Below are 144,179 nucleotides of genomic sequence, written 5' to 3' on the forward strand. Positions count from 1 at the left end.
ATTCATGTTCTCTGCAACGTTGTTCAATGGTGCGTCCTGTTTGTCCCATATAAGCCTTTCTGCATTCACAGGGTATACGATACACACCTGGTGTCTTTAAGCCCAAATCATCTTTGATCGGGTGAAGAAAGTTTCTGATTTTTGGTGGCGGCTTGTGTATGGTCTTAATGTTGTGTTTTTTCAGAATCCGGGAGATCTTTCCAGAAAGTTGTCAAGTGTATGGTAAAACTGCTATACTCAATGGTTCTTCAGTTTCTTCTTTGGGTTTCCTCTGTTCAGAAAGGTCCTTTTCAGGGCCAAACTGATATCATGCTTCTTGTAATTATTCTGGAGTAGCGTCTTCTTGAGATCATCCAGTTCCCGGGGGAGGGATTCTTCGTCTGAGATGTCTTGCGCTCTATGTGCTACTGTGCTGATGACGGTGTTTCGCTGTGACTTATGATGAAAACTGTTGCCATTGAGATAGAGGTCAGTGTGAGTAGGTTTCCTGTAGACGCTATGGCCAAGACTACCATCGGGCTTCCGGCGGATGAGAATGTCCAAGAATGACAAGCACCCGTCCTTTCCAATCTCCATTGTGAACTTGATGTTACTATGTTGTTTATTAAGAAATTCTAGGAACAAATGCAGTGTCTTCTCCCCGTGAGGCCAGATGACAAACGTATCATCTAAGAATCTATAAAAAACATGACGGCTTGAAAGGTGTCAGTTCTAATGCTTTTTGTTCAGAATCTTCCATAAAGAAATTCGCAACTGCTGGTGAAAGTGGTGATCCCATGGCGACTCCATCCGTCTGTTCATAGTACTGTCCATCATATAGAAAGTATGTTGAAGTTAGGGTGATTCTGAATAATTCCAAAATTTCCGGTGTTAAGTGTTCACTAAGTAGGAGTAACGTATCTTGAACTGGAACCTTGGAGAGCAATGAAACCACATCGAAGCTGACTAGAAGGTCTCTTGGACCTGTGCGTATTGTTTTTAGTATATATTACTTACATTCGCTGATCTCTACATAATTGCCCTGATGATGAGAACGATGACAGCTCTCGAAACGTTGCCCTATCCACCAGTTTTCACCTGGCTGATTGCCCGAGAAGAACTTTATCATGATACTAACAGTTCTGTTTTCCTCATACATCCCAGGGTTCGATTTCGTAGCCATTGATATCATGACACTCTTCAACAAACCTTTTGGACACTCTCTAGTTTCACATATTTCATTGCAGATTCGCAATAATTACTTTTCTTTTGTCTCCCATATTCTTAATGATTTCCCCTTATATATTATCTATCCAGGTTACCTTTGCATTTCTAATTTGAGCATTCTCAAACACATCTTGAGGAATACTAAACCCTTTATCATCCTCGTGTACTTCATTTTCTATTTCAACATATAGACCACACTCCATACTAGTCCCTAACATATTCTTTGTTTCTTCCTAAAACTTCACTATTCTCTCTATCTTCCCATTCTTATTTTCTACTGCCAATGTACTATCCCCTCATATGTTTTCAGCAATTTCATAGATGTTGCCTCCTTGCAAATTTCCTGATATTTCTCCACTCTTTCTAATTCTTCTGTGTTCTCCCATTGTCTCTTGTAAAACCCTTCCGTTATTCTCTCTGTTTTCCTTCTTAACTAGGGTTTAATTCCTGTATAAGCTTTTAGCCTCCTCTGTATCATCATATTTCCACATCCTTTTTTCCTTCCTTTTCTGCAACATCTGTTTTGTAACCTGTTATTTCTTAGCCATTTTTGGTTCCTGGTAACATTCTACTGCAGCCTGCTATATGCGAAGTTTAATACGCTCTCATTCTCTGTTACTACCTGCACCTATCCTTTCCTCTTTGTATATTCTTCTTCGAATTTTCAGAGAAACGATTTCTTACTTTCTCGTTTCCCGACGTTTTAGTATTCAACTTTCTGTTGCCTACTTTTCTTCTGGCTACATTTTTCAGTGTAATATCCAGTTCGGCCTTCACAACGTTATGATTAAAGAAAATGTTGAACTCAGGGAAGGTCACCGCGTTTTTCGAGTTATTCAGATACCTGTTCTGTATCATAACATAGTCTATTTGATGTCTTCGGTTACCTATTGAAAATTTCCATATATATCTTTCTCTTTACTGAATGAAACAAGTGTTCACAATTACTAGGGAATTCTGCCTACAGAAATCGACTAGTCTCTATGCCATTTCATTTCTTTCGCGTAAATCATATGTGTTTATGATGCTACCTTCCTGCCTTTCTCCTTCAACTGCATTAAAATCTCCCACTCCGATTACGCAAGTAACCCTCTCCTTCCAGTCTAAAATTTCTTCTAGTTTCTCATAATTTTCCTCTACTTCTTGAGTTGTCTCCTAAACGGTCGATGTGTATATCTGTATTACTATAAGATATTTCTTTTTTTCCTTGAAGCCTTAACGTCATAACTATGTCATAAACAAATTCTATTTTCACCAATTTCTCTTTTAAACCCTTATCAAGTATTATTTCCATACCATTATAATCGCCCCTTTCATTACGTGAGTAAAACATCCTATATCAATTCTATATTAGGTTCCCATTAACTTCCCATTTAACTTCACCAAGTGTAATTTATTTTGTTTCATTTCTTCTCTAGGATTTTTAATTTCCCTCCCTGTAACATGGTACGTATTTTCTATGTCCTGATCCTAAGTATTTTGCTTTTGCTTGTCTTCTTTACTCTAGTGGTCTTCCTCAGATTGTTACTATTTCGTCCAGTATCGATTTCTGGAGATCTAAATGAGGGCGAAGGGGGTATTTTACCTCCGGAACTATGTTTTGACCTGCGAAAGACCATTGTACAAATGTTGTCATTCTTCTGTTACCAAAGTAGGGGAAAATAGAACGGTGCTTTCCCGTTTCGTCCCGCCCTGCACTATCGCAGTCCTTAAAGTCACTCTGGTCATACCTGGGACTAATGTCCAAGTTGCTATACCAATCATTATCATTTTCGCCAATTTAGCTACTGGAGAACTGCTGCCTTCTTCCAGAATACTCTTCGTCTGGCTACTTCATTTAGACCAATTATGTAGAGGTGGGCCTTCTGGAACTGAACTACCGCCGGCATGACTATAAATTTCACTGTAGCACATAATTCCCCCCCCCCCCACACACACACACCAGACACATAAATATCTTCCTAAATGTTGTGTTAACGGGAAGGCGATACCAAATATCGCCCTCATTTAAGTTACATAACAAATTGAAATTGAAGGAAATAAGATGACAGTATTTAGTAAAACAGCCATTAGATTTGACTAATGAATGTATAAACAGTCTCCAACAATCAACTTCGCAAACAATTTTCTGAGTTGTCACAAAACTTTTCATATTACTGCAAAATACCAAGTAATTTTCACTTTTGAGAAACAGAAGTAATGGAGTATCGCGGTAACAAAGCGTAGGTATATGTAGTGACCGGTTAAAGGAATTCTACTACTACAATCTAGAAGCCAATAGATCCACTTTATTTCCAGATAATTATAGATCATCCAACACATGCTGTTACTTTATGTTGCTGTGTACTCTTCTTATTGCACTGAATTTCAGGTTCTTCTGATGTACTCTATTTAGATGGTGATGGAATAGTACTAGAATTTCTTCCGCTCTCAACATTTAATATATAAGACTGAGATGGGTTGGGACAGGAATTTCGGCTTTGTGAGACACACTGGATTCATTCCTGATGATATATCAGGATATGTCAAAGCTTACTTTTTCTTTGAAATGCCGTGAGTTATTTGAGTTGTCATGTAAAAGTAACCATGAATTCAGTGGCTTTATAGTTCTCTTCCGATCACGGAATATGAAAGCCTATACAGGATCTGTTATGATTTAACAATGAACGGAGATTCGAGGCACAAGTTATGCAACTTACGTGAGGAGTCCAGGGCTTGTTCCGCTCTCTTATTTGGCAACTCAAATACAGCCCGTGTCTTATAATCAGTGGCATTATAGTTCACTTACGTGATTTCAAAGTTACCTGTCCGCAAATATAACAAATATTCTCAACAGACTTTAATCATTTCTGAGGCATATTGATCACCCTCACTTTATACTCACTTTACATGAATTAAACTACGTAAACAGTTGCATTACGTACGAAGTGGTTCTAAAAATTCGTCTTTAACCACACACCCAACGAACATAGCTGGGCATAACAAAAAACATTCCTCTTCGCTGTTCGATGCACAACAGAATGTACGATCTGCCCCTCGTTCCTTTCCTCGTTAGTGACTAACAATAGGAACCAGGCTAAAAATAGTACAAACATACAATAACAATATACGAAGTATATTTTGTGCAGTGACAACATCATGCTATTTCCCATTCGCGGATTTTCGCAGGAAATTTCGAAAAGTCAAACACGATAAAGCTTTGATGTTTGGCATTTCCTTACCACAAAAAATTGTCTTGTTTCTGAAGTAAAAATGAAGTCGAAATAAATGTGGTACCAAATTAAAAGGCAAGGATGAAGGTGTAACACAATCTACATGTTTTGTGAATATTTTGCAACACTGCAATGTATTATGTGAAAAACTATCTTTTGAAATTTCTATTGGTCATTTTTCTTAGTCTGCATGTCGAGGCACGTTCAGTACTTCCATACAGTACATAATTCATGTAGTGTCGTCAACTTTAATATGTCATTTGAAAATTCATATTTGTTAGAGTTCCAAAGAGGTATAACTAGTCAATTACTTGAAAAGGTTTGGATTCACAGTCCAATATTTTGGTAAGGATGCAACTTACATTAAGGTGAAACCTTTATTCCCATATTTTACAAACTAGACTCTAGACATAATTGGTGATTTCGTTGGTCATTTTCGTGATCAGCATGGCTGATTTAGTAAAGAACAATCACTTTTGCTTAAGATACATTTTTAATTGTTAACTATTGTAATTACTGTCATCATGTAAGTTCTGACCATTTTTAGATATCATTAACTCACGAGTAATATGTTAAATATCACCAAAGAGAAAAAAACATGCCTGGGAATAATATTAAACACACTTAACTGCCAAAACTCGTGGGATAGCGGTAGAGAACTAGTCGACAACGAGAGAACATCACGGAAAACCGGTCGAACAGCACGAGGTAGTTTCAATGCTGTCAATAGGGCTTTTGTAACTTCAGTGAAACCGACATTTGTGACAAAACGACAGGAATTATCGGTCTTTTGGCACGGAATAATAGTCAGTGGTAGACGAATAAGGCATTCGATTTTGGATATTGAATATTTCTTACTTCACAGTGTCAAGGGTGGAAGGCATTACGACCTATCCACAACAAAGTAGTGTTTGTCCACATATACTGAATGACCACTATTGAGGGCATCTAGGTGACAGTGTGTGAACTGACTGCAACAGTCAATGCAGTGGGCAAGCAATGTGTCTCAGATCTCAATGCAGAGTAATTTGATCTCGATGAGGTATCACAGCTGCAGACTGAAACGAGTGCCACTACCAACCGCTGACCATCATCAGTGGCAACTCACATGAACTTCGGAACAAATAGAATAGGCCTTAAATGATCGGCAACATGTAGCATGGACACACGAGTCACGTTTCTAGTTGGTACTCGTGGATGGTTAGGGTATGTATATGAGGCAAGCCCCATGAGACCATGAACACAAGTTGTAACAAGGCACTCTAATAGGTAATGGCAGCTCCGTATTGGTTTGAGATGTGTTTACATGGCACGATTTGAGTTCTCTAGTAAGCTTGAATCGGGAATCGGATGAAAATGAATGATCTTACCGTGCTGCAATGATGCGTAACTGATTTGAGGAGTTTTCTGGTCACTTCAAACGCATGATTTGGTCCCGTAGATCTCCGGATATGAACCCTATGTACCACATGTATAAAATCATTAAACGGACCATCCATACACAGGGTTCTCCACCTGTAGTAAGCACCGAATTTTGGACGACAATCGAGGCTTCACGGTTGCACATCCTATCAGCGAACCACCATTAACTTGACGCTTCCATACCAGGTAGAGTTGCTGCACTTCGCCGTGCTCGAGAAGAATGTAAAAGTTATTTACGTAGGGATTCCATGATTTTTGGCACTTAAGTGTAAGATATTTAGTTTAACGGTTCACATTCATACTTAAGGAGGCGATAATAAATGAACGATAATGGTAGAAGTGATGAAATAAATGAAAGAAACTAGGTGAACTGCAAGAAAGCGCATGAACACAATGTTGTCTGCCATAAGTTATAACGCCATAAGTTAGACATAAGCATAAATATTATCTGCGTATGTATGGAAACATTCTTGTTATGAAAAACTCCCATGGTCTTTTTCCGTGTAGTTAATAGTTCTTCTTTCTATTGGAATAAAGAAATTACCAATAAAAATTCCTATTTAAGTACAAATACAATACACAATGTAGAAGTAGTACATGAACAATAATCCAGATTTTATTTTGACTTTTGAGTAAACAAAATTTGTTGTAAAACATAGTTCCATGTATCTGCAAGATAAAGTTTTTGCAGACATGCTTCATATAATGTATTTTGTTATACTGCATAAACTGTAACAATGAAATAGTAATAATAATCTATTTACTACTTAAAATTTAAGCACAGAAACAAGGAAATCAAAATGGACGATTTCCAGGGAATAGCAATAATAATAAAGGAGAATCAAATAACATACAAAACAATGGGAAACCTCGCCAGATCAGTGGCAACAAAGGGCAACAGCAAGAGAAAACAAGCAACAGTGGGAAGGATGGTCAGTTTCCAGAGGAAATTGTTTCCATTTCCATGCAAAATCCATTTGAAAATGAGAATGAAGAAGAATCAAATTCAGAAGAAAGCCCTGAAAACTCTGATGAAAATAATGGAAAGGAAACAGATAAGAAAAATAATAAGCAAAACCCAAACAATGAAATCAAAGGTAAACCAAAAGGAAAGAACAATGGAAAACCAAACCAGAATAATAATAAGAAAGGTCAAACACCAAAAAATAGGAGAAAAGTTTCCAATGCTGGGAATGGAGATAAAACAAAAGAAGAAGGAAACGAAGGAACTTCCATGCGAAATCCGTTTGAAGATGATAATGAAGAACAACTGAATGCAAAAGAAAATACTGAAGAGCCGAATAAAAACAGTGGAAAACATAAAAAGAAACCAGATAAGAAAAATAATACTAAGCAAACCCCAAAAAATGAAATCAAACATAAACCTAAAGAAAAAGGAAACAGTGGAAAACCAGATCAGAAACATGATAAGAAATATCAAGCACCAGAAAATTGGGAGCAAGTTTCCAACGATGGAAATGGGGATAAATCAAAAGAAACAAGAAACGAAGAAGATTCCACACGAAACCCGATTGAAAATGATACTGAAGAAGAATCAGATTCAGAGGAAAGTACTGAAAAGCAAAATGAAAACAATGGAAAAAATAAAAAGGAAACAGATAAGAAAAATAATACTAAGCAAAACCCAAACAATGGAAACAAAGATAAACCTAATGGAAAGGAAGACAATGGAAAACCAGATCAGAATAATGACAAGAAACATCAAACACCAGAAAATGGAGGAAAAGGTTCCAACGATGAAAATGGAGATAAATCAAAAGGAAAAGAAAGCGAAGAAGATTCCACGCGAAATCCATTTGAAGATGATAATGAAGACAAACCGGATGCAAAGGGAAGTACTGAAAAGCCGAATGAAAAGAGTGGAAGAAATAAAAAGGAACCAGATAAGAAAAAAAGCACTAACCAAAACCCAAACAATGGAAACAAAGATAAACCTAATGGAAAGGCAGACGATGGAAAACCAGATCAGAATAATGACAAGAAACATCAAACACCAGAAAATGGAGGAAAAGGTTCCAACGATGAAAATGGAGATAAATCAAAAGGAAAAGAAAGCGAAGAAGATTCCACGCGAAATCCATTTGAAGATGATAATGAAGACAAACCGGATGCAAAGGGAAGTACTGAAAAGCCGAATGAAAAGAGTGGAAGAAATAAAAAGGAACCAGATAAGAAAAATAGCACTAACCAAAACCCAAACAATGGAAACAAAGATAAACCTAATGGAAAGGCAGACGATGGAAAACCAGATCAGAATAATGACAAGAAACATCAAACACCAGAAAATGGAGGAAAAGGTTCCAACGATGAAAATGGAGATAAATCAAAAGGAAAAGAAAGCGAAGAAGATTCCACGCGAAATCCATTTGAAGATGATAATGAAGACAAACCGGATGCAAAGGGAAGTACTGAAAAGCCGAATGAAAAGAGTGGAAGAAATAAAAAGGAACCAGATAAGAAAAATAGCACTAACCAAAATCCAAATAATGGAAACAAAGATAAACCTAATGGAAAGGCAGACGATGGAAAACCAGATCAGAATAATGACAAGAAACATCAAACACCAGAAAATGGAGGAAAAGGTTCCAACGATGAAAATGGAGATAAATCAAAAGGAAAAGAAAGCGAAGAAGATTCCACGCGAAATCCATTTGAAGATGATAATGAAGACAAACCGGATGCAAAGGGAAGTACTGAAAAGCCGAATGAAAAGAGTGGGAGAAATAAAAAGGAACCAGATAAGAAAAATAGCACTAACCAAAACCCAAACAATGGAAACAAAGATAAACCTAATGGAAAGGCAGACGATGGAAAACCAGATCAGAATAATGACAAGAAACATCAAACACCAGAAAATGGAGGAAAAGGTTCCAACGATGAAAATGGAGATAAATCAAAAGGAAAAGAAAGCGAAGAAGATTCCACGCGAAATCCATTTGAAGATGATAATGAAGAAAAGCCGGATGCAAAGGGAAGTACTGAAAATCCGAATGAAAACAGTGGAAAAAATAAAAAGGAACCAGATAAGAAAAATAGTACTAACCAAAATCCAAACAATGGAAACAAAGATAAACCTAAAGGAAAGGGAGACAATGGAAAACCAGATCAGAATAATGGCAAAATTGGAAAAACACCTGAAAATGGAAAACAAGGCTCCAATGATGAAGACGGAGACAAATCAAAAGGAAAAGAGAACAATGGGAAAACAGTAAAACCACAAAATGCGTCGACTACTGAAAAGCCTCAGAACAATGACAAAACCGAACAACCGCCAGCAAAGAAAAATGATACAAAAAGTGGAAAAAATGACAAAGATCAAGGGAAAGCAAACAACACAAATAAAGAGAAGAAGCCAGATAATGCGTCAACTACTGAGAAACCAAAGGAAGGTAATAACAAAACGGTACAACCACTAAAGAACAAAAATGATACTAAAGACAATGAGGAAAAGCACAAAGAAAATGTTAGTACTACTGCGAAACCTAATAGCAACAATACAAAGCAGGTGCAAAAAAATGATACTAAGCCAGGTGGAGAGAATGAGGATAAAGACAGTGAAGGTAAGAAACAATCCAGTACTGAAAAACCAGATGAAAACAATCTGAAACAAAACGGAACTGATTCTGAGCAAGATGCCAAAGGTAAAAATGTCAATCAAAATAGTAGTAAACAAAATCAGATTCATGCGAGAGATGGATTACAGGCAAAAAATAAAAATAAAAATAAAGCAAACAAGAACAATACGTATAGAAAGAACGGTCGACTACGACAGAAAGCACGAACATCACTGAATAGTAATAGAGTTCCAAAAAACGAAAACTCTGCACGATCAAAGGAAGTTAGCAATATAAATAATGAACAACCAAATAAAAAGGAAGATATAAACAACGACCCACAGAAAATTAAGCCAGTTAATGTGCAAGTGAACATACAGTTACCTAGTGGAAATCAGGATGATGGAGATAGTGGAGATGTCGATACACATGAAGACAATGGAAACCAAGAACGTGATCTTGAAGAACCAAATGAAGTGATACAAGTTAATATTAATGGAATTCGTTCTAACCAAGGTCAAGAAAAATTTACAAGGATTAATAGTGAAGAAATAAAACCTTCAAATATACAAGAAAGTGGGAAAGCTGAAAAGAACGTCGTTGGTTTGAGAATGGGTAAAATCAACCCAAAACGAAGAAATAAATATAATCAAGATAAAAATAAAAATCAGAATTTGACGAAAACCGACACAATACGGACATCAAGCTCTGAGGATCAAGAAAATAATAAAACAAGGCCAAAAAATACTAAAAATAATCAGGTAAGTGAAGTAAAAGAGCCAAAGAGAGTAAAAGTGAAGAAACTGTTAATTAAAAATAAAGTTCCACCAGCAGATGGAAATGATGAAGAACTTAGCTCTCTAAACGATAAGAAACGAAAGAAAATCCGCCAAGGTCTTGGAGAATCCCAATCTAGACCTAAGGAAGAAAACAAAGAAAGCATGCACCTAGAGGTTGAGAGTGTTAACACAGACAATGAAGACAAGATAATTGCCACCACTGAACAACAAACAGAGGGAGACAGTCATTTGGAAACAGAAGGTAATTATAGCAAAAAATATTTCTGATACTTTCTTAATCTTACATTTACTAAAAGAAATCAAAAAATAATTTTTCTTGGTTTACAATCAGTAAACATGTTATTATAAATAAAAGCTAGAAATGGAAATGAAAAAGTTACTTCTAAGTGCCACTGTTATTCCTTCTGACTAAGGAAAAAATTAAAGTTAATTATAGTGAAAGAATTAGTGGAATGAATACAGAGGCTGATTCGTTATCATCTGTACAAATTGAAGTTTGCTTACCGAAAATATTCCATATCATCACCATTGATCATCCGATGTGATGGCCATCAGTATAGACCACTGCACGTCATCACACATTCCACTCAGCTGACTTCGTTACAGCAATACTAGGATTTATTGTTCCACTTCCGCTTACAAACTTTCCAAACGGAATTTACTATGTAAACTTAACGTAATGAATATTGCCGTTCGGTTCGATAAGTACAAACGCACAGTACCATCTAGACTTTTAAGGTGGATATCCTCGAACGGTATAGCATAGATGCCGTTGCAGTTGCCGTGCAGTGGTGGGAGGCCAGAGAGATATTTTGGCTATGTGACTTGAAGCTTTTCCTGGTGCAATTTCGTTGTCACACAACGCTAGTATTTTGTCCATGTAAATTGGGACCTCATTTTCAGAACTTGCATCTTTGTCTTCTTGGGAGTTTTCATCTGTGTTTTATTAAGAAAATACTATAAGACGAGGATTATCTAAATTGAAGAGGAAGTATAAGATTCTGAGAAATAAAAATAAAATAAGACATGTTCTCGATAATATGAAAACAAAAATGATAGTTTAGGCTTTCCTCTAGCAAAATCAAATAACAACCATAAAATCTTTCAAAAAGCTTTCTTTGCGTTGGCACACTAAGTTACATCGACCTTTTACATGAAACCTCTATAACTGATTATCCGAACTTCTGTAGAGTCACTTAGGTAGATCCATGCTTTTTTCATTGTCACAACAAATTTCCAGCAGTCACCAGTTGCGTGGTGCTCATACAGCCTTTTTTACTTGCTTTTTTTGGTTCGTATTACACCACAGGGTTAATTCACAGACCGCCATGTTCCGGATATTCTTTAATATGTGTCTTGTAAGTTTCAGTGACGCCATCTCTGGATGCAATTTCATTGATAATACATAGTATTGGTTGTGAAGGAGCCTGCTGTGCATAACCTTTAATTATTTATATAACACTAATGATGACTCGTTCCATCAAAAGCAATTATTGCAACACATTGTACTATGCAGGTAATGCTGAAGTTTGCGTGTGAAAGAGACATTTTTCGGCGGTATTTTACTCTCTATAACTGCACTACACTGCTATACAAGAGCTTAGAGATTGATGCAGGCGTGCATGCAGTTTTGTTGCTCAAAAAAATTTGCTTTGCTAGGTTTTGCTGTCTGAAGTGTGTTTGGATGGAAACGGATAAGCCTCTGTACTTCCAGAAAGACGTTTCACTTCAACTCTATTGAAATATTTCAGTGTATTGAAGTCTTTGTTTAAGTATGTAGAAATTAATGTAACATGTTAAAGAAGGTACTAAGCACAACCTCATTTTCAGAACTTGCATCTTTGTCTTCTTGGGAGTTTTCATCTGTGTTTTATTAAGAAAATACTATAAGACGAGGATTATCTAAATTGAAGAGGAAGTATAAGATTCTGAGAAATGAAAATTAAATATGATACCTACGTAAACATGGATACATTCCCTCAATGTATATCCTACTGTCTGGTGAACATGTTTGCAGATATCTAGTAAACGCTGAATAATGTTTAGAGCCCCATCTGTTAGAGAGTTTCCAGAGAGCACACTAAGACACTAATAATGCTGGGAATGTCACGGAGACGACGTATCCAAAGTGATTGTTTTATTTTTGGAACAAATTAAAACAGCAGGGTATTATAACTCGATAGTGTGGTGGGTATTCTAATACCTTTCAATCCCATTCTCGAAGAGAGTCTATACTTCAATGACATTATAACATCTAGTGTTGTCGTGAAACAAAAGTGGTAACACTAAAGGAGATGTGGTCACTTGCATCGCTATGCTCGCCTCAAATAGTGACAATAGGCATGGCATGTAGCATTTGTTGACCTTCGTAATCATAGAACATTATCAGCATGGCCTTAGCATTTTCGTACTCTTGTTTGAGATTTCCCGATCATGTGGTTGTCTTGTGGTGCCATTTACTTAACTGGTGTTTCAATTTCAGTTCGTAGGATCTGTCCAATGTTTGTAAATCACAATAATTAGGTGCAGAAAATCACACATTTTACTAACCTAACGTTCAAAGCGTAAGTTTACACATTCCTAACGATACCACTTTCCCACCACTGTAAGGACATCCGGGAGTCATTTAGCTGCAATCTCACACATTGTTACTGTATGGTACACTGACGCAGATGAAATATTTAATTCATCACCTAGTTCATCTCTCGTTCATCTTCGATCATTTTTGAGCAACGTTTGCAGCGCTTCCACATGATGTTGATCTCTAGTCATTTGAGTCCGACTTTCACCAACTTGTGCTGCTTGGCGCCTCGTCTCGAACGCCGCAGCCCATTTTCTAATCATTCAATAAGGCAGATCACTGTCAACATAATCCTTCCGTTATTCTGTGTATATCTGACGTGCATTTCGACCTCGTGCTACCTAAGACTTGTTGAAAATACGCTGTTCTACATGTGTAAACATTTTCTAAGGTGGTATGTCACACGTACCTTAAGTTAACAGCGACCACTGGCTAGATACAAACTGTAATACGGAAACGCGAATACGTTGACATGATTACTATACTGGCCAGGAACACACTACATCCGTAATTTTTCTCCCGTACAAACGAAAATCGAATGACGGCAATTTTGCCTCTTCAATCTATATGACCCTCGTAAATTTGACAGCAAAAATAATTGTTAACTTACAATTTGAAACATATGTGAGTTTAACAACAAATTCAAGAAACTCTTATGTTTAATAGATATTTTCAAATGTTCAGAAAATTTAGACGACATGTTATTATTTGAACTATAGTATAGATTTGTAGTTAGCTAAAGATATATTGAGTAAAAGTTTGAAGTTAAGTAGTAAACAAGTCGCTATAATATCGACGGCCAACTTCATTACATGTTATTGGGAGACATGTAAAACATCAAAAGAGTTTCAGATAGAGAAGGATGCATTAATACAGTTTCAATTTGTATTTCAAAAGCTGACGTAACATATTTACTTTATTTCAAGATATTCATTTGTTTTCTTCGTATTATTTCCCGATGAGAGATGGTGCTTGTTTTATTTGGTTTTGTGTTTCTGCAACCATACGATTAAAATGTTTAAAGATTTATTTTGAGTTTAATATGCAAATTTATAAATATTCGTATTTAATAAGAGACTCATGTAACTCCATCCATGTTTACTCTGGAATTATTACTTAAATAATTAATATTTTTTCTAACTACAGGATCTAATTCATTATTAAGTTAAAATAAGACGTAACAGTTTCAATAACGTAACGTTATCTTAATCAGACTTTAATTGGTATATATTTGCTCATATTAATGTAGGTAACAAATATCATAATATAAAGTTTTTTATATATATATATATACAAAAAGATAAACAGTAAATTCTGAACAGTCAGTTATAAAAGGAAAACTTCTTGTAATAATTTTCCAGGAGGTAATGTAGCTAAAATGGAAGCCACATTTCCTCGCTGAACTGCTATGCTGATACGTTGTATCAGAAAAGTAGTAGCCCGTTTATCACCAGTAAGGTGTGCTATACGTTGGCCTACTTCTTTGATGAAATTGAGCCCTTCGAGGCCCCAAATGCCACTCGATTCAATGGCTAAGGGCACGAACATGTATCTATTGAGCAGATCTTTATATTTTCTTCTTTTCTTGCATTCTCTGCGGGCTGCAATAGCTCCTTCCCGAGATGAAGAAAGAGTGAGATTAGATGACGCGAAAGTGTCAGAGCAGGTGAAATCCCAGAGAAGAATCCTTCCCCTCTTCCATGGTACCAGCGTCATGCCATCTGGTCTTGTGCCATGAGATCTGTTACACCCTACAGGTTCACGAACAGATGGAACTTCCGCCGATGTGAGTGCTCTCCAGATAATGTCATTCACGTTCGAATGCCTCACATGTCTTCCGGAGCTACTTTTACAAGACAAACCGTGTAGACCATTCTGATTGACTGATGCACCACATTTAGAGCAGTTGTGTGATTCACAGATGTCTACTCCTAGGCGAAGTGCAACTGCAATACGAAAACTTTCGTTTGGAAGGTGCAGTCCTAAGGTGTGTGAAGGTAATGCCTGTAGCCAAGCACCTGAAATTGCTGATGAGGAGGCGAGAAGTCTAGCCTTATCCTCTTGACTGTCTGCTTCTTGTAATAACACTGATTGATATAATTTGATGATTGACTTGTCCCAAATTGATTGCGAACTTCTGTCCGTTATTTCAGGAGGGCTTAAACCAACTAGGTTAGACCAGTCAGATATACAGTCTTGGACATCGGATTCTATGTTAGGCTCATTCAGTTGGTTGAGGAGTATCTCAATGGTATGCCAGGGATCATAGAACGACGCTAAAAATGAAGAATAAGCCAAATCTACAACCCGACGAATACCAAGACCTCCAGAATCAACTGGAAGGGAGGCCTGTATCCATGCGTTGCTATTTAGGTTACAGTTGAGTAACGATTCCAGTCCACATTTCAAAACGCTCAAACTTCTCTAGTAAATCGACTTCACGCAAAAAGTAGAACAGCGTAAAAAATAGATTATTTTTGGTGTGGAGAACGACGCACGAAGGAGATAAAAAGTTGAATGTGCGGAGACTAGGGCCAGACGTGACAAGAAAAATCTAACTTTTTAGTTTTCTCGACAAACAAATTACGTGTTGCCTCAAGTGAAAGGACTGCACCAAGTAGAAAGGCTGACGAGGTTGTGATAAGTTGTATTCCCGGTGCTGAATTTTTAAATTGTGAATATAACACTTCCATTTGATCTTGCGAAATTCCTAAAATCCTACTTCACACTTCAAAAAATTTAAGTGTAGTCCGATGTCTGCTGCCATAGCTCGAATATTGTGTAGTTCACTTATAACTGTGTCAGGATCTCCTGCTATAGTGCCATCATCTAAGTACCAGATATTTAATTCAGTTTTAATCCTAGACACTATGGACTGAATTGTCATGGCTAATAAAGCGGGACCTAGAGGATCGCCTTGTTGTACTCCACGTTGCGAGAGTATAATCTTATCACCTAGAAATAGGTTACTTGGTTGCGCATAACATTGATATACATAGTGTTAAATCGATGAAAAATTAGTTTTAATTGTGAGTAGCATAGCGTCTCGGTTCAGTTCATTAAAAGCGTTACGAAAGTCTAATTTCAGAAAAGCCTTTTGTTGTGAATGGGGAGTAGTAAAGTAAATGCGAGCTGCGTGTGCTGCGGCTTCGGCTCCATTAGGAACGCATACTCCCAATTAGTTCGGGTAAAGGAAACTTAAGACGGATTCTTTAATTCTGGAACATATAACTTTTGCTGATATCCTTTTCCAAATGTTCCCCACTGCAATTGTTCGAATTCCACCGCTCTTCTTATTGAGCGCAATAAGTGATGCTCCAAAAGGATTGGTCTTATTTCCTGAGGTACATTACCTGAAAGGATTAAATAAAGTAATTCTAGAATCATCGTAGTTAATCTTTCTTTTGAATCTGACTCATGATGTAAAAGTAGATCCTTAAGAATCGAGCGATGGAGACCATCAATACCTCCAGCTGATCCAGATGGAAAGGAGTTTACAGCGTATCGTAATTCAGAAACTGAAACTCTTGGTATATTAGGGTGATCTTTAGGAGGGTCTGGTAACGAAAAGGTGTCTGAATGTGAAAGGATGCTTCTCTTTAAGTGCTTCTAAAACAGATGCATTAGGTGTGGTGATATCATCTTCAGAAATTAGTAATCTGACTGCACCTCTTATGTCTCCATCGTTGAGTTTGTTTTCGACTCTTTTGGTGTTAAAGGATGTTGAGTCAGAAGAATGTTGAGATTTTCGTTTGTATTTTTTGGAATAATCATGGGGTAACGCATCTCGGTGAGAATCATCCCATTCGCAAACTCGTTGCTTGACCCAAGTCGTTAAGTTTTTAACTTGATCTGATTGTGACGGAACATTGAGTACTGCATACGGGAATAATAACAGATCCATCCATGCGTCTAGGTCGTTTCTGTTTACAATACGACGGATGGCATCATAGAGAGAGGTAGCTACAGATAACCGAGCACCTCTTGGGACTCTTCTTATTACAGGAACGGAGGATTTTAGTTCAGCTATTAGGTTGCAAAAGTCGGAGATCAGATGTTTTTTTGCTGTGATTATCGCATTCAATTCCATTTGATGAAGAAGGATTATAATTTAGAGATGTCTTCCATTTTGATATGGAAGGCTTTTTTTTTTTTTTTTTTTTACGGAGAGTTTGGTGACTTTTGCTAATGTGGATAGCAAGTCCTCTTTGATTGGCCAGATGTTTTTCACAATGAGGGTAGGATACATATTTTTCATCGTATGAAAAATTATCTAATTCATCGTTGTTTGTAACTGACACGCTTCGAATGTCAGAAACTTCCTCTATATTTTGACTCTCCTAGCAGCAAGCATCATTGGAGATTAGATTATTTACGTCATCGTAACTTTGATCAAGCCTCTGCTGGTCACCCGCTATGCTGCGCAAACACAATTCTGGATTGTTATCTTCGTGAACCGACTCCATCCACCATTGTTGATAAAAAAATATTATATTATTGGTATAAAATTTTAATTGTTGCTTTTTATATAATTTTTAATTTTTAATATGTAACAATAAAACTCTCCTGGCAAATTATTACAAGATGTTTTCCTTTTATAACTAATTATTCAGAATTTGTTGTTTTCTCATATCATTTTCTTTCTGTAAAAGAAAATTGACAAATATGTTCTTATTTATAGATAGTTAATGTCCTTAACTAAAAAATGATTTATTTAAATAAGTAAAGAAAAACCATTTTAATGAGTTTAAAATGTTGTACCTTTTTATGCTACCAAGAAATTTTGTGCTATTTAAATAAACGAAAGAATAATTTTTAAAAATATAAATAAAATATTATGTTTCAATTAAAAAATAAAAAAGTTATAATATAAAATTCTAAAATGAAACAGCAAATTTCAACAATACCTTATACAGACGGCGAACCCGAGGTGGTTCTTACACCCTTAATATAAATAAATAAGAAGGCATCTCTTCTTGGTTTCGGTCTTAACTTTTTTAAATGCGAGGTTGGTTGTCTTGAATCAGAGGAAACAACATTCGACAAAATCTTTAGAAGATTTGATGAGGTTACACCAGGCGTACGCCCTCTAACCACGCAAAATGCTTGCCTTCTAGGTGCTGCTCTCACCTCACAAGCACTCACCAACATACTATTGAATAAAATATCTAATTTGGAATTGTTCTTGTCTCGACTTTCCTTAATTTCAACCCATTCACCCTTTTTCCATTTACATGCATCTTTATCAATCCCTCGCTTAACCTATTTTTTGCGATGTTTTCCATCTTGGCACGAGACTTTTCTGCTGGAAGAATATATGATCCTGAACACTGGCCTTGAATCAATTCTGAACTGCTCCTTAAATGACGACTCTTGGATGTAAGCATATTTACCTGTTGGCTTGGGTGGCCTTGGCATTCTACGAGCTGTGGATATGGCGATTCCTACATTCTTAGCGTCTTACCACGGATCTCTTCGTGTAATCGAATCTCTCCTTCACAGGATTATTGTTTGGACCCAGATGGCACAGTTCAGGAAGGCTCTAATAGGTGGGCAAACTAGTAGACAAAAACCTTCCAGAAATTAGCAAAAGGTATTATCAATCATCTTCGTATACACCAATAGCATCTCATTCACATAATTATCTGTTACAATCTGTTGTTGTTCCGAAAGATAAAGCCAGGCTCCTTGCTACCTCATCTCCCAAAGCGGGTACATTGTTGATGACAATGCCTTCCCCGCCTTTAGATCTTCATTTATCAAATGAAACCTTTCGAATTCTTGTTGTCTTACGTTTAGGTTTAGTTGTTTGTAAGTCTCATCGGTGTCCAGCTTGCAGAGATCAAGTTTTCCAACGTGGCACGCATGGCCTTTCATGCATGAAGAGCGCTGGTAGATACGCCCGACACTCCAACGTTAATGATATAATACTACGAGCCTTTAACACTGCTGGAATTCCTTTAACAAGGGAACATTCTGGTTGCTGTCTGTCGGATGGAAAGCGACCGAATGGCATGACAATGGTTTCAAGGATGAGAGGTAAATGTCTATTATGGGACTTTACATGCGCTGATACATACACTCATTCAAGTTTTCCTCTATCTGTAATAAATGCTGTAGCTAATCTCAGAGAAGCTGAGAAAAGAAGAAAGTACAACAACTTTCTCGAAAATTGTGTTTTCTCTCCTATTGCTTTTGAGATTAGTGGTGCTTGACATGCAAGATGCCTTGAATTTATTATAGAGGTAGCAATAAGTATTTCTTGTGTTAACGGTGAAGTTCGTTCCACATATTTTCTAATACAACGCATATCTGTTTCTACCCAACGTGGCAACGTTTCATCGGTCCTCGGCACTTTACCACCTGGAAAGGAACTGGACAAGATATTTTTACTTTAATAAGACTAGTTTATATATATTATTCCGTGGACAACAGTTTTTCTTATAGAATAGATCATTTCCAGGTAATATCAAATCTGTTCTGATGATTTTCTCTTGTGTAGGTAAGAAAATGAATTATAATGTTTAATATATATTAACAATTGTTGAAAAGCTTTGTTAGATGTATAATAATTGTTTTTGTCACAAATTGATCAATAATCACAATTTGTTGTCAATAATTTAATATTATGATGTTTGTATTACCAACATTAATATGAACATATATACATATATATATATATATATATATGTCAATTAACGTCTGATGAAGATAACGTTACATTATTGAAACTGTTACCACTTATTTTAATTTTAAAAAGGAAGTATATATTCTGGAGAGAAAACTATTAATTATTTAAGTGATAACAGACTTCAATAACATAGCGCTTGGCATAGCAACTAGATTTTGAAAGTTCAGCAGTAGAGAGCAAAATTGACTGACGTAATAATAGCGCTACTCTGCAACTTCAGCCACGCTATATGTATTTCAGTTATAAATACAGTTTGCAGGTTTTATTCTAAGAACAAAATTGAATTCCATTAAATATTTCTTTCACTTATTGATATAAATCTCGATAAAAAATTTTTAAAAGTAATGTTTAATTGTTTCCATTCGAATTGTATTTAGAACTAATAATAGTGCAAATTTGTGAAATTTTGTAACTTTTTGGTGTAGTGTTTACTTATTTAATAATAATATTTAAATATAAAAAAAAAACAATAAAAACATTGCCGGAGAAAAACAAAATGCTTTCACCATTCAGTCTGTATGATTTAATTCTAAACCTATTATTGAGTTACATTCTAAAATATAATTGTAATAGGTCAATCCATTTGAAATCATCCAATGAGGATGCTGACTCTTTTTTGTACACAAAGTTGTATGTATTTAAAGTGACTTGAAAGCAACTGTTCATTCATTTTTATATGTTTAATTTTGCCTTGAGCTGATATTTCTTATAGGCGTATTAACCTATTTTGCTCTTTACAAACGTTTGCAGTAAACACTGTAGCTTTATTATTTTTAAAGATATTGTATTTTTAAAAGAACCATTTGAAATAGAAATAAATATTCAACATGTAATGCCCAGTAGACATTTAAGCTTACTACACTACAAATAAATTGTTAAAACTCATAGTTCTGAAAATGAAAAATTTAACTACTAAAATCACAAATTTTATAGAAACTATAAAACTTACGGTTAATTTTCTTGTAGATATTGATTTCTTGGTACACTACTTCCTTTAAAAATTTGATACCTGAGAATATCATCCTTTTCAGTAGCTATTTAAACATTGCGGTTTTTCGAGAATAGGTAATTTTAAATCTCAAATATCTCGAAAGTGACATAATCGAAAATCTCAAATTTTCCCAAAACAACTGCTGTTTATGTTGTTAGAAGTGAGTAAAATTTCGTCACTCAAACTTGACGAGTTTCTGAGTTACGGTGTATTGTATATGGTGAAATAAGAAGATATTGGGCGTTGCGCAAATATGGTAACAAAAAAAAAAAAAAAAAAAAAGTGTCGTAAAGTGAAATAATACTATTCTACAGGGCAGTGGCGTTGCGTGACACATTGACGATTATTTTCGGTTGTTGATACTATAACTCTTGTTTCTCAATATCAGAAAATATAGAAGTAACTCTTTCTTTCGGCGTATTAACCATTTCAAACTATAGGAATTTTCAACGATTTTTGGTGGGTCAAATCCCACTTCATTTTCTCTTGACCATTTTGCACAATGTGAGTTTTCAGGTGATTTCATTGTTAACTAAATATAATCGAAACTGTCTCCCAATGATCTTAGATATTCTTCAAAGTCGTCTATTTTCTTTTTGTAGTAACCTACATCATGAATTTTCTTTTGTAAGATATTGAACAAGCTTTCTTATCTTGATGCTATAACATAAAACAGTTCAAGTAAAAAATTGAAGTCGAAACTTTGAAGGGTTTGATAGTATTTTACTGCACAAACTCTGGTTTGAGAATCTCATTCGTCGGTGTTTTCCATTATGGATTTAGAGTCCTAGCAGTTCATCTTGAACTCTATACAGCACATCGTTTATCCTATCTCTATAGTTCCACCTTGTATTTGAGGCTGTTGGGATACTTTTGTAGACTACATAATCCAGATCATTTCTTATTTTTAAACACTTCCAAAAAAAATCCGACACTGTTTATATAATTAAAAAATTACACCCTTTTGTATACTCAATGGACTTTTCTAAAATTAAGCAAGACTTGTGCATATCTTTGTTTAACGAAAGACTCCAACTTCCTACCTACCAACCATAACTGGAGCTCTGTCGTGTTTGAGTAACTTTTCTGTATTGATAATCAGACAGTCAAACACAGTTTGGAACAGTCGAATTGCGGTATGATTGCACAGTTTTTTTTAACACATCAAACTACATGAAAGTGCAAATTCAGCTAGTACGCTAGGGGCTAGAGCTGGAAATTTGTTGAATCGAAAGTATTCTATATTAAATTAAAATATTTTCAACTTACTTAGCATAAATTGTAAATAATAATAAATACTCGAATTGGAAGAGCCCGGAAAACATCTCTGCTTCTGCATCGCTCTTGAAACAGTTCTCATACAGCGAAATTTTTCATCGGCACGTATTTCTCAATATTTAATGACACACATCACTTTGCTCTTTCAAGCATGAGACAACTACCATCCAAATTTTTCTACTGTTTAAACAGAAATAAAATCTCAATTTTAGAAAAAAATCCCAAGCCCCAAATTAACCCCAAAAACCCCAAATTAACAATCAATGAGAAACTTAATTTTGAATCAAAATAAAACAATATTAAATTTATAATTACATGGGCGCATGGGGGGGATATTCAAAATTAACAAAAAATTGGCTACCTACCAATAACTTCTCCCTTGAAAAATTTAAAGATTTTGACGTTTCGGAACTCTCAGCTGGTTCCTTCCTCAGTAGCAAGGTAAAAAGGATTAAAACGAAAAGGAGATAAAAGGAGTAAAATCAGGAATACATACCACTATATAAAAATAAAGTACAAAAAAGATCCTGAGATGAACAGAGCAGAACGAAAAAAGAATGAACTGACTAAAAAGAAGGCGGTGTCTATGCTAGGCCACTATTGCCAGATCCAAAGTATGCATCAAAGGTAGGTATCCAAGTTCGATCAATGTTGCCAGTACCAAGGTTCAATGCAGGTTTGTATTTATGAATAAAGAACGATTCTTTAATTTCCCGTTGTTTTTTAGATTTTGCTGAACCTCTTACCTTAATTTGTTTTATATTATGCGAATGTAGTTTTTGATGAAGCGCTAAACCCGAAATGACTTAAGAAACTCTGAAGTTGAATTTAAAACTGGTTAAATAATAACAGTAATAGTAAAAAATTTAATGATGATATCAGTACTCTTAATTTCGGAATAATTGTTGTTTGGAACAGTTTTTAATGAAAATATATTTAATTAACAAATAATAGCAAAGTTGCAAACTAAAATAATGTTCTGTAATTACTATGCATTTCCAAAACATAAATGATATTATTGTTAAAGTATAATGGAAGAAATATACTCATCTCGTACATTCTCTACTCGTACATTCTGTATTTTAGTCCAGGAAGAAATGGATTATACAAATACAGTAGACTCTCGAGTATCCGGCCTAATGTGACAGAAGGACAGGCCGGATAACATAGAAAGCTGGATAGGCCAGAGTTCTATGAACTCATTAAGCGTATCCCAAGAACGATTTACGAGTACAGTACTGTACGTACTGTACAGTTACGAGGCACGTCCAGAAAGTAAGTTCCGTTTGGTAATAAAATTAAATTGTGTACAGATACAGAAAAATTATTTATTGCATAAAATTCTACAACTCAAACTACTTTTCCACATAACTGCCGAAATTTTGCAGGCATTTGTCATAGCCTGGCACAAGGTTTTGTATGCCTTCTTCATAGAAGTTTGCCGCCTGTGTCTTCAACCAGTTGGAAACAGTTTCTTTCAGCTCGTCGTCATTGTTGTGAGATTTGGGGAAATTCCATACCGAGAGCACTAATTGTAAACCTGCGGTTTTCCTGGATCTTGTCATCAATCGCGTGAACCAGTTCTTCTGTAACCAAAGATGGACGCCCACTTCGTTCTTCATCGTGCAAGTCACTACGTCCTTGATTGAATTGTCGGACCCATCTTCTCACCATTGAATCACTCATCGCATTTTGTTCGTAAACATCGCAAATTTGATGATAAATTTCACTTGGTTTCACTTTCCTCGCATTCAGAAAACGAATCACCGCTCTGATTTCACAAGCGGAGGGATTTTCAATCAACACCGACATTGTAAACAAGCACAACAAAGCGTACGTGACTGACAGCGATCTCCAAATGGCGCACGTTTCTTCTCCTTGATACAGAGCATCTACCGCGCATGTGCGGAACTGCGATCGCAGCGCTACAGCGGAGATAAATTGAAACGGAACTTACTTTCTGGACGTGCTATGTATAATCAGGAACAACGGCAAGCGTACTATATTGAGGTCCGTTACATACTGGCGAAACAATGAAGAAGAGGGGAATGCTGCTCCTTTCCTGTCAGAACTTATATTTTGCACACGACACGTAGAAGAACCGTAGCAGACGCTCGTTTCTGATGCCTTGGCACTGTTCCCAATGCAACGCCTTGCCTTCCTCATTTAATTACCATAAAAGAAAACTAGGTCGGATAGTTGTGAGCCGGGTACTCCGGAGTCAAAACACATGTAAACAAACGGAAGTATTCCGAGAAAACGCTTATTAACAAAATTGACAACAAATTCATTAGATACTAAATCAAACTCTTTACACTTCAGTAGAAGTGGGTCTGTATATTTTTATGCAAAGCGTTTAATCATAACTGATATGATATGCATGGCCACAATGAGCTTTTAAAACAACTTAACGATGTAGTCCTATTTTTGTTAGACAATCATGTTCATTAGTATAATCTTCTTACTTAACATGATACAATAACTTGTGACATTCACCTTCAATCTCTAGTTCGGTTTATTTTTATATACGCAGAATAAAAATTACACAAACACAAATATATATATATATATATATATATATATATATATATTCTAGTTTTGGAACTTCTTGTATAAATTGTAAGACAAGTTCTGACCAAAGCAAATTCTCTTTAATAATTAATATCATTACAGTTTCGGTAAAGTATCTTTGCCTTCATCAGACACACTATAAAATAAAGTTTCTAAAAATACAGCTTATATATCTCAGAAAGTGAGAGGAGGTAGTATCTGGGAACTGATCAGATGTGTCCTTTCATTGCTAACAACTTTTAATGATACGACTTTCAGTTGAAATCTTAACTTTTAATTAGCACAATTGTTATTGTAATAAACAACTTTCACTTTTGAAAACATTAAACTTTTAGTTGGCTATGTGCTATAAAATACACCCGTGTTACCTGTTCCTACTTCTATGCTTTATCCAGTATATTCTCCATACATCATGTATATTTAGTCCACTATTCCAGTTCATAGGCTCCTCTCTCTCTTCCTTTACTATCCATTCCGCTTCTTTCCAATTTCTTCCAATATTTCGTCTTCCTCTTTCCTGCCCTTCTACACCTTCGCAGTCTATTACATGTCCTTTCTCCTTCACATGTTTGGGGCGCGGTGGCTCAATGGTAGAACGTTCACCTCCGGTGCTTGGAGTCCTTGGTTCGATCCCAGCTCGCGTCGTGTGGAGTGGTGGACAAACACCGTGCTCGTGAGTTTTCTCGGGGTTCTCCCGTTTCCTCCCACTTTCTTCATTCCACCATTTCACTCATTACCCATCATCACCGTCTCCTTTAGCCTAACCGGCATAACAGTTGGACGTAATACTCAAAGATTTCATTTCAGTTTTTCCTTCACATGTTTATATATTACTTTACTATCCCTCTTCAATGTCATGTCGTCCTTGTGTTGTTTAACTCTTTCTTCCAGTCTCTTTCCTGTTTCTCCTATATAACTCATAGCATATTCTTTGCATTTAATTCTATATACAACTCCTTCATCACTTAGTTTAACCTCTGTTTCCTTTCCTTTCATCTTTTCTAATACATCTAACATTCTTCTACTCCCTTTTATGTATGTTCTTACTTCTCCTTTTCACAATAAGTTCTTCAATTCTTCCGTTTTTTGTCCTATGCTCTCTATTGCAAATTATCTTTTCTTTTCTTCTTCTATCCCCTGTTCCCTCCCTGGTCCCTGGTCCCTGTTCCTTCTCTCTCTATCATCTCCATTCTTGCCTGCTTTTTCTTGCTCTCCTTCTTCAATCTACCTTCACTATATCCATTTTGAACTAATAAACCATGGAAATGCTCTATGTCTTCTTTCTTCTTCTCGTCATCATTTTTCTCCTTTTCTCCATGTTTCAAGTAAAGTTCCTTTTTCTTCCTTCATCTGCGTCACTACTTCTGTGGTAATAAACACCTGCTGAACATTCTTTCCTAAACCACGTTGTTTTGAATCTCCCTTCTACTTTTCTTATTGTTTTATATATACGTACCTACAAAAAGATTTTTAACAAAGATACTTTAAATTATAACTTTTGTTCAGTAGTAGTGATATTGTTTTGGTTTTGCTAACATGTTATGCACTTTTAAACTTCTACGAATTTGTTATGTAAGACGCAAGTATAAATAGTACTATTGTCTGTTACGCCAAGGAGCCATATGTAAAAATGGAAAACAACCCTACAGGAACTCTACAGACAAATGGTGTGACAACTTTGAACAATATCGCATACGGAAAGTAACAATCCAATCTTTTGTTCCTGTGTGAAAGTACTATCAATGAAAAGGTAGGATCACCGTAAGGAATAAATTATGACATTTGGAAAGGTTATCACACATAGCAAGTTTTTCCATATTCTACCTTTTTCCATTCTTTACTCAGCTTTATCTTCACTTTCCGCAAATGATATTCTTCGCTAAGAAGTGATTTATAGTAACAAAATGAAATAAATAAAAATTTCAAGTTCTCACTGAAAATATCGTATTATTTGATATGTTTCGGTCTTAGAACAAGGACTTCTTCTCAACAAAAATACAATGCTATTAAACATTTAAGTGCTACAGTATACCGTACTACATATAATGATATCTGAGACGACAACTAATAATATAATTTTAATTGTTACATATTCTTCTGAGTTAATGAGTTAATTATACATATCTCTCTATATATAACTATCTCTCTCTCTCTCTCTCTCTCTCTCTATATATATATATATATATATATATATATATATATATATATATATATATATATTATAAGAACAATAAAGACAATAGATAAAATTAAATTATATCCCTCATTAAGTAATTAAAAATGTAAACTTTTGAATTTTACCAAAGGATTTCATAATTATGGAAACAATTTTGGAGTAGTGTTTCGAGACTTATCTTTGATCACTTAAACAGATCTCTCTGAACGAGTATCTCTCTGGATTTACCTCCAGTTTCATTAGCGTTTTAGCGACAGGTACATTGATATGTCATGCTCTCAACACAAGGTTCCAGGGACAATGAATAATTTCTCCTGTCAGGGACATATGCAGCAATTTATGTCAAAGCGAGGTGGGGTCTAAACGTTTTGGGGAAATCAAATTTAAGATAAGTATAAATTATATTAAAACTTATAAACTCACAATTAAAATGATACTACAATTACAAAATGTTGGGATTTTTGAGAGAATCTTGACCCCCCCCCCCAGGATCCACTCTTTGCGTACGTCCCTGCCTCCTGAGACAGAAGTTAGGAAAGTAAGGTTATATATATATATCGACTTACCTATAAGTGTAGAAGTGTCTTATATTCAGGAGCATTTCCTGCGCTATGCGATAAGAAAATTTTAGTATCATACATTCACTGTACAGAGATTAATTTCTACTGTAATTTCTGTTTTGTATATAAATCTTTGAAATTTATAAAATTTGAAAAATCATCTCTCATTTCCTATTTAGTAACTGTCTATTTCCTACTTCAATTTAGCACTTGTTATTTCGTTCTACTTTGATTAATATTTTTAAAGCTTATCGTAAGTTCCTTTGTTCCAATTTAACTTCGATTCCGCCAGTCTTACGTTTTTACGAACAAACAAAGGAAGCAATAGGCATAATGAATATGGCAATTGAAGAAGTGATAAAGTGCAGGAAGTAGAAGTGATCATATAATTTCTGTAAATTACACTGAAAATGTAATAAAAATTACTGGCAATTAAGTTTACTTCCGAATGCGAACTATCACAAGGTTGCATATAAAGAAGAGCAAAAGCTTGTCGGGTTTAAAGAACAAAGTTTTGAGAAAAATACTTTGCGAATAGTAATATGAACAAACAAAAATCGGATAAAGTTACACAATACAGAATTTCTCAATAACTACATTTCTTCATATAGATATTAATAAAAGAGGAAACAACCGACTTTATTAACACACCATATCCTCTATAGATAAGAATTCAATAACATACAAAGAGTGGAAATGTTACTGACTGGACCGACACAGGTACCCGGGACTCAGATATCTAAACTGGAGAGAATACGCTGCTGGAAGCGAGATGTTTAGAGTTCTAATCAGGAGTCATTTCGAAAGCAATTGTTAGTTAACATGGCAAAAATTCATTGATATTCAGTTTCTAGTTCACCCTCAACAGGATATTCAAAGGTGTGTTTTAGGTCACTCTAACTGGCATGAATATATATGTCAACTAGCAGAATGAACAATATTTGCACAGGGAAAAATTCAGTTTTTGAAAAGTATTTGAAAGATACATACATTTTTTTTCTGGTTTCGAAATATTTGTCAATGTATGTTTGAGTTCGCTGAAATCATGCTCACAAGAACTAAGTTACTTCTAAATTACTTTTCACAACATGAAGACCGAGTCAAATCATTTTCTCGCTTCCACAAACAGAGTATTCACTCCAATCTTTGGAAATCGTTAGGCAAACTTTTAGCTAACCAATGAGAAGAAAATGTATACAACATTTCAAATTCTATATCCAAGAGTTATAATGATGTGGTAAAAAAAAAAGTTGAACGAAAGGTTCAAGACTACCATCTTCTCTGTAAGAGTTCCATTTCGTAATACTCTACCTCGGTCTCGGCCTAGGGCTCAAAGAGAACATTTGTACAAATTTCCCAAGAGTTACAAAGATAAGATAAAAATGGAAGAAAATATTTATTTCCCCTTTCTTTCTCATAGGAGTAGAATTTCGTAAAACCTCTATACTTTCTCAATCTAGGATATATGGAAAATATTTGTCTACAGTATTTTAAGGTTGTACGGTTAATATTTTCTGAAATCTGGATAAAGCCTAAATGAGTTAACGCTTCTTTTCTTTATAAAGCTACATTTAAAATCAAATCTCGTCTTGTATACAGACAAGAGCATCAGGAATTCATTTATACAAAATTTCTAGACTACACTGAATGGTTTAGAATACCTGGCGAACAACAACAAAAATATACAAAACACTCCCCTACCTCCTCTAAGGGGCCCCATATCACAAAATACTGTCTTACAGCCTATAGTGTTAGGAGAATACGTGTACAAAACTTAATGATTCTACACACAATATTTTATGTGCATTGTGATGGCGATTCGACGTTAAAAGTGGAAGGACAAGATATGTTCTGACACTTTGTATATTAATTTGTTTTTCTGGTTCTTTCTAACACTTTGTTTGACGAAAGATTGTTTAACTAATAGGATACTATCTTTTTCAGTTAAAATATCGTATATCGTATTTCATATTTTATTAAGTAATTTGACAAGGGCAACGCAAGTAGGTACTCTTAAACAATGCAATTGTAAGAAGAGATTTGATTCCTTGCTCATGAACATTTTAAAGTTCTGTCTGAAAAATTGTGTGATCAGAATATTTAATAACAAATTTGCAAAACAAATAAATGGAAAGGATAATATTAATCATAGTAATGAATAATGAGGATTGTTTTGTAGAAGTTATATCGAAACTGGGAATTAATGAACAACTTATATTTTTAATTCCACACATGCCATTATTCTCTTATTACTATTAGAAAATGAAAGACAGCAAATACGGCTATCGCCGTCCCTGTAATACATTGACTATATATTACTTATTTACTATGAATTTTCACAGTATTACATATCTGAGTTTAATATTGCCTATTATTCAAAATGAAGTCCTACAGTACCTACCAACAGTTCAATATTAAAGATTAATTAAATCGATTAAAAAATCGGGTTAACATCGCTTTTATCAGTTTATATTATTCTAAAGTGTTGTTAACAATATAATGATGTTCCTTCTCGTATAAAATGTATAATTATTTATCAAGTGCTACTTAAGTTTGGATTCCCAAATATTTTGAGTTCACGGTAATACAATGATGATTGATATAAGATGTGACAGTTGTGAGATTGTAATTTCTCTTAATACTAATAAATAGAGCAACCCACATTATGCTTTATGTTTTGTTTAATTATGCTTTATTTTTTTCAAATTATGCTTTATTATGCTTTATTGTTAACTTCAATTATTGTTTTACATTAATTGTATATAATGTATGACATTTACTATATATTAAATATTCTAAATATCTTGATCTATTTATTAATATTTTATGCAACCAGCTTCATATTTAATAAACTCTCTACTTAATGTACTGTAAAGAGATATGCTTTACTCGAGCCAGTTTTCTTTTTCGCTTTTGTGCACTTTAGAGGTGCATATATACAGAGAAGGGAAGTTTAAGATGCCACCAAACAGTACAGAAAGTGTTCAAGCTCAAGAGGTACACATAATATAGTGTGGAGTTCTTGTGCAGTATTCATTGTTGGCGAAAAATTTTCTTCTTCTTTTCCTTTTTTTTATTTTTCTCCACATCAAAGGATTACACTGAAAAGTTTACAGAAATAAAAATAAGCTTTTCATTGTTGCATTGTTATGTTTCCAATGATTTTACATTGTAAATATTGTCTTTTTAAATATTAATACAGTATGTTAAACTTGCAGTTAAGCAGAATTTTCCAAGAATTGTTCTGTATATGTTAAATTATACTTTATGCTTTATTTTCAAAAATTATGCTTTATTATGCTTTTAAAATTAGTTTCTTGTGGACCCTTAGCCAAGTACAACCATGTTCAAGGTACCAACCATATGTATAAATTTGCTGTTATGCTTTTTATGCTTTTGGGTTGCTCTACTAATAAATATACTACAATACCATTTAAATAAAACTGAAGAATTATTTATTCTTGTATTAAAATTTTCGACCAGGTGAAGATACCGATAGTTGCGGTCTAGGTGAAGATCAACAAGAACAAGATAAAGGAAATAATAATGTATCGAGCCAAAGTGTTGCAGCAGGTATCAATTCTCACTTGTTAAGCACTTCATTTAAATTGTTTTCCAAGCACTTAAAATTCACAATTTTTTCAATAGATTACATAACTTAATATTTGAGTGACTTCAATAGTTCTAAAATTAATAATAGAAGAATGTTTTCTAAGATGGAATCCTTTTATGTTAACAATTAATAATAATAATAATAATAATAATAATAATAATAATAATAATAATAATAATAATAATAATAATAATAATAATAATAATAATAATAAAACCAATTACTTGTTTAAAATGACATAAGTAATAATTTTACTACACATACATGTACAGAAAAAAATATTAATTGAATTAAGATAATGCAATATAATAGGCCTACATGGTTTTTGAAGTTATATGACTGGTTCTAAAAAGTCACCGAAAACAAGATAATGTAAGTATTTATAACTTCACAATCAAAAACTGTAACCGCATTCAATAATAATATGATATTAGTGATAAATAACAAATGATTCAAACAAAATTCATATTTTCTTTCTTTCCTAAATAAAGAACTAAAATATCATATATTCATCGGGCATTAATTGTATTTAGTTTGAATTTTACGTCTGGAGAACTAAATTTTACACAGTCTTTTTACAACGACAAAGGAATGACATTAATAGATAAGCATACCCATTCTTTAAACAGAATTTGAACTTACAATTTAGGTCTTACGATTGTCAAATTAATAGTCATTAACTATGGGATTTAAGAGGTTTACTCCCATTCAACAACAGCAAGAATTGTTCTCGTTGTTTTTGCAAATTTAGATATTTGCAAGCATGTGCGCAATATTTTTCAAGAGAACTACCATATAAAGTCTGCAATAATTTATGAAAGAGACTAAAGCAGCAACTATCTGTTGTTTACATTTGAAAGATTTGTAAAGAGAGGTAATTCTGATCCAAGTACAGTCTGATAATTCACATCTTTCAGCAATGAGTGCAATGAAATTGCTGAGCTTCACACGCTGGAAAGTTGCTATTTGTTAGGTTTAATTCGTGGTTTCAAACTTACACAGCGGTGCAATTATATGCAAACAATAATTACGGATATCTACTTGTTGCAAGTTAGGAAGCACAGAAAGAAATAAATTTAATTCGAAGCAAGTTAGATATAATGGAAATAAATTAATTTCAATCGAAGCAAGTTAGGTATAATAGAAATAAATAAATTTAAATCGGAGCAAGTTAAGAGCAATATAAATACATTAATTTAAATCTAAACTTGCATTAACATTTAAAATGTAAATGTACTATCTACAGGGGAAGTACTATGCATTTTATAATAATATCCCTACGTATTCCTGACGCACTTTTTACCGGTATATACTTTTTATCCGAAGAGCATTCTCATTTTTAATTGTTGAAGACGTGTGTGTAACACGAACTATCTGTGAGTGCAGATGTGAATGAAAAAATATGTCAATCTTAATATAAATGACTATAGAAAAATGTTATTTCTTCTGAACTTCGTAGTTTTCTTTATTTGGAGTAGGGTATAAATTACTAATAAAGAAGCAAATGTAATAATTGCGCCTAACAGTAAATGAAAATCATGTTTGTAACGTAAATAAATAAATAAAACAAAAAATAAAAATCCGAATATTGATGTTATATCATACATTTTGAAAGCTGAGTAAGATATGTAATGACTATTGTGCGACTTCGATGGTATTAAATGACCATCGAGTAAGGCATTTTCATGGTTCTAGAATCATATAGAATTTATTTTCCGTGCTGTCTTTAGATTGTGAATTAAGATATTTATGAGATTGTAAAATCTAAATTGATTAATCTGAAAAACATTGTGTCGGAAGAGTATTGAAAAATTAGAATCAAATTTATTTTTTAAAAAAATTTATGTAATTGCTCCAGGTTGATTTTGTAATAGTTATTATTTTTTAAAAATTCGGTTGATGATGATTTTAGAGATTTGGGGGTTAATCAGTGTATAGTAATTCAATCCTTATCATGATATAGCAAATTGCTAAAGTCACCATTTAATTTTTGCAAATACTATCATTCTTAAAAATGTGTGAGAGTTACGTAGTCACTTCCGCTTCCAGTAGACTTGTTATATTTGTTCAAATTTGTAAAAAATTGATACTAACTTTCCAGTTCTAACGAGCAAATAATTTGAAGTTTCTTAAGCTTTACACAACATTTTGGAGCGACTGATTATTGCTTCAAAATTTATATGATTGTATTATTAATTTTAAATAATGCACCAAAAATAAACAATTAGCTAACAACTGGAAATAAATTCCTCGTTTTAAAATTATTTATAACAATAATATTCTTTAAAAATCATGTAAATAATATTCTTTAATTAATCACTGAGTTCATGAAAGAGGTAATGCATACAATTATTATCTACATTAGAGTTGAAATACTTAATATTACCATTATCATCAAATTAAGATAATTTTCTTCATTACAGTAATATAAATAAAACTGGCACGTATGTGAAGTTGTGTCACTGTATAAACCTTTATCCGATTACAGTCTAAAGCAGAAAACTTTTCTTCTGTCATTGACTGCTGATCGCCTCATGTACTTGAAAACACTCAGCTGCTGACACATCTAGTAAACAAAGCTATACACACAATATTTTCTGAACTGTTAACAGATTGGGGAGGCTCAGGAGTTGTACACTGAATGTCAACACAGCAACTATGTACAATGCGAACAAAAAAGTGGGTGGGACTAGACGGAGAGTAACAGTCTCGAGAATTTAGTGAAACTTATTTCGTTTATCGGAAAAATAATCTACTACTAAGGTTCCAACGTTACTATACGTAGTTCTTTGCATTTGTTGCTCGTCGCTCGAGCCTTAGTAACTAAATAACAAATATTATTGTGTAAATAACAAGTGACTGAAAACTTAGTCTTGTTGTACACTTGAAGAAGGAAACTTCTCAATCAGAATATCAACAGAACAGTAAATCACTTTATAGGTAGAAATTCTGATTATAAGACCCGTAACTTCGTGATACAACACTCACCCAACAAATGGAAGACAAGGAGTTGATGCTCTACAACTCATTTTTTAAGAAGATATTGATACAGTGATATTGTATAGAAATGAAATATCTTGAATTACTTAGTATATTTTAGATGAATATAATTTTGCATCATCCAACATTTTTGGAGAAAATGAGACCAGTCCGCCTAATTAAGCACAACCTGCTGAGATTCTTGGGTTTAGTCCAGATGACTTGAAACAGTTGAATGGAACGCCGGTGAAAGTAGTGCTTGTGAATAAACCAAAATGTTAGAAGTAGAGAAAATGTAAATGTGTGTTTTCATTACCAAATGTGAATTCAGAGCATAATTCTACGTATTGTCTTGAAATTAAGCTGTTTATAACAAACTCAAATATCCCAATTACGAGTCATCTGGAGCTGGAAATAACGTCAAGAATAAAAGGGACCCCTTTTTGTTTTATTACTGTTGTTGTTTGCTATTTGGTTGTGCTTTGTATTATTATATTCCCACTACAAAACTTTAAACTGTACGCTAGCACAACAAATGTACATAGTATGTTACCAAACATAAGAATTACATATAGTTGAGTTGATTTTCAGTTTAACATCCCTTTCAGCAGCGAGGTTATATGAGACGGGACCTACTGATTAACGTGGAATCCGAACCACATGAACTCGCGAAGGGAATCGAATCCTGGTCTGCCACGCCAAAGGCGCGTACTCTAACCACTTAGCCACGAAGGAGTTCGAATCGTATATAGATTTATAACTTATAATTTTCTAAACTTGACATTTTACTATTTTCTATATTATTATTATTATTATTATTGCAGGTTCTTACTTCCTAATGTGATTACCAGTGAAATAGCCTGTTGAGATACAAATTCTAACAAAATGCACTGAAAGTGTTCAGAATCGTAATACATTGGCATAATTTTTGTAAGATTTTACAGTCCTTCAACATAATCATTTTTGGAAATCAACACTTCTGAGAATATCAGTAAATATTTTGAATTTTTTTAGGTGAAATAGTCTTTCAGGTATAGTTAAGGCAGTTTGTAACATAAAAATGGATGTTGGAAATATCCAAAAATTTCTTTCTTTTCAATCCTAATTTTAGTTGTTGAAAGAAACCCTAGTCCTCAGAAGCCAATGTATCAGATCCGGTTGAGTGTGAGGAATCTATGATTGATGCAACCTCTTCTTGTCATACACTGCTGCACGACTAAGATTGTATGCTATCGAGCATTAACAACAAGAAGAAACTCAATATTTTTACGAGTGAGTGCTGCACAATTTGAACGTTACTAGTAGCTTTCAGCTTTCAGGCTAATGAGCTTCTAAACTATACCCTAAGCATCAAAAAATGCGATAAGTTTCGTTTTGATGCTTGATTTCTCGGCTTATACAAAACGAAGATTCCGTCACCTATTACTTTTGGGTTTTGTTTCCGTCGTCCTTCAAACTTCCAGTCCCATTGTGTACCAGATGCATTTCAAAAACGTTTGTTCCTGACTCAGTATACCTATTATGTATCCAAGAATCTTCCAACTGTGTCTATATATTCCAGATTAAATTTCGGGAACATGTTGGAGCTAATCGCAACGAAATTCCTGAATCCTGGTCGGAATAAGGTGAAGAGTTTCAAAAGTGATTCTACTTCCTACGCCACATTGACAATGAAAATCGACCATTCTTGACCAAAAATTATTTTACCTTTGCGAAGTTTTATAGCTGCATACACTTTGAGAAGTTATTATTTCTAATAAGTTTCATTGTACTTATTTCTTTTCTACACACGTCTGTCCAGTGCGAAAAATGATTGATTATTTCCGACACAGAATCACCTGCGCAACCTATGGAGAGTGTAAATATAGCGACACATTTCCACAATCTTCCTTCAAAGTTGCGAAGCCCTAGCAGCGACACTCGATACGTAAAGATCTGACAGTACCTACTGAACGTCGGTCAGCAATTTAGCAATGCATCACAGTAAATTCTGTTTCAGATTGGGCGAAAGTCTGATAAAGACATTTTGACTCATTCAAAGAGTTTCCAGAAGTAAGACTTTGAGGAGCAAGAACCCGTTTAAATGGTATGCAAGATTTCATGAAGGTCAAGGGAGCGTTGAAGACGATCAACGAGCAGAACCAGCAGTGACTTTGTGAACTGAAGAAAAGATCCAAACAGTGTCGGAGATTGGAAGCAAATATCGTTATGCATATGCAAAGTTCATGGCTGATTTCATTGGAATTCTGAGGTCCACTGTCCATCTGATTCTATCCGAAAATTTAGAAAAACGAAAAGTTTGTGCACGGTTTGTACCACATATTCAGTGACAAACAAAAACATTGCAGAGTAGATTCAAGAAAACAGACACCTGATGTGAATCCAAAATTTATGCCAAGTATTGTAACAGATTATGAAACATGGCGCTTTCAGGCTTGAAATGGAAGGTACAAGGCTCTCCGACAGACGTTCAGTTCGTAGTATCAGTCAGAAGATCCGTACGTATCTACAGTCGCTATTAGCGCTATTCAACTGTGTCAGAGGATATTCGTAATGTGTTGCTACAAAGTACATGTATTTCATATTTCTTCATAAAAGACACTCATGATTCTGTAGAGAAAAAAAAATCACTCACTTTTCACATTAGACAGACTTGTGTAGAAATGAAATAAGGATAATGTTTTACAGATTGAAAACTTCCTTTTAGTTAAGGTGTCTCGTCAAGGGGATGCTTCCAAAGTGCCTAAACCTCCGGAATTATCATCTACTACTCCATATCCATACTTAAAATCCCAGAGGAAACAAAAATCAAACAAACAAACAAGTAAGTATATTTTTTACGTAAAATTTGTTAATTATATTACACTTTTTGTGTGTGTATGTTTTCGTTTTAATATGCGTGATTTAAAGAATATTTTGTCCTCTACAATTTTACTATTATAACTATCTTGGATTCGATTGCTTTATAAGCTAATCATCACTAAAACTAACGTAATGTAAATAATCAACTAGAACAGTATATAAACATTAAAAAAAAATTTATAGAAAGTAAAAAGAAAGAAAAGAAAAGAAGGAAAAATAATTAATTTTGTTACCAAATAACTTTGCTGTGTTAATATTATTTTAGGAACCGAACATCTTACAGTTCCAAACAACAGAGCTTTTTATACTGTAGCTGAAATTTATATGTAAAAAGAAAATGAAATTTTACGTCCTGCGGTTATGCTTGCTAGGATAATGGAAACGGTGATGATGAGAAATGAATTAAGTTTGGGGAATGAAGGAAGTGGAAGGAAACGGCAGAACCTCGAGAAAACCCACTCTAACTATACAGATGGTGATCAAAAAAATGGAAACACCTGAACGAAATTGCAACTTACCAGATTAATATGGTGTCTGGTTACCTTTCCCCTTCAAAACAGTCTTGATGCGACGTGGGATGGAGGCATAGAGGTCGTGAATGATAGCAAGTGGAATTTTACACCATTCCTCGTGCAGGGCATCGGCCAGTTCTCTGAGAGAGGATGGAGGTGGAAATCGTCGCCGGAGTCGTGTTTCCAAGACGGACCACAGATGTTCAATTATATTGAGATCTGGGGATTGGGCGGGCCAGGGGAGGTGTTGAACTTCATCCCGATGTTCTTCAAACCACGCTGCAACAACGCCAGCTGTGTGAATGGGTGCATTATCATCCTGGAAGATGGCGTCATTGTCCGGGAACAACATCCGTCCCATAGAATACAAGTGGTCTCCTAAAATTGCGACATAATCGTTGGCAGTGATTCGTCCGCTAAGTGTGACCACAGGACCCAACGAAAACCATGATATGGCTGCCCACAGCATCACCGAGCCGCCGCCGTGTTTCACAGTTGGGCGGAGACACTGCAGATCATAAGCTTCTTTGGGCGTTCTCCACACATAAATACGGCCCGTGGTTGGGAATAGGGTGAAGGATGACTCATCCGACCATATCACACGTTTCCAGTCCTCAACGGTCCAAGTTGCATGGTCGCGGCACCATTTGCGGCGTGCGAAAACGTTATGGTCCCTGATGAGCGGTTTGGCCCGTGCAACACGACCCCGTAAGTTAATGTCATGTAATTCGTGGCGGACTGTGATTGTCGAAACAGGGTGGGGGAGGTGCTGATTGAGTTCCTCCGTCACTTGTTCCGCAGTGGCACGACGGTTCTGCGTGACAATGCGCTTTAATACCCGGCGTGACCTGTCACTCATAATTTTCTTCCGCCCACTGTTCCGCTTCCCCGATGTGGTTTTCCCTTGTGTTGTGTCGGCCGCCATCACCTTCAACACTGTCCCACGCGACACACCTAACACAGTAGCCACTGCCGTCACACTGACTCCAGATAGCCGCGCACCAACAATTTGCCCTCTTTGAAACTCTGAGAGGTCTCACATTTTACACTACCTCCGTCTGCTGCAGCCACTGTACACTGCTGTTCCACTGCGCCTGACGTAGTATGGAGACCGACCTAACACACCACCCCCAGCGGTCCGGCGCTGCGGGCGCCACGACACCACTGCCAACCCATACATCTGACGTGTTGCCAGCTACAGGTGTTTCCATTTTTCTGATCACCATCTGTATTTGTCCACCACAAAGTTCCCTTCGCCCGAGCTGGGATCGAACCAAGGATACTATGCACCAGAAATGAACACCCTACCACTGAGCCACCACGGCTCCGAATTTATATGTAAGTGGAAGGATACTGGAATACTAATTTCAATATAACCTACATGCAAGAAAATATGATTCCAATAGAGAAAGTCGCTGATCAGTGCTGAGGAGGACAGTGTCAAAGAAATTATTTTAGTTGATTGGGTAACGTTGGTTGATTAATTGAAGTTTAATATTCAGTTTCATCACCAATACGGTATGAGACACAACAGTGAATTCAATGCCATGTTCACAAAAGCTCTCCACTAACTTCTATCCTTAGCCAATTGCATCAAGTTTCTACTTTCTATTACTATTTCTGCGAGATCCATCTTAACATTGTCCTCCCATCTGCGCCTAGGTCTTCCTAATGGTCGTCTTTAGATTAGTGTTCCATTTAAGACTTTGAAAGCGTTCTTATTTTCATCCATCCTGGCTACGTGACCTGCCCATCGGAGCCTCCTACATTTGATGACCCTAACAATGTTTGGTAAACCGAATAAATTATATAGTTCCTCGTTCTGAAATTTCCACCAACTCCCATTCCCGTTCATCTTGGGTCCGAATATTCGTGTCAAGATTTGTTCTCAAATACTTTCAGTCTACGATCTTCCCTCACAGTAAGCGACCATCGTGTTTCATATGAACGGTAACATATAAAGTGGCAAACACGTGGTTCGAAACAGACTGTGAATGAATATGAGAAAAGAAAACTTTTAATACGAAATTACTTTTATTTTCTATGTATTTCATTTCATATTGATGCATTTTGTTTATACGAGGATGACTCAGAAAGTAGTGCCTCCAAGGTGATATCTTTACAATACAATACAATACAATACAATTTGTTGGAAAGCTTGCAATGTCAGCTACAAATGAGGTCATCATTTTTCAACATAGACCCTATTACGGGCAACACACTTGCGCCAAAGCTAAAGAAGGTTTTTCATGTTATCGGCGAAGAATTGTGGTGGTTGCTGGTAACACAATTGCCGAACAGCTGGTTCTACCCTAGCGTCACAACTATAGCGTTCTACCTTAAGGTGATCTTTAAGTTTAGGGGAACGGCGCAAGATACGAACTATAGGCAGGTTGAGGCAGAATATCAAAAAAAATTTGCCTACAGATGGGACAAGTTTGAAATTTTTGGCGGCGGAGAGGACGTTTAGCGGTGCTGCATCGCCTAACGCTTCGTTTCTGGATCGTAACGGTATATCCACGAATCGTCGCCGGCGATAAATGTTCCGGGTGCACAACCTTCCGCAGTCAGAAATTCAATGACAGCACGCTGTTTCAACCGCAGGTAACCTAACCTCACCACTTTATGCCATGGATTGCTCCACTATTCTGGAACGAGAAGAAATAGGAAGGTAAAACATGTGATATTCTATAGCTTAAACATCAGTGCATCAATAATAAACAGTTCGGAATTCTTACAGTATTATTGACCAAGTAATGAGCTTGCAGTCATTACCTTCTGAATCTCCCATGTATAAAGTACAATATATACCAAATTTTGACCTAAATTGAGGAAAACTGCATAAAGTTTTCACACTATATTCGAACCACAGTTATACAGTAGATCGAAAGAATAAAGTTCTCTCCAAAGTTTCGTACTATAAAATAGGCTATATAACTTCTAATATCACAAATTTCCTACGGTAGCTACTACATTAACTTTCTTCTTAGTTCCTTCTGTTTATATGTTGTTGTTTTTGAGAATCTAGTTAAAAGAAGAAGACATTTTTCCAGTTCCGTGAATGATCTCCTTAATTTCCAGAACTTCAGAATCAGAATGAAAGAAAAATGATAAAGAAGTTAAAAATTAAGATTTGTGTGAAATTCCTTACCAAAAGTATATTCTCTTCTCTTAAAGAAAAACATCTTTTCTTGAATTTAATTTCACCTAAATCACAAGTTTCCACAGTCATCATCATTATCACAGGTATCCTACCATTATTGGCAGGTCACTTGCCGCAACTGAAAAGCTTCCATGCTCCACGGTCTTCCGCTAACCTCTTCGTCTTCACGTACAATTTTTCTGTTTTGATATCGCCCATTAATTGTAGTCTCCTCCGTCCCCTTCCTCTCTTTCCTGCTCCCATACCTTCTAGCACGTCCCTCATGATACAGTTATCCAATGTCCCAACCAGTTTATCTTCCTTTTCTTAATAATATTCAAAATTTTTCATCTCTTCTGTACCATTTCCATCACTCTCTCATTCATTTTCTGCTCGACCCAACTAATTCACTTCATTCTTCTCCACACCCACATTTCGAAAGCTTCCGTCGTTTTTTTTTTTTTTTTATCATTTTTGCGTAATGTCCATGTTTCTTATCCATACAGTACAATACTCCACAACAAGTATATTATGAATCTTTTTCTCAACTCTTCCCCTTCCCCCAAGAAATAATATTTTTATTCTATATACTTCACAACCCTTCTTCAAGTATTCTAACATTTTATTGATTTTCTCTTCAATTCTGCAACAAGCGCCATATCATCTGAAAATCGTTTCAGTACCAGAAGGTTATTAAATTTTTCTCTACATTAATTCTACCACCTTCATTAAACTTCTACAGTGAACTCAGAGAATAGCCTTGCAGAAGATAGGCATGATTTTCAAATAAGGTAGAAAATGTTGTTGTAGCAAAGGATATTTGAATGAACAATTCTAGCGAAGTCACAGCGTGATTCTCTTAAAATCAGAATTTATAGCATTTATGTGATTCGTTACAAAAGAGCTCACAGACACACTTCGCTTCCAAGCGGCGAAGTTCTCGCCAACTTAATGTCAATAAATAGAAAGCAAATTTTATGAAACGTGGTCTGGTTGTGTGTCAATGTAAGTCATAATAATGGGAAGAACGTGTGACTAGTTTATTCCGGAAAAGAGTTTCAAAGAGAGATGGAAAGCACCAGAAGAATAAAGATATTGTCCACAGAATTCTTGGCAGAGAATACTTTGAAAATAAGAATTATAAGAATGACAAAAATTGTAGTAAATATCAAAAACTAAATCAAAATATATCAATCTTGTCCAAGAATTTTAGGAATGATCCAAAAAATGCATCGAAAGATTGTGATCTTGCGTAGTAATTAGCTTTTGGATCAGAAGCCACAGAATTTTTGGACGGCCCTTAAATCGAGTTTTCGTATTTTCTTCGGAAAAAAGACCATGATATTGAGTAACTGATAGTTTGGGTTTGGGTACACTCAGGAGCAAAAATGAGGTAGAACGCGGGAGTACACCTTTACATCACTTCCAAAAAGTATCTCTGGCGTCCCCCCACTTCCTAAAAATTACAATGGGCAAAGATATGCACGGGGGTGGCGTGACGTCATCCGTCCCCAACTTTCTCAGATTCACATTTACCCTTGGCACACTATATGTAGATCTTTAGATGTAAGGCGTACAAGAAAAATTTTAACTGAAATATATTTGATTTTTTGATCCAATAAAAAAAAGTGTAATAATATGTAAAGGGGAAATTATGAAAAATAAGGAAGTAAGAAGCTGCCTGGGAAACGCTAGAATAAAGTCCAGTTAAAATATGGAAACAGTACTAATAAGGAAATAATTTAAAATGATCGTGTCCGTAAATATGTATGCGAAAGGAAAGGAAAGCAATATAACTCTTTTTGCTATATGATGAAAATAGAGACTAGCAGATAACTGGTTTACAATCTCGTCTTTGTGTGGAAAGACCCAGGATCGATCCGGAAATATAACACATATGATACAAATGTTACGTTAGATTTACAATCCAAATTCATATAACCTCCATGATGAAAACAACATATCTTGAAGGCAATTCAAACTTACTGTCTCTGGCGACTTCTCATACAACTTTACTTCTTGTAAAAATGAGAATAATCTTTCTTCCGTAGAAATAACATTTGACAAAAAAAGGATTCTTTACTGTAATTATATAAATTAAAAAGGCTTGATAAATTTTTTAGTGGGGTTTCTATCAACTTGTATGACATATAAAAGAGAATATACTAAAATTCTTGTATCATTGAGAACATTAAGTCACCAGAGAGTGGGGACTCAAAATGACTGAAACTCTATGTTCCGAAGCCAATGTTTTGTTCTGAGCTCTTATCACAGATGAGAGTAGATCTAATTTCATCACAGTTTCAATACAAAAGTCATTAATGTATCCTAACACCAATGTGTGTTTGTTTAACATTATCTTCGTCATAATCATCATCATAAATTTTGGAAATTTCTTTATCTAAGCCTTTTCCATTTTGAAGTATATTTTGCATAGCAACGTTTCAGTTTACTTAAGTATGTTTCAATTCCATATTAGATGTTTCACAATTTGGTATAGTCGTTTTCTGGCTGTGTTATTTTAAAGATCCTTGTCTCATTCAGCCATCTGGAGAAACCCTGAATTGGAAACGAAACTTCCAAGTACATTCAGTGTTTTCTTTCCTTGTAGTTTTCTTTGCTTATATTATTGATATTTATTTCTTAAATGATTTGTTTACTTTCTAGTTGGTTTGTGCGAAGCCCTTAATCCAATCATTCACTTGTCTTCATAGTTCTTCGATTTACGAAGGTTATTTCAAAAGTCTTGCACACAATGCATGCGCGACCGTTTGAGTGGTGTGATAAAGTTCAATTCTATGTCAGTTGAGAGTCAGAGTTTCGGCTTGACGGTTGTGTCTGTGTTTGCTGGTTCGCATGGCTGTGTTGTGAGAAATTCAGTGTTAAAATTTAAGGGAAACCCGACTCAGATTGGATTACACATACTGACCAGCGTTCCTGTATCAAAATCGAAATTATACGTGGAAAGAATCTAACTGAAATTTAGAATTTAGTGGATCGTAGCACTGTATCACGGTGGCCAGCTGGTTTCCGTGAAGGTCGTGTAAGCACTGCAGGCAATCCAAGAAATGGAAGACCACCAACTGCATTAGACTACACTTCTGAGATTATTGTGAATGACATTTTGAGAGAGGATCAAGGAAAAACATGGGAGGAAATTGCATATGGTGGCAGAATGTTTGTCCCTTCAGTTTACAGAATCATTACTGAAAAGTTAAAGATGAGAGAAATCGCTGCCAGATGGGTTCCGCATGAGTTGAGTGAAGAGCAGAAAACATGTAGCAAAAGAATTGTAGAAGTATTGCTTCAACGTTCATGAACAGACGAAGGTCAGTTTCTACGAACAATTGTTGCAATTGATGAATCCTGGATATAAAATTTGAGTCCACCAGACATCGATTTGTTTCCCAAATTCAAGGAACAATCCGTGGAAAATGTTTCAATTCTATTGGGAAAGCATCCAGTGAGGTGACTTGAGTGATCAGATAGTTCAACATTGTCCGGATTACAGAACTTACCAAAACGTTGGGAAGCTATTGTATTCAACAATGGAGATTATATTGAAGACCTGTAAAGGTATTTTGTACAATCAATTATTTACTTCCATAATATCTTTCAATGTGCAGAACTTTTGAAGTGACCCTCGCATTTTCAAATCATTAAGTCTTTTCCGAAAATAAATCCATCCTATTACTTTAACCTTGTTATAAATTACAATCAGGTAGATAACTAATGGTATTGCAAAATGTAGAAAAGAGCGAAAGATTTTATTTAAGATTAAAGCTTTCAAACATTTTACCCATAATCAGTTTATTGACTAACCAATAATAGTAACTTTTAAAACTTCACCGAAACAATATTTTTACGCAAACAAAATTTATTCTTTTCGGATCAAAAGATCCAATATATTTCAACCAAAACCTTTCTTCTAGGCCTTATATCTGAAGAACTGCATATAGTGTAGCTAAACCGAAACTATAACTTAACTCAGTATGATGTGCTTAATTCGTTAAAAAAAAAAAAAAAAAAAAAAAAAAAAAAAGTCGATTTAGGGGCCGTTCAAAACAAAACTTTTGTGGCTTCTGATCCAATTTTGGATCAAAAGATTCAATATATTTCAAACAAAAATTTTCTTGTAGGCTTTATATGTGGAGAACTACATATATTGAGTTGAGTTGATTTTGAGTTTAACGTCCCGTTCAGCAGCGAGGCTATATGAGACGTGGACCTACTGATTAACGTGGAATCCGAACAAGCTCCCGCCGGGAACCGAACCCGGGCCTCCCACTCCAAAGACGCGTATGCTAACCGCTTAGCCACGAAGGGGCTCAACTACATATATTGTAGCCAAACCCAAATTATCACTTAACTCAGTATGATGTGCTTGTTCTGTAGAAAATGCGAAAACTTGATTTAGGGGCTGTTCAAAAATTTTGTTGCCCCTGATCCAAAAACTATCGCTCAACACTGCAAACTTTGATGCAGTTTTTTGATCATTTCTGAACTTTTTATCTTTCTTTTTTCTTTTCTTTGCAGCTTTCAGAACATTCTTCATCTAAAGTCTAACACAAAACAACATTCATAGACTTTTTTTTTAATGTCTGTGATTATTTTCCGCTGTGCCCTTCATTTATTTGCTAAATATGAAGAAAAAATTGCCTTAGTTAGTTTTGAGAAGTCAAGTTTAAAGAAAATTTGACCCCAATAGTAAACTACACCTTTCGATTTTTGAAATATAAATTACATATGCCACACTATAATGTCATTAATAAAATATATATTATGAAATATGAACAAAAAAGTTGGAGTCGTTTCTGAGAAAATCACTTAGCAAAAACAAATCAACAAGACTAAAGTACCATTTCCGGAAATTTGTTTTAAAAATACTTATATTATAAGATTTCTAATGAGACTTTGATTTGTGAATTATGGACATTTTTGACAAAAATCGTAAATTTTCATTTCCATCCTTCAAAAAACTACCCTTATTTCTCGGAGTAGGAAAAAAATTCGAAAAGGTCCCCAGAGAGTATTAGAGAAAGATCAGGTCTAAATTTTGTCTCGACATTTTGAATGGTATAGCCTCTAAGAGTGTATTTACATCGGGACGAACAGATGAACAGATGAAGAGACATTCAAAAAATTCGTTTCTTGGCATGTATGGCCCATGAAACATAAATCTTTTTTTGATTTTCTTTCTTTACTATCATTATACCTCATACTATACAATCATTTACTATCATTCTCTTGTCGCCCGTCGAAAGTAAAAATGAAAGAATAAAAAATAGAGATTTTATGTTTATTTACAGCACGTTTATCTGTATATCAGATCCTGACTGCCTATATAGAGTTCTTTCGTTCGTATGGAAAGTACGTTTATTTGGAATACTTATACGGAAAATACGTATACAATATTTTTTTTCAGTTACACGTTTACTGTACATTAAGTCCAAAAACTACAGGATTTACACATGCAACCTACGTTTTTACGTTGCCACATACGTTTTGTTTTCTGTGTAGAAAAGGTCAGTTAATTATTCAATTTATCTATATTATTGTATATATGAAACAAACACAAATTACAAAATTTTCTATGTGTACATTCTACAGATTTTTAACGTGGAGTATTTATGTTGCAGGGAATTATCGAGGTAACAGTGAGGTGCTTGGGAAAAGGAATTTCGGTAATTGTATAATGAATATATTCTAATTTTATTTTTTGGTATACCTTAGTCATTCTATTGTCCTAATTAGAGATTATTACACTAATCTACGCCTAATACTGCAGCATTTGAAAATGTTTAGAATTATATTTTTCAAGATAAACTTTTCTCAAGGTGCTTGAATCTTAGTACTAACATCTATTATTAAAACATGATTATTTTCATTATTATTAATGAACTATCAACAATATTTCATTTCGATGTCGAACTACTAACTCAAACCTGTCCTATATTCGAGCCGCTAGAGGAAAGACGATGCGTTGCTAGCTGAAATGGGTTGCGATTCGAATACAGAACGGTATATAGGTTGAAAGAAATGTAAGCAAATGGCTAGCAGTCACCACCTGTCATTCTTTCAAAAAAAATTCCGGAGGGCACACTTAGTATTCCGGGGGCACTGCAGGTACTATTCTATTTACTAATATATTACAGACGTACTAATTTGGTCTCTTCTGGTGGGCACTCTCAGACCTCCTGGGGACAATGGCCCCCAAAAACATATCTGGAAGAAATACTTACCATGAAAACTAAAATATTTTTCTAAGTAGCGATTTCGGACAATCCTGTTTCAAGCTTCAACCTATAAACAATTCAAAGGAAATTTAAAACTTGCGGGAAAAATGTAGTTAGGTGCAAAGCGGTTGAAAGGATTTAAAATATGTGGAGCACAAATCTTCTTGTCAAAAAACGGCACATGCTAATGGTCACTCACTTGTCACTGTTCATTAATGTTCACTTTTTTTTCTTTCATTACCTTCCAGACGGCGGAAATCTGTAGTAAAATGACTGCCCCAAATTGCCTAAATTGAGTTTAGATTTCCCTTTATGAATGTAATAGGCGTCTTTAATTTCTCGATCATTTATTACTGAATGGTACAAGTAGGTACAACAGAAAATTGTAGATACCTACCATCAACCAACAGCAGATGTCGACGCTGACAAATGAATTAGTGTCCCTGTGTCCCACATAGACAAAAATTAAGAGGATACTGCGAAAACATAACATCAAGGTTACAGAAGGTCCTCCTATATATATATATATATATATATATATATATATATATATAATTTTAAAGCATTTTTTACTGATCCTGAACAATGTAGTGGTGTGGGTTTAAATGTCAATGTGACAAAATATACAGAGTGGCCCAAAAGTAGTTATACAGTCTCGTACTGATTAGCTCACTCTATTTCATATCATTTCTTATTGTTAGACCTAGTTTCTTCATTCTTTGTTCTTAATGTCTTTTTATTTATACCTTAAGCTTCGAACAGCAGAAGTAAATAAACCCATAAACTAGAACGTTATACTTGATCAATGCAAGATTGTATACAGGTGTGTAAAAAGGAACATTTGTACCAGAATAGCTGAGCACATTCGCATATCGAAATCGCGTAGTTTACAACAGTTATCCGTATTGCCAGCTTATCTGAAAGACAAATACCATTGCATTCCTAATTCATCTTCGAACCAGAGTACATACACTTATTTATTAAAACTAAAATACAGTGTAACGGTTTTGATAACATAACGTTATCTTCATAGACACTAACTGAAAGAGATATCTACAGAGAATAGAAATATATACTAAAAGTGAAAGTACTAAGATTCATTGTTTATATGGAAAGCCACCTGAGTCTTATTTTCTCGGTCGTCATCTATCGGCCAATTACCCTTCTACCTTAGTTGACCTTTTTGGTGCTATCTAAGTTCAGTGCTATCAGAAATAGTGATGAACAGATGAAAGCAGAAAGAGTTGGAGAAGTGAGAAGAAGGTGGAAACAATCTAATATTGTTTTGCAGATACGTGGATGACTGTTTGGGGTGTGGAGAGAAACAAGGAGAAAACTAGAAAATTTCATAAAGAAGATTGAAGAAGAAGAGAAAGAAATAAGATTGGAAATCGAACTGGAGAAGAACAATATTATAAACTTCCTGGACATGACTATAGAGAGAAAAGATGGACGATTGACTACACGATGGTATAGGAAAGAATGTGTGGCAGGGGTTTACTGTCAGAAAAAAAGTGATGTGAATTACAGCACCAAGAGAAACTTCATAAGGAATATGGAGAAGAGTATATAAGAAATTGATAGTGAAGAAGAGAAAAAGGAGAAGGACATAGAGAAGTTTCACAGGCTAGTAGCGCAGAACGTTTACAACAAAGAGAAGTTAAAGAAGAACAGAATAGGAGAAGAGAGAAGGAAAGCAAGGAAAAAGGAGAGAAAGGAAGAGGAGGAGAAGAAATGGCATGGGATAGATAGTATCGGGGATAAGACAGAAGTACTAAAGAGCTTACTAAGAAGAGGTGGTGTAAAGACGTACAAGAAAGAAAGTCGAAAAATTCTGGAAGAAAGTGGAAAGTAGAGCGAAGGAAATATATGAGGAAGATGGAGATGTAGTGTATAAAATGAAGTGTAACGATTGTGAGATGATATATATTGGGGAAACAGGGAAGAAAACTTAAGGAGAAAATAAAAAACATGAGGATGATGTGAGACTTAAGAGAGAAAATAATGCCATATATAGACATATTAAAGAAACGGGGCTTGATATAGATTGGAAAGGTGTACAGGAGCTAGAAAGGGTGAATAGACCAGTAATAAGCAAATAGAAACAAACAAAAAGGATAACGAAAGAAAAAGTGGCAAACTAATGAACTGGACAAGTGGACTGTTAATACATGATCTATGGGATAAATTATTAGCACAAATTGAAGAAAAAAAGCAAAACTAGATTGATTTACATGTAATTTATATAACGAAATATTTAATATTGTTATATATATAGCCTATAGTTTTATATATTGTTATATATATTTTTTTATTTTATTTTAATTTCTATATTATTTTTATATTATTATATTTATAATCAGTTGTTTAGTATAATTTTGTTACTTATAAATTATATCCAATGGACATCAAGAGAAGGCAAAGAGGAAGTTTTTAAGGCAGTTGCTAAAATAAAAACATGTAGATTACAGATGTTTGGAAAAGATAAACACAGGTGGAAGGGTAATTAAGGTAGGGCAGGTGGCCGACAGATGACGCCCGAGAACGTAAGACTCAAGTGGCTTCTCATAGAAACAACGAATCTTAGTATTTTCATTTTTAGTATATATTTCTATTCTCTGTAGATATCTCTTTCAGTTAGTGCCTGATGAAGATAACCTTAAGTTGTCGAAACCGTTACGCTGTATTTTAGTTCTAATAAATAAGTGTATATAGTCTGGTCAGAAGTGTTAATTATTTCTTTAGTGAATTCCAGAGTCGTCATGGATAGTGTAACATTGCTAATTCACGTTTATAGAGAAAACAAAAACAACAACTGAACGAAAAATTAAAGAAGCATATTACATTCATAAAGAGAAACCTACACTCAATTTGGACAAAGGAGAAATAAATGTGAATTGGAGCAGTCTTTTTACTACATATTTCTGCTGTCTGGACGGTAGGGAAAAGTAGTGAACAACAGTGAACTGTGACTAATATTGCATGTGTTTATTTTTGACAGAAGAATTATGCTTCACATATTTCAAATTCTTTGAACCATCTTTTACCTATCCACACTTCTCCCCCATGTTTTAAACGAAGTAAGGTTCAAATTGCAGAGCAACGCCCTCTCTGTGTTTCAGTCGCCGAAACCGTCTCCTATACTTAACGGAAAGTGAGTTTTTATCTATCATATTTAGTACTAAATCATTATTTTTACAAAATATAACATATTCGTTTGCATCGTACCTAACATTGATACACCACTATGTGAATTCCATATGACAGCCGAGGAATAAATGTGTGTAGTTTTCAGAAATAATTGTTGCGATTTTTCATTTTTTCTGAATTGTAAATGATATTTTGACTTCTAAAAAAGACAATTTTTTCGCACCCTGTACATAATTTTTCCAAGCCAGAACAAAATATGCTAATTCCATATTCTACACATCAGGATGCATAGGAAGGGTACAAATTAGCGAAGAAAAATTTAAAATAATTAAGTTAGTACCATTTGTTCTACTAGAACGACTTTAACCCTTATGGTACCAGAGAGATCACCTGAGACTCATCTTCAGTCTAAAATTCATTTCTTCTACCATTAATTTCTTTAATTTTGTTATAATTTTCTTATTTCGTGTAAGAATGTTGTTTGGCAACATACCAACAATATATCATATGTCATTATACACATATTAAATTCTTATGCATTGTTAGGAACTAGAATTTGTTTTAGTCTATACCTTCTAAATTTACAAACATGTTTTAACGAAATAAGTTTCAAATTGGAAAGGAGCGCTCGCTGTCTTCCCGTCGCAATAAAACCACCAGTATCCTTGCGGGAAAGTGAGTTTCTATCTATCATATTTAGTACTTGTTCATTGTATTTACAAAACACAACATATTTGATTTCATCATCCCCAACATTGACACACTACTTTGTGGCTTGGAAATGACACCCGAAGACGAAATATGTGTAGTTTTCACAAATACAGACAGAACTTACGTTAATTGTTGCAATTTTTTCATTTTTCTGAAATCTAAATGATATTTTGTTTACTACAAAGGTGATTTTTCCCTCACCCTGTATATATATTTTTCCAAGCCTTAACAAAACATGCTACTTTCATGTTCTAAAAATAATAATGGATTAAAAAAGATACAAATTATCAGAAAACATTTAAAATAATGAAGTTAGTACGATTTGTTCTACAAGAAACACTTTAACCCTTAACGTAGCAATGAGGTCACAGGACATTTATCTTCAGTCGAAAATTGATCTCTTCTACCACTAATTTCTTTAATTTTGTTATAATTTTCTTATTTCATGTAAAAATGTTGTTTGGCAAACTTTCAACAATATATCATATGTCATTATACATATATTAAATTGTTATGAACTGTTACGTACTAGAATTTGTTTTAGTCTATATCTTCGAGATTTCTTAACATATTTAAAAGAAATAAGGCGCAAATTTGAGAGCAGAAATCTATCTGTGTTCCGGACGAAAATATTGTCCTTATCCTTGATGGAAAATGAGTTTCTATCTATCAAATTTAGTACTTGTTCATTGTTTTTACAAAATATAACATATTCGATTTTATCATCCCCAACATTGACACACCACTATGTGGCTTCCAAATGACACCCGGGAAAGAAATATGTGTAGTTTCCTGAAATACAAACAGAACTCACGTCAATTCTCGCATTTTTTTTATTTCTCTGAAATCTAAATGATATTATGTCTTCTACAAATGTAAATTTTCCCTCACCCTGTATATATATATATATATATATATATATATATACTGTATATATATATATATTTCTTGTCAAGACAAAACATGCCACTTTCATGTTCTACACCATCATGATGGATAAGAAAGACACAAATTACCAGAAAATATTTAAAATAATGAAGTTAGTACCATTTGTTCTGCAAGAATCCCTTGTCGTACCAAGCAGATCACATGACACTCTTCTTTGGGCGAGAATTGATTCAGTCTAGCACTAATTTCTTTAATTTTGTTATAACTTTCTTATTTCATGTAAAAATATTGTTTGACAACATTCCAACAGTATATCATATGTTATTACACACATATTAAATTGTTAGGCATTGATAGGTACTAGAATGTGTTATATTCTATACCTTCGAAACTTATTAACATATTTTAAAGAAATAAGGTTCAAATTGGAAAGGAGCGACTTCTCTGTCTTCCAGTCGCAAAACCGTCCCCTATCCTTGTTGGAAAGTGAGTTTCTATCTATCATATTAAGTACTAGTTCATTGTTTTTTTTTTTTTTTTTTTTTTTTTAATAACATATTCGATTTCATCATCCCTGGCATTGACATACCACTTTGTGGCTTGAAAATGACACCCTAGGAAGAAATATGTGTAGTTTTCACAAATACAGACAGAACTTACGTTAATTGTTGCAATTTTTCGTTTTTTCTGAAATCTAAATGATATTTTGTCTTCTACAAATGTGAATTTTCTTGCACCCTGTATATATATTTATCCAAGCCTTAACAAAACTTGCTACTTTCATGTTCTAAAAATCATGATGGAGAGGAAAGGTACAAATTACCAGAAAATTCTTAAAACCATGCAGTTAGTACTTCTTCTACAAGAACCAGTTTAATCCCTACCATAGCAATGAGGTCACAGAACACCTATCTTCAGTCGAAAATTGATTCCTACTATCAGTAGTTTCTTTAATTTTGTTATAACTTCTAATTTCGTTTAAAAATTTTGTTTATTAATCTTTTAATAATATATGATATGTCATTATACACATATTAAATTGTTGTGAATGGTTACGTACAGTACTACAATTTCTTTTAGTGTATATCTTTGAAACTTCTTAACATAAAAAATTAACATAAACTTCTTAACATAAAAAATTAACATAAACTTCTTAACATAAATAAAGTATATGTCCTATTCAAATATTTATGTTTCAGAATGCTGCGGTACTTCCTCAAATATTTTGGTAGAGATAGTTGGTGGGTACTTTAAATTATATACCCGTAGCCAAATTCCCTCAATAAAAATGGTTGCGTGAGTACCGCAGGATTCTGAAACATGGATTTTTGAATAGGACACGTATAAATTCCTAAGCAAAGTCTTGACCCAACTATGGTAGGTCCCATAGTTTTGGAGCTATGTATCTTTAAAGTTCATTTTTTGATGTTTTCGGCAGCCTATAATTCCGAATAGAAGCACATGCGCACCCAGGGTGGTCTATACTTTTTGTCTTATCGTGGTGTCAGGAATCAGCTCCCAAACGTTGTCGGTGTTGTTTTGAAACACCTTGTATAATGAATGAATTAAGGCGACGTAGGCTTCCAAACTAATGTGACATTGAGCCGTATGCATACTATCCTGAGACAAAAAAAAAAAAAAAAGCGAAATGTAATAGTTTTGACAGGTATCATCTTCTAAAAGACAATCATCGTAGTCGTAAACACGAACACCATATGGAAACATCCCTTTACATGTTCTCACAGAAATAGTTACGTGTAAAAAAAAGCATATTTTCTAATACTATTACATTGTGATTTATCAACCATTGTTGAAACGACGTTTCGAAAAGTATATTGATATACGGAGAATGTCAAAATGCATCTACAGACATCCAGGACAAGATTAACCCATTCAGAAGCCGGGAGCTAGAAGATATATGTGAAAGTACAGTAGGAAAGTTAAGGGAATACCCGTAATTCTAAGGTACATGAATCATGCCATGCGATAAAAGTAACGAACAAAAGAAAAAGGAAGGTGTGAATGTATCTTTCTGCGCACAAATGTGTTTGAAATAAAACGCCAATTATTGTGGTCAAAAATTCTACCTGACTCCACGCATACATAGTAAGGAACATAACCTATTGTACATCTAACGCTGACTTAAATCTTCTGCCGGATTAGAACTGGATATTCTATAATTACATGAGATTGCAGAACACTTCTATTCAACGAAAAAATAATCATCTCGATTCTCGTGCACTATATTCCATCTTCTTTCCTTAAAACTGATTTATGCTGATTTATTTAGAGGATGGATGTAAGAAACAAAGAAATTTCTTTCATATATTTGGTCAAGTTATCTTATGATGATGATCGTATCTTTTATGATTCTTTTTAACAGCCAGTTGAAATTTTGTTCAGAGTGAAGACCCCGTTCACCAGAAGGCCTGAGTCTATAGAGCCCCTTAATCCAGCTCTACAGATATCACAGTTTAAATTCACTTTATGAAGGATTACCTCGAAGAAAATACTTTCTACCTGAAAATAGATGTCATCTTATTAGCATTGAAAATCACATGCGTGAAGTGAATAGTGATATTGTGGACTTCTTTACAATAAGTTCTCATAATAAACATCTTAATACAATATTTATTACACAAAATGTATGAATAAACATATAAAGAAATTTTATTATAATCCTTCACGTCCTACTTTATTTTCTACAGTTGAAAAATTATGAAAACGTGCAAAGAAAAATATCTATAAAAAAAGAAGTTCTACTTTAAAATAATCTACGTATATGTTACAGAAACAAGTTTGTCGACATTTTAAAAGATTTTTAATTAATGATCAATACTAACGACCAACGAGAAAGAGATATTAATGATCTTTTACCCTGTCATAAGTTTAGTGATAGTTACAGTTACATCTCTACAGTGATAGATATATTTAGCCCTTCGTTTCACCTCTTCTGCTAAAATCTGAAAGAATAAATGATGTGATGAGAGCACTTAAAATTATTTCCAAAGATAAATAATAAGTCACACTGCGAACAGATAGGGGAAGTGAATTCACTAACCAAAAATACAAAGGCATTTCAAAGATATAAAACATGTTACAACGAAACGTCCAGATCTAAAGATTGTGGAAGATTCTAATAGAGCTTTGAAACAAAAAAAAAAAAAAAAAAAATGTGAAAGTACTTTATGACATATCAAACACATCATTATGTGACTATGTTACCACTTGTTGTGAAGGTGAACAACGAATGTTAACCTTCAAGCAATAGGCTGACACCAGCGAAAGTTTTCAAAAGATTCTACTGAAAGTGTGGAGTAATCAATATGGTAGTCAAGTAAAGACCAAGAAAATGAAGTTTGTGAAAAATCTGGAGATTAGTGATACAGTGCACATTGGTTAAACAAATCGTAAATTTGATAAAGGATATATTCAAAATTACATTTAGGTAATTTGTAAAATGAGAAAGATAATGTACAAAGACAAACCTGTTTATGAAATAGAAGATTCATATAAGGAACCACGAGATGAATTGTGCTATAGAGAAAAATTATAAGCTGTGTCGTTACCAAAATTTTTTACACAGACAAAATCATACACATAACAAGAAAAGGACGCTGAAATTATACCTTGTTTACTGGAAAAAATATCCGCTTTCTTTTGTTTCCTGGAAACTTACATCTTTTATAAAGAAGATCAAGAAAACCAATGGAGATTAATAAAGATTTTTATGATAGTCTTCCAAGCAACAGTTTCATGGAATATTTTCCAAATAACACCTTAACTTTAAATACTACTAAACTGCATAAAAAAAGTATTTCGTGAATGTATATATGTTTGTTTTTTAAGTGAAAAAATGAAGAAACCTTGTCCTAGTTGTTCATTCTTTTCTATTCTTTCCTAAGACGTAGTTACCTAGTGGGTTCCGTTAACTAAAATGCTTCTTCTTCCTTCTAATTATTCTTCCTTACACCAAGAGACGTGAATAAAAGTTATGCAATAATATAAAAACCGTACATCGTATATAATATATTGCAACTCTAAATGAAAAGAAGCTTTCAATTCCAAGATATTTGGCTCTCTATATAAAATAAATCTACCATACCCTTTATAAACCATTAAGAATGCATAAAATTTTGGTATAAGAGTCTAAGGGATTCTTACCAACTAGCAAATCCAAAATTTAAAAATCTTGAGTCAACTATACTCAACAGTTTCTCTTAAATCGACTCTTTACTATAAATTAAGAAACTTTGCTAGTATGAAATTAACTCTACCTGTTATATCGCACATCGAGATGTCACTCTCGATTAAATTTCCTTAAAGCTAAATATCCAAGCGCAGGAAATAAGCTCTTAAATAAATGTCTAATTTATTTTACTCTACCTCAATGCTAACAGTTCAAAGCACTGTGAGGTCGAACGGAGACATTCTCTTACAAGCTTAGTGCTAACTTCTTAATTTCTAAAGGTGTCTTTCCTCATCTGTAGGGCATCTAGTCTACTTGAAAAAGGATTCTATCTATTCAATTTACATATAAGAAGGGGTGGGACTGTAATTAGGAAGGATCTCAAAATAGAGATCAAATGATCTTTACCAAGATGAGGTTCGAAAGGTAAACCCTCAATCTCATAACCATCTCTATCAATCACACACCGAGAAATGATACATTACCATAATACTGCTGAATATACACCTCTCAAATTTGCAATGTTGTTTCAAGATATTCCAGGACAGATGTATTCAGCAACCAGTGAAAAAGAATATCAAAAATACTATGCATTAACATAAGACAGAGTAAAGTTTAACATGCTTGGACATCATCATATTTAAAAATCCTAATTGTATTAAATATTATTATTATAAAGATTACTCTTTTAAAATTTAAAAATATCCTATCATATGGAAAAGGATCATAGATGTGTGTGTACACAAATACAGATTTTTGTAATTAACAGTCCAGATACATTTCAGTGGACTTCTATTGCTTGCACTAATATTACCAAGGATGTTATAAATAGAGGATCTGCTCATATGTGTCTTCATCCTATTAAATTGGTTAAGCCAAAAAGCAACCGAGCATCGGCACGTCTGATTGGCTACTCTCGTTTCTACCATCGTCTGATTGGCTACTTTCGTTTCCGCCATGATTGTTGGCTCAAAACATTGCGATCCTATTGAGCGGAGTGAGAAGAGTAGGGGTGGCGAAACTGTGACGTATGGCTTCAAGATTTTTGTAAGAGCACATCCTCTATTTGATAAGATCTTTGAATATTACACTATGTTTACAATATTATTTGAAAAATTAATTTTTCTTCTTCTTCAAAATGTCTTTTTGGCAAATGTCTATTTCACCAATACTCTCCAAAGGTTGTGTATTAGCTTCCTCCACCATGATCAAATAGTTCATCACGAATTTGATCGTGTTTACAAAACACTTTCATTTCATTTCTAATATTAGTCTTTCACCATCAATTTGAACACCAGCTCCCTCAGCAGCACTTGGAAAATCTATGATTATTGAATTTCTTACACATTGCTTATCAACACATGTTTGAATACCATCCAATCCACTGCATGTAGTAAATTGAGAAAAATGAAATGAATCTTTAAGTTTTACGTCTCATGAATTATGCCAATTAGGCTAAAGGAAACGGATGCTTATGATAAATTAATGAAATCGTGGAATGAAGAAAGTCCGAGGAAAGGGAGAACCGCGAGAAAAAGCATACACACGGTGTTTATCCACCACAAAGTTCACTTGGCGCGAACTGGGATCGAACCAAGAAACCCATGCACCAGAGGTGAACGCTTTACCACTGCGCCACCGCGGGCCACAAATAGTAAATTGGGTTTGCACATATGTACGAATAATATATACACATTGTTCATGCAACACAACACAGACGGGAGGTGATGTAAACCTGTGAGATCATAGTACATGACCAAGGCAATGACAAGATGTCATGTGACCTTTTGACGTCATACTACACGAGCGGGGTCAATGTCCTGGTTCATGTCAATTCCCACCATTTTCAGCCAATCGATGTATGTAGTATTATTGCACTTTCATTCTTCAATCGCACAAACTAAGTTGTACCTAGAGGGAAAGAAAGAAATTGATTAATCGCCTGGGATGTAATTTGCATGTGCTGATGTCCTGCCACTACTATATCGCATATGCCAGTGAGTATACACAACATAAGAAGCAACAATCTTACATAACATTTAATTTGAGGTATTTTAAAATGAATCTTTTCATTTGATGTCTGTTTTTGAGTATGTGTGTATGTGTGCATCAAGTTAACTATTTCTTTTACTTTTGAAAAGTATGCGTATAAGTTTACTAAAACTTGTTTTAGAGATCATCGGATACCTTGCTAATTTTTCGTATGCAGTCATTGTTCGTCTTCTTCTTCAGTTAGCAAAATTGATGAAGATATCGATTATAATTTCCTTTTGACAAAAACAATATGTTTTTCTCTTATTAATATCTGTTAATTTATAATTAAGGCTGCACCACATTCTACATGTAAGTCATCGTTAAACTAAATTGCATCTCAGATTAGATCTTAAGTTAAAATGTAATCTTATCAAGTCTCACCAGGGATGACTCCAAAATTGAATCTTGAATCTGGGGATCATCTGTATATTTTCTGAAAAGGTTTGTTGAGTAAGTTCCAAAACAAGTTTCAATTCCTTGCCCGGAAGTGACCCCACCCCTTCAGGGTTGGAAATATATAGAACTACTTGACCTATATATCCTACATATCAAAGTGACCTACATGACTAGTAGATTAAGAATATAATATGCACTTCTCAATTATATCCTACAGTAATGAAAAAAACAAAAAAAATGATTATTTCAGTATATATATCCTTTATTAGTGAACCTATAAATTTGAGAAAAGCATATCCATAATATCTAGTGAATAGTAAGTCATTTGGTATCACAACTAATGTGACTCATTATTATGGCTAGATGTGACACATCCCGTGAACGTATTTCAATTTATATATTTCCCACGATTTCACGTATATAGGTTGTCAGATCAGTACGTTCATTATATATTCGTCAATTGGTCATCTAGACGAGTTGTTTGATAGGTCACACGGGTATAGAAACGTTCAACACATTTTGAGTTACTAATTAAGAAAACTAGTCGTGGTGGTAATTTGAGCTCATTTACTTGATCCGAACAGTTCTTTCTTGGTAGCAATATAAACCTGGTTAGACACCCTTCAGGGTTTATGCCCGATACCCCCGATATGTACGATACCCAGATCAGTACGTTCATTATATATTCGTCAATTGGTCATCTAGACGAGTTGTTTGATAGGTCACACGGGTATAAAAACGTTTAACACATTTTGAGTTACTAATTAGGGAAAACTAGTCGTGGTGGTAATTTGAGCTCATTTACTTGATCCGAACAGTTCTTTCTTGGTAGCAATATAAACCTGATTAGACACCCTTCAGGGTTTATGCCCGATACCCCCGATATGTACGATACCCAGATCAGTACGTTCATTATATATTCGTCAATTGGTCATCTAGACGAGTTGTTTGATAGGTCACACGGGTATAAAAACGTTTAACACATTTTGAGTTACTAATTAGGGAAAACTAGTCGTGGTGGTAATCTGAGCTCATTTACTTGATCCGAACAGTTCTTTTTTAGTAGCAATATAAACCTTATTAGACACCCTTCAGGGTTTATGCCCTCTAGCCACGATAAGGCTCGGATAAAGAGAGGGAAGAGGGCTCCTTCTGGATGTTGTTTGCCGGAGCTTGGCTCTAGTTTTTGGCTATGTGTAATAGTCTTATAACTCACACGTCATGATGGTGTTGCGAGGACTTGGCCTTTGTTTTTAAGTTGGGAGGGCCACATTACTCACACTGTCTCGCGTGATAGTGGGGTTCACTAATATAGGATATTTATAGTGAAATAATAATTTTTATGAGTTTATTACCTTGATATAGGATATAATTGGGTAGTGCATATTATATTCTTAATCTACTATTCATGCGGAGTCCTTTGATATATAAGATATATAGATCAAGTTGTCCTTTATATTTCCAACCCTGAAGGGGTAGGGTCACTTCCGAGCTAAGAATTGAAACCTGTTTTGGAACTTGCTCGACAAACCCTTTTCAGGAAGTATATATAGCTTATCCCTAGATTGAAAGTTCAACTTTGAAGTCATCCTTAGTTAGAGAAAACAATGCCAGTAGACCAATTTTCTGAATTTTATTTTATCAATATTATGTAAACATATAATTATTAGTTTCAGATAAATTTTTCATGTATTTCTTTTTGTTTTTAATTTTAATTGACTTTCAGATTTTACGCAACAACTTACATATTAATACCCACTTGGAGGACACAATGGCTATCCGAAAATGTAATAATACCAAGTACATTATCTTTTCAGTGGAACCAGATATACGGTCAGCAAATATTGTGCCACTCCCTAACATCCCGCCTGTTCAATTCGTAACTACGGAACCTGCTCCGCTGAAGCCTTCGCCTGTTGCTCTGCCCTTAGATACTAACCCTGAAGTTATGAATGATTATGTTTTCCAATCGTCGCCAGTTCAATCGGATTATTTGGGCTATAACTACGTACAAAACAGTAAGTATCACTTAAATTTATTTTACAATTAAGAGAAAAATATAATGTAACCTATCTGCTAGGGTTCACTAACATTAGGTTTTTATTAAAGTAATCTAATCGTGAGAAAAATTACTATTTGCTTCTAATACAGTTAACGTAACAAAAACTTTTGACTAGACAGAACTAATTCTGTAAACATTTCTGAACACAGACAGAGGTGGTTCACAGGGATATGCGAGCAAGTAAGGTGGGTATTCACGAAGTCGGGCGATCCTTAATACGTTGACTAGTAGTGAAGATTTCATGTAGTTTGATCACATTTTATATATCTACAACCTTGTTAAAAAAAATATTGACCACCCGTTTTGGTTTGAAAGTTCATATTTTGCAAACCGTACGGAGGAAATACTAATATTTTAGCTCTAAATAAATATCTTAGTAGGCCAAAGAAAATGCACGTCTTTACATTTAGTTCAAACTAAAGTAAGGGTGCTGAGCTTTAAAAGGGGGGTGACTGGCCAGATTCTTTTTCAACAAGACTACTTATACAGTTAAGGAGGGATTACCTTTATTTTAGTACTTGAAAGTTGCTTGGTTTACTGCATGTGCCAAATAGTTTACCAGCAATTCATGATCTATTTAATTCTTTGTTTCATTTAGTAATTTAAAGTATATTGCACTGTTTATGTGGTAGAGACAGTAACAGTCCTGGATTTTAGCCATTCACCTAATTTCTTTTTCAAAATGTTACCAAATAGTCTTTGTATCTACAATGAGAATATCTCAAAATCTTCTTTATAACAAGTGAGGTGAAGAAAGGAAATGTTTTATATGGGAATCTTTTAGCTCATAGCAGCCTCCAACGCGTCTTGTAGCGACTTCAGCATACGAAACTTCGGTAACCTCCTTAGCTTATTGCACTCTCCATTGGTTCAGGTAGTGATTAGGAATCCTCTTAGTTCATAGCAACCTCCAGGAACTTTGGCAATGTATTACTCTTTCGTCCAGAGCGACATCAAGAGCAGGTGTAGGTTATGTGATCGGTAGTCAACTGATATTTCTGTTCTTTTCGGGTCCATTTTTATACGCTATTGCTGGGTAGCTCGTTGCACCTCGGTTCCCTGTGTCTTCATGATTATTTTATGTGCATTGTGAGCCGTACTGATGATTGTAAACAATAGCACATGTATGAATAACATGTGCTCGCACTGAAAGGTGGCGATCCTTACAATATAAATCATTACAACCAAAGTGCAAATTTAAATTTTATTTTTGTACTTTTTGAATAAACTCTTCCTAACTGGTTCATGAGAGTACAACTATAGTTAATAACATATTAAAATTTGTATGTAAATAAAGCAGTCAGAGGGCGTGTAAGTAAGAGGAAAATATCAATATAATTGACAAAATTGAAATCCTAGATTATGGAATACCTGAAAATCAGTTCACATAAAGTTAGTTTATGGGCAAAGTAATACTTCCTGTGTTTAGTACACAAGTGAAACCTTACATGATATTGTCTTTCGATAATGTCAATGAGGCTTTTTGAATAGCAATCTCGGAGAAAAATAATGTACGTATTTTTATGAAAGACATAAAAAATATATCAGAAACTGCAAGAAACATGAGTATACAGACAATATTTAAAGTGCTTCGTAACTGATACAAATTTAATTCTGAAGTTCAATAAATTTATAGCTTGACCTACCTATGTTAACCTTTAGATTCTCGGCAGGGATTTTAACAAAATGGTAGACTCTCACGTTGGGGGCTTTGGTGACCTCCTAATTATCACAGAGTCATGATTCATAAAGTGTTGGAAAGTTTATGGGCCACAGAATACAACAAAGTAACACTAGTGAAATTCCCGTCATATTAGCAGAAGAAAAAGAAGAAAGAAAAAATCATAGAAAATATGAAAAATTGAATTTGCGGGACCCTGGCAACCCTTGCAGCCACTCTACGCTGACAATATGACGCTAATGAATAGGCTAGACACTTGTGGCAATAACATGAATAAATGGTAGCCATTGCTACAATACAATGAAAAGATATTTATAATGAAATTCCTATAAAAAGGTCCTGTTTATTATTTTCGAAGGGCTGTTGCAGACCTTCGCGTTAGCGGCCCTAATTATTACAGAGTCATTGTTCATACACCGTTTGAAAACTTATAGACTACAGATTACAACAAGGTAACATTCGTGCAATTCCCGCCATATTCGTAGAAGAAGAAGAAACACAAAAATCATAAAAAATTTTAAAAAATGACTTTTCGAGGCCCTGGTAACCAAAGTTGATAAATTTGCTCTCTTTTTCCTCTACAAGCAACAGGCACATATGTGTTATTACCATGTAGGGAACTACTTCATTCCTTAACACACCAATTTTTATGGGTGTATCACAAAGGGAAGAGAAATGGGCCCCCAAAACCCGATGAAAAATTGAAAAAATCAACTTCATCCTCCCCCCTCGGCCGTGATATCCTCTACAAACAGAAAATTTATACCAGCGGGAAATTCATCCCTCGTTAATACATTGTTACCAAATCATCTTTCTAGCTTAATTAGGGGCTGAGCTACTGAGGTTTAAAGCCCCAATGCAGCGGTTGCAGTGCATGGGTGTTTAAAAGTTAAATTTCTTTGTTAAATACTTCGAACAACATATGACTTTTTCTTCTTAACCAGAAAGGGAATACAAAGCAGGATTATCGTATCATATCAATTGCTCATTTAATCTATTTACTTTGATTTGAAAGTACAAAAGCAAATACTAAATGGGGTTAACAAAGAAGTAATACATGTAAAACACTTTTTAATGGTAATAATATGTCTAATTTGAATTTATTCCAAGATAGATCAAACTGTATATATCAAACTGTATATATTTTATATGTTTGTTTTTATTACGTATCTTTGCTCGTAAATTTAATCAAATTTAGTCAAAGTGGAATTTTTGAATGTGCAAAGCGCTATGATGCTAAGAATTTATAGTTAAGATTTCCTAAAATATCAGGAAAAAATGAACGCATATTAATTATATATTACTGATTATATATATATAGGGTATTTCAAAACAACACGGACAACGTTTGGGATGTGATTCCTGACACCAAGATAAGACTAAAAGTATAGAATAACCTGGGTGCACGAATGCTTCCTTTCGGAGTTATAGGCTGTCGAAAACATGAAAAGAATGAACTTTAAAGGTCCATAGCTCCAAAGCTATGGGACCTACCAAAATAAGGGTCAAGACTTTACTTAGGAACTAATATGAGCGCAACCTAAAAATACATGTTTCAGAATCCTAAAGTATTCACGCAAAAAGTTTTAGAGAAGGAGCTTTTCTACGGGCATATAATTTGAAAAAGTACTCACAAAATACCTCCAAAAAAATTGTTTAATGCAGAATTCCAAAACATCAATATTTGGATAGGGCACATACTACCTAGGTAGTCCCTAAGTGAAATCTTGACACGATTACAGTAGATCCCATAGTTTTGGAGCTATGGACCTTTTAAAATTCATTTTTCTATGTTTTTCCGTAGGAAGCATTTGTGCACCCAGGTTGGTCTATACTTTTTGTCTTATCTTGCTGTCAGGAATCACCTCGCAAACATTATCGGTGTTGTTTTGAAACTCCCTGTATATGTATGTACAGTATGTATATGCATATATATGGATATATATACATATATATGTATATGTTTCTTAATTATTTATGTAAGGGATTATAATGAATTAACTTAATATATGGATTCGCATGGGAGCAAGTTGAGAGTGTTAATGCTATATCTTTCGAATAAATAAAGAACGTTATGAAGAATATGTTTTGTAACGTAAAAAGAACTTCCAAATCCTATGTTTTTAAAAACCCAAATTGATAAAACAAAACTTGCATTGCTTTCTTCAGTTATTAAATTTTATACTTTATCTTTAAATTTTGCGTCTTCAATGTCCTACAACTGTTTGAAAATGATTTCTTGTATCATAACATTAGAACCTTCGTTGAGAGTAATGAAATTGATGCTCCAAGACCCCACAATATAATTGAAAATATTTTGTAAGCTTTATCTAGTTAGTATCTTGCATTTTTTTTTTTTTTTTTTCAAAGATTTCAGGGCTAAAAGTATAGTTTGTGTATAGTAAATATCTGAAGCTTAATCTTCTCAATAATGGGTGTTCGTACATGAATTAGCTCTTTGATCACCTCCAACTTTGAGAGAGATTATAGCAACTCTCGCATGAACAATGATTCCTTCGATTCGTGTTGCTATTGCTAAAGGAAATCTCCGTTGAACTATAGTTAAAAGTACAAATTTGCTACATGACGTAAAAAGACAGTTTGTGCCTCTTGATCTAAAGTTGTTGTTTACTTCTGTTGTTGGTATTCGTTATGTAAATCTCTACAATAATAGCTTAGAACTATATATTCTGCTTGAATTTGTTATGAAAAATAAAATGAAATCCTTAATTTTTACGTTCCGCGATCATACCGCCTAAGCTAAGTAGAAGGTGATGGTAAGAAATTAATGAAATGGTGGAATGAAGAAAATGGGAGGAAATGAGAGAACCCCGAGAAAATCCACGCGCACAGTTCTTGTCCACCACAAAGTTCACTTGGCGCGAGCTGGGATCGAACTAAGGACCGCATGCACCAGAGGTGAACGCTCTACCACTGAGGAACGTGGACCCCTACAATTTGTTAAATTTTGTTATAGTTTGAATTGGTTTCTCGGACTTATTTTCGTATTATCGAGGGCATGAAACAGGGTGGCTTGATTTAAATCAGTCTGATTTAAATCACGATATAAATCAAGATTTAAATCACTTGATTTTTTAAATAAAAATCGTTGATTTAAATCGAATTCCGAAATAAATTAATTTAAAGTGAAAATAAGTAAAATCCCGTTTCTGTTCTTTTATTTCGATTATGGAAGTAAATAATCATAATACAATGAGACTCAAATGTACAGTATTATATGAAAACAAGTGTCATGCAGAAGAAGATTAGGGAAAATCCCGTTTTGAACAGGTAACGGAGCAATCCTGCTTTATTCTTTACGTAACATTGGGTTTGGGTTTTAAAATCGTTAACTATTCCAACGGGGAAATCACCATCGACATTTAAGATGAAAATTCTTTTTTGAGTGTGTCTGTTTGTTCCCAGATATTTAGAGGAGTCCTATTCCCTCTCCATTTTTTTTTTAATTTTATAAATTTAGGCGAAATTTATGTGCCGCAAGCTAGTTTTGAGTTTTTAAAAATAGGCCCCTGCCAAATATCAGTAACTTTTGTGATAAAAAGTGTCATTTTGATAAACGTTGCTGTATCTTTTCCTTAATTCTTAAACTTTTAAATTATATCACTTATTTTTAGGTGATAGGGCAGAGTCTTCATTATTAGGTTAAAAAAATACCAATAAGGCTTTTTACTTCGTTTTCTTCAAGACTGGAGGCATTTTAGAACACGTTACATATGCTTTCACGCCTTTCTGCGTTGAGGCATAGTGTGTGATGACGTCATAAATTTAAAAAGATATTTTTTGTTACGCGTATTATTATTTTTTGGCGGGCTACATTTTGCATTCAGAAGAATGAAATTTTGCACTCTCGTTCACCCCTTAATAATTTTCAGATGTTTTCAGATCTCTGCGTGGAAACAGCGGAGTCCAGAGGGGCAAAAAAATTTTTTTTTTTAAAAAAACGATATTTTTAACAAGAAAAATAGCTTTTTTCGTGATTTTTCCCGTCTCAGATGGAGACATACAAATAGTACCGTTTGAAAGGTTGTTCTATTCTGAAGAAAATGATGTACGTACTATGCTCCTAGGATAAATACGGATGTCTCACGAAACTGTTAGCTGAGATCCTGTTTTATGCGGGAATCTGGGGTATTTGGAGAATATTATTTTTCGCGGGCTTATTTTTGCACCTACAAGATTGAAATTTTGCACATTTACTCAGTGCACCCCTCAGTATTTTTCAGATTTGTTTCAGATCTCTGCCTTAAAACAGGGGGATGAGACCACAGAGATAAAAATTTTAAAAAAAAAATTTAACAGAAAATTCTTTTTTTTTTTTTTTTTTTTTCGTGATTTACCCGCCCCAGATACATGGAGACATTTGAAGGGAACCGTTTGAAAATTTGTTTTATTCTGAAGAGAATAATGTACAAATCATGATCCTACGATAAATAGGGATGTCTGAGGAAATTTTTATATTACATCCAGGTCATCTCGGGAATTGTGGGATATTCTTAGCTCATTGTTAAATAGTTTCCTCACCCTTACTACTCAAAATAGAAGCTTGAAATTTTGTACACACATTTAGTACACCCCTTAATATTTCCCAGTTGATTTTGAGATCTATGATAACACAGGGGCATCCAAAGGGGATCAATTTTTTTAAAGTAAAAAAAAAAATGCCGATTACTCTCAAAATTTCCCACTTCAGGTACATGATAGGGAAATGTGAATGTTACCGTTTCAAAAGCTGTTTCATTTTAAAGAGAGTGATGTATGTACCATGATCCTAGGATAAATAGGGATGATGCTGTAGCTGCTTGACTGAAAGTCTATAATTTACCTTTAAAAAAGCCATAATTTAAAAAAGTTAAGAAACATTATTTCGGATTGATATATGTTAACGATTGGGGATAATTCAAAATTCAACCCCAATACTTTCACTTAAATGCCATAATTAGCATTTAATACTAATTCCTAATGCTTTTCCTTCAGTTCGCGACTTGTATTATACGAGAAGAAAGACTTGATTTAAATCAAAAAAATCGATTTAAATAAAAAAAAAAAATCAACAAAAATGATTTTTTTTTAAAAAAATCATGATTTTTTTCCACCCTGGCATGAAACAATAACAGACTTACATTACGCCGTAATATTGAACATGCTGATGTCATTTTAAAGTTTCTTTTTTCATTATCAATATTGTACATTTTTTTGTTTATCCAACCATATAGATGTGTCCAAACATAGTATTAGGAAACTCAAAATCATTTCCAAAACCATATCTCAAATTGGAAAGAAGGCTTTAATTCATGTTATATTAGAACTAAGTTAAATTTGGACGATGACAACCCCGACAAGAGCTATGAATGAGTCATTAGCATTTCATCCAAAAGTGTTATTATTGACGTTATTTGATTAGCATTTTTCTTTTTCTTGTCTATGTCCAAAAGGATTATCCAAGAGCAATTTTTTTTCAATGAGTGTGAAACTTATGGACGTTGAAGAACTTAGAACATTTCATGTTCACGTAATATTCGCATCTCGATCAGGCAAAATAATTAAATAATAATAATAATAATAATAATAATAATAATAATAATAATAATAATAATAATAATAATAATAATAACAACAAGAAGAAGAAGAAGAAGAAGAAAACTGAATCAAATGATCCGCACTCTAAAACAACAAACAACGATTTATAAAAACAATTGTTACTCAAATTTATGGTTATCATTATTAATAATTGTCTATAGTATGATTAATTATAGTCTGGCTAATTTTCGGGTAGGAATTTTTTTGTCCACTAGCTTTCACGTCAAAAATGGCCTGAAACAAGGAGGTGCTTTGTCACCATTATTATTCAACTTTGTTCTGGAATACGCTATAAGGAAAATCAAAGATAGCAACCAGGGTCTAGAGTTGAACGGTATTCACCAGGTTATGGCATATGCTGATGATGTAAATTTAATAGGGGATGATAGGAGAACAATAGAAAGAAATGCAGAGATCTTATTAAACGCTTGCAGGGACATGGGTTTAGAAGTAAATGCAGAGAAAACTAAATACATGGAAGTGCGTCGGGACCGTAATACGGCAAATTATGGATGTGTAAAGACATTAAATAATACTTTTGATAAAGTGGATAGTTTCAAATATCTAGAACCAGTATTAACAGACGAAAATCATATTCACGAAGAAATTAAATGTCGACTAAAAGCAGGGAATTCGTGTTAATATTCGGTTCAAAATTTCTTGTTACGAATTCTGTCGAGAAATTTGAAGCTTAAAATTTATAAAGCTATAATTATGCCTGCTGTTCTGTATGGAGTTTCACTTTAAATGAAATATTTCTCTTTCAGCTGATAACTGCTCTTAAGGGTTATATCGCAGCTAGTGTTCAAAATTTCAACAAAGATATGAATTTACTTTTGTTTGGGATCTGAATATTTTTAAGTCATGTTTTGAAATTAATCAACCTTAGACGATGCAAAATCACGCTCGGGGATTCTATCATTCTACTGTGCTTACAGATTTCACTAATTCCTGAATTTTTATAGTTCCAAGCTTCCGACTCTTCCCTGGAGTCTTGGTTACGAAGGTGAAAAACAGGAAGAAAAGACATAGGAACATCAAGGAATAAGAAGGAACGAACTTACTAAGTGTGAGTTGAAAAAAAGAAAAAAAGTTGTCCAGTGCGTGAGAGGTCTCTAAATGAGGTGACGCGAACTAAAATATGGCGAAGTCAATTTGCGCGCCTTACAAATTCAAAAGCTCAAAATCTGGTGTCAGGTTTATCGAAACATTTACAAGAAACGCAATACAGGGCAGAAGATTCAAAAATTTTATTTCGAGCTAGAAATGAAGTAGAGAGACTGTTTTTGAGAATTTATGCATTCATTTAGAAACACCAAAATTAAATCTAGATAAGGGATGGTTACGTGACGAATGGGAAGCGGTAATTACAAAATTTTCACAACATTGGCATTGCAATGGAAATGTGATGATTTGTGTCCGATTGCCACTTCACCTACATCCTTTGATATACAATATACAACAGATTCACCTCAGACATCAGATTCATCTACCATAATTTGAGTGTCACTTTCCCCTTTCCCAGAATAAGTCTCAAATTTGCTCCCTTCCCAATGTTGAATACAACTCTGCTCTTCTGATCCTACACAGCATTGTTTTTGAATTTCATAAATATTTTGAACATCGCTTAAAAAGAGTCTTACCCGTCCCCCCCCCCTAAAGTTGAAGACAGATTTGCGCCGCTGTATATATATATATATTAACCTCTGTTATCCATAGGGGTATATTGTCGATGTCGAGTGTTTTTTGTTTTTACGTCTTCGTTATAGGACAAATAGGCTACCCTCGATGCTGCTGTGTCCATTAAATGAATCTCCCAATTCCGAAACGGGTCTTGTCCATTTACAGCAAATCCCAGAAAAATGTAGGTATTTTGTAGAACTCGGAATACTTCAGTGTTTCCATGTGAAAAACTTGAACATCCTCAAACATTTCCAGTTCTACAAAAAGCACCAATCCTACAGTTTTTTTTTTTTTTTCTGTTTTCTGGGATTTTCTGTAAATGAACAAGAGTCGTTTTGGAACTGGATGACTCAAATTAAAATAATTCGTTCAGTCATTGTTTCTACAGTGGTAGTAACTTATTTATAATGTTTGCCGTAGAATAGGGAACGAGAAGCACCTGTCCTCTGGTTACTGAAATTTCAAATCTTTTTTTTTTTATTATTTTTTCTCTATTCTATATTTATTTTGTGTATATACATATGTATATGTGTGTGAGAAGAAACACAAGTAAAATTATGAAAATACACACTTCAAAAAAATATAAATAAATAAAATGAATGAATAGAATTAAGCTTTCTCTTTACAAACATTTTCCATCATTATCAATGTAAGCCACTTCACGAGAAATTTTATAATGAAAATCAAAAGATATTCACCTTGCTCTTTTGTATCCTTTTATGAATTCTTTGAAAAATGGTGCTAAATGTCAAATATTTGCTAGTAGTTGTCAGCATTGTCAAGATATAAATGAGAAGAAAGAAGGACTTAATTACATGGTAAACAGAGAGAATGAAAATATTTATACAGATAATCACTAACTTCTTGAAGATTTACAGTATATGAATCTTAAATTATTGCATTTCTTTCTCTGTGAGTTATAGCCTCTGAAGTTTCCTATGATGCCATTTTAACTTTTGTCGAGAGTGCATACTCTGGAATTCAATTCTGATTCCTTCGTTCGAATGGAAAAGGTCTCATGTGCGTGTCTTTATATGAATTTTAATTACAACTTCTACTTTATTGATGTTATTTGCAGGCCCGTAGCCAGCCCAAAATTTAGGGGGGCCGGTAGACGTTAGGGGGCCCGACCCAATTATATTATACTTCATCACCATATTATAGTTCATTTGCAAGCCTACCGCAAAACTTTTAGGGGGCCAGCCAAAGTTTAGGGGGGGGGCCCTAGCTCCCCCGTGGATACGGGCCTGGTTATTTGTCACATTCTTCAGATACTTTGAAAGATCTGTTTTTGGGATATCAATATGCTCAGCACTACCAACATGTTCTTCCAGTCTAGTATGTATTTTTCTTTTCCTTGTACCTATATAAGTGTCTTGGAATCTACTTGAGACCTCACAGACATCTGTTAAATCAGCAGACTAGTGAAGGAACTTCTGTAGTCTTCCCATTGTTCTTTGGAGACATTGATACTGTGTTAAAGTTACGTTTCCTTTTAAAAATTCATGTACTTTGGTTCAAACCGACCCAAGAAGCAGAGACAACTTGCAAACCGCTTGTGTAAGCTTGCATTATAAGTCGATCAAGCTTGCATCCAGCTTGACCAGAAAGCGTTTAAGCATGCTGGAAGCTGGATTCCTGTACCAAAGTAGGATGGGGATAACCTTGCATTCAGTGTTCCATTCAAACCTGACGCAAGCGTTTTACGAGACAAGTCAAGTCAATAGCCAATGAACGGCCAGTGATGCTATGACGCTCTACGAAGGGTCTAAAGTATCGCTTGCAACTAAAATAAAATGCGGTTTGTAAGAAAGCATGCGTTGAAAGTGCAAGCGTAAAAAGCTAAAAGCCAACTAGTCGAAAGCTTTCTTGCTGCTTGGAGAATGAAATAAGGGATGTCTGTCTAATTCTTATCTTTTGTTAAATACTGCAATGCTTCAACCTGATGTAGCCATTTATACATATTGTCAATTCTATTTACAAATACTGTACCCGTATTTCTTCCCATGTTGAACAGACAGTTGATTTTACATATTGTCTAGTTATCACTGGAACATACAGTAGAATAGAAGCTTTGCTAGAGAAATTCTTCAAAACGTTGGCTTGTGTCTTATTTGACTGTGTCGAATTTGCATGCATATATTGGATGTCTTCTGTATCCTTACTCATTACTTTTCTCTGGAATTTGTTACTTTTCTAAACATGGTTAGATCCAGAAAATTTATACTGTTGTTTATTTTCCTTTCCCTCTGTTACTTTGATATGGTTACTATTTCTAAGTAAAACTCTTCCTTATAAGAATATAACCCATCACAAAGAATCCAATTGTTTTCTGTATATTTAACTACGGAAATATTATATTTTGATTATCAGAATAATGTGTCACTGTATTTGTTAAAGATAGGCATAAAAGGGTTTTTTTCTAGCAAATCCGAGTATGGCTTAGAAAGCGTGCGTTGAAAGTGCAACCCTAAAAAGCTAAAAGCCAACTAGCTGATATTTCGTGAGATTAGGTTAGGAATATTCCCAAATTTCTTCAATCAAAAGAAGCAGACATAATAGATTGAAACAACATATTTGTTATTCCCAACACAATAATCTCCCACTATGGTTAGTTGTCAAAGGATCTGAGAAATAATAAACATAACATCGATAAACTGAAAGTGATCAACAAAATTCATAGTTTATAGAGAGAGCAGCATATCAAGTATTTCTCGTTCTACCAAAGGATTCGCATGGACATTCCGAACGTAAGTTGGAATAAAATGCAGACTCTCACTATTGTTACCAACCACAGAGGAAGTACAAGGATTTATATACCGTGAAGTCTTATACCAATGCAAATATTTTCAGTATTTATTATTTCTAGAGGTCTGCGCGGATGCGGATATCGCGGATATCCGCATCAAAATGGGTATTTGCGGATATATATCTCTTTTCTGTGCGGATAGCGGATAAAGTTGCGGATAATATTTCCTACGTCTTTCTACCTAAAAAATGCTGTGAATTTTCTGATAATGGTGGAAAGCACATTAGAAAAGTTCGTTTTCAATTAAAAGTTTTAAAACCAGTTGAAAAATACTAAAATCAAAATACAAGTGTGTTTGAAGCTTGTGACTCAGTGACAGCAAAAGGACAAAAAATGACACGAGAGAGTTGTCCTTTTATTGCTGTTTTCAATATTTTTAGCAGCCGTTTTGTAGGTGAATGATATGTCTGACTTAAACAGAAAGAAACGACAGGCACCATCGCTACTCCTCAAGTACCACTATTTGCTGTAAAAAAAAAAAAAAAAAAAAAAAAAAAAAGAAAAAGAAAAAAAAAAAAGAAAAATAATTGCCGCCAAAGCCACTCTGATAAAGCTGAAAATTTTCAGACCATTTGTCTTGAAGAGGAAGAAATGTCTTCAAATAAAGTTTTTCTAGCCTGAGAGGTCAGGAACCAAAACCCTAATTTAAAACACCGCATCCCCTTCCATAAACTGAAAACTGGTCAGCAGAATTATCTTTACCTTTTGTGACAAACTGGAGAAGCGCGTAAGTCACCGAAATAGTGAACAAATCACATCATACGCTCATCTTTTTCTCTCCCTCTCTCTTAAAAAAAAGAAAAGAAAAATCTTCTTCACTGTTTCCTTTGAAGTACAGCAGATACTGAATGCACATTTGCGACCCCACAGAATTCTGTTTTCGGAGAGGTGCACGAACCTCAATGAACATTCCGAGGTATTGGAGTTTTATAACAGCAATTGTTTCTCTCTCTCTCTCTCTCTCTCTCTCTCTTTCTTCTTGTGTGTATATGTGTATGTATGTATGTTCTGGGCCTCTGGTAAAGAAAGAAAGAACAACCAATGCGTTGTTTCTCTTACCCTAAATGTGTCCAACAATGAGTGGGTGGTGGGGCTGCAAAGAAAAGCAGTAAATTCTAAACTTCCGCTATTGCCTCTTCCCGAAATTAAGGTATAGACTTCCTATTTGTATTCGAAGTTATTTTCACTTCTAGTTTCAGTAAGAGCGTGGTCGTGAAAGCTTGAGTTGATTTTGAGTTTAACGTCGCATTTAGCAGCGAGGCTATATGAGACGCGGACCTACTGATTAACGTGGAATCCGTATCACATGAGCTCCCGCCGGGAATTGAACCCGGGTCTCCCACGCCAAAGGAGCGTACGCTAACCGCTTAGCCACGAAGGAGCTTGGTCGTGAAAGAATGCATTGTATTGCGTTGTTAGTTTCGTCACATTTTTTTTTTTTTTTTTTAATTTAGTGCAATTACTGGTGCTAGTGTCAGTTCGGGATATTTGGATGTGTTCGCGGTCCTGTGATTAATTTTTATTTCTTAATAACGAATATTTCTATTTCGCCTTTGTGTTTAGAACAAATGCCCCCTTTTTATATGAGTAATGATGAAGTTTAAAAACTTAGTGACGTGCTCTAAAATTAGTCGATTGAGGGGATATTACCTACATGGCATTATTTTGGTCCGATATTTGCATTTGAAGATCTTGGGTAAGTACATAAGTCGTTCATTAATTTCTAATTTGTATCTGCACGGTTTATATTGCATTTTATTTATCGTAGTTGGTATTTGATCACGAGGAAACATATAATATTTTGTTCGTTTGATTCAGAAAACTACGTGTATTATAGAATATGTAAGTTGTATATATTTGCTACCTCATTATTTGCGGATGCGGGTGCGGATAGAGATGTTGCGGATGCGGGTGCGGATGCGGATAGAGATGCTGCGAATGCGGTACGGATGAGGATGCGATATTTTGTATCCGCGCAGACCTCTAATTATTTCATATTACTCCCCATACATCCATTACCCACTAAAACCTTTCTTCTCTATGTCCTGACAATGTTGAGAGTTATTAGCTGAAATTAAACATTTAACATAATTCTTTAAAAAAATATATAAAAGGATGCAGAATAGCAAGAAAAATATCTTTCGAGTATACAGAAGCTGATGCGTTTCCATCCGAACAACTTGCAAACAATATCTCTCAAATTGAGACAACAGCACCTGCGAGAGCAGGGCTGGATTAAGGGAGGCGCTTAGGGTGGCTCTAGCCCTAGGTCTCCAGGTGGACATGGGCCTCCACTCTGATCAAAATCTCAATTGACTATCTAGAAAGAATCATGAAGACATAAGCATTATCATAAAATAAAATATGACCAAAAATATGAAATATATTCCCTTAACTTTCCTCCTGTATTTTCACAGAAATGTATTAGGCGAAGTTAACAGGGGCCACATATTTTTTCTAGCCCCGGCCTCAAGATGGGTTAATTCAGCCCTGTATGAGAGAGTAACAAAACTGTACACATACATGTATTAATCTCTCAGCCGTTTTGTAGTAGGATAAAGTTGTTATAGTAGGCAAATTAAAGCTAAAAAATATGTTTTGAGAAAGATGCATCATGACTTTTTCTATACAAAATTTAGCATTTCTCGCGTAATAGAACGTGTCAAAACAATGATTTTGTCATAGGACAGGCCACTATTAGCATCATAACTGAACAGTGTGTACATCAGACTCCTCCATACTTTATATCTAAACAAAAATGCATCTAAAAAGTGCATAAGATAAAACTCTCAAGATGTGTGAAGAAGAAAAAAAAAACTTCCGGAATATAGCAGCTTGTAAGAACCCATTACTACACCGTTTAGTCGGGCAGATTGGGGGGGGGGGCGTACCATGTGGTATAAAGTTTTTCTCTTTGCTTTTTATTATAAAATAGAATGTCCTTTTGCAGATTCCGATTGATGCTACCTTGGCATCCATTTTCAATATTACGTCATATATGATGTCACTGTTTCCCACCTCTAATTTACTTAGTAAACGCTTACGGATGAGTTAAAATCTCTATAACACAGCAAGCATACACAGTAAAACGACAATGTTTGGCAAAATACATGTAGTCAGACCTTTACACAAGTTGGAACGTTTGAGCACCTTCGTAGTTAAGCGGTTAGTGTATGCGCCTTCGGCGTGGAAGCGCCGGGTTCGGTTTCCGGCAGGAGCTCATGTGGTTCGGATTTCACGTTAATCAATAGGTTCATGTCACACATAGTGTCGCTGCTGCTAAACGGGACGTTAAACTCAGTCAACTCAACTCAATTTCTAGCATTTTGGTGACCATTCCTCGTATGGGAACAATATAATGACGTCACAATTTTGGAAAAATATTCATTTAAAAAAAATGCACTTTAATAATTTGCTGCGAACAAACTATTTAAACAAATTGGACCAAACTAAAGGAAATGGCAAATAAAAATATATCCTGAAACACTACAGTAGATAAAACTTTTAGAAGGGCTTCTAGCAGTAAGCTTTATGTTTTTTCAAACTCCCTTGCTTTTTGCCTTTGTAATAACTAAAAAATAAGAACTGTACAAACACAGAAATTGTAATTTCCGTCCAGTTTATTTTTTTACAAACGCGGGGGATAGAATATTAAATATGATATACAAACAAATTTAAACAAACATTTTAGCTTTTCAGGGTCCATATACTCAGAATCACTATCGTTATCATCACTATCACATTCTGAAGATGAACCTTCATTTTCACTTCCAATTTTCTGAACCATGGTAAATCCGTTCAAACCCTTCTCAGATGCACCACATTTACAATAGGTAGTGCATGACAGTTTTCCATTTTTACAACTATAGTTTCTGGATTACAGTTGACACAACTGCAAGCTAAAGATCCTTGGTGGCTCAGTGGTAGAGCGTTCACCTCTGGAGCTAGGGGTCTTGGGTTCGATCCCAGCCCCTTCCAAGTGAACTCTGTGGTGGACAAATACCGTGTGCGTGGGTTTCATCGGGGTTCTCCTGTTTCCTCCACTTTCTTCATTCCACCATTTCATTCATCTCTCATCATCACCGTCTCCTTTAGCCTAGCCGGCATAACCGTAGGACGTAAAATTCAATAATTTCATTTCATTTCAACTCCAAGCAACGATTTCGATTAGTTCAGGTGAACCTATGCTGTCAAAGCCCATAATCGGGCAAGAAGTATTTTCACGTAAGTTACATCCCAGGCCAAATTTACATCTGGCGGACTTTGTTTGTGTGCTTCTTTCCAGAATGCGGTTTGCAGGTGGGCTCATTTTAAATATTCATTCAAAGATATGTCCGTCGAGGTAAAGTTTTCAAATTGGGGAAATATCTTTCTTCGATACGAGTAAGTAATATCGTAGTTGGTTCATTGGAATGACTTTTTTTGAATCTATACAAAAGAAGAAACAATTGTCTACCTGTATGAATTAGATCACCTTCATCAGCGTCGGTTTCGGTACAAACCAAAGTTTCGTTTCCATGGATTTTCATGGTCAATATATCGTCTCCAAAGAACTCAATTATATATTTAATCATTCTGAAACGAGTAGTTCGGAATACATAAGGTGCACTATTATTGTATAATTCACACAGTTCAATTGAAGTCCACATGTAAGTTGGGTCGTTTAGCATCTTTTCGACGACAAACAATAAAGCTGAATTCGTGGTCTGAGAAAACGTTCTCCCTTGCTTATTAGCATTTTCTATGTTTCGTTTCCTTAGAAAAGCACATCAACAATTCACCTGCTATACTGTATCTAATGCGTATAAATCAGCTGTAGCTCCTTGCAGCCTTATCCATACTTCTACAACCTCACCTCGTTCATCGCAAATCCTTAGTAGCTCCTTTTTCAGTTATTTCTCTGTGGGAGTAATTGTTGAATGAAATTGATAATAAGGAAGCCATTTCTGTGGATGTTTAGGAGCACGTTCTGCACACTCTTCCCCGCAAAACACACACTGTTTCTAAAACTGGAAGAATGACATTGATGGCCTTCTTTTACATTGTATAGGCTGTGAATTCTTTTATAATTTGTCGAGATTTGCTATCTTTGAGCACGTGTAATGTGATGCTTAAACGTGTATGTAGATACACAGGTTCCATGGCATCTGATTGAAGAATTAGGATCATTTTGAGGAAGACTTCTAATCTAGAATGGTCATCTTGCCTAAGTTTACTTGCATCAATAATAGAGAGAATTTTCTGTTGTCCAGCAGTTACCTATTGTTCGTCCTTCCCAAATCAAAAAAGCAACTAGATCCCATCACTTACATGTAAAATAAAGTTAGAAAAACTATTTAAAAACTACACATAGCTTACATATTTAAAAATATCTCAATGGCTGCAGAGGTATTTACATGTTGTAAGGAAATAAATCAAGACATATTAATTTCCCTGATATTCTAGCAGTCGATATAAGTTTCAGGAGATTATGTTTGCCGTACCTATCGATCTCCTCTTCCTGAAAGAGAATCGGGAGATAAAATTAAGAATTGCAAATCATTAAAACAAACGGTACATAAATATTACTTTCTCCAGTGAAATTGTCATTAGTGATGGCACACTGAAAATAGCACAAGGCTGGCAGGATGGCTTCATTCGGAATATGAAACAAAACATTCCAATCCATAGAAGGAAAAAGAACACTGTACACATTAGCGTAACATAAACATCTTTATCCTACTTTTTTATCTTAATACAAGTTATACTGTAATGTTTTCATGAGAAAGAATTATTTATTTTATATTTTCCTTTGCCATTTCCTTTAGTTTGGTCCAATTTGTTTAAATACTTTGTTTATAGCAAATTATTAAAGCCCATTTTTTAACCGAATATTTTTCGAAAGTTGTGACGTCAGTATATTGTTCCCATACTAGGAATGGTCACCAAAATGTTAAAAATTGAGTTGAGTTGACTGAGTTTAACATCCCGTTCAGCACCAGCGACACTATGTGTGACATGGACCTACTGATTAACGTGGAATCCGAACTACATGAGCTTCTGTCTTGAATCGAAACCGGGTTTCCCACACCAAAGGCGCATACGCTAATCGCTTAGCTACAAAGAAGCTCAAACTTTCGAACTTGTGTAAAGGTCTGACTATATGTATCTTGCCAAATATTGTCTTTTTAGTGTGTACGGTTGATGTGTTACAGACATTTTAACTCATCCGTAAGCGTTTACTACGTAAATTAGAGGTGTGAAACAGTGACGTCATATATGACGTAATATTAAAAATTGACCAAGTATGCCAAGGTGGCATCAATCAGAATTCGAAAGAGAACATTCCATTCCATAATAAAATGCAAAGAAAAAACTTTATACCATGTGTACGGTATAGCGAATTTTTCCATTGCTATCTTCTCGACTTTTTTTTTTTTTTTTTTGCCTAAATATGTTGCTCAATTAACAGAGAATCGTGCAATTAATCAGAAATGGAGGTTACAAACTGTCTGCCAGGCCAGAGTATATCCTTTAACATTAGTGCATTTCGCGGAGCGAAAGAGCAAAAGGAAAAGGCTGTACGAATGTCATTTGGTTTGTGAGGCTGGAAATTTGTTGTGACAATGGACAAAGCATGAACCTACCTAAGTGATTGTGGAAAAATTCGAGATATGACTTATAGAGGTGTTCATAGAAAGGATCGATGTGATTTATGCATCAAGGCAAAAAGAGTTTTGTAAAAGGTTTTATTGGTTGATAATGGCTTTTTCTACAGACGAAATATTAAGATTCTTAAAATAAAAAATTAAAAAAAAAAATAGTCAAAATCGATGCTGTTTATTACCAAAAATATGCCCTACTTAGAGTTTGCAGAGACCAAACAGCGGTATTCTATGGTGATGACACCAATTGTGTGAAACTGTACGAAGAAAGAAAACTTCAAATCAAACTACCAAAACATAACTCTCCTTCTACCGATGCATAGCAACTGCAACCAGTATGCATGTTTCTTCTTTTAAGAACATTCCCGTCAAGAGTTCAAACGCTATTCCCATGGACTATATTTTCGAACATTTTTAAACAGAGCATGTCGTCACTTCGGATTCGCACGGTAAACAGTCTGTTGAAAACCTGCAATCAGAAATGTAACAATATACTCCTGGAACAGCTGCATGAAAGTCTGCTGCAGTGAAATCGTATAATCGTTCATACCATTAGCCACCATGTCGAGCATGCTCAATAGTGGCTTAGAGGAATATCTTAAGTAAGCAACAATTTCAATCTTTTTCGGAATGAAAACGACTTAGCTTCTGTATTTATATTTTTAATTAGAGTTTTGAATTTGAAAGATGCACATCGACAAATTTTAAAAGATATATTATTCTACAGGCGACATAATGCATGACCATCCGAGTTATGAATGTAAGTAAAGAAAATATTTTTTTATTAATACTTCCTTTCTAATCTAGATATTATACACTATAAAATCCTAATCAATAGATCATTGAATATAACTATCATAACTTATGTATTTTTAACGTTGTTCCTTAGTAGTAGTTAATTCTCCATTACAACCTAATATTACATTAAACTGTTACTACTACTAATTTCTAAAATAATTTCTCACTTTTCTATTACTGCAAATCTTAAAATTTCATTTGCCTATTTGAAATTACAGTAAGGAAAATTTTAATAATGGTATTGATAACATTATTCTATATCTCAATTACTAAAACTTATATACCCCTTCAATTGCCTATTTACAATTACAGTAAAGAAATGAAAAAGAATATTGATAACATTATTCCATACCTCAGTTAATGAAACTTATACATCCCTTCAATTGCCTACTTAAAATTACAGTAAAGAAATGAAAAAAGTGTATCGATAACATTATTCAATATCTTAATTAATGAAACTTATATACCCCTTCAATTTCCTATTAAAAATTACAATAAAGAAATGAAAAAAAAAAGTGTATTGGTAATATTATTCTGTACTTGAATTAATGAAATTTTTATACCCCTTCAATTGCCTATTTAAAATTGCAGCAAAGAAATTAAAAATTTGTATTGTTAACATTACTATATACCTCATTAATGAAACGTATATACCCCTTCAATTACCTATTTAAAATTACAATAAAGAGATGAAAAAAGTTTATTGGTAACATTGTTCTATATCTCAGTTAGTGAAATTTATATACCCCTTCAATTTCCTATTTAAAATTACAGTAAGGAAATGAGTAAAGTGTATTGGCAACATTATTCTATAACTCAATTAATGAAACTTACATAACCCTTCAATTGCCTAGTTAAAATTGCAGCAAAGAAATGAAAAATGTATTGATAACATTATTCTATTCCTCAATTAATGAAACTTATATACGCCTTCAATTATGGATATATAATGAAACGTATATATCCATTGCTTACCAAACCAAACTACTTGCATAAACAGCCCATTTGAAGGCCAGAGCCACTCCAACGCCATCTGTCAGTGACTGACTGAACTACATCCAGCCTTAGCGACTAGCACGTGGTAAGCGCGCCTTGCCACTAACCGGCTATTGGGAGCTTTCTCGACCTAGTGACAGTCACATGTTTCATTCGCGTGACTCCCCAGCTTTCCTCACCACGCTGGGTGGACATCGAAATTTGGAAGCACCGGCAGGGAATCCAACCCGGGACCACATGAACTTGAGTTCAACGTTGTAATTACTATACTACGGTGTTCCCATATTAATCAGTTACATCACTTAACCCATTACTGCCCCTTGGCTACTTAAGTTGCCACGGCAATTTTTCGTTATAGTTCAGAAATTCATGGATTGACGTTGCAGGTTGTAACCATGAAGTTACTTTGGAGTCTGTTTCGTCATAGCATCGTTGCATTTTCTTTCTATGATATATTGACGTAAGGTTAGCATTGTTTTTGGCTACAATGTCGTTTTGAGGAGAAAGACTCAACTGGATTGATTTCAAAGACTCCAGAAGGAAGGATTGAAGGTCTGTAAAGGAAGGATTAACTCGATTTTAATAGTTATGTTTTCGCAGTGTATTTTCTCCCTCAAAATTGTAACTTTCCAAAATGTTCCCTTTTTTGAATATGTATGTGCTATTTGGCAACTTAAGTTGCCGGCCTAAAACACAAGAAAAAAATAAATATTTTTCAAAAATATTCTAATGTCTATTTTAGAGTACTATTAAGACCAAATAGGCGAAAAGAAACTTTTCAAAATACCACTGGGCAATTCTGGGCACTAATGGGTTAATTATCAAGGACACAGGGGAAAGTTACAAGCTAGATAGTACACGGGAACGTGTGCTAGTAGTAGCGAAAAGCATTCAAATGATAACACCAACTTGTAAATTATTCATTGTATTTTTGGAAAATTCAAGATTACTAATAAAAGTCCAACTGACCAAATCAGCATATATATTTTTAAAGAACATATATGTATCACGGTTTCGGCTGTGTAACGTAGTCTTTCTCAGACACATTATGACAGAAATATCCGAATTTTGACAGCTTAAATACAATCTAAATGCAATACACGCCCACTTTCTCTTTGCAAAACGTGAACTTTTAATTGGTTCTCAAAAGTAAAATTTAAGCTGTCAGAAATTGGATATTTCTTTCATAATATGTTTGAGGAAGGCTATGTTACATACCCGAAACTCCTAAAATATATATATTGCTTTGGTTAGTTGCAATTTTATTAATAATAATACCAAATATTTAATTTACAACGTACAAAAAATATATTTAGTCTCCAAGGGCATGCCCATGTAGGTCACCAGTTGAATTTGCAGCATTCCCTAATTTCGTTTATCCTCAGTATGTTTTCCAAATAACTATTGCATTTAGATTATGGCAAATTAACCTGACACTCCCATATTTCTTGACAATGTAATAAAGTACTATTACATCTTCGAAAATTTTTCAGAATAACCGAGTTTCTATCTACTGAAATAATTGTTTTACCAAACTTCTACTTCTCCTTTTCGATTATTGTGACACTACGCATAGTGTACTGCATTCCTTTGATATAGATTTCTCTAGAAAGTACAAAACCTTTAAGGGTCAAACCAGGAATGCACGGATGTAGGTCAAACTATGTACGCTAGAAGAAAGTGTATAATAGATAGTAGTTACCCTAGTATGTATGTTGTGGGTCATACCGAAATGTGATACAAAAACTTCAAAATCATATAGTATTCGCCATAATAACGCCAATGATCACCAGAGTGGATAAAGAAGTAACTGTTTAAAGACATAGGACTAACAGGTAGAATGACATACATGTGTTCCACATGGCGTTTGCGAACACAGGTTGAATTTTTCCGCTCAGCTGTAGGTCAACAGATAGATACACAGGCATCACCATATTCGAATCCAAAACGAGTCTTATCGCTTACTATTGTTGCTCTCTATTCTTATCGCTGCATCCTGTCCCGTCACCAACAAAGACGTCTTCAGCAATAAGCAGATGTCACAAATTATTGTTCGAAATTAATGTGCTAACATGAGTCTCCTAATAAAAATGTAAATTGCTTCTAGGTTCTCGAATGTATGTAGTTTAAATTGTATACTAATAATTTTTCCTTTAGCTGCAATCACTCTTAAACAGGTATCTACTACGTATTAATGCTCCATGATGATATTTAGAGTTAAATCGTGTCTTTAATTACTCAAATAGTAATAAATATATTCCAATACTAATTCATTTCAGACCATAATTAAATCAACAATATATATGATTAATCGTTTTTTTCTATTCTAAGAAGGTACAATTTGCAAGTTGCGTTACTTGAAGCGTTACGTCCTCTTAACTTTTTAACCTCTCTACTAACAAAAAAGTGCATTACTTTTGTTTTCTTTTCCTTTATTATTTTTAAAAAAACTTTTAAAAAGATTTCATTCCCTATCTATTAGGCGTCTACTAATTTTTAATTCTATTGTTTTTTTTTCAAACTGTTTTTCTCTATATAACTCCTGTCACTACTCCATGTTCCTCTTGAACCTTCGATGCTTCCAAGCCTCCACTTATTTATTTTCTTTCTACTAGATGGCCTTATATTCATACTCTTTCTTAAGATTTGTCACAACTCACGGTGTTTACAAATAGCTTGAGTGGAAACCTAAAAACGCTTTCATGAGTGGCGTCCGAAGAAAATTTTCTAGGGGAGAGCATGTCCATGGTTTCTATACAACGTTTGGTATTTCTGGTATTTAATATACGTGGTTTGCTATATTACTTGTACATTTTCGTAAGCCAGGGAAGCGGGCTCCCCCCTCCCCCTTCGGGCGCCTGCCTTTCATCAACTGAACTTAACATACCTAGACAGACTCTCTCGTAGCTAATCATTCAGAACACGTAACTTTCTAGTAAAACACCTATTGCCTTGTAACAATTTCCAATTAAATTTTCATCACATCATCATCCTCCCTTGAACGTTTTGTGATTTGAATATTCTTCTATTCTCTATTTCTTCCTGTAATTCTCTTTAACTGCTTGCAGTTATTTTTAATTTTGTTTCTGAAATATATTGGTATCTCTTTTGCCTAGGGTTCCAGGTTCTATCCCCGGCCAAGTAAGTTTGTCGTGGACAACATCGTGTCCGTGAGTTTTCTTGGGGTTCTCAAGTTTTCTCTTACATTTTCATTCTACCATTTCTTACATCATCATTCACTTAATAATTCACTTGCCTAAATCATCCGCCTCCCTTAGTCTAAAGGGTATAATCATTGGACGTCAAAGTGAAAGTTGTAATTTAATTTACAAATTTCTTCATCATCTCGTCCAGGTTCTTCAGCTTATAAGCACATTGCCTCCTCCTTCCATAATGCATCTTCTAGTCCAGATTAACTTGTTCTACTGCTCGTAACTATCCTGAAAAGCCATTTCAAACATCAATTTCTAAAATATGTTTTCTTTCTATCTCTAGTCTTCTTGTCTTTCTCATGTAATAGTGCAGGAGTAATTGCACTATTCAGCGTATTAATTAGTTCCAATCTATTCAATATAACAGCTGAAATGTCATTCGACTCATTTTCACTTTTCCAAGACTCTTGGCTCAATCTCTTTGCATTTTGTTTACGTTACTGGTTCTACTCTTCCTTTATAAGTACTCTCACATTATTTCTTTGAAGAAATCCTTTGCTAAGCACTAGACACTATATTCTGTAGTTTCATTTGATTCTTCCTGGAAATCATTTCTGAGCTTTCTCAGCTATTGTGCATAATCTCAATGCTTTTCCTCCAATTCTTTTTCACAGTTGGATTTGATGCCTTTGTAGTTATAATTCCTTTGGATGCAGCCGTAAATCTCAATTTGAATTTCGAATTTTCGAACTTTTAAACTTTGCAGTACATACACAAACATAATTGTCCCATGGAAAGTAAGCTAATCATCATACAGAAACATAATGTTCAGCTAATAATTCGCTGAATATTGGTTGAACTGACGGAAATTACAACAATTTTTACACTTCTTCCAAGTGCGATTTGTCAGATATTTGTCAGACTTAAACTGTATTCTGTATCTCTAAGACCACACACCCTATTCTCTGAAACTCCTGAAACGTGAACAAATAAATTGCTTTCTTGAAAGATATTCTAAGTCGTGCTTTATGGTACCGGTATGAAATGTAGAATCGTAATTTGAATAATGCGCCATTTGTTAAAAATAAGAATTGCTACCAGGTTCTTTATCTCTTCGAATTTTCCTTATCTAAAAAACACACATAAACTGTTGTGTCTTTATATACCGTAATGTAAGGCTTTCAATACTGGAATGATACCAACTCAACTTGATATTGTTCACCTTTATTACTAGATGACAGATGTGACTCTATATGCACATACTCTTACTTAATATCCAAGATAACTCATTACCTTTACAAATAACTGTAAGGGATATCTGAATATTCTCTCGTTAACTAAATTTCAGGTCGCGTTCCTCTAAACATTTTTGGATATGTTCTTCATGTATAACACACCTACACAGACTCTTTCATAAAAATTTTCTATTGAGAGTATGTGACTTTCTAGTCAAACATCTATTGCCACATAATAATTTCCTATCAACGTTTTATCACAACATCTCCCTCTAATAATGGTTTATCCAGGCAGTAATCGTGCGTTCGCAAAGCAACTACCGTAGCTCAAATTGCACAGTTGATTCTGTCAATTAGTCACTTACTGTTCTGTCGAGTCACTCCCCTTCCACGTGCATTTCGTCCTTGTGAAAATCCTCAGCTTCTCTCAGCTACACCAACAATAGACACTGACCCCCGTCACAGCCCACACAAGTAGCAATCCTAAGTGCTTTCTTTCAGCCTTTCTATACAGGCGCGGTCCATGTCACTTAATAACGCAATACATATTCGTTTTCATTGCAAACATGAGTCGTGAACCAACGCATAGAATATTCGTATACGGAGCTCCACTCAACGTGTTAATCCATGATGTATACAATATGTTATCAATGGCATGCATTCTTTCCAATACTCCTAGAAGTTTTCTTAATATTTTGATATTTTCTTACATGATCTAAGCACATCATTTCATTAATAACAACCCAGAACCTTATCAGGAGGTACAACAATAAATAAGCTAAAGTAAGCAAGAAACAATTTGAAAACAGAGAGAAGATCAAGTACATATTTAGTCCCAATCTGTCGCTCATTGAAACATCAATGAAAAAGAGCTAGAATGGGAAATGTTTTGTTTTCGACATCCATTTTTTTAAAAATCAAATACCCCAATTTGATTTTCAAAATTAATATTTAACGCCATAAAACTTACTCGTGTATATTCATTGAGAAATTTCAGCCAATGTTATGTCATACAACATGTTCAACATGAATCATCACATAGATTAACAAGAATTTTAGAGACGATCCAAAAAATTGATCAAAACATTGAGATCTTGGTCACAAATTATAAGAATGATCCAAAAGATTGCGATCTTAGCCAAATTAGTTTGTGGCTCAGGGACTACAACATTTTTTAACTGTCCCCGAATCGAGTTTTCGTTTTCCTGTATTTTTCGCAATAAGCACATCATAATGAGTTAAGTGATAGTTTGGATTATTCTACACTATATGTAGTTCTCCATATATAAAACCTATGAGAAAAGTTTTGATTTAGGGGCCAAAAAATTTTCGAACAGTCCCTAAATCAAGTTTTCGTATTTTCTTTGCGGAATAAGTACATCAAACTAAGTTGAGTGATAGTTTGGGTTTACCTACAGTATATGTGGTTCTCCATATACATGTGGTATAAGGCCTACAGGCAAAATTTATGTTGAAATATATTCGATCATTTGGGCCAATTAAATAAAGTCCTACAACATTTTTCAAAGACCTCTAAATCGAGCTTTCGTATTTTCTACGAAACAAGCACATCATACTGAGTTAAATGATAGTTTGGGTTTGGCTACACCGTGTGTAGTTATTCAGATATAAGGTCTACAAGAAAATTTTTGATTGAAAAGGAAGCATTCTCTTGGCCTATCTAATTTCCTGGGACTTACCTAATCCCCCCCCCCCCTGATTTTTTTAAATTCAGACAACTACCTTTCCTTATAACTAAACAATGTAAATATTCCTTTGCTATAATAACTCATGTCCCGTTATGTTGATATCCGTGCAAGTTGGTGTAGAACACCAGTTTCGCTTATTATCAGCTCCTCTTAGTTTCGGCCTTACTAAGGACGGCCGACTTGAATCCCAACTAACAACGGTTGAAAGTATGATAGGAGAAACGAAAGAAAGTAACAACTAAGAAAAAGAAACAGAAAAGTAGAATGGACGAAAGAAAGGAAAAAAGGAACGCAGTTCTTACATGGAATGAAATTTGACAGAGTATTATTCTTGAACAAAGAACATAAGAAAATCATCTTAGAAACATTGCCGGTGTCATTTTCAAACACCTTGTATATAGAGTAAAGTATGTGTGTGTGATCTGTTATGTAAGACGAACTGGAAGACAATTGACGAAAGAATAAAAGAACACATAAGAGCGTTGTATAAAGGAACGAGAGGCAGAAAAAGCTGTGGAAAGACATAAAATTTTATTCGAAGAAGCAGAAGCGTTAAGTAAAACAGAACTAAATTCAAAGAAAAAGAACTAAAGAATATAATTGAAATTTATATTACCTTTACAGTTATGAAGGAGAAAATGAATAAAATTTTATGATTATTATCCACTGTAGAAGATAAAAAATGAAAGAAAAATGTGTAGAAACGATAAGCAAACTACGATAGGAAAAATGATTAGTGTTAGAATAAACAATTTTGGGAGCGATGAAAATTTTAATCTGTGATGAATGTTGGTATAATTCAGTGGTCGGTAAGCTTACGAAGCTTCTGAGCTATCGTACCGTTTTTAAATCCTATTGTGAGCTACCAACAAAAAGAAATACCTTTTTTTAAAGAAATATTAAATTTGTTTATTGCCTATAAACTACATTTCTAGTAAATATGAAATCAAACTATATAAGTTAGCAAATGTCTAATATACATACGAAAAACATAACGTTTAGCAAATGTCTAATATACACACGAAAAACATAGCGTTTAGCAAATGTCTAATATACACACTAAAAACATAACGTACACAACTCCACACGTATGCAATCAACGTAAGATGAGGCTGACAATGGCAATTGAGCAGGAGAAACGAACAGTTGTTGTCGTCAGCGCCCCCTGTCGTAAGCATGGGATTAGTGGAGGAATCAAGGTTACCCAACCGGAACATTAATGTGATCTACCGAAAATGTCCCCGCGAGCTACTAGTAGCTCCTGATCGACGGTTTGGTACTCACTGGTACATTAAATTAAACATATTTTTAAGTTAAAATCAATAGGATTGTTAGAAATGAAAGCAATTGACCGAAATAGTAATATATATATATACATGGGAATACTAGTAGAATACTATCGGAACCGTTATTGACGACAATCTATGTATAAAACGAAAATGACATTGTATGTCATCACGTACTGTGAAAATGGCTGAACTTTTTGGGACGAATTTCGGAAAATAGCTATTACTATTCTGGAGTCCGGTTTCTATCGTTATTTTGATTAAGGGTTGAAGGAATAATACTTCAGGAGGAAGCACATATTTTCAAAATATACGACAAAAATAGTCACGTTAAAAGCTTTGCGTTATAAACTTCCCATTAAAAGCAAGTGGACACACCCAGTGTTTTTAAAAATTCCGTCTCTAACGGGGAAAGAAAGAACACTTGTTGAATATTTTAATTTCCCAATTTTTGTTCAAAAAATGCTTAAAGTGACGAAACAGCTAAACTGCTTGAAATGAATATTTGAATAACTTCAGTTGAGCTGGATTTTTAATAGAAATGACTTCAAACTTTTTGCTGAGAATAAAGTATCTCATCACTCTCTCCAGTTATGAAGGTGAAAATTCAACTTTAAAGTTACAACGTGCCTCAGAGCTTTCAAAAATTCTGCTTGTAAGGGTTGAAAGGGGCCCATTTCTACAATGACATAATTTCCGACTTTATGTGTGGAAACGGCTGCACCGTCTGAAGTGAATTTTTGAGTTATTAGCACTTTGGTCGAGTTGTATTTTCATCGTTTGTCTTTGACTGAAATACGCACACTAAGTGGGGATAAAAGGGTTCAAATACACCTTTGCAATATTTTCCATAAAGTTCATCGTTAGCATGCAAGGAATGGGTATTCCAACTAGTAATAAATAAAACAAACACAAATTAATCTCTCAAGAGACTTTTTCTATCAAAATATTCTATATATTTCAGCCACAAATTTTCTTGTAGGCCTTATGTCTCGAGAACTATATGTAGTGTAGCCAAACCCAAACTATCAGTTAAGTCAGTGTGATGTGCTTATTCCGTAGAAAATACGAAATCTCGATGTAGGGGCGTTTCAAAAATTTTGTGGCCCCTGATCCAAAAATTAATTATTGGCCAAGATCGCAATCTTTTCATCTATTTTTTGGGGGGTCATTCTTAAAATTCTTGGCCAAGATCGTAATCTTTTGATGCATTTTGGGAAGGGGGGATCATTCCTAAAATTCTCGTTATTATAGAAACCGAATTCGTGTCGTAAAATACGAATAGATGTTTATATTTAGAACATTATTTGAGAAGATATTGTATTTACTAAGAATATGATAAAAGATTTCATGAAAGACGTAATGAGAAGAGAAGAGGATCACAGTAAATGAATGGAATCGAAACTAATAATTGCTATGTCGGGGCAATGAGTTTAGTCCTGGATCGATATAAAATATTATTTTCGTGTTTAATGATAGATTCTAATCAAGAGTTGAACATGCTTACACATAGAATGATGTTTGATGTAAAATAATTTAACATAGTATTTATACGTCTTGAACTGTCCTTACGTTTGAATTCCTGCATTAATTTAGATAAACAGATATGTAATTAAAATCTATTCGTTACGCATCAACAATGTTATAAGTGCCTGAATTAGACTGATATATGGAACCACTTTTGTGCTATTGAGAATCTTATCTACACAATCATGACTTAGGTCTAACGAATTTCCTTAATTAGAAATTTTGGAAATCACTAATCACGAAATTACTTGAGGCTTTATAATTTGAGCAGCTTCAGGAGCACTTTTATCGATAAACTCAAAGGTTGCTCATCTTGCTTCTCCGTATCCTATTATACATGTAATTAAGTTCAAACAAAGATGTTAAACGTTGAAAGTTTCGCTCACAGTTGTCAGCATTTTCTATACAAACAGTGAGAAGAGCTTTTAGTATGGGCAGGATACGTGGGAACTAAACATATAGGAAATGAATAAGACTGCAAATATTTACCTTGATGCTACATAGTACACTTTTTATTGCTGTGTAATCTCAAGAAGATCTTGTTCATTGGCGTAAATATTATATAATTTTCCTTTTATTTCCCGCTACTCAACTCCCATATATATCTTATCGCTACCAAAACTTCTCTTACCCATATGTTGACAATACTGTCACTTTTCAGCAAAGATTCCACGTTTAACATGTTTATTTGAACGTAACTATAAGAGGATACAGAAGACAAGGTAGAGGTCTTCCGAGTTTTTTGATAACTTGTGCTTTGTTTGAGTATCAGCTACTTTGCATTTGAGAAACGGAATAACAACCAAACCGGAGAATTAATGATGAAGATATTGACTCCCACATTAGTAAATATAATTATGAAACTTTTATATTATTTGTTAAGTTGCGAACAGAACACGATCAATGTATTAATTCCATTACATAGAACTCCTGGATGTCCTTTTAGCAGACACTTCCTAAGGACAATAGCTAACTTACTAACTTGCTAAAATTTTCTGCAAGAAAACCCGGCAATTACAGTATAAATATGAGCTTTTACGATACCAAATAATGAATTCAGAAGAAATAAAACGTGTATTTTTTATATATATATAATTTGTAGTTGGCGGATCATAATTTAACAAATCGATGCTCAATTGGTCTTTTGGCATAAATTAGATAATATTCACCTCAAAATTGAAATCTTGGTAGAGCAAGAATAAATCTTTAAATTACTTAAATATTATCATATTAAGAAATAATATATTCAGTAAATTTTACCAGGATTAGCTCAGTATATTCACGTAGTATTCACGGTACTCATTTACAGACAACGAAATCTAATGTACAGATAAACTTTTAAGTTACAGTCAATTTATTATTTACTCTAAAAGAAGAGTTGAGAATGAAAGTTGATATTATATCACATTAACTAATATTATATCACATTATGACAATATTGCAAGCGGTGATTATGTTCAATGAGAAAAAGCAGAAAGGCTATTACTCGCCGCAAAAAATATGTAGCAGAATTTTCTTCTACATGCAACAGGTAGCGCTTTCGGAATATACAACTTCCTTCTTCAGTCTGTGGTAGACTTCAAAAAGGATAAAAAGCATGAAGAAAGGTTAAAACATGGTTAAAAATGGTTTAGGATATGTAAAAAACAAATCTTCTATCAAACATTAAAACACGCGAGAATAGAAACTCACTGACATTGTACAATGCTGGTCACTGTTTTCTGTTCTTGCTTTCCAAATGGTGAAAGTATGTAATGAAAAGATTACTCCAAATAATATTTATTTCTCCTCTATCCAGGTTAAGTGAGGGCCTTTCTTTGTGAATATATGATTCTTTGATTTTTCGTTCCGCTGCTGTTTTTGGTTTTTCAATTAAACATGATTCCACGATATGATGGTTATAATTTCTAAGATGCGTTGCTAGAATAGGAACGAAAAATTAAAGAATCATATTATATTCACAAAGAAAGGCTCTCACTAAACCTGGATAGAGGAGAAATAAATATTATTTGGAGTAATCTTTTCATTACATACTTTCACCATTTGGAAAGCAAGAACAGAAAACAGTGACCAGCATTGTACAATGTCAGTGAGTTTCTATTCTCGCGTGTTTTAATGTTTGATAGAAGATTTGTTTTTTACATATCCTAAACTTTTAACCATTTTTTAACCTTTCTTCATGTTTTTATCCTTTTTGAAGTCTACCACAGGCTGAAGAAGGAAGTTGCATCTTCCTTACGCGTTACCTGTTGCATGTAGAAGAAAATTCTGCTACATATTTTTTGCGGTGAGTAATAGTCTTTCTGCTTTTTCACATCTAATATTATCAATTTAGAAAATTGGGGAAAAAATAAGCAAAAATAATATTAAGCATAAAAAAGAAATTTGCGTCAGTTCTCGAAAAGTTCTCATAGGTTTTAAAAAAGTGTTCTAAAGAATAGTGTGTTGAAACCCTGCAAAATCCCTACAAATATTGTGAAGTCAACTGGGTCTATTTCATGGATAAGGTACGTTTCCTGGGGTGCATCAAGTTACGTGTGAATCTGTTGACACTCTGCTATTATGACTAAAAACTAAGGCGAGTTAGAAGGAGGAGTGGGATGAGATTCCAAAATTATATTTAATTAAAGAAATTACATACATACGGAAATTTCATAAGATGTGGAAGGGCGAAGAAGTGGGTAAAAAACGAAAGAAAAAAGAAATATTATAAAACAGAGAAGACCTGAGAAGCATCCAAATGGATTTGCTGTTGAAATACAGTGTCGTGTAGTCTGTTGATAGTGTTACTATGCTAAAAGTACATGAATTTTTGTGGAAGAAAACAAAACTATATGAAAAACCCACAAGTTGTCAGCAGGGAACGAGAACGAAAGAATAATTGATGAAAATAACGATCCGTGTAATAAAGGGCAAAAAGATGGATAAATAACTGTTAATAAATAAATAAACAAAAATAATTAAGTAAATAACCAATTAAAATAGTAAATATAATATATAATAATGGAAAATATAAGGTAAGTCATATTTAAAAGTGTGTGTGAGAAAGCTATAAATAATAACGATATCACAGTATATAAAATAATAATAATAATAAATAGTTTTATGCCCCACGATTAAACCGGTTAGGCTAAAGGAGACGGTAATGATGAGAAATGAACGAAATGATGGAATGAAGAAGTGGGAGGAAACGGGAGAACCCCGAGATATCCGACGCACATGGTGTTCGTCCACCACAAAGCTCACTTGGCGCGAGTTTGGGGGATGAAACCAAGGACATCATATACCACAGGTGAACGCTCTACCACTGAGCCATCGCGACGCCAATAATAATAATAATAATAATAATAATAATAATAATAATAATAATAATAATAATAATAATAATACAAGCAATCATCAAGTACAAAAGTATAAAAAAATGAATTGAGTATAACAAGATGGCGTCTTACTGATATACAAACGACTTCCTTATCTGGTAACACCTGGTTTTTCCATATGTTTCTGGGAGACGTGAAAGTCTGGAGTACAGATTTTGAGAATACTTACTTGAAACTTATGGAGAAAGGTACTGTTCTGATGGGTTGTATATTCTGGAGCAAATGAATGGAGAAATTAATTATCAATGATGTTAGATATGAATCGAAAGAAAAGATAGGGTTTAGGCAATAAGGAAGGCTGGGGATTCTGTGTAATTAAGAATGGAAATATATTGAGGTAATCGCAAATACCAAAAACGAAAAAAAAAAAAACTTTGGGATGGGGTTTGGGGCCCTTAGGTAAGGATTTAGGGCAAGTTGGAAAAAGACCTTTCCTGCTTGCAGATGAGGTTGTGAGTATCTGATAGGCAAGGTTCGATAATACTTGCAGAAATAAAGGCAGATAATACAGTATTGGGTAAGGAAGCTGATAGCAGATCATATAGTGGCTACTAATTTTATTTTCTTTTTTCTTTTTATTATTTATTTGTTTATTTATTTATTTTAATGACTGATTTGTTTGCTCATACAGTTGAGGCGTATTTTTTGTTGCAAAATGCAGAGTTTTAAATTGCTCAGTTGTGTCTCCATTAACTATTCTTCATTCTGACAATCCTTTTAAAATATATGGCTCAACGACTCCTCTTACATTGAGTTGCTTTCCGTTCACTATTCCTTTTTCCCGATGACCTCTTGTTAGGAATTCTGTCTGCCATCATCAGTTTGGATAATACTGGTCTCAATATACCTTACGCATTATCAGTCTTGGACTTATTTGATCCAATTACCCATGATTCCACATTTTATCCGTTTTCAAAATGAAAGAGGTATTGGCACAACTAATGTCTTGTCCGACGACAGTTTGCGTACTACTGTCATCAAACACAAGTTACTGTTATAGTTATTAATAACACAAGACAGCCGCAGTGCACGAATATTCATTGTCACTAACTCACCTAACTTACGAAAAAAATAAAAATACGTGCTTCAGTACATGGGTGTTTCCATTATTTTGGGGGCCGCGGTGGCTCAGTGGTAGAGCGTTCACCTCTGGTGTTTGGGGTCTCGGGTTCGATCCGAGACCCCGCCAAGTGAACTTTGTGGTGGACAAACACCGTGTTCGTGGGTTTTCTCGGGGTTCTCCCGTTTCCTCCCACTTTCTTCATTCCACCATTTCATTCATTACTCATCATTACCGTCTCCTTTAGCCTAACCGGCATATCCGTGGGACGTAAAACTCAAAGATGTCATGTCCATTATTTTGAAACTATATACATATTATTTTACATGAATGTACAGTTGCACAGTGATAGTGGTTCAGAAGTTGTAAAGTTGACTATCATAATTTAGAATTGTACATACGTACATCCATGTCTGATTAATAAGCAAAAATCTTTGTAATATTTTTAATAAGGATTAGGATTTGGAATTAGATTTCTGGGCTGTCAGTATCTAAGGCCATTTAGCCCGACACGTATGAGGGACGACGTCCCTCGTCGAGCGCACTATCCGAGGAAAGGGAAGGAAGAAAATATTGGGGAAAGTAGGAAGCTTCCTGAGACCAATATATTACGCCTACATTTGTCTGGTGTAAATGAGGAAAACCCATGAAAACCTCATTCAGGATGGCTGGCCTGGAAAAGCTTTTTACATTTTTCCGACCGAGTGCTCCCACCAGGAATTACATTTGATAATAAATATTTAGTTAATTGAAATATGTGTATTTTACTGTAAGTTGTTGGTATAACTGCCCATAATTTAATCCCACGCCCTACTTAGGATAGTTCTCTGTGTGTTTAAGGAAGGAGTATTTGTGCATGTCAAATACTGGCCTCTCAGAATATCTTTAGGAATATAAACATAACATTTTCGTTGGTGCACTATTAAAATCTGAATATCATTTAAGTTTTCATGCAAGTACAAATCATGCTAGATTTCTTGCAATGAATCATATTTATTTATCTTGATGTATTTAGCATGCTTCTTTCATTATTATGATTTTATATATAAACTGTTTATTTTATAATTATGATTCAATGTATTCATTGTATTTTGTATTACACTTGGCACATTAGTGGCTATCAAGCTGTTGTTGTCAATAAACTGCTTTGAAGTTATTATTATTATTATTATTATTATTATTATTATTATTATTATTATTATTATTATTATTATTATTATTATTAGTCATTCAGGCTTTCATTTCATAAACAAGAGAAAAAGTGTGAAAGAAAGCAAAGTATACCAATATTTTAGTATGACACCCGTTTAGTCACGAGCAGTCAATATTCTTCTGAAACCTCGTCGGATGTAGAGCTGATATTTGTTAAAGTTGAGATTGTCCTCCTTCCTACTCTGGTGTGTTTTGTATGCGTCTTGGATGCAGGAAGTTTCAGACTCCATTCCCAGTGGGAAAACATTGAACGCATTACAGGAGTTGAGATCCCGCTTTAAACCATAGGTCTCTTTCTAGGTAGCCTCGGTACTTACGAAGGACGCAAATGCAAATTAACCAACTAACATTGAAGTTTAGAATTGGTATTGACCCCGATTCGATGCGGTCCAAATACCCATAGGTGGTAACAGTGGCGTATTTAGGGGGGCTATAAGGCTCAAGCTCCTCGCCGGAAATAAATTTGTTACTTTTACGCATTCCAGGTAGAACAATAATCCTTATTCTTTCTAAGAATTCCATTGATTTTCCATTTTCTTATGCTCTTTGTTCACAATTAACACTGTATTTGTCAAATTTCATTCCATGTAAGAACTGCGTTTTTTTTTTCTTTCTTTCGTCCATTCTACTCTTCTGTTTCTTTTTCTTAGTTGTTACTTTCTTTCGTTTCTCCTATCATGCTTTCCACCGTTGTTAGTTGGGATTCAAGTCGGCCGTCCTTAGTAAGGCCGAAACTAAGAGGAGATGATAATAAGCGAAACTGATGTTCCACACCAGCTTGCACGGATATCAACATAACGGAACTTTAGTTATTATAGGAAAGGAATATTTACATTGTTTAGATATAAAGAAAGGTAAATGTTTGAATTAAAGAAAATCAAGAGGCGAAATTTGGTAGGCCAAGAGGAAGCTTCCTTTTTCTTCTGTGAATAGAATAAAAGGTTAGATTTACTGCTAAATTTTTCTGTGTATCATATCACATAAAATTCATCAGTGTGCAATTCTTATCATTAAAACTGCAATCAGTACTTTTCTGCTTCCACTTGTCTCAACATTTTTTTCAGGTAAAAACCTACACAGATAGAAGTGATTATTAAATTCTTTTAATGAAATCAGTTAAGTTGAAATGAGATTAAAATATTTAACGTGTGTTCGGAGGAGCATCATTTCAGATTTATCTGGAGGACCGGGGATAAGATCCTCTATCGACATATGAGGTTTACGTGTTTTCATAGTATATTAAAAGACAATTGATTATAATATATATCTAATTCTCAAACTCAGGTGGGGAATTGCCCCTGCTTACCCAATGAAGCGCTTCTGTGTTGGGTTTTAAAAGGTGAAAAGCAAAAATGTAAGTGCTTATTCACTTGTTGTGCATACCCCCCCCCCCCTTCCTCGCCGAAATAAAATCCTAAATACACCACTGGGTGGTTTCACAGGTACCATACGGAATTGCTAAACAGAAATATAACTCAGAATAGCCATAAAGGAATGAATTATTTATTTTGCTTGTTAAGAGAGGGATCGGGATAAATTCAACGAAAGACTGCATCTGATTATTTCAAATTTCAAATATCCACGATAAATTTCTAGGAGATATGAATATTTTCAAGATGCAATCGGACACTTTGTTGAGAATATTGAGTTTTCGAGGTACAGCTCAGAGAATTATAAAACTCTTAAATGTCTAACAAATGATACATTATAATTGGAGGATTGTGTTTTGTACTTTGCAGATGGTGCAGTTGGCGTATCTCCAATAGTTTCTCCTCCTCTGTATGCAGACTCATCGCCCCAGAAGCCAAGGTATTATTTTCAATAAGATCTAATACTTATCTTGAAATAATGTGACATACAACAAACTCGGAGAAATGAAAAGCGTTCTTAAAATTATTATAAATATTTAAGTACCTGGGGTTACTCCATTATGTTTAGAGACACATAATCGGTATTACATGGTAAAAGGAAAAAAAAAAGTTCCAAGTGAGAACTCTGTGGTTCCTTTACTTTGTCCGAACATTTCTTTTTTTTTTTTATTTGTCACCGTTCTTTTGAATCATTTCAGATATATATATATAAATGCACCACTCTGTATATATATATATATATATACAGGGTGGTGCATTTAAAATTTGCAACCCCCTGTATCTTCGAAACAGCTGCGAATATCAGAAAACCGCGAAACCACGTCCATTATTATTTTAAGGGGCTTGAATTTTGAGCTATAAAAGGTCCACCCCAGACACCTTCATATAGGGGTACGTGGGGTCAACGTGAAAATATTAATTGGCAATAGGTGTCGGGTGATATATCGTTGAAAAGGACTTAACAAGAGTAATATTTTGCCGAAAGTCTCAAATCCCTATGTTGACCACATCTAAAATGATGGGGGTTCACATTTCGCGGCCATAAAGTCCGTTGCCACCTACTGTATCTTCGAAACGACTTTATGGGGTGGCAACAAACTTTATGGACGCGAAATGTGAACCCCCATCATTTTAGATGTGGTCAACATAGGGACTTGAAACTTTAGGCAAAATATTTCTCTTGTCGCGTCCTTTTCAACGATTTATCACTCACCCTTTTATCATTTAAAATTTTCAAGTTGACTCCATGTATCCCTATATGGGAGTGTCTGGGGTGGACCTTTTATAGCTCAAAATTCAAGCTTCTTAAAATAATCATGGGTGTCTTTTTGTGTTTTTCCATATTCGCAGTCGTTTGGAAGATACAGGGGGTGACAAATTTTAAATGCAGCACTCTGTATATGAAATAAAACGAATTCTTTAAATTTAACGTCCCACGATTATGCCGTTTAGAATAAAGGAGACGGTGATAATGAGAAATTAGTGAAATGATGGAATGAAGAAAGTGGGAGGAAACGGGAGAACCCGGAGAAAACCCACGAGCATGGTATTTGTCCACCACAAAGTCACACGGCGCGAGCTGGAATCGAACCAGGGACCCCAAGCACCATAGGTGAACGCTGTACCACTGAGCCACAGCGCCCCTCACCACTCTCTCTCTCTCTCTCTCGATATATATATATATATATATTATACCTGGTATATATTTGTTTTTATGTTGTAGGTAAGTAAAGTAGAGTGGAGAGGTTGAGTAAAAATTACTCTTCGTTCGCAACGAATATTGATAAATAATTCCTGTTCATTCCATTGTCTGATTTTAAAACTATTGCATTATGATATGTTTCTAATCTTATATATATATATATATATATATATATAAGAAATGTATAAATGTTTGATGATTAACTTCTCCTACACCACTTGACCAATTTTGATGCCTTATGGTACGTGAGTGGTCCCTTTCGTAGCTTATGTTTTTTTTTATATTTATTTTCAGGAGAATTATCCTAATAGAGAGATAGAGGGGTTAAAAGTTTATGCCAAAATTACAATATCTTACGAATACCTGAAATTAGAAACATGAAACTCAGTATATAAGCTCATCATAAAAAATAAGGGAAAACGCGTAGCAGCGATTTTGAAAATTTTTGTTGTAAGGCCAGGAGAGGCCGGGGGCATATTCGATCATACATGTGTATATACACATGGCTTTAAAAAGTCCTTGCCATAGGCTAACTTTGTTATGAGTGCAGATACGAAATAGTGCCAAGGGATAACTTTGCTGGAAATTGTAGATTTCAATCTAAAATGTTGGAGGTTTTCAAAGCGGATAAGCAGTTTTGGCTTTACACTGGTAGTCGCCCCAATGGCAATTAAAGAAACAACGTTGCGAGTCATAGTTTTACAATGCAAGCAGTGGCGCCACCACCTATGAGCTCGTAGCAAAGCAATTTAAAGGGTGGGGGTAAGCTAGATTTGTTAGGATACAAATGAAAAACAAGTTTCCTTAGTGAGCTACTGGCAAATTATAGGCAAAAGAAAACATATACGCAATACAAACATTCTATGTAAATACTTTTAACCTTATTCTAACATATAGTGTGGATATTATGCTTGTAGAAAGATTTTTCTTTCGTAATATTTCTATAAGAGATGATTAATCATTTATGTTTCATAGTCCACTGCCTCATTTAGCTATCTCCAGGTTCGTATATTGTGTGTATTTTAGTAACTGCAGTGAAAAATTCATATTCTGTGTTCTTTTATTCCTTTTGTCCAGTGTCGGATTTACGAATAAGCTAAACAAACTATAGCTTAGGTCCCTATTCTCTTGGGGGCCTCAAAAAAATTAAAAGAAAAAACTGGCTGTAATGTAATAAGACAAAGCAAGTAAGATAAAACGCATATACAACAACGATATTTTGAACTGTTATGTATTAGGCCCTTATGAAGCAAGTAATAGGGCTCTGTTTCTCAGCCCCGTTTCTAATGAGGCCCCTTTTTCCCAGAGCCTCTTATAATGGGTCTCCTGCTTCGAAACGAATTTGAAAATAAAGGATCGGGTGTCCCATCTTATTTTTCTAAAATAACATCTGATGAATTTATCCATTGAAAGTAAGAGAATCAATTTTTGGTGATTTAAAAAGTGCAGAATATTTCATTTTATGCGTAAATTCAACTGCTGACCTGTCCCATGTTGATCACCTTACTCCTATTGTAAAGTATGTCTCATCAGAAGATGGATTTCTTATTGAACTTTATCTAACTTTCCTAGAGAGAGGTAACCACACAGGAAAAATATGGTTAAGATGGTGATGATAATCTTACAAATGAATGTAAAAATGATTTTAGTAACTGTTGAGCGCAATCATATAATACTGCCAATATGTTAGGCAAATACAAGGGTATGTAAGAAATAATATTGAAGATAAATAAGTATGTATATTGCAAGTGTAGACCATTCCTTAAATCTTGTTGGTACAGCAGCAATTAACCGTTGTTTAAACACATTAAACTTTTTTTTTTTTTTTTTGAAATTATTAAAAAAATGTTATTTTCATGATCTACACATAGATGGGTGGTGTTGTTGTCATTCTTCAAAGATGACTCAAAAGTTCCAAAGTCATTTTCAGAGATTAGATGGGAAGCTCATCCAATACCCACAAGTGTAATACTTAACAGTTATGATGAAATAATTTCTGCATGCATCAGCTTTATATTGATACCACAGAGAACGGCGAAACAAGAAATCAAGCCAGAAACCTTTAGAATAAAATGGATTTGTTTGAATTTATGTTAAATTACACTAGTTAACAAATTTAAACTTTTTGTGTGTCACATGAGAAAAATCACCTGATCTTAAAGGAACTTTTTGCGCTGAATTCGAATATGCACTCGGTTTCTCTCCATCACGTACAGTTTTCCCGTAACAGAGGGATTTTCAGGAAATTCCCTCAAAAATTTCCCTTTTTCAGATATTTTATTCCAAGGTTACTAGAAGGAAAGGTTGGGCTATTCGCACAGACGCTTCGCTCCTCGTTTTGCGTGACGTCACCAGCGAGGAGCAGCAAGTAGGTATAGAGGTGTACGAAGCAGCCAGAATGTCTTTTTTCTTTCTTTATGCATAACATTTTCGCTGTCACAACATTCTCCTACACACAAACTACAAATAAATAAATAATAAATAAACCAGCAATAAATAGAACATCATCTTAACGCAATTTATATTATGGAAAATTAACGATGTACCTGTGTTGCATGACCATCTAATTATTTTTTGATTAGATTGATAATTGTTGAATTAGAATCACATTTTAAATGTATTTATATCTGAAATGTTGCTGTGAATGTATTTAAGCAAAGTTGCAGATAAATGTGTGTTTTACCAGGGCAATCTCTGAAATTTCCGGTGCCTGGAGTTAAAATAATTGCGGAACCAATGATAAGGAGAGTTCGACACCCGGCATAAATAGATTACTTTGTGATTACTGATAAGAATATCTCAATAAATACTTAAAACCATGGATAATAATAATAATAATAATAATAATAATAATAATAATAATAATAATAATAATAATAATAATAATAATAATAATAATAATGAGAAGAAGAAGAAGAAGATCGTTGATGCATTCAGTTGCGGAAGCCCTTTGATGCCTAGCAATTTATTTTGTTCAATATACGGCACGCAGGCTTAAAGTTTAAAATTGCCAATTCATATCTTCTCCACATGATTATTAAAACGGAACTCATCCGTGTTAAACGTCATGTCGACTATCTATCACAGATTATATTCAATGTAACCATTGTTGACGCTATGATTGCACTTCGTGACATTAATAGTACACAGTTTAGAAAAATTTATTTGGTTTATATCTAAATATTTGTATGCTAACTAGTGTTACGAGTCGAGACGAGACGAGAAATTAGGTTTTCTCGTCTTCTAGAATCGATTTTCGAAAAAAGCTCTTTTATTCTAGCCTCGAAGTTTCTCTAGCCTCTTGTGTAAATGTATGTACAAAATTTGTCCTCGGGAGACCCGGGTTCGATTCCCGGCGGGAGCTCATGTGGTTCGGATTCCACGTTAATCAGTAGGTCCACGTCTCATATAGCCTTGCTGCTGAAAAGGGACGTTAAACTCAAAATCAACTCAAAATTTGTCCTGACTTCTTAAAGTCACGAGAGATCCACGAAGGATGATATATAACAACAGTTAAACCATATTTATTATTGGAGTATATTGTGTAATGACTTGTGTATCTTTGAATGTTCTTCATTGTGTTCTTACAATCACTTTATCAATTTATAGTTTTTTTTTTTATTTTTTAACGATGAACCATGCAACACTAAACCGGTGTTTAAGGTTTAATACTTGGTGAATTCGTGTTGCCAATGAGACTCATGAAGTTTCTCATCTTGCCTCGAAAACGAGACGAGAACTCCCATATTTTTAAATTTAAACGAATTTAAAAGATTGTTCTCGTCTCGAATTGCAGACGAAACGAGACATTTCTCGCCTCGGTCTCGTCTCGTGGACAACACTAATCTCAACAATGAATTAGAAATAGTTAACCTGCTAGTTTTCCTCAACGGTCAAACTCTTCCATTTTGTGGTGCAAGGCGTGGGGCAATCGCCCCACCTGTTCTACCCACACGACGTCCCGGAGGTTTACTCTGATTTCTAACTCAAATGAACATTTAGAGGACCAATAAGCAGAAAAAATATCAAAAAATAATTTTAAATTATGAACTTCATGCATACATAGAAATTTATGAAAAAGAATAAGGAAAATAAACTTACTTTATTTTACTTTGAAATCGGGAAATTGGCTCCCCTAGAAAATTTTCTTCGGGTGCCTATGATCCTGACTGTGGACCTTTGTCTTTTCTTCACTATTTTGGCATGGAGGGACTAAAACTATCAGTTAAGCATGAATAGTGCAAATCAAAGGCGTACACATGCATAAAGAAATCGATTGATTGTACAATTGATAATAATTTAGAACAACTTTTAACTCGAAAAGAAACCGATGAAATATAAGCGTCACTGTTAATATTAAACAAACTGAAAATAGTTTGAAAAAGGTATCGGTAAATATTGGTGTTTATTTGCCAATGCCGATACCGATACTGCCAATTACCGATACTGATATATCGGTACATCCTTAATTCTATAATGTGGAACACTTGGAGATGAAAGACAAGTGCACGTAAAAACATATATGTACACAGGTACTCAAGTTCACACTGTCTTGCAATATTGCATGTCTGCACAGTCAATCCCACGTAAAGAAATCTTCCAAGATATAGACAGACCTTTTCTCTATTAAATAATATTCGTCCACGTACACCACTAGAAAAGAAAGCAACACAATTCAACATAGCAAAAACCCAAAATAAATAAAGAATTGTTTGTGGTCTTACTAGCAAATCTTCGCGCGCCAAGCAGACGACAAGCTCTAAGTTCCTCGCTGGTGACGTCACTGTGAGAAGAGCGTGAAAGTAGAGGTTCGGGACATAGGTTAAGAGCACCCCCTGATTTTATTCCCCTAGCTCCTGTCCCCTTACATATAGTAACATAGAAATTATACCTAAGTATACCTTGATTTATATTTAATAAATTCAAAAGTTTCGTAAAAATCGCTTTGTTCTTTCTAGAGAAATAAATATATTTGTATGTATACTGTGTGCACTGTTTATTGCACCTGATAGTAATGCTTTCAGATCTCCTGAGTTGGGGTAAAAACGATTTGCTTTATTACTACAAACACAGACATAAAAATGAATATTTACAATAGTCAACAACACACTTGTATTGCTCTCTGTAAATTAGAAACGTGTATAAAAATAGAATGTACTTCCAACGTATATTTTTTTAACGTACAGTATATGTATATCTTAATACATATATATAAAATTCTCCAAGTTTTTTCGTTTTGTTCATGAATGTTATCAAATGTAACAGAATGCAAAAGAAAGAAAGAATGGAATACAGACTCATTGTTGACAACAATGAACTAATGCAGTCTGAATTTTCCACTACGGTATCGTTTCCCCCCTCCCCCCGCGCATTTCTTTCTTTCTTGAGTTCTTGACATCTGGTGAGGGAGTTTTGTACATTTTTATATTGACGTGTGGTTTAACACTACTTCACTTTCAAAGTTGTCTTTGCTGCTAAGAGTGCTTTCATGTTTGATCTTAACGGCATTATACCCAACTAAGACCAGAAGTTTAGTTTGTGATCAGTACAATGGCGTCAAGAGGACGGCGTTCGTGTGTTAACTCACCAAATACTTTTTGTTATGTGTGTGGCCAGTTTGTAGTTAAAGGACAGTGTAGATTCATTACGCCATCGGTGAAACTAGCATATTATAAATATTTCGGATGTCGTGTGGGAGATCAGGGCAAAACTTGGGCACCCAACATAATTTGTGCATCGTGCTACGTCACTTTACTTGCATGGGCCAAAGGGAAACGGAGGTTCATGAAATTTGCTGTACCAATGGTGTGGAGAGAACCCACCAACCATCTGGATGATTGTTATTTTTGTCTCACAGTAGTTAAGGGACATTCTAAAAAAAGCAAATACACAATAAGTTATCCCAACGTTAAATTCGCAATTAGACCTATTCCGCACGGGGATGAACTTGCACTTCCCGAGCCCCCTACCAACTGGGAAGAGATATGGCCAAAAGACTCTGATGATGATCATGACCTTGATGAACCATCGACATCAACATGTACATCCAAGGATCCAACGTTCATCCCTGACTGTGTTCGCGAGCCACATTTCATCCGGCAATGTAAACTTAATGACCTAATCCGTGATTTGCACCTGACAAAACAAGAGGCGGAACTTCTGGGATCAAGGCTCCAGCAGTGGAACTTATTGGATGCAGAAACGAACATATCAGTGTACAGGAAAAGGCATGTTCAATTTTCAAGCTATTTCTCAATGCAAGATAATGTGTGCGTATGTACGGATATAAATGGGTTGATGGCGGAGCTCGGAATTCCTTACGTTCCAGAAGAATGGAGGTTATTTATCGACGCGTCAAAGGTCAGCCTTAAAGCTGTCCTTTTACATAATGGAAATAAAAAACCTTCTATACCACTTGCGCACTCAGTGAAGATTAAGGAATCCTATGACACCATGTCAACTTTGCTAAATCTTATAAATTACAAGGACCATTGTTGGCAAATATGTTGTGATCTCAAGGTAGTTGGTATTTTATTAGGACTGCAGTGCGGTTACACGAAGTACCAATGTTTTTTATATTTATGGGATAGCCGAGCTGATGACAAACATTATGAAGTGAAGGAATGGGAACCTAGAGTGAATTACGTACCAGGAGAATGCAACGTCAAATACGCTCCTTTGGTAGATCCTAATAAGATATTACTACCGCCACTTCATATCAAGTTAGGACTTATGAAAAACTTTGTCAAAGCCATGGACACATCTGGTGAAGGTTTCAAGTATTTGTGAGATAAGTTCCCTAACCTGAGTGATGCTAAGATTTCAGCTGGAGTGTTTATTGGTTCCCAAATTAGGAAATTAATGCTTGATGATAGCTTTGACAGCAAGTTAAACGGTGCTGAGCTAGCTGCCTGGACAGCATTTAAGTGTGTTGTGCGCAACTTTCTTGGCAATAACAAAGCTGAGAGTTACACAGAAATCGTACAGGACATGATACAGAAATACAAAGAGTTGGGTTGTAGGATGTCTTTAAAAATCCACTTTTTGCACTCCCACCTCAGCTTCTTTCCTGCTAACCTAGGTGCTCTCAGCGACGAACAGGGGGAAAGATTCCACCAAGATATAATGGCAATGGAGAAAAGGTACCAGGGACGATGGGATCCTTCAATGATGGGGGACTATTGCTGGGGTCTTGTTAGAGAATGCAACATTTCTAACAAAAGAAGGAAGTAGTGTACGTTTTTGTAACCCAATGGAAGTTTCATATATTGTGATAGTTTTGATTGTCTTTTCATGACCTTTTGGTACATTTGTATTATTGTTTATTGTAAATTGTCACACTTGTAAATTATATTGTATTATATTTTATATATATGTTTGTGGTAATAAAGCAAAACGTTTTACCTCAACTTAAGAGATCTGAAAGCATTACTATAGGGTGCAATAAACAGTACACACAGTATACATACAAACATATTTATTTTTCTAGAAAGAATAAAGCGATTATTACGAAACTTGGAGGGTTTGTTAAATATAAATCAAAGTATACTTAGGTATAATTTCTATGTTAGTATATGCAAGGGGACAAGATCTTGGGGTGTAAAATAAACGAAAAGGGAATTTTTTGAGGGATTATCCCGGAAATCCCTCTGTTACGGGAAAATCGTACGTGATGGAGAAAAACCGAGTGCATATTCGAATTCAGAGCAAAAAGTTCCTTTAAGAACAGGTATTTCCTTTTATGTAACAAAACCTTTGTTAACTAGTGTTATTGCTGGATAAATTTCACAAAGCTAGTCAATCACTGTAAGACTCCAAAATTACCTTCGATGCATGCAGCAAATTGTATGCATCACTTCCGGATTTTGTTAGATGCCAAATATCTTTTTGACGATTTTGAAGAACAAGCAAAGGACAAATTCCCTTCTGTTCACTACAAGAAGTGAAGAAGAAGATTAACAAGGAGGCATATAGGTGAAGATGAAAACGATGCTTTAGAGAACCTTGAGCCATTAGACAAGTTCAAAATCGAAGCATTTGTACCTGTGATAAATCTATTAAACTCTAATCTGGTACAAAGTGCATCAGTATACAATGATACTACAAAATAGTTTTCATTCTTAACAAAACTAGATTCTACAGAAGAAGAAATTCGTGAAGGAGTCAATGCTTATCCTCTATAGACCCGATTTTTTTTTTTTTTTTTTTTTTTTTTACTGCACCAAAAAATTATTTCTGAATATTTTCTAGTTAGTACACTTGTATACTCAAAGCTGCCATATGATGGACCCAGAGCGCACTAAATGTGTTTTCAAATGAGTACTTGTGTAGCAAAACTTGTAAGGATGCAATTGAAATGAAACGACATATGTTTACGTAATATTAAAATGAATGTACTCAAATGAACACTAGAGGACCGTAGAGGTTAAAGTTAACATATCCTGAAGATGTAAGCTTGAACCTTGTTGGTTGACATTGTCAAACATATAAACATGAGTATCTGATATATCAAGATCTGTATCAAGTATTATTTAATGATCATGTCCAATCAACATTTCCTAATGTAGAAGAAATTCTAAGAATTATAATTTCCTTTGTATGATGATTTCAAATTGCCAAGGAGAAAGATCTTTTTCTCAGCTAAAGAAGGTAAAAATGAATTTACAACAAGAATATCTCAGGATAAATTATATAACCTCAGCCTCAAATGCGTAGAAAGTGACAAGCTAAGCGTTTATTGTTTGATGATATCATCAATGACTTTGCTTGGCAAAGGTAAGAAGAAGGAAAACTTTGTAATGTAGATAATGTTTGTTCATTGTTTGTATATCCATAACGAATCATGATATTTTATATTATATATTTAATGAGTATTGGGCAAATATATTTATATAATTAGTTTCATTAAATATTTTTGTTGCTGATATTTTATATGAATATGATACTTCGACCATTTTTTACACCAAATTAAGTCAGTCTAACAGGGTACAAAGGTCTACTATCCCAGTGAACAATGTAAACTACTATGGTGATATTGATATTACACAAATGCATTCTACTAACTACAATCGCATTGTTTACAGGTTATAACATAATCTCATATTAATAATGCTATATATACTTAGTAGTTTGCGGAATACATTAACACTTCTTACTATTTCATGTTATAACACGCTTCCAAGACAAGATTATGAGTCTATGTTGTGTTTCTAAAGAACTTTGAAATGTGTTGTAAATGTTATATGATTATAAAATGTTGTTAGTTGATCAACACGAAGTTAATAAAATGTATATTATGGGTAAATGTATTTAGATATCTATAAGGTTGATGAATTACTGTAGTATATATTCAAACCCCAAAAATTGGCGAATTTTGTTTCTGAGAAAGAAAGCTGGTCATATGAAGGGCCCCATTACCTTCAACAGCTTAGAATCCCATCAAATCTAAATCCGGCTCTGCTTTCGTCCACTCCGATAGACCGATAGATGCAGATAACGCTCTTAGCTTAAGAAACAACTCAGACTGTTCAAATTGCCGTACTTCTCTAAATAGCTGGAAAACGCAGCACCCTGTACTTGTGAGCTTAAAAACATTGTACCTTGTAGTGTTAATGATGACTAAGTAGCACACAACAGAATGACACAGAAATTGCAGCCATTACACCTTTTTGAAGCTTTGAAACATGAATTTGATCGTTTCTCATTAGTGTAAATTACCTTCAGAAAGAAAAAGAGCTTCTAATATACAAGGAGCCGAAGGAAATCAATAGTTCAATAAAAAGTCTGCAAAATTAACGAATGTTCTAGAATTGTAACAGGGTGTTCCAGAAGTAGTGACTCGCTTGTTGTACGGTGACTGAGGAGAAGTACTTGAGGTTACTGGAGGAGTATGTGATACCTCTGTTGGAGAAGAGGGATGATTTTGACATATTGTGGTAGCAGCAAGACGATACTCTACAACACTTTGTCCAGATTTGTCCGTGATGTTTTGAACAACACCTTCCCCAAGCTATGGATTGGTCGTTGGGGAACAGTAGAGTGGCCGCCACGGTCACCTAACCTCACCCTTCCTGACTTCTTAATATGGAGATATTTGAAGGACAAGGCATATACAAGACCTATAAGCAGTGTTGCGGAATTGACGGTACGAATCACCAAGGAATTCAACAACATTCCCGTTCAGTTGTACCAAGATGCGTGCAGAAATGTGCGTCTCCGGATACACAATGTTAATGGCAGTCAAGTGGACCTCTAAATGGAGAATAGGGATTAGATATTACAAAGCACTTGATTTTTAAATTATTCTTCTGTATCTACAATTTTGTTGCATGTCATTCTTGTTTATTATAAAAATGTACTGATCACTCAAAAGGTGAGTCACCACTTCCGGTACACCCGGTAGAATATGAATAAAAAGGCTTTATCGCAATTTTCGCTCATACGTTCGCTGGTAATAGACCGGTGTTTACGCTGTAAATGCTTAATGGATAGTTTATGATTGTTCTATTATTCTATTTCAAAAGAACATAAGTATTTGTAAAATTTAGGCTCAATATTTTTTAGTAATAAATGGAAATTATCAGTCCTCATTACATATAAATATTTTTTAGTAGTAGTATCTACTGATATTACAGCAATTGAGCTAAACGTGGGAACGGAGGAAAACTTTTTATGATTCACTTTTGCGTGTTTTGTTCCAGAACACCTAAGCATTTACAACAATCTTCACGAAATTTGATATGGTACTAGAAATCACAGAAATGAAGGTTTCCAAAGTGATGTTTTCGGTCGAGGAAATCACTAGGGACTAGTGCTCGATAAACAGTATTCAATTCGTTTCACAAAATCAACTATTTGTTATAAAATCTATCATTTACTTCAACATTCTTCCGCAAATAAACATTAGTCACGGCAATCGTTGTGTTGTATAATTTGAATGAATTATACCACACTTGGCACTTCATCAATTATGGCGAAGTACTGCACTCATACATTTGCCAATAGGTTATACTTGACTGAAGTTTAAAAGAAATAATGGTGTTACTAACAGTTTGGGCTCAGTTCACTGTTTGAGAGGTATTAACAAGAAATTGGTGAGTTTTGGGAGTGAGTGAAGCTTCCAAAAAGTCACGTAATAACGTGGAACTCATTGAAACAAGGGGAAATCATTTTGAGTAGTACTATTATAGTTGGTAAAAACAAAACAATCCTAACCGTTATATGCCCTTTTCACATTAGCATTTGGTCTCGAATAAAATATATGCGTACAAACAAAAGATCATCCAATTTGGGTTATGTAACTGACCCTGATGATGAGGTCTTACTGGACGAATGCTGAGACATGCGTTTAGAGGTAAATGCAGAGAAAACTAAATGCATGAAAGTTCATCGGGATAGTAATAAGGCAAATTAGGCATATATCAAACTATGAAATAATATTTTCGATAAAGTGGATACTTTCAAATATCTAGGATCAATATGAACAGACGAAAACCATACTCAGGAAGAACTTAATTGTCGACTAAAAGTAGGGAATTCGTGTTATTATTCAGTTCTTCTGTCGCGAATTCTGTCGATGAATTTGAAGCTTAAAATATATAAAACGATAATCGTGCCTGTTGTTCTGTATGGTTGCGAAACATGGTCGCATACTCTGAGGGAAGAATGCAGACTGAAAGTATTTGAGAACAAGGTCCTGAGACGAATATTCGCACCCAAGAGGAACGGAAATGGTGAATGGCGGAAACTTCATAACGACGAAATGTATAATTTATATCGTTTACCAAACATCGTTAGGGTCACCAAATCTAGGAGGTTCAGGTGGGTAGGTCATGTAGCCATAATGGAAGAAAGTAGAAGCGCTTTCAAAGTTTTAACTGGAAGACCAATCGGAAAACGACCATTAGGAAGACCTAGGCGCAGATGGGAGGACAATATTCTCACAGAAATAGGTATACAAAGTAGAAACTGGGTCCAGTTGGCGAAGGATAGAAGTCAATGGGGAGCTTTTGTGAACGCGGCATTGAACCTCAGGGTTCCATAGGCCATAGAGTATGTTATTTATCTAGTTATATACAGTTGGTAAAGTCAAAACAATCTCAACCGTTATATAACCTTTTCGGATTAGTATTCGGTCTCGGATAAAATCTGTATGTATCAACAAAAGGTCACCTAATTTTGACCATGTAATGTTCCCGAACTAACTGCCATGTAACTTGAGATATAGCATCTGTTCAATAAGGCTTTTCAAATTATGCTAAATTTGATTATAAGGATGACATATAATAATATCTATTCCATCTGTTGAAAATTCTGATAGTAGATGTTGTCATGTGTTTACTCCTAGACAATTGATGTAGAGAGTCAAATGTTATTTCGTACTATAGGGACAGAACTTAATTTCTAATTTTTTGACGAAGTTTGGTTTCAGTTTCAAATTATTAAATACGCTGTTTTGTTTTATTTTTTCTTAAATTTGTAAAAAAAAAAAAAAAATAAATAAATAAATAAAATAAAATAAATAAATAAATAAAAGGGAGGAGGATTATAATGTCTATAAGATCCTTCGGTCTGCCTTATTGATACAGCTAGCTTTATTTCTAGTGGACTTGCTTCACTAAATTTTGCATTTTAATTACTGTTCTTACGTTGTCATATCTTTTATTGTCTTTTCAGGTTCTTCAAGCAGTATGCATAAGAAAGATAAAAACGAGGAAATCAATTCTGAAAATTAGGAAATAGACTGTTTCAACGACGTGTGAGAGGATTATTAAGAGAGAAACAACAACATATCAAAATAATAGAGTAACAATATCAAAATATTAAACAGGGTAAATGAAAATAAGATATTAAATAGAAACATTCATGTCTACTGAAATCAAAAACTGTTTTAAACTCTATGTAAGGTGAATGTAATAATTTAATAGTATATGAGTTCATCTTATGTTTCAAAGTTCTCAGTCCAAAGGCCACTATATTATAAGTATATATATATAAGTAAGAAGACAAGAGAAAGTTGTTGGAAATAGGTGGTTTTCAATCTAAAATGGTAGATAAGAACTGGAAGAGATTTCACGAAACAAGACACATTAAAAGTGATAACGTAATCGTTAAATCGAAATTAGGATACGCTGCGAAAATCTGGAACCCTGCAAGCAAAAAAATATAGCCGGAAAATAGAAATGATACAATCAAAATTCGCAAGGTACTTAGTCTTCAAGAAAACAACCATATATCCTAAATTTGAAACATATCAATGTTTAATTAAGCAACTAAACATTGTATTGCTCGGCAGCAGAACAAAAGTTCGCTTACTCTGCCTTCTGTTTCAAAATTATAAACAACAAAACCCAAGTGTCGCAATTACTTGAACTTCTGAAATTTAAAGTTCCTAACGTCAGAGGACGTCCAAAATCTGGCTTATCTCACTGTAGAACATTAAAAACCAATATAATGAAAAGCTCACGTATTTGGAGCATGTGTGACTTCTACAACAAACTTTGTGTGATTGATCGAAATATTCATATATTCAGAATTCCATTCGGTAAATTAAAAAAATATAGTAAATGTTTTAAATGCTAGAGTCGATGATTAACAAGTCATTATAATGATAACTTGTCTGTTTATTCTATTGTTATATGTTTATCTGTTTTCTGTAAATGGGTTTCTTTACCTATAGTATTCTTCTTGCTAAATAAATAAGTAAATAAATAGAATTTTGCAATTGCAGCAATCATTTCAGAATGTCTAATAACTGTTCCCTTGTGCTCTCATCATATCAACAATACACCATTGTTGAAAAAGTGATTTATGTTCTAGGATCTCTCGCACAACAATATGCATGTTGCTTTTAATAAGTCTTCTCGGGCTAACAGCCAGGGGAATATATTGACATCTAAAGTTTCGAATGCAGACATCGCAATCATCTTCAAGGATTGTAATTAAGAGACCAGAGACGTGGCTACCATCTTAGTAAACAAGTCCAGCAATTTTGGGACAGAACAATAAAGGAAGCCATACCTGTCTCACGGGAAAGGAATAACCTCAATAGAGATAATGGGTTACAACTCAGCCCTATCTGGTCGGCCTTTTTCAGGAACAAAACCATTCACAAAGCCATTTCTCGTAGAAACAACATCAGCCAATCACAAGCCAGCATCCCTCAGCCAATCACAAGCCTCATTCATAGCTTCTGCTCTTAAATAGTCACTATATATACATGATCACATCTCCGGTTTCTTCATTACAATCCTTGAAGCAGTGATACCAACCCATCAAAATTACAATTTTCTGGGATTTTTTACATTAATTTCTTCAATAGGTATAAAGAGAATTTTCATAGAAATTGGCAGCATAAACGGGATTTTTCATACATTTACTTCGTCGATGCCAACAAACTTCCCTTTGGGCAGAAAATAAACTAATGAATCTACAATAAACATGAAATCAGTGGTAATTGACAAATTTTGTTACTGTAAAATGCATGCTAATACGGTGATGTTCTATACAGTGATTTGAGAATCTTAAAAAGGAAAGTATTATGAAGCTTACTAACAACTCTCTTACTTAATGAAAGATATACCGTCCGAGAAACAACCATCTTACAAAACGTTCCACACGAAATTACTGGACATTGAAACTTGTCTTCTCTAGTATCGTTACATTCTATCAAAGATTTCAACACAAATGGGTAATCCAAGTAGTAATTATGAACAACGAAACGCACTTCTTTTCCTTAATATTTCCAATTCTCCCTCTCTCTCTTTCAATTTCTTATTCATAAGCTGTTTGATTAACATAGGGGCGCGTGGCCTATAGTAGCAAAGCGCGTGGCATATAGTAGCTTCATTTTTTCTTATTTTATAAATTTTGAAAATTCTGAATAGCAAAATGGGAATTTCTGTCTCTCGAGGCGGGATTTTAAAACGTTTCAGGTTGGCATCACTGCCCTGAAGATGAATGCGATGTGTGCATTCGAAACATCGAATGTTAATAGCTTCACCTGACTGATAGCCCAAGAGGAATTATTAAAATCACGTCGCCAGGAAAAATTGTACATGTTCACCGTTCCGTTCCGTTCGAACAGGCTGCTGAAATGGAAACTTTTTTTTTTTTTTTTTAATTTAATATAGGATGCCTTGTGAATGTGAAGCCCAAACGGCAGGTGCAATTGGTTAAGTTTCACCATTTTATATTAAAAACACCTATTTCCAGCAACTTTCTTTCAATTTCTTCGCATCTTTACCCATTCCGGAGTTGGCATATGGCCCTGGTATTTTATATACTTCGTATATAAAAGAATAACCATGTAGGAATACAGCACATTTGTAACTTCTGGCTAATAATTTTTCTTAATTAAAATTAAAGGAATTAAGATTAAGGAATTAGGATTCTGTACCAAATATGATACAGAAAATTTTTTAATCAAATTAGTTGTATAAATGTTAATGTTGTCTTCAGTAAAACAAAGCTAATATAGAATAGTAGTGATTCTCATGGTTTTATTTCAATAGTCTTGTTCTTCTATATGCTGTACCTCTTCATTCATGTTAACAATATTTATTTATTTTGGAATTCTGTATGCATATATTAATTTACAAATGTATTTGAATCGCTTTTTGTTAAAAGGGTGTATGTGCAATAAAACAAGTTGTCGGGAAATGACAAAAACTGTTTTCTTACGAACGGTTTGGTTTATGAAAAAAAAAAAAAAAAAAAAAAAAAAACTTAAAGAAAAATGCCTTATATTTGTAACACGTTTCAAGAAACACACGTCCTTTTAACACAAATTGTTAAATCTACCTCTAAAGTATTCATTTCTTTTTTTAAAAAAAATAAAATTGTGAAAAATGTTACATACGCTTTTTAACAGAAAGCGATTCATTTATAATATTACTACATGAAATAATTGAAAATACTTTGAATTTCTTTTTACTTTCAATTATGTTACCACTAATAATGGAATGTGACAATCTCTCTACGAATGTTAGAAACTTGTTTTGCATGTTATAAACATCAGTTTCAAAGAAAATGAACATGACATTCGTGACATTTCTAATTTAAAACAATGGTGCATGACGTATACTGTGTTAATATATTAACTTGTCCCGTATTTAGCAGTATTACAATCTTATACTAGAATTCATTCTTTGTCTGTCAATATACACCCAAAAGTAAATTGTTGGTCTTGAATGAGATACTACATTAAGGTAATAATATGCTTCACGATTTTGTCGTTGTAAATTATTAAATCAGCATTAATATTTCTGTATTATTCTTTCCATTGTATAAGTGTGTTTCAGTGCTATTAATTTGTAAATTAGCTGTAACAGTGTCAAAATAAATATATTAAACCCTCTTTTATGGTAATTTATTTATGAAAGTCGTAATTAATATTATGAGACATACGAGACCGATTTCCGTATGCTCAGTGTCTTGGGTTCGATATGTTTTTATGCCTTTTAACAGTCACTATTGCTAAAGCCTAAACTTTAACTTTGTAATATTAAAAGTCGCCTAAAGGTGGAATGAAATAAATGGTAAATATTGACCAAACACAGAAAGAGGAAAACAAAATTAACTTAGCAGTTTTGTCCAATGATCACTGGTTCGATTTCCAGCTGCGTCTTTATATAGCCTAAGACTGTATGGTAAAGACACAAGCAGGAACCCACAAGTCACATTTAATTCAATAGAAAATTCACGAACTGTCGACACATAAACAAGTTAACACACATAATAAAGATTCGACCCAAGATAGTTGAAGTGTGCAGAGTCGAATCACACTTCAAAATAGGGCAATTGTCCCATCATTTGTGTACGGAACAGTTACTTGCCTCTCCATTCCCTTAAAATGTAACATTCACACATTAGAACTATACTGTTTAAAAAAAATGTTTAATATTACCACATGTCACAAAAATACTTGAGTTAATAATTATCAATCAGTGCAGGATAGTGTAACTGGAATATGAAATGAAATCTTTGAGTTTTACGTCTCACGATTATGCCGGTTAGGCTAAAGGAGACGGTGATTATGAGAAATGAATGAAATGGTGGAATGAAGAAAGTGGGAGATGGGGAGTTAGACAGGGATGTTTCCTCTAGCCTACATTATTTAATATTTACCTAAAAGAGATAGTGTAAAATGGAAAAGGACTACCAAATGAAGAGCACATTTCAATAGGAGATAGAATGATTAGGTATACACGGTTTGCAGATGATATAGCTCTTGTTTCAGAATCTAAAAAGAAAATAAGATGTTAGAAAACTTGAAGAAGGGCTGTGAAGAATATGGGATGAAAATAAATGTTAGAAAGATAAAAGGCATGATGATTGGAACGAAGGGATCGGTTTCAAATACAGAAGTAGGAAGAGAGCAAATAAAACAGGTGACCAGTATTATTAATAATGATATAAAATGTGAACATGAAATAAAAGCAAGAATAGGAATGGCGAAAGAAGCCTTTAGGAGGAAGAGAAGACTGGGACCTTGATTAAAGAGTTGAGAAAAAGACTTGCAAAATTATTCGTGTGGAATAATGTGCTGTAAGGGTCAGAAACATAGACATTATGCAAAACTGATGAAAAACACTGGAAACTTTCGAAATAAGATTGATCTAGCAGAAAACGCATGAGAGGGTGTTAGAAATGATGTGGGAGGAAAGAAGATTTTAAATATTATTAAGAAGAGGAAAAGAAACTAGTTGGGGCATTGGATAAGGAGAAACTGTATAATGAGGGCATGGTGGCAGGAAAAGGAGGGAGGGAGGTAATAGACAATAACTAAACAGAACAATTGTATGTGAAGATGAAGAAGTTAGCGTAGATTGTGGAGCATTGAAGCTTCTCAGTTGCGGCAAGTGACCTGCCAATAATGGCAGAGTACCTGTGATGATGATGGATACTTAGTATCTCTTTATTTGAAGATATATTAGAAAGAAGTTGAAACTTATTTAATTTGAAAATATAACAAAACTTTATTAATATACAAACTAATCGTGGAACCACAATAGAAACAATTTCCTCCAAAATTTTCGTGTTTACCCCGTGCTGCTCTACTATTGATAATCTGATTTAAAGATTATTTTGACCTTGCTTATCCACTTGAGATTAATCATAATTAGTTTCTCGCTAAGAACACTGCATAGGTGTCATCAAAGTGAATGTAAAATGTTTTCCTGCCTTTAATCTACGAGTCCTTGAAAAGAAAAGGACACCATTAGTTTTGATACGAGAAAGTCATATGATAACTACATTTAAGTTATGCACACATTAAACTAAATGACTTAAGTATAAATGAAATTTTCCATTCCCAATTTCATATACGGCAAACAATCTTCAGAAGTATGTAGGGTTGCCAACTCTGGAAAATAAAGTTACCGGCACCCCTTCAACATTTCCTGTGATATACGCCTACGTGTGAAGTATCTCTGTTCGGACCCATCAATGGGAAGGAAATGGAACGGAGGAAGGAGTAAAAGTAAGCTCCAATCAGGGCGTTTTAAAGCGCCCTACTTCAATGAACCAAGAGATTTTAGATTATTGAAACAAAAGACTATTACTGTACTCGTAGCCAGGTAGATGTTGGAAAGAGTGACACCGGGTGAACATTACTAAACAAAACAATTGTTGAAGCTCCTTTCAGGAATGAACTATTTTTTAAAAGGAAAGTTGTCATATGCAGCAGCTAGGGATGTGAAACAAAACAATGCAACAACCATAAATATATACTTACAAAGTGCCTAAGAGTTATTTGCCAACAATCAAGGAACAATTTAAATTTATCGCTATATTTATGCCACATAGTTATGACAAATTATCCACTTATCTCTTTGTTGTTGAAAACAATGTTTCACAATAAAATCTAGTTGTTATCAAATTTATTATGATAAAAAATGAAAAAAATCATAGATTAAAAGAAATATCGCTTAATCTATAATATAAAGAAATTTTGTATTTATAAAGGCACTGTTGTTTGATGTTTTATTCTGGATTAAAAGTTTCAAAACACCAGTCATAAAAAGGGATCGGGAAGTACCAGTTACTGGCCTTAATCAAAATAACCGCAATATTTCTGGCCAGGTCGGTGAAATACCAGCTAGTTGACAACCCTAGAAGTAAGACACTTAATTGGGATAGGCATCAATGCACTTTAAAGACATCACATTACTCTTTCTATTAACTGAAAACGTTATTAAGGACTTTATGTATTTCTATGGTATTTTACGATGATATTTGACGTTTAAGTCCTGAAATATCAGATTACTTTACAGATTTCGTACATGTAATTTTTTTCCACGCTTCGCTTTAGGCAGACAATATTCTCTTCATTTCAAGAATATTTTCCAATATTTCCTTCAATAGAATATTTTCTTGGTTCAGCAGAAAAAGTGAAAAATTCTTCCCAACTGTTGTGGGAAGTGGACTAGGTGACGTAGTGGTCCCAGGTTCGAGTTATGGTCCAGTCAGTCACATTTTTTACTCTTTGTGCGTTTATCTACAGTGGATCTGGTGTTTTAAAAATTCGGTTCTTTCTTCTTTCATTAATATCTGTATGAAATTACAACAACACACAAGGAAAAAAAATAATATATAATAATAACCGCATGTATATGACAGGTGATAGTTCGTGTACGTCCCTTTGCGATTCTCCGCGACGAATCAAAGGTATGCGGACTAAAATGAAATTCTCCAAACAATTTGTGTCACTGCAGGAAGAAAGAATATTGAGTGTGGTTTGACACTTTACAAAGATAACGTTCTGTAGACAACCTTGTACCTAAAATTACCAAAGCTCTACTAAAAAAGAACCCTATTTTAATAATATACACATATACTTCATATATACAATTTTATATATATAAATATAATAGAATATGTACCAACTGTTGGAATTGGAAAAAAAATAACGAAAGAAAGAACTCCGAAACTGTAATTTTTTTCCACTTTATTTGTAAATGTGCCTGATATACTGTAATTTGACTTCAGTGGCTCTTTATTTATAAGTTTTAAATACAGTTTTAAATTGACAATAAAATACGCCAGCAAGTCTTATTTAAGATTATACAATTATAGTTAGATTAATTATTCTTTTAAAGCATCAGTTCAAAATTGTTTTTTCTTGGCTAATTATGTTAAATACAGACTTTTTTCTACATCCCATTGTAAATACAATCTGCAATTTTTATTAACAATTTCTTTCACATTTTTAAGTAATGAATCATATCTTGGTAGTGTTAGAATTAAATAGCAAACAAGTTCTAATTTCTCTCTATATATATCGTTTTGTTTAATTGAACAAAATCCTTTTGCTTTTACATTTCTTAAAAATATAGTAGTTGTACATGTATAATATATTTTAGACTTGTAATACTAGTATATATCCAGCTAGAAAGAATATTATACGTTTGTAGTTATAAGATTATGTTGAATGATTTTGAGAATGTTGAAATTTCGAAGCTAGGCGTGTGAAAATTAGTCTTTTTAATTATATATACAGAGTGTTTCAAAACGAGACCGACAACGTTTGGGAGGTGATTCCTGACACCAAGATAAAGCTAAAAGTATAAACCAACCATGGTGCACAAATTATTTCTTTTGGAGTTATAGGCTGCCGAAAACACCAAAAAATGAACTTTAACGGTCCATAGCTCTAAAATTATGTAAGCTAACGTAGTCAGGTCAAGACTTCACTTAGGAACTAGAATATGCCCTATCCAAATATCCATGTTTCAGAATCCTAACTTTTACAGAATCACCTCTCAAACGTTGTCAGTGTTGTTTTGAAAAACCCTGTATATGTATTCTCACTAATTCATCGGATATTTAATTAACTGACAGCGTTTTTATTTCAACTTTTTGGACGTTTTAAGCGACTATGAATTCAATCTGTACAAAGAGGACATGATCAATTTTATTTCCTTGCACAACAGTTAGTGGCTTTATGAAGTTGTTTCTCCTACTCACGTTTCTCTTACCTACTGATCATCATCTTTCTCGCTTTGAAGAATGAATCTGCAGACTGATATACTACCCGAAAAATATAAGGAAAAATCCATGAAACAAAGAAATCATCTCTGTAATTGACCTAATGATATAATTCTACCAAGATGGCCGAATGCAAAATTGCAAATTATACAGTATTTCTGATTTCCCAGAGAAGATTGCTTTGTTAATAGTACTCTCATATGTATAAAATAACATCGTAATGTTGCTGTGTTAATTTGTTGAAAGCTATTTCTTCAATTTTTGCTACATTATGAAATTTGTGTTTGTTTTCTTAAATATTCAAATAGCTCATTCTTTATGATCAGCTCTACGTACTAAATTATTTTCAATAATGTCTAGTTGAATGCATACTACGTTCAAACTTAGGAATTAGTAGAAGGGAAGAACAATTTTATAAAGATTTTTCAGTGGTTTTGAAACAGTAGTTCCAAATTAAAGAAATAGTTTATTAGTAAAATTCTTCCCTAGTAGCAGAGAGAACTTGCAAAACACTTGCTGTATGCTTGATTGGAAGTCAGCAAGCTTGCATCCAGCTTGATTGGAAAGCGTGCAAGCATACAGCAAGTTGGACTCCAGTAAGGAATTTACATGTGGGCAACCTTGCATTCAATTTTCCGTTTAAGCTTGAAGCAAGCGTTTTACGCTAGTGACAAGTCAATAGCCAATGAACGACCGGTGATTCTATGACACTCTGCAAAGTATCTAAAGTATCGCTTGCAAATACAGCAAAAGGCAGATTGTATGAAAGCGTAGATTGAAAGACAAGCTTAGAAAGGCAAAAGCCAAGCACGCACTAACTGGTCAAAAGCTTCCTTTCTACTTGGGTTATATTTATTAGACACTACATTCTGCGAATGCTGAATTCCTATCACATGATAGTAAGAATTCATTCCAATATTTACACATGCTTCGATATTTCTTCAAAATATGTTACTATAGGATTTTTTAAGTGCATGTTTTAAAATTTGTCTATGGAATTTAATGAAATTTTTTCGAGATCATGTTATAAATTCAAAAATCGATTGTAATCATTAAATTAATCTAAAGATAGAACATTAAATTGTGCTCTGATTCCACTATTATCATCCATCTCACCACTGCAGTCTTGCTTTGCATTGGTGTATAATAGTAGGAAATTAAACTAAAAACATCATATATACTAATGAAAGGAGAAAACAGCAGATTTTTTTTTTTTTTATTTGACACACCAAATCATCTATAGATGCGAATTCTAACACAAAGAGTGAAAATGTTACCGACTGGACCGAGAGCTGAACCCAGAACCTCCGGGATATTGTGCCGATGCGTTAACAACTACGCCAGCCAATCAACAGCCCCTTCATTACAGGTTATAGGTAGTGTTAACCCAATCAGCTTCCCGGTCCTGCTTTCATTAGTATACATGAAATTACAACAAAGCAGGGGTCTGTAGAACAATCCACTTGGTCCGTGATGAGAGCACCGACCTCGAGAGTGAGAGAGTGGGTGGCCGTTCTGAGAAGCGGATTTGGCTCCGTAGTGGTAAGCACATCGGCACGCTATATCGGAAGTCCCGGGTTCAAGTTTCGGTTCGGTCGGTCACTTTTTCGCTCTTCCCGTAAACAAATCTTATTTTAGCTTATGATTTATCAATAAATTCATAACATTGATCATTATCATACATAAAAATAGTTTAAATTATATCAAACAAAGATTATAACTAAACGACTTATAAAAAAGTATAGTAAATATAATGTTACAATAAAATGTAACAGATTTCATTTTGCGCAAATTAGTGCACATGAATAAAATAGTTTTGTTACTTTATATCACTTGCTTAAATATTTCGGCCTTTCCCGTTACCATAACCATCATCAGGGGAGAATCTTCTACTTGTACAAGTCTTTTACACAACTGTAATTTCCTCTTTTTTCTTTATGTAGCTAATTTATAATTTAATTATGGAAACAGTTATTATAGATTATTAGATCTTTTTAAAAGTTATATCTATTTTATTCTAGTTGTTTGGTACTATTTGCATCAATGTTACATAAGGTTGGAAAAATACAATTACTAACATTCTTTTACAGTGGAAAACAACATTTATTTCAACAGTTTTCCGATAACACCAATTTGAAGTAATTTTAGATGTACCAAAAATCTATTGCATTCACTGCACTTTGCTTTTACGTGACAGTAGACACAGATATATGGTAGCAAATCTTTATATATATATATATATATATATATATATATATATATATATATATATGATATAAAAATGACTATAAACGTTTAAGTGATATGGTAATTGTAAACTTTTAAAATTATTTTTGTGTATCGTATTTTGCTTCAATTGAATTGTTAACATTGTTTGTCTAGAACTACATTAGAGACATTTCACTCATTGTGAACTGATTCTCGCAATACTCTTATTAATATTATTAATTTTACTTAAAATCTTACCCATCCGGGTAAATTGGAATAAGTTTCCCCCTTTTCTTGATTATCTTGAAATCTCAAAATACCAACAATATTCTCCCTCTCTACTAAAACATGTGATAATTAATATAATTTGAAGTTAATGAAATAATTTCTGGAATTGAGGTGGTTTGAAATATCACTAGGTAACTTAAGATACAGTATTTGTTTACAAAGACCAAATGATAAGATTTAAAACAACATTTCAAAACCTTGGCTTCCAATTTCTTATTTTATTTTATCTTATTTTTCAACACAATGATTACTAATTTATAAATATCACTTTATAAGTTATCATATTGTAGTGTCATCTAAGCAAACGGGTGTTAAGGCAAGATGGTGAAGATTTATATCTGATCTTCCATATTAGTGAAATAGAATATTGCGTATACCACATCGAATATTTCAAAGTAATTAATTACCACCAACATTTTCTCCAGAGGTATAACTAAGAATGAAGAAAAAAAGCTTATTAGGTGGAATAATGGAAGAATAAAGAACATTTTTTTTCCCGCAGAAGAAAGAAAGAAAAAAACAAAAATGAAACTATTTTCAATCAATTTATGTATTCTGTATGTTCAAACTTGACACACTTGTCGTGCAAAATATTTCTCGTATTATTCTAATAGTTTGTTTTATACGTTATTGTCGTGGAGAACAAACCGCTAATATACCGATAAAACGTAGCATAACTCTTTTAACCATTTGCGCCTTAGTCATAACCTATCATTGAAACGTTCTATCTCTCGGCATTCACCTAACATGATTCTCAACGAACATCACTTAATGATTATACACTCTGAAATCTATTACATCAGTATATACACGTTTTCTAGCAGAGTATATATAGCCAAGCGACCAAGGTTTTTGTTGACTGAAGGTCGACATAAATCTGAGCTACTCAGGGCCACAACTAGAGGGGAGCAAATGGGACACGTGGTTGGAAGGGCGTCTAAAACAACAATGGGACGCGTATTTCGAGCTTACCCCGGGTGAAACAAACCATACTTGCGGGCTTGGAGCTACGGTAGCTGAACAACTGGTCTTGAAATGTTCAGGATAACGAAGGAGTACTGCTGTACATTATGGTAAGTTTTCCACCTAAACTATCAAATTTTGCCATTTACTTTAAAATTAAGGAAAAGTTTCTTTTTATATTTATTTATTTATTTATTATTTATTTTTTACTTTATCTTTAATTGAATCAGTAGTTATGAAAAGATCATGAGTCAGGAAATCAGTTATGAAAATATCGAACAAAATACTGTTTAATTTTTCAAACTTCTGCTAGGCATGAAATTATCGACCTTTGTTTGAAAAAGTAGAGTTTTCTTGTCATTGTACGAAATAAACAACTTGTTTAGAGGAATTTTTAGCAACAAAAAGTGTACTCAATTCAAACTCACTATTTTCTGACTCATGGCTTTTTTAAAACGACGGATTCAACTCTTGTCTTGGTATTTTACATTAGTTTCCAAAATTGTAACTTGCACAATGGAATATTTTATTATATATTTCTTGCTGAAACTTGGATGGTTTTGTTATGGAGATTCTACGGTTGTTGAATTTTATGGACACAATAGAATTTCTCTCGTATTAACTTACTTTCATCATTAATTCTAAAACAGTTAAGAACGTAATTGATTCTGTGCTGTTTGCATTTGGAAGAACCATAGTTACTTAAATAATTTTATGATTATTAATTACAATAGTGAATATGTATTAATTAATACAAATTACGAAAAACTAGGTAAACTAAATTGGACTATGGCAAGACGTTATGGTACAAATTTTAGTAGTACGTGTGTATTATTATTGTCTGTTAAAAAAAAAAAAAAAAAAAAAAAAAAAAAAAAAATTATTCAAGCGAAAATTTTAAGTATTTGAAAAATTTCACATTAACAGTTAAATATTGTTTGTAATTAAAATTACTCAAGTGTCCGAAAAAAAAAAAACATATTCACTGTCATTTTTATAGAATTCAAATTCTCTTATACTAGTTCCAGTATATCTGATAAATCTTCAGGAAATTCATGGTTCATCAGTTTTGCAACAAGCCTTACTGCAAAAAGGGCAGACACATTGCTTGGCGGATAAACGTAGTTCGGATATTCGACGTATGCTTGTGGCGCAGTTTTATTAAATACTATCTCTTCACATCTTCCAATATAGCTGAGCCTGAAATAATATTTATGGGACATATTTAGTACATATGACATTAAGATTAATGTGCTAAATAGTATAAAAGTATAATAATACATAGTAAAATCAACAAGAAAAACAATAGATTTTGTATTTTATCAATGGCCTGATTTTGTAGATGGTAGTTCTTATGTGTTCTTATATAAGACACTTGTTAGATCCAAACTGGAATTTGATTCAATTGTTTGAAACATTTTATCTAACACACTTGTTAACAAAATCGAAGCTGTACAGAAATGCTTTAGAAGACTATATGTTATAAAATGAAAAGGATTACTATGGAGAGGAATATTGTTATTGGTTAACATTTTGGGGACTTCAATCCCTATCGGAAAGGAGGGATGTTATTGATAAATTATTTATTTAAATGGTATTGGATAACAAATATAGTAGCGAATATTGCTTAGAAAATATAGGAGTAAGAGTGCCGTTTTATAGTGTTAGGATTCGATCGACATTGGTTGCGTTATATTCAAAACGTGAAATAATAAAAAGGTTGACAATGTCTTACAATATAAAATTAACATATGTTAAAAGAAATATCAGAGTATCTCTTACAACCATTAAACTGTTTTAACTTTATGGCAAGCTGCCAATCATTATTTTATTATTATTGTGTATTTTCAGTGTATTTTTATATTATAATCTTTTATTCAAAGAACCAGTGTTTTATGTTAAAATATGATAATAAGTGACCAAGATTTTTGCGTGCTTGATGTGTAATTTTAAGCGAGGTTGATTCATTCTTTGAAATGATAGTTAAATGAGACTTTAATTTGCATAGTTTTGTTAAAAGTATATTATGAAATTAAAATTCTTTTTTTAATTTTTGTTTTATATAGCAGTTTGAACCTTATAATTTTAACATATTAACCTTCTGACAAAGGTTTTAACCTGCTATCAGTGATGAAAATTTTCCGGAAAATTTTGAAACGGAAAATTTACCGGAAAATTTTCCGATTCATAAAAAATACTCTACTTACTCCTACATCGTTGTTTAGCTGTGATGTGAGGTGGAAAATTTTCTTCTATATTTTTCCGGAAAATTTTCCGTTCTTAACAAATATTGGTGATCAAGCAACAATCCCTCAGTATTCATAAAATTTATTTAATTGATGTATAGAAATGTTAAAAAGTGAAAGATCGTTTAAAGAATCTGAAAATTTCCATGACAGACTATTTTCAGTACTATGTAGGAACAAGTGAAACAATTTTCCGTGAATCGAAAAAGTGTCTGTCCTGTAAAGAGATGAAAATTTTCCGATTCATGAAAACATGCTTCACTTATTCCTACATCGTTGTTTAGCCGTGATGTGAGGTGGAAAATTTCCTTCTACATTTTTCCGAAAAATTTTCCGTTTTTAACAAGTATCAGAGATCAAGTAACAATCTCTCAGTATTCATAAAATTGATTTAATTCATGTATAGAAATGCTAAAAAGTGAAAGATCGTTTAAAGAATCTGAAAATTTTCATGGCTCAGACAATTTTCAGTACTATGTAGGAACAAGTTAAACAATTTTTCATGAATCCAAATATTTTCTGTCTTGTGCGGAAAAATTGAAGAACTTTTTATGAGTCGGAAAATTCATCATTTTGGAGCAAAAAGTAAAACAACATTTTGTGAATCAGAAAGTTTTATTGCTCTGTACAAGCAAGTGAAAGGAATTTTCATGAATTGGAAAATTTTCATCACAATGTAGAAACAAGTGAAAAAACTTGTCGTAATGCGGACAATTTTGGATATTATGTATAGTGATGTTTGGTGGAAAATTTTCCACTATATTTAACTGCACATTCAGCTATAAAATTCAATTCCTGTAAAAGAAATTAGACTGCAACAAATTATCATTTTTCCAAATAGTTTTCGGAAACCAGAAAATTTTGTAATATTTCAAGTTGGGAAGTAAAAATATACAGAGTTTCTCTCTCTCTCTTTATCTCTCTCTCTCTCTCTCTCTCTCTCTCTCTCTCTCTGTGTGTGTGTGTGTGTGTGTATATATGTATGTGTAAAGTGCAGGGAACATACATCGAGTTCGTAGAGAACAAATATCCCAATCCAATATTTAAAATGTAACAAAAAATTGAAAAGAAACCTTTGTGAATTTATCATTTTCAGAAACAGAAAATTCCACTATTTCTTCACATGTAGGACTGCCTATGCAATGAAATAACCACATAAAAGTTTCTTATGAAGATTATTTTTGTAACAGAGAATAAGAGAAATGATTTGTTTTTTATTTTGTAAATTAAAATGAAATTATTTGTTGCTTTTACAACGCAGCACTAATAGTGCAGCTTTTTGTTTCTTTTATTATTTTATTTGAAGAACAACTACACAAATCAGCTTCCTTATTTTTTATATTTCACTTTCTCTTCTGAATGAATATATGAATAAATAAATTTTTATTTCCAGAAAATAGTCAGTATTTGCTTTCATGAGTTACTTAAACTCGAATTTTGGGTAGTTAAAAATTTACAGTACGCATTTTATATTATATCGACGTATTTATAAATGTTGCAGTATGTAAATCTATAAAAGTAGTAAAGCTATGAGAAAACCGTATTGTGTGTATTAAACTGACGAAACTAATATTGTAAGATCAAAGGTGGATTCTGAGGAAAGAACGCATTGAAGTTTTTGAAACATTCTTGAAATGAAGAATCATTAGATTTTCACTTCATGAAACTTTTTAAGACAATCCGTTTCAAAATTTTCGGGAAAATTTACTTCACTGTACAGGACAGTGAATATTTCGATTCATGAAAAATTGTTTCACTTGTTTCTACATAGTACTGAAAATTATCTGAGCCATGAAAATTTTCAGATTCTTTAAACGATCTTTCACTTTTAAACATTTCTATACATGATTTCAATCAATTTTTTGAATAGTGAGGAACTGTTACTTGATCACTTATATTTGTTAAGAACGGAAAATTTTCCGGAAAAATATAGGAGAAAATTTTCCACCTTAGATGACAGCTAAACAACGATGTAGGAATAAGTGGAGTATGTTTTTATGAATCGGGAAATTTTCATCACTGATGTGCAGTTAAATATAATGGAAAATTTTCCACGTAACATCGCTATACATAATATCCAGAATTGTCCGGCTTACGAAAAGTTTTTTCCACTTGTTTCTACATGTAATGAAAATTTTCCGATCTATGAAAATTCCTTCCACTTGTTTCTCAGAGCAATAAAACTTTCCGATTCACAAAAAGTTGTTTTACTTTTTGCTTCAAAATGATGAAAATTTTCCGACTCATAAAAAGTTCTTCAATTCTTCCATATAAGACAGAAAATATTTCGATTCATTAAAAATTGTTTCACTTGTACCTACATAGTAATGAAAATTGTCTGAGCCATGAAAATTTTCAGATTCTTTAAAACGATCTTTCAATTTTCAACATTTCTATTCATGAATTCAACCAATTTTATGATTGCTGAGGAATTGTTACTTGATTACTGATATTTTTTTAGAACGGAAAATTTTCCGGAAAAATATAGCTGAAAATTTTCCGGAAAATTTTCCACCTCACATCACTACCTGCTATAATAGTCATTGTATATTATAAATTTTCTAGTTTGCTTAAAATGATTACATAATGGTTTTAACATAGTGCTGTATTTTAGCCTATGGCCTGTTAATAGCACTTACAATAAAGTTATTATTGTTATTATAAATGTGAGGCGTTCTAGGTAATAAGGGCGGAATCTATATATGCTCCTTTGGTAAGAAACGTATGTTAAATTTTCTTCATAAGGGAAAGCACAATAATGTGTTGCTATTAATGAGTAATTATTGATGTTCAAAGTTTTGTCATTATTATTATTACTCTCGATAAAAAGAAAGAAACAAAAAAATATCTTACTTTGAGTTCACGAGTACTACCAAAGACTTCTAAAGTATTTCTCGTAATGTGATTTTAAAATAAGAACATCATTCTTGATCTTTGTTTACTTAAACTTTTGAGTAACTTTCTACGCATCGAAAATTGTTAGATAAACATTCAACAATAGTTGGTAAAACTCATTTGACAAGTGAAATTGACTCATTTGTCAATGTATGCTGGTAAGAAGTGTAAGAGGAAGGTTACAAGTAGTGACAGAAAAGCCAAATTGGAGGTAAGGAAGATCTTTGTGTCCATATATGTGGTGAAATTCATTTTTGTACCAGAAGTTAAATTGAGTTATCTATAGTTGTATTTTAGACATTATGAATGGCAGTTTGTTTCAAGTTGTTTTATTGGCCAGTTCAATTCATTATATAAAGCTGAAGGTGTTTCAAATACTTGGTTTTGGTCACACCAGTCGTTTTCAAGTAGTACCACTGAAATTTAAACGTTATCTTTGGAATTCAGAAATGAGTTATTACAGATAACAGAACACTGGTTAGATATATAAGGAAATTTAATTATAGAAATTATAAAGTTTAGTATTATCTGACAGTTGTTTCGAAATAAATAAGTAATTCAGAACATTATAAATAATATGTACCAGTAGAATATTTAGTAAATATTTAATTTTAAATTTTTGATATCAATTTCTTTGTTCCTACATAATCACATACGTATAAAGGATTTTTCACAATTCCTGTTCCTATATATTGTAATATCCTATGTGATGTCGTAAATAAGCAGTTCCACGCTTCAATGTTTACAAACAACATATATATATATATATATATATATATATATATATATATATATATAAACTTTCACACAGCTCTCTATAGATAAGAAATTTCTAGACTTACCATCTATGCTGTGCATAAGTGTCAGAATTCTTATAGAACAGGTGGGTCCGTACGTCTGTGTCCGTCTGTCAACATGTGTCAAAGCATAAACAGTAAAAAGATATCGAGGAGCAATTTCTAGCAATCGATTCTACGTCTTGAAAATAGGTTCTATCTCTGTCGCTAACGCTCTGTTCATATCCGAAGTGGTAGAAAACAACATTTTCTAGTTTCAACGTTTATCGTTGTAGAAGTGAAACGGTAACAAATAACAACATGCTGTTTTCTGCATTGGATTCAAAGTCTCAAGAGAACATACTATCGCTAACTGTAGCTCTCTACCAAAACCGGAAGTGATTGAAATTTGGTAATTCTTCTGGTTTCAATATTGATTTCCATAAAGCAAAAACGGTAAAAGACGTCGAGAAATGATTATTGCAATTGTTTCAGAGTCAAAAGAATAGGTTCCATATTCTCCGTTAATCCTCCATTTAAACCGGAAGTGGTAGAAGTTATTTATTTCCCATGGTTGGGTAAAAAATGGGTAAAAGGATTTGAAATATGTGAAGCACAAGTCTTCTGTCAAAAATGAACACATGCAAATGGTCACTCACTCGTCACTGTTCACTGTTGTTCACTGCTTTCTCCCTACTTTACAGACGGCGGAAATATGTATTAAAAAGTGTGTTCCAAATCACATTTATGTTTTCTTTATCTAAATTGAGTGTAGGTTTCTCTTCATAAATGTAATAGACTTCTTTAATTTTTTGTTCAATTCTCGTTTTTGCTTTCTCTATCAGACATGCATTAGCAATTTAATGGTTATTATCTTTAAGATGTGCTCCCAATCGGGATAGCTATTAAGACAACTGATAATACAATAACAATAGCATTCCTACTTCATGTCAGATAGAGAAAGCAAAAGCAACTGAACAAAAACTTAAAAAGCCAATTACAAACATAAAGAGAAACCTACACTCAATTTAGATGAAGGAGACGTGATTTGGAGCAGTCATTTTACTACATATTTCTGCATTCTGGAAAGTAGGGAGAAAGCAGTAATGAACAACACCGAATAGTAACGAATGACTGACTAGTTGCAAGTGTTCACTTTTGACAGAAGACTTGTGCTTCACTTATTTTAAATCTTTCTAAGTAATTTTTATTTACTCACATTTCTCGCCCATGTCTTAAATCTTCGTTGGATTGGTTCTAGACTGAAGATGGAAGCAGGGTTTTTGAAAGAACTACTTAGATTTTTTTTTTTTTTTTTTTTTTGTGCGCTACCTTTGAATTAGATTTCTAATTTATGGTATGTTTATTATACCCAAAAACTATTGTGTACAACATGGATTAACATTAAAAAAATAATCAATATGCACGTACTATATAAATAAAAAAAATATGGTGAATATTTCTGCTGCACTTGGCAATATTATACTAACTATTGCTTCTTTTAGTGTTTCTGTAAAAATTTCGACTCATGCTATAATAACAATAGTGTGAATGATCAAATGATCAATTAGACATTGAGAGAAAGAAAAAAGTACGTTTCTGCATATAAATATCCAAGTTTTGAAGTTTTAAAATGCTTTCTTTATATCTGAAACATCTATAAGCAGTGCCGGATCTATAAACCGCAAGACCCCGCGGTGCGGGGGGGGGGGGAGGAGGGCAGACTCTAAGGCGCTCAAGGGCTTTCAAAGGTCCCACTGCACCTTGCCTGTAAACACTAATTTTTTGAAACACTTGAAAAAGCATGATATTTTCACAATAGCCTAATTACTTGAACCAAGTAATGAGTTACCAGGACTGACAACGACGCACTACATGTCTCATACTTTCACCAGTCAGTCTACCCAAAGACCAGATTAAATAATATCAGATCATCCATTGCCTGTCTTCAAACTTAGAAGCTAATTTGTTGAAGGGAATTAAAAGAGTGCCAATTTTTCTCATTAATCATTGATACGATTCAAGATTTATAAAAGAAAGATCAAATGAATTTCATTATTCGCTACGTAAATTTTACAGAAGTAAAGGATAGTTTAGAGAACTTAGAAAACGGAGTTTCTAGACAGGTCAAGATTGAAGCGTTTTTAGGATTATTACATGTAAGAAATCAAACTGCATCCAGACTTGCAACTCTAAGTGTTAAGTCATTCGGAGAAATTGGGATTATTCGTGAAAAAATGCAGAGGGCAGGGATATGATGAAGCTGCTGTGATGAGTGGTGCTTACTCAGGTGTTCAAAAGAGATTTCAAGAAATTGAGGAACGGTCTATATATATATTCACTGCGCTATACATCACCTAAACCCTCTCGTTGATGATGCCGTCAAAGTTGTAAAATAAGTTGCTAGCTACTTCACAACGCTCTAGGATTTTTATATATATTTTGACCAAAGTATGAATAGGTTGGATATTCTGTCATTGTTGACAAAAGAAGCAGATGTCACTTTGAAAAAGCTCAATCTAACCAAAAGAGCCTGATGGTATCAGTCCATTATAGCTATTAGATTGAGGTATGTTGATGTAATGAAAACTCTCCGAAAATTTTCACTGATAAGTAAGAAGGCTAACGAGGTATCAGAAGCAGAGTGGTTGGCGAAAGTCATGGGTTCGATTTTGTGTTTCTGACTGTGGTGCTGTGAAAAATGTTTTCAGAACTCAACATCGCATCGCAATTTCTCCAAACTAAACAAATTGACCTTGAGAAAGCACTCTTGAAGAGAGTCGAGAGGAATTGAAGAAAATGAGAGAAAAACACCATCAAATAAAACTGAAGCTACAGCTGTTGCTGCGAAGCGAAAAGTCAAACCTGTGTTTATAGTAAAAAAGGCAACCCAAAGTGAGAAAAACACTTCGATGAACTGGTAGAAGATCATCGGTTTTCAGATACAGAGGCTATTAGTGTTCACGATAGACTTCTAGACATCGCGTACAATGAAACAGAAAACTGTTTTACATTGTTACAGACAATTACTTGTGAACGTTTCAGGAGAAGAAATTTTAGTTGAGGAAGTACCAGCAAGACATTGGCCAGTCGCTACCACTGGAATTAATTTTCTTTTGCACTGCACTCAAAAAAAAAAAAAAAAAAAAAAAAAAAAAAAAAAAAAAAATCAAAGATAAACACTGTTCTTGAATTGGCAGTATTACTACACGTGGAGTTTAATAGTATTCCCCCGAGTTATCCTGAAGTTTTGATCATTCTTGCTTTATTTCTGACTTTACCTGTGACTATTACTTACACTGAAAGGCCATTTTCAGTCTTAAAGAGAATCAAGAGCTATTTAATGTGTTCAATGACACAGGAGAGAATGAGCGACTTCGCAATGTTGGCAATCAACCATGAGAGGTTTCGACCATCGAAAAGAGATCTTATACGGAAGTTTGCTGAGATGAAGTCGAGGGGGAAGGATGTCTTGTAAAACTTAAGTATTTGGACCTCTGTTCTGTAGCAAGAACAAAAGGAAGGTTTCATTAAAATTTACTACTTAAAAAACTATTGAATAAAGAGGGCCCTTTTAAATATTCTTGCGGGGAGGGAGAGGGGGCGAAATTTCTAGATCCGGTACTGTCTATAACCTACAAAGAAACTTCAAAGTAGGAAACTTGAAGTAGCAATAACATTTTCCAGAAAAATAAAAACATTTACAACTTACTCTTGAATGATCAAAATGGCGTTCGTAATGTACTTCAAAGTTCTAGGAGTCACCTGTGGCCTGAAAGATAGAAAAGCAGAAAATGATTACGCTGTTGAAATTTTCTGTATATAATACTTTCAAAAGCATGTTTCAAGTGTATAAGCGATTATATTACTTTTTACTAAGTTGTAGAATTTAGAATTAAATAGTAAGCGTGTGTGTTCACTGAATTCTCGTAGCTATTGTGAGATACAACAATATTCTTATTTCACTTGAATCTGATTGCACAAACTTTCAAATGAGTTCACTCATAGAACACAAGGAATTCTAAACAAACAAATACACATATACAGGGTGTTACAAAAATGTATCACAATAGTTTAGGAACAGATTCCTCATATCAAAATAAATAAATAAATAAATAAAAACATCTTGACTTATGCTCGAAAGTGGATAGTTTCGGACTTATAGGATGTCGAAAACGTGAAATAATTAACTTTAAAATTTCATAGCTCCAGTACTATGGAACCGATCGTAGTCGGGTCAAGACTTAACTGAGGAACTGGTATGTGAACTATTCAAATATCCATGTTTAAGAATGCTTCAGTACTTGCACATCAATTTTTAGAGAGGTGGGTGGAGAGGGATCTAGTACTCCCGAACAGTTGGTCTAAAAATGATTGTGCAACTACCGCTGGTTCCGAAAGATGAATATTTGGATAGTTCACATACTAGTTCCTCAGTGATGTCTAGACATGACTACGATCGGTCCTATAGTCGTGGAATTTTGGACCTTTAAAGTTGATTTTTTTTTTCATATTTTCGGCTTCCTATAACTACGAAATTATGCACTTCCGACCACAGGTCTATATAAACTTTTATTCTTATTTTGGTCTGAGATATCAAATCCCAAAATACTGACAAATTTTTTAATACTCTGTACATGCAGATGTATTCATTTAATTATCGAATTGATGTTTCTCAGAACCTGTTCCTCTGGTGGCATCATCTGAAAGTGGTGCTGTTCAAATTTCAAGCAGATGACCTTGTTTAGTGTTGCTTTAGACGTTATAGCTTGAATTGGCACCTAGGCAATCGTGACAGTGTGAAATGTCCGATCAAAGAAAAAAAAAATTCTACGTTTGATATTGTTTTAAACTGGTGAATACCGGGTTTGTCAAATGTTGAAGAAAGCATTCGGCAAGGACGCAATTAACCTCAGCCTGCCCTTCTGTCAGTGAGAATGCTCAGAAAAGTGTTGAAATCAGTGCTTTGGGTAGGTCAAGTTGTTGACTGATTGCTTGCAAATTGGAATTAGGAACAAATCCTTGAATTGGCTTCTGTTACCAAATTTGACGAGACAACATAGGAAGGAATTGTTTGTCAATGAAATTTGATTTCTAGAATTTTCATGGATGATCAAAATTCAAACTGCATTACCTTTTGCACAGAAATTCAGGAAAATGTCGGCCATGATCTCATATTCTTGTTCATCATGATCACGGAGGACGCATAATGAGTTTACTGATATGATCTTAAGAATTTACAATAGAAAACACTCGCATCTCCAATATTGGAAAAAGCACTGAAATATAAAGTGCTTTGATACTGATGGTCTAGTTCAAAATGAATATGAATGCAAATCTGACTGCTACCAATATCAATCAAACTCGAATCTAATGAGCAACAGTTAAACGAGAGGATAGTTTATAAATTTATTAATGAACGGTACACGTAATCGTTGTTCTGTCTGTAAAACAATATTAAAAGACATAATTCATCATAACCTTGTATACGAAATACAGGCATAGGAAAATTTACTTGATATGTGTACAATATCAAATGATATGCGTAACATAAACACCTAATTTATATCAGATTCCAGTACTATTGAGTAAAAAATCAACTTTATGCTCAGAGGAGGAAAGAAGTGTGACAATATAGTCATTCACTCTAATCTTCATTGGCAGAACTGCTTCATTGAAAATGCTAAACAGCAATGGATATTCACATGCTATTTTATTGAAATATTTCTTTAATTGTTTTCCTCTCCTACTCTCTCCCTCAAATATTTTTTTCTGTACGGTTCGGATACCTAAATATTTCAAATTCTGATTACGATTGGCAAAGAAGGTTGTAAACCTTAAAGGGCCTAACCGGTTTGCCATAAGGACCAGACTGTCACATAAACAGGTCAAAAGTCACATTGTGTGCTAAATCGAGTCCGGAGATTCCAAATCCAGATGTGGGATATTTCAAGCACGTAACTTCTGCGAAGGATGGTCTGGGTAATTCGAAGAATATAAATATATTTTATTACTAATTTTATTCAAACAATTTGATTATTGACGATGTTTTGTCCACATTTATCTTATGTGCTATATATCGTTTTTAAGCTCTTCGTAGTGTGTTTGGAATAAGCTTTCAATTAGCCATCTCCTAGTTTTCGAAAAACGTAAACGACTTCATTTTATTATTATTATTATTATTATTATTATTATTATTATTGGTTTACCATTGATTTTAGTGTTCCTGTTTCGCAACCTTTTAGTATGTTCCATGCATTTTGGGACAATTTCGTTTTTGAATGTAGAATCTACATTTTCCGTTCTATATTTCAGCTGAATTTCAGCCATCTCTTTCTTTTGGTTTTTGAGATAAGTGGAGAAATTTCTTGTTTTCCATTTATTTTCCATTGACATTAATGTTAACGTTTCGGGCCTTTTTGACTATGTTGCATCCGTATTAGGACAATTTGCTTTCGAAATATTGAATCTTCATAGTCTCTACCTTTCAGCTGAATTTCAGCCATCTCTCTCTCTTGGTTTTTGAGATAAGTGGAGGAATTTCTTGTTTTTCATTGATTTTTCATTGACATTAATGTTAGTGCTTCATGATTGTTGACAATGTAAATTCATTTTGAGACCATTTGTTTTTGGAATATAGAATCAACATTTAAGCTCTACTACATTGAGCTCTACTATTAACCTCTTCTACATTTGAGCTGAATTTCAGCCATCTCTTTCTTTTGATTTTTGAGATAAGTGGAGGAATTTCTTGTTTTTCATTGATTTTCCATTGACATTAATGTTAATGTTTCGGGCTTTTTTGACTATGTTCCATCCGTATTAGGACAATTTGCTTTCGAAATATTGAATCTTCATAGTCTCTACCTTTCAGCTGAATTTCAGCCATCTCCGCCAAAGTCTGTTTACATCATTGCAACCGGATACGCCATGTTTTACATGAAATGCCATTTCAGACATTAACTTATTTTTTCATAGTGAAAGAGATAATTATTTGAAAGAGTGGTGATCGTAATCTTCTTCGAAGGAAAGAAATAAGAAAACAGTAACCAATTTCTCAATGTTTAAAGGAACACATCTTGAAAAAATCAAGTAGAGATCATTATTAGATAACAAACTGTAAATGTTCTATTAAAAATAAATCATCTTTGATTCCAAGAGATACATTCAATAATAATTTTATTTTTAAAAAAATATTAAAATAAAATTAAATAATTTTTCCAACGATATAAATACTGTTAAAATTACAACAAAATGCTCATTAACGTTTCTGTGTGTATTATAATTCCGTGTTAAATCACGGTAATATTATATATTTTTCGTTGCTGATAACAGTGCTATGGTGTCGTAAGTGGCTTCTGTATATATAAAAAAAATGTAGTATTGAACCACAATCTCTTTTTATTATTAATAATAGATAATAGTTAAGAGCTTAGCTAGCGTAAGTGGTAATTGAAAAAAGAAAAAAGAGTCAGTTGTATAGTACTTCTAATAAAAAAATGCTGTTGTATTCTTTAAATATACGGAAAGAGTTCTTGAGAGCTATAGTAATAAACACTTTGGTAACTGCAAAATAACTGGTTGACCAAGAGAAAAAAAGCTAGTTGAGTTGTATTGATTTTGAGTTTAACGTCCCTTTCAGCAGTAGGACTTACTAATTAACGTGGAATCCGAACCACATGAGCTTCCGCCGAGAATCAAACCCGGGTTTACCACGCCAAGGGCGCGTATAAAAAAGAATCTACTACACAGGAGGTAATATACCTTCCGTAACCAAAGACACTGATATGTTCATCGTCTACAGCCGTCAGATGGGTACAGAACCCAGAATTTATTTTAGAACAAAACATATAGTAATAAAACGTTTCTTTGTTCGTGAGAAACTAAATGAATCGGACAAAATCTTTGTATCTTAAGAAACACTCTGTATCTTAAAGTATAATGTGTTACACTTTCGGATACCTACCATAACCTTCATCAGACACTATCTAAGCATTATAGAACATAAATGAAGATACAGACACACACACACACACACACACACACATATATATATATATATATATATATATATATATATATATATATATATATATGCCTATTAATGAATTTTGGCGGAAAAATTTGGATAGCAAAGATAGGAAGATGGAATTGAGAAAGGTGCTTATAAGGGCCAAAAATGGCGGCACGTGACTGGCAAAAAAAAAAAAAAAAAAAAAATGGACACGAGGATATACGGGATTGGATGAAGGCTTCAGCCAATAGAATTTAGACCTTTTCATAAGGATAACTATATATATATGTCTGTATATTCATTTATGTTCTATAGTATCTATATAGCGTCTGATGAAGAATATGGTAGATATCCGAAACTGTAACACAGTCTAGTTTAAAATACAGTGTGTGTTGAAGTTTTGGTCAGTATTTCTTTTGTTACCTTTTCAACGTTAAATATATGTTGAAATCGTACTCCTGTTAGTATGGAACAAAATATCTTATCATAATGAATTACTTTGTACGAGTGTTTCGAATGTCTGACATAATTCAATATACACTTTATTTAACTATGATGTATAACAATTTTAATATTTGATCTTAAAATTGCATCAGTAAACTAGGTCTCCGAATTACCGTTTCTATGTCCGGCTGAATTATATTATCTTACATCTCGATGCGTACTTGTATGGAATGCATTCGTAGTTTGGTGAACCAAATGCAAAGCATTTATCAGCATACATATTGAAGTAGATTGTTCCAAATATATTGGCTGGTTCCGAGCCATCATCTAAAAGGCATTTTCTAAACGTTTCTTCACAGTCGCAATGATACCTGAAACAAAAACAAATAAATTCATTTCATGCTCTTCATCATATGAATATTAATAGTTTAATTGGATAACTTGTATTACACAAATACTACAAAAGAAAATAGTGGATTGAATTGTTGAAGTTCGTGTAAATGGATGAAGGAAATGATTATATGTACAACAAAGCTTCGAATATTTGATAACAATAGATAACAATAATAATAAAACAAATGCTTTTAAGATTCTGGCATTTGAATGTCGTATTAGCAAATAGTTGTTTGGCAAGTTTTTAACCTCATACTGTAAAGTATGTATATAGCTACAATGAATAAAAGAAAACAATGGTTATTAAACACGCAAGACATTATTAAAAAAGGGTATTCACGAGCGTATTGTTATTCACACGAAAATAACTCAGATGCCAGGGATCGGAACAATGAATTTACTTCCAAACGCTAAAGAGTTAAAATTGAAATAGAGATTTTTTTTAATTTTTTTTTTAATACGGACGATATTTTTTCTCTAAGTAGGGTGCAAGTTGCAGGCAACTAGCTTACCTTGAGATTCGGGTAGACGAATTGTATGTTATCAACAAGTGTAATTAACGTCAAATTGTAGCATGCTTCCTGTATAAAGAAGAAACAATGACGTGCTGTCAGATTTTGTGGACTTATCCATATACTCCGACTAAAATTCAGAAAAAATGATGAAAATGCATAGTAGTAAGCACCTCAACCACAACGGTATTGTCAAACAACGCAAAATGTCTGAAGGGGGCATATAAACTGCCTGTATTTTGTTTGTTCTGGTCCATCTGCACTAAGGAGGTGCTGATAAAGATCAAACTTTATCTTGAAGAAATTTGAGATATGAAGCCAAAATTTTTGCTGAATACTAGCAAATGATTTTGTGTTTACTCCTGCAAAACCCAATGTTGTAAGATTTTAACTTTTTGTTTATTTACAGATATAAAATAGAACTATCAACACCTCAAGAAAAAATCAATGAAGAAAACTAAAGGACCATATTGAAGTTCTTATTTCTTCAAAAGAAAAAGTGCAAAGCAGATGCATGAAAGAAGTATCACAAACTTTCTGTGGGAATAGTCGTTTACAAACAAAAGTTAAAGAATGGGTTTCAAAATTTAGAACTCGACATTTCAATTTTCAATCTGTGAAACCATATGGAATACATCTTTCTGTCTGTCTACTTGAAAATTTGGAAACCATCCACAATATGTTTTCGTGGGCCGCTGATTATTAACTAAAGGCTCCCTTATTCAAATGACTTGGACATGAGAAAGGTTGTTCAAAAGTCTGACAAGCGAACAAACGAAGAAATATGTGAAATATTTTAGAAAGAGGAAACAAGATTCCCTGAACAAACTGGTAATTGGTGATGAGATATGGATTTTCTATTACGATCCGTGGCCAAGGAAGAGTAAGGATTGGTGCCATAATGGGTCCCCAAGGCCAAGGAACTTCTGTATACAGAAGTCAGTGGTTATCAACAATCTTTTAGAATAATATGGGAATTCTGCTAATGTAATAATAGTACCTCTAACAAGGTTCAGCAATATATGCAACATATTAGGCTGATGTTGCAATCACACACTTTTGTCATTAATCAGCCAACGATGGCGAAAGAAGTCTGGAGTGTAAGAGGAGAACTCCTCCATCGCCTGTTTTACAGTGTCCAATCATCAGGAAGGTCCTTCCCTCCCGAGAAGTCTGCACCATCCTTTGAGCGACAGGTGGACATGAGTTGTTGTGTAACATGATGCACCATGTATGTTTACCATTGCTGGATGCTTGCGTACGAGTTAGGGCTGCTTAACATGAACTGCAGGACTATAACAATCCACAATGATTGTTTTACCTCGACCGAGAAAGACATGATGGATCGCACCTACCTACCTAGCAGCAACATCTTTCGCGGTAGACAGTAGTTTGAGATACTGCTGTGGATGTTGATCACGACCCAACCACTGTTCTGACCATTTATTATCGTAGGGGATCTATACTTCAGCAGAAGTGACGGCAGAAAACTGTTTCACCATAGTGGTTACACGAAGGTACAGGGCGACAGTAATATTGTGTATGCCTAACTTGTTTGTAATGGACGAAACATTTTCAAGTGTCCGCTTTTATCACGGTTCCTGAGAGACTCATCCAAACATGATGTTGGTCGGAGCCCTCTTGACTCATTTTCAATGTTGCGTCACCGGAATGAAATTTGTGAAAACAACGGTGAATGGTGCATACACCCGCCATCTTGGGTTCAAATACACTGTTAATATTTTTTATGCTTATTGTGCAAAAAATTCCAGTTTGAAGTCGTAATGAAAAATTACTTTCAATTGTGTGTTCATCATGGTACAATTTCATACAACTATGTTCAACAACGCGCTGCTTTCTTACTATACGGCTCACTAGCTTTTTCCTGGACATGCACTGAGTTTGGAGTGTTAGACGCATGACCTTAGAGCATAACTGTATTGTGTTGCAGAGGTGAGTTTCCCATCATGCATCACAGAAGACATTACATTCGCTGCAACCTAATATTTCTGTGCCCTATTGCCGCAGGTGCAGGAAAAGATCAAGGAAAAAAGTCAAATTAAGTTCTCTCCAAAAATGCATGACAATACTTTGTCACATACTAAAGGTAAAACGTATTTAAACTATTTTTTTTTCACGGTTTACTGTGTTACGTCATTCACCGTATTCGACTGACCTGACACTCTTCGACCACTATCTCGTTCCCAACTCCAAGAAAACTATCTAAAGGAACGCCATTTCGGGACTGCTCAGGATACAATTAATGCTGTAATTGAATAGTTACACCAGCAATAGGAGGAATTTTGTTTGCATTGACTCCAGAAACTGGGAGACAGATTTTACAAGTGTTCTGATTTACAGTGAAAATAAGTAGAATAGTATGGTAGTTGTAGCTTCCTAGATGAATTCGTTCAAAGAAAGGGTCATTAACACCAACTTGTAACTGCTAAAATACAAGTTACAAGTAAATAGTTGGAAACAATTGACAGAAACATTTGTACATATTGAAAACAGAGGTTCATCTTATATATATATATTGCATACCACATGATTAAGTAGTAATTGGATCAATCTGAACCAAATTACCTCAAGTAACTTCAAATTTGTCATTTTGGGCAATTAAAAACCATGAACTAGTCTGAAATTTAATATGAATTTATGAAGAACTACTTTGTAACTGTTGGTATTGTAAGTTGGGTTTATCAAAATACATGTTATGGCAACAGTGTTGTGAGTAGTAGAAGTTTTGTATTCTGTGATCGATATTGCACTTGCACCTGACTTGCACAAAATTATGGTTAACAATAATGGTTCTGTGGTTTAATTCTTGTGTGTCATTATACAAATCAGAACAGTGGTTATGGGCCCCAGAGAGATAAGTATTTAAACCCAGTGAAATGTCGGTGAAGACGAGAAAAATGTAAATGAAGTGGTTTAAAACTGTTAAAATTGTATTTGTGATTTTGATGTTTCGCAGTCATTAGGATCGATCGTTTTTTTTCTCTTTGGCGCAAAACTTGTACGAGATGGCGGACACAGCAAAAATTTTGTTTCCGAAGTTAAACAATAGCAATTACAGTGTTTGGAAATATAAAATGCAGTTGCTTCTCATGAAAGAAGAACTGTGGGATGTCGTACAAAAGCCAAAACCGGAATCTCCTGATGCAGAATGGTGCAAGAAGGATGGGAAAGCTAGGGCAACGATCGGACTGCTAGTTGATAATAATCAGTTAGTTCATTTACGGCGACAGGAAACTGGAAAGGACTACTGGGAAGCCTTAAGGTCATATCATGAAAAATCGACTTTGACAAACAAGGTGTTTCTGCTGAAAAGACTGTGTCGTATGCAGCTAGAAGAAAATGGTGACATGGAAAAACATATTAATAGTATGTTAAACATCGTGGATCAGCTTACCGGACTAGGAGAGACATTGGCCGATCATTTGGTAGTGGCGATGCTATTATGCAGTTTGCCGGACAGCTATGAAACTTTGATAACAGCATTGGAAACACGTCCGGAGAACGAGCTAACACTAGAATTAGTCAAAGGAAAGCTCATAGACGAGTACAAGAGGCGAAAGGAAGTGCAAGGTCAGAACAGGAATGAAGAAAGTGCCATGAAGGTGGACTCAAAGAAGAAAGTGCAAGGAAAAGAAGAGAAAAGTGTGTGTTTCTGGTGTAAAAAACCAGGTCATTTCAAACGTGATTGTGCAAAATTTAAAGCTACCGGTAGTAAAAAGAAAAGTTTTTCAAGGGCAAATAAAGTGCAAAGTGCTAATGAAGTGATTGTAGAAACGCATTGTTCACAAGGAACACAAGAAAGTGAAGATGCATATGTATGTTTTAAGGCTAGTGCAAGGGAAGTAAATGTAGGTGAATGGTATGTAGATTCTGCTGCTACTTGTCACATGACAAATGATGAACAATTTTTCAAAACATTAAACTATAATGCAGAAAGTAAAATTTATTTGGCAGACGGTCGAATGTTAGTAGCCAAGGGTATTGGGGAAGGTGTTTTACTGTGCAAAAATGAAGTTGCTAAAAATGGAAAATGTAATGTTGTAGTAAAGGATGTTTTGTATGTGCCAGAATTAGATGGTAATCTCTTATCTGTGAATCAACTAACAAAAAAGGGTTTTGATATATATTTTTCGGGGAAAAAATGTCATATTAAGAAAAATGGCAGCATGATCGCTAGTGCTACAGAAAACGGTTCTTTGTACAAACTAGATGTTTGTAAACAAGAGTACAGTAATGATACACAAGCTTTAAAGGTTACTCAAGGAGAAATAAACAATTGTATTCATGTGTGGCATAGTAGGTTAGGACACAGAAGTCCAAAGGTACTTGAAAACATGGTTAAAGATGATTTAGTTTGTGGGGTAGTATTAAAGCAATGTGATACTAAAAAGATATGTGATGTTTGTGTACAAGGGAAAATGACAAGAAAGCCATTTTCGGAAAGCAGCTGTAGGGCCAAAGAAATTTTAGATTTGGTACATTCTGATGTTTGTGGGCCTATGCAAACACCAACTCCAAGGGGAAACAGGTATATTTTAACATTTATTGATGATTGTAGTAGGTATACTGTTATTTATTTACTGAAAAACAAAAGTGAGGTTGAAGAAAAGTTGAAAGAATATGTGCAATTCACCGAAAACTATTTTCAGAAGAGGCCAAAAGTGCTACGTACAGATAATGGCGGCGAATATACATCGACTAGTTTACGGGCATTTCTTAAGCAGAAGGGCATAATTCACCAAAAAACGGTACCGTACACTCCCGAACAGAATGGTGTAGCGGAAAGAAAGAATCGAAGCATTACAGAAATGGCACGGTGTATGCTAATTGATGCGGGCATGGAAAATAAATTTTGGGGTGAAACTGTACTAACAGCAAACTATCTTCAAAATCGTCTTCCCACTAGAGCGTGTGAGGTGACACCATATGAAAAATGGTACGGCAAGAAACCATATCTTGGACACATAAAGGTTTTTGGATGTATTGCATATGCGATGATCCCTAATCAGCAAAGATCAAAGTTAGATGTCAAGGCAAGAAAACTAATTTTAGTTGGGTATGAAGAAAACACAAAAGGGTACAGGCTACTAGATGTCACTAAAACAAAGTAGTGATAAGTAGGGACTGTCATTTTGTTGAGAATGTATCGCATGAAGTACCAACCTGTGAAGATCGTACTGTCTTAGACACACAAAATCTTCCCAAAGAGGATGCAGTATTACAAGACGAAGATGATCTTATACCGTTAAGTTTAAATAACGGTGAAGCATGTGAAACTCTGGAAACCTCAGAAAGTACCCGTAGCTACCATGGAGAAAGAGCTCAAGATGAAATTTTTACCGGTAACAATTTAGAAGCAGAGACAGTGAGAAGATCATCGCGTTCAACCAAAGGAAAACTACCTGCCAGGTATGCAGAGAAGGTGGTGGTAATGACACAAGAAGAACCAAGAAACTTTCAGGAAGCTATGAGTAGACCGGACAAAGAAAACTGGAAGATGGCAATGAAAGAAGAGATTAGTTCTATGCACAGAAATGAAACTTGGGATTTGGTGAAATTACCAGAAGGAAAGACAGCACTAGGTAGCAAATGGGTTTATAAAATAAAAGAAAATACTGACGGCAAAGGCTCACAGTATAAGGCTAGACTTGTTGCGCAGGGGTTTTATCAAGTCTTGGGGGAAAACTATGATGAGGTTTTTGCACCGGTTGTTAAACAAACCACTTTGCGTGTGTTACTTACTGTAGCAGGAAAAAGAAATATGGAAGTGAAACATTATGACATAAAGACAGCTTTTTTGTATGGGGACTTACAAGAAGAAATTTACATGAAACAACCTGAAGGTTTTGAGCAACCAGGTAAAGAAAACCTTGTATGTAAGTTGAAGAAGAGCATATATGGTCTTAAACAGGCTGCTCGATCTTGGAATAAAAAGATAAATGATTTCCTTGTAAATAATGGGTTCAGGAGGGGAAAGTCAGATCCTTGTTTATATTCTAAGGAAGTAAATAAGACTCATGTGTATGTATTAATATATGTTGATGATGTAGTTATAGCTTGTATCGATAATAGGATTATTGATGAAACACAGCAGTTGCTTGCAAAAGAGTTTCAGATTCATTGTCTTGGCGATTTGAGCAGGTACTTAGGACTCGAAATCAGCAGAAATGTTGATGGATATTTTGTCATTTCGCAAGAAAGTTACATCGATAAAGTGCTAAAAAGATTTAGGCTAGAAAATGCAAAAACGTCAAAATTTCCATTAGATCCTGGTTACATTAGAAATGTCTCATGTGTAGAATCATTAAGTAAAGTTGATGCAAGTTTGTATCAAAAGGCTATTGGCGCATTACTGTATATAAGCAATAATAGTAGGCCAGATATTGCTGCCAGTGTTTCCATATTAAGTAGAAAAACTAATAATCCTTCTCAATCAGATTGGGTTGAAGTAAAAAGAATTCTCAGATACTTGAAAGGGACCAAATGTTACAAATTGCAGTTGGGTAATAAGAAAAAATGTAACAGCAAACTAATAGGGTTTGTAGATGCAAATTGGGCAGGCGATTTAACTGACAGAAAATCAAACAGTGGTTTAATTTTTAAATATACCGGAGGTATTATTAGTTGGGCAAGTCGTAAACAGTCATGTGTTACCTTGTCATCTACTGAAGCAGAATATGTTGCAATGTCTGAAGCTTGTCAGGAGGCAAAATGGCTTAAAAATCTGTTGAGTGATTTGCATGAAAGCTTTT

At 34.1% G+C, this 144,179-nt stretch overlaps 2 protein-coding genes across 2 annotated transcripts in view; one reads left to right on the forward strand and one right to left on the reverse strand.

The window, feature by feature from the left end:
• The first annotated feature begins 6,608 nt into the window (after window positions 1–6,608).
• LOC145672699 (uncharacterized) lies at window positions 6,609–110,640 on the forward strand. Its single transcript, XM_081741868.1, has 7 exons — window positions 6,609–10,456; window positions 18,470–18,835; window positions 30,547–30,636; window positions 45,811–45,855; window positions 59,593–59,793; window positions 96,347–96,416; window positions 110,355–110,640. The coding sequence occupies exons 1-7, from the start codon at window positions 6,805–6,807 to the stop codon at window positions 110,374–110,376; spliced, it is 4,446 nt and encodes a 1,481-aa protein (XP_081597994.1). The 5' UTR covers window positions 6,609–6,804; the 3' UTR covers window positions 110,377–110,640.
• A 26,054-nt stretch (window positions 110,641–136,694) lies between these two features.
• LOC145672700 (phospholipase A2-like) overlaps window positions 136,695–144,179 on the reverse strand; it is a 22,505-nt gene continuing 15,020 nt past the window's right edge. The window contains exon 3 of the mRNA XM_081741869.1: window positions 136,695–136,872. Within this exon, the coding sequence (XP_081597995.1) occupies window positions 136,695–136,872 (178 nt within the window). The remainder of the gene's footprint in view (window positions 136,873–144,179) is intronic.

This window comes from Thermobia domestica, chromosome 16 (assembly GCF_964235325.1).
Source record: "Thermobia domestica chromosome 16, izTheDome1.hap1.1, whole genome shotgun sequence".
Taxonomy (NCBI): Eukaryota; Metazoa; Arthropoda; class Insecta; order Zygentoma; family Lepismatidae; genus Thermobia; species Thermobia domestica.

What these genes read in the sequence shown, in the direction of transcription:
- LOC145672699 (XM_081741868.1), top strand. Translation starts at nt 6,805, where the DNA reads ATGCAAAATCCATTTGAAAATGAGAATGAAGAAGAATCAAATTCAGAA. An exon ending in AATGGTTTCAAGGATGAGAG is followed by an intron (nt 18,836 to 30,546) that starts GTAAATGTCTAT and finishes ATTTTCGACCAG; the next exon opens with GTGAAGATACCGATAGTTGC. An exon ending in GAGCCAAAGTGTTGCAGCAG is followed by an intron (nt 30,637 to 45,810) that starts GTATCAATTCTC and finishes TTTATGTTGCAG; the next exon opens with GGAATTATCGAGGTAACAGT.